The 143413-nt window shown below is 43.8% G+C and overlaps 8 protein-coding genes across 10 annotated transcripts; 5 read left to right on the forward strand and 3 right to left on the reverse strand.

Annotated features, from left to right (window-relative positions):
- Positions 1-3317: 3317 nt before the first annotated feature.
- Positions 3318-5703, reverse strand: LOC311132446 (E3 SUMO-protein ligase ZBED1-like; the record flags this gene model as incomplete). The annotated part of the gene is made up of 5 exons (XM_084165734.1): positions 5376-5703; positions 4947-5050; positions 4714-4792; positions 4361-4621; positions 3318-3346 (listed from the first exon to the last, which is right to left on the reverse strand). The coding sequence occupies exons 1-5, from the start codon at positions 5674-5676 to the stop codon at positions 3318-3320; spliced, it is 774 nt and encodes a 257-aa protein (XP_084021860.1). The 5' UTR covers positions 5677-5703.
- An 11416-nt stretch (positions 5704-17119) lies between these two features.
- Positions 17120-40187, forward strand: LOC311132707 (GON-4-like protein). The gene is made up of 28 exons (XM_084165979.1): positions 17120-17153; positions 17816-18096; positions 18250-18348; positions 18585-18790; positions 18981-19055; positions 19171-19221; positions 19317-19367; positions 19485-19580; positions 19873-19989; positions 23380-23577; positions 24887-25085; positions 25869-25973; positions 26099-26139; positions 26293-26426; positions 26827-27037; positions 27668-27754; positions 31661-31838; positions 32035-32185; positions 33567-33717; positions 34012-34128; positions 34322-35614; positions 35736-35820; positions 36211-36392; positions 37613-37810; positions 37998-38141; positions 38337-38677; positions 39166-39268; positions 39412-40187. The coding sequence occupies exons 2-28, from the start codon at positions 17829-17831 to the stop codon at positions 39532-39534; spliced, it is 5004 nt and encodes a 1667-aa protein (XP_084022105.1). The 5' UTR covers positions 17120-17153; positions 17816-17828; the 3' UTR covers positions 39535-40187.
- An 8730-nt stretch (positions 40188-48917) lies between these two features.
- LOC311132668 (protein disulfide-isomerase A3-like) lies at positions 48918-73418 on the forward strand. The gene is made up of 13 exons (XM_084165936.1): positions 48918-49169; positions 50997-51075; positions 54678-54795; positions 54874-54981; positions 62019-62148; positions 64076-64189; positions 66122-66247; positions 67534-67716; positions 67956-68064; positions 68204-68332; positions 69161-69240; positions 69376-69433; positions 71925-73418. The coding sequence occupies exons 1-13, from the start codon at positions 49009-49011 to the stop codon at positions 72012-72014; spliced, it is 1485 nt and encodes a 494-aa protein (XP_084022062.1). The 5' UTR covers positions 48918-49008; the 3' UTR covers positions 72015-73418.
- Positions 73419-73717: 299 nt separating this feature from the next.
- On the forward strand, positions 73718-89667 carry LOC311132325 (T-complex protein 1 subunit gamma). The gene is made up of 14 exons (XM_084165575.1): positions 73718-73799; positions 74697-74758; positions 78579-78629; positions 78744-78806; positions 78925-79021; positions 79185-79302; positions 80138-80324; positions 80436-80585; positions 87264-87396; positions 87504-87585; positions 87842-88022; positions 88258-88503; positions 88706-88837; positions 88970-89667. Exons 1-14 carry the CDS (start codon positions 73772-73774, stop codon positions 89060-89062), a joined length of 1623 nt encoding a protein of 540 aa, XP_084021701.1. The 5' UTR covers positions 73718-73771; the 3' UTR covers positions 89063-89667.
- A 214-nt stretch (positions 89668-89881) lies between these two features.
- Positions 89882-94163, forward strand: glmp (glycosylated lysosomal membrane protein). Its single transcript, XM_084165222.1, has 6 exons — positions 89882-90020; positions 90934-91209; positions 91528-91722; positions 92004-92222; positions 92417-92682; positions 92935-94163. Exons 1-6 carry the CDS (start codon positions 89913-89915, stop codon positions 93104-93106), a joined length of 1236 nt encoding a protein of 411 aa, XP_084021348.1. The 5' UTR covers positions 89882-89912; the 3' UTR covers positions 93107-94163.
- Positions 94164-94860: 697 nt separating this feature from the next.
- Positions 94861-110035, reverse strand: LOC311132053 (uncharacterized protein). The gene is made up of 14 exons (XM_084165221.1): positions 109530-110035; positions 103526-103627; positions 103265-103378; positions 99648-99709; positions 99486-99554; positions 99315-99403; positions 99070-99143; positions 98887-98936; positions 98575-98786; positions 98023-98474; positions 96977-97909; positions 96025-96111; positions 95738-95894; positions 94861-95254 (listed from the first exon to the last, which is right to left on the reverse strand). The coding sequence occupies exons 1-14, from the start codon at positions 109701-109703 to the stop codon at positions 95031-95033; spliced, it is 2799 nt and encodes a 932-aa protein (XP_084021347.1). The 5' UTR covers positions 109704-110035; the 3' UTR covers positions 94861-95030.
- A 2749-nt stretch (positions 110036-112784) lies between these two features.
- On the forward strand, positions 112785-117040 carry LOC311131972 (protein JTB-like). Of its 3 annotated transcripts, none has more exons than XM_084165119.1 (6): positions 112785-113018; positions 113948-114112; positions 114201-114241; positions 114596-114681; positions 115220-115299; positions 115717-117040. In XM_084165119.1, the coding sequence occupies exons 2-6, from the start codon at positions 114015-114017 to the stop codon at positions 115871-115873; spliced, it is 462 nt and encodes a 153-aa protein (XP_084021245.1). In that variant the 5' UTR covers positions 112785-113018; positions 113948-114014; the 3' UTR covers positions 115874-117040. The 3 variants fall into 3 exon arrangements, with proteins under 3 accessions (XP_084021245.1, XP_084021246.1, XP_084021244.1); XM_084165120.1 differs by having other exon boundaries at positions 112789-112934; XM_084165118.1 differs by having other exon boundaries at positions 112814-113018; positions 115223-115299.
- Positions 117041-127849: 10809 nt separating this feature from the next.
- Positions 127850-128769, reverse strand: LOC311132076 (cocaine- and amphetamine-regulated transcript protein-like; the record flags this gene model as incomplete). Its single annotated transcript, XM_084165249.1, has 3 exons — positions 127850-127957; positions 128213-128302; positions 128623-128769. The coding sequence occupies 3 exons, from the start codon at positions 128767-128769 to the stop codon at positions 127850-127852; spliced, it is 345 nt and encodes a 114-aa protein (XP_084021375.1).
- Positions 128770-143413: the final 14644 nt, after the last annotated feature.

Genomic DNA, 143413 nt, shown 5'->3' on the forward strand with positions numbered 1-143413 from the left:
GACCTGCGTAACGCTTACCACCTCGTTAGGATCAGGCAGGGAGACTAATGGAAAACTGGGTTCAATACCCCTCTCGGACACTTTGAATACCTAGTCATGCCATTCGGTCTCACTAATGCCCCAGCAGTGTTTCAGGCCATGGTTAACGATGTGTTGAGGGATTTTCTACACCGTTTTGTGTTTGTCTATTTGGATGACATTCTAATATTCTCTAAGTCACAGGATGAACACGTCTCCCACGTCCGTCTGGTTCTCCAACGCCTCATGGAAAATAAACTGTATGTGAAAGCAGAAAAATGTGAGTTCCACCGGCAGTCCGTCCCCTTTTTGGGCTTTATTATCGAGCGGGGACAAGTGTCACCAGACCCTGACAAGATCAGAGCGGTTGCGGAGTGGCCCACACCCACGTCTCGGAAGCAGCTACAACGCTTCCTGGGCTTCGCCAACTTCTACCGCCGCTTCATCAGGGGTTTCAGCCGAGTGGTTGCCCCCCTGACCAAGCTCACCTCCCCAAAGGTACCATTCCTGTGGACGCCTGAGGCCGAGTCAGCCGTGAGTACATTGAAGGAACTGTTCTCCACCTCACCTGTTCTTATTCATCCAGACACTAGTTTGCAGTTTATTGTGGAAGTGGACGCCTCTGATTCGGGGGTGGGGGCTGTCCTGTCACAACGTTCCCCCACGGACCAGAAGCTCCATCCTGTGGCCTTTTTCTCCAGGAGATTGACCCCTGCTGAGAAGAACTACGACGTGGGTAACCGGGAGTTGCTTGCTGTCAAGTTGGCGTTGGAGGAGTGGAGGCACTGGCTAGACGGAGCAGAGCAACCCTTCATAGTCTGGACAGACCACAAGAACCTGGCTTACATCCAGTCATCCAAGAGGCTAAACTCCCGTCAGGCCAGATGGGCTCTGTTCTTCAGCAGGTTCAAGTTTATTTTAACATATCGTCCTGGCACACGTAATGTCAAGCCTGATGCTCTCTCTCGCCAGTTTACAGACAATGAAGACTCCAGCAATCCTGAACCTGTTCTGCCCGCTTCCTGTTTGGTGGCGGCTGTTCACTGGGAAATCGAGTCCCTCGTCCGATCGGCACAAGAGTCGGAACCTGGACCGGCCGATGGCCCCCCCGACCTTCTCTATGTTCCCGCAGCCGTGCGGCCGCAAGTGCTCAACTGGATCCACACCTTGCGCTTCTCCTGCCACCCTGGTATGAACCGTACACTGTCGCTACTGAAGAGGCACTTTTGGTGGCCATCCGTCGAGACTGACGTCCGGGAGTACGTGGCGGCCTGTTCCATCTGTGCCCAAAATAAGGCTTCCCACCGGGCTCCTTCGGGCCTGCTGCGGCCTCTCCCAGTCCCGAGTCGTCCTTGGTCTCACGTGGCCTTGGACTTCGTCACTGGACTTCCTATGTCTGAGGGTAATGACACCATACTCACCATCGTGGACAGATTCTCTAAATCTGCCCATTTTGTTGCATTACCAAAATTACCGTCTGCCAGTGAGACAGCCGACCTCTTTGTCCTACATGTATTCCGTCCCCATGGAATACCTGTGGACATAGTGTCCGATAGAGGCCCACAGTTCATTTCTCGGGTATGGAAGGAGTTTTGTTCTGCTCTGGGTGCCTCTGTCAGTCTCTCATCAGGTTTCCATCCCCAGTCCAATGGCCAGACTGAGAGGACCAATCAGGACCTGGAGGCTGCTCTACGCTGTGTGACATCCCAGAACCCGTCCACCTGGGCAAAACACCTCCCGTGGGTCGAATATGCCCACAATTCCCTCACCTCATCTGCCACCGGCCTTTCACCATTTGAGGCGACTTTGGGGTACCAACCGCCATTGTTCCCGTCTCAGGAAAAGGAGTTAGCCGTCCCGTCAGTTCAGGATAACCTTCGTCGCTGCCGCAAGGTGTGGGTGGACACCCGTGAGGCCCTTCTACGGACAGCAGAGCGTAACAAGAGAGTGGCGGACAGGCACAGGGTAGTCGCTCCCCAGTTCCAGCCTGGTCAGCGAGTCTGGCTCTCCTCCAGCAACATCCCCCTGCGCACTGACTCCCGTAAGCTGTCGCCCCGGTATTTGGGTCCTTTCGAGATCGACTCCATCATCAACCCTTCGGCTGTTCGGTTGAAGCTTCCCCAGGCCATGAGAGTCCATCCTACATTTCACGTGTCCCAGCTGAAGCTGGTCTCCTCCAGCCCTTTGTGTCCGCCTGTGGATCCCCCTCCGCCACCGTGTATTATTGACGACCATCCAGCCTACACGGTGCGGAGACTGCTGGACGTCCGGAGGCGTGGTAGAGGGCTTCAGTACCTGGTGGACTGGGAGGGATACGGTCCCGAGGAGAGGTCCTGGATTCCCCGACGGTTTATACTGGATCCGCAGCTGGTGGCTGACTTCCATAGGGACCACCCTGACAAGCCGGGTGGGTCGCCGGGTGGCGCCCGTTGAGGGGGGGGTACTGTTACGGTCCGGCACTGTTGGTCCTGTTCCTGCTTGTTTTCCTTTTCCTTTTTTCCCTGTGTGTGTCTGTCTCCCCCTGCTGTGCAGCCCAGTCAGAGGATCTAGGTCAGGGGGCGTGGCCATTCTCTCTCATGCTCAGTTACATCCAGCTGCAGCTCATTGTCACCAATCAACCAGCAGTTATCTACCCGGGCTGGACACCTCTCCAGCGCCAGTTCGTTCCTACACCACCTGTGGTAACTTGGCTCCGTACAGCAATCTCAGTTTAGTTGTTACTCTCTCAGCATTATAGTTGTTTCTGCCACGTTTGTAACCTGTCTCTCCTTCGACCAGATCCCGTCTGTTCCTGCTGCCTGCCTGCCTGCCATTCCCACGCCGCAACCTGCTCATCTGTTGTCTGATATCCTCGTCATCCAGCTCTCAGTACTACTGGCTCTCCACCCCACTCAGCTCCTACCCCGGTCTGAAGCTACTCCACCCTGAACTGTTTCTCTCTGCCAAAACACGCTGAATAAACAACATCCTAATTCACCCTCTTTTGTCCGTGTGTCCGTCTCTGCACCTGAGTCCCCCACCCAGCCTAACACTATGTTCTACAGTGCTGATTCTAAGAACAGGGTTAATTCCCATAAAGTATTAGGATCTCTGTCTCTATCACATACATGCATGGCCAAGGAAGATAGGTTGCATAAACAGATACAAATATAGAGCGATAAGGCGCAAGGGGAACAGGGGAAGAGAATAAACAGTGAGAGGGAAAGAATTGGTGAGTACGCTCTGTCCTGGAAATGCCAGAGCACATCAGCGCCGGAGCTACATCTAGTTTGATGTAAGGAAGTAGCCTACTCGATTGCCTATCCAGAGGCCTTGTATGTGATCAGACCTGTTGAAGGTGGGGTTCATGTGTGAATGTGAGTATGAAAGTGTGAGTATGTATAGCTGTAAGTATGAGAACGTATCAGTGTAAACTAGGGGTGTAACGATTCGTTTTAACAACGATTGGATTTGTATCACGATTCGTGGTTGTCGATACGATTCAAGGACGATATTGGTTCATTTAGAACGATACGATCCGAAACGATTCAGTGACTTGAAATCGATTCAGTAACCTTTTAGCCAAAAATTCAACCAGTGTGACTGAAATAAATACCTGGATACTGGACAGTGCAGGTGAAGTTTCCTAGATTCCTGTTTCTTGTAATGGAATCAGGTATCAATTAATTATGAATATAAATAAACAAGTAAACAACAATGAATGGCAAATGCATTCACATTTTATTTGAATAAAGTGCAAACAACACTTTAGGTTGAATTAACAGGAAGTTAAAATTGTCTGATCTCATTTTCAATATTCAATACATTTTCAATAAAAGTACAGTAAGTGCAACCAACATTTCAACAGTAGGTTTACCTGCTACTTCTGCTTTTGTTTTTCAACATAAAAATATTACAATATTAATATAAAAAATAAAGTGCAACCAACATCTCTTCAGGTTGAATAAAGAGTAGGTTTACCTGCTACTTCTGCTTTTGTTTTTCAACATTACAATACAAATACAGTATTAATATCAAAAATAAAGTGCAACCAACATCTCTTCAGGTTGAATTAACAGTAGGTTTACCTGCTACTTCTGCTTTTGTTTTTCAACATTACAATACAAATACAGTATTAATATCAAAAATAAAGTGCAACCAACATTTCTTCAGGTTGAATGAGCAGTGGATGAACCTGCTACTACTCTCATTTTAATAAACAAACAATATTCAACAAAAGATCAAGTGTAACCTACTAGGCTACTCTTCAATGACTACAGATTTTTTTTCAAAAATATCAACTGATCAACATGATCTGGCTGCAGAACACTTCTCTGTGCGTTCACTATGTTGCCAGCAGTACTAAAAACTCGTTCTGCTGGCACACTGGTGCCTGGAATGCACAGGTACCGTTTAGCAAGGGTGGAAAGTACAGGTAGCTCTTTCTCCTGAGATCTCCACCACTTCATGGCATTTTCAGTCAAAGGCAACGCATCCTTTGCTCGGTACTTTAACACCTCTGCTCTGGCTGTCTCGCTTGTGGATTTTCTTTCTCTTTGGGTGAAGGAATCGCCAAACAGCGCATCTAAGGCTTTCTTCTTACAAGGAGGTGACTCATTTGGAGCTACAATATAAGAAATATATTTCAAAATATAGTCATGTTTTTCATTAATACAAAACAACAACAATCTTTTATTGGTATCACATGAAACACACCTGTGGTCTCTTCATTGAATCCTGACAGCTTTGTGCTTGAGCTTCCCTCGTCTTCCTCCTGATTTCCCATTGCTTGCATCTATTGATGTAAGAATGTGTGAACTGTTCAAATTTCTGCTCTGTAATACTGCACACATAAATTTAGAGGAAGATAAAGAACAGATGAGATTTGAGAGAGGACAAATGAAAGGGGAGAAGAGAAAAGAGCAGAGGAAAGAGGAGAGAAGAGTTACCTGGTGGGACACTTCTGCCTCAAAAACCAGTTTTGTGTAGACCTGTTCTCTGTCCTCTTTTTCCAGGTAGGGCAGTTCTTTAAATCGCGGGTCCAACGCTGATGCTGTTTAAAGAACAAGAATATTGCATTCATTGCATTATTAAATTAAGTTGACCTGAAATTGCAAGTGATGACCACCTCCTCATACACAAAATAATCAGAAGATTAAACTTTAGTATGTTTAAAAGAAATGTGGCACAGTGATGATGTAAAGCCACCATGAACTAAGAATTGTATTGCAGATATCTTGTTTACTTTTCCATATGAAAAAACAACTCAAATTCAAACTTGAAAACGCAAAGGTGTGGCATTTTACAAATTAATACAGTCTAATAACCTACAATATTAATAACCAAGTTGATTTTAATTAAGACTCCAAATTAATTACCTATGTTGAGAGCATCTTGGGTGCCTCTGTAGCGTGTGGAGAGGTCACTGGCCATCACCCTCTTAATCTCTGCAACCAGGGTTGAGTCGTCTTCGCATGGCTGTAGGTGTTTCAGCAGTTTTGCTTGAAGAGGAGCAATTACAGAGAGAGTTGGCTGGTCTTCTTCACACATCACAGTGGTTGCCATTTTGACAGGACCCATCAACTGAACAATGTCATCCATGTTGGCAATATCACTCTCACTCAGCGTGCCTACATCTGTGACCCCCTTTCGTAGATCCTTGGACATCAGAGTTGCCATTATAGCTGGCTGTTGTTCCAAAAAACGTTCAAGCACTTCGAATGAACTGTTCCATCTGGTGATTATGTCTTGGATCAGTTTATGTTTTGGTAAATCCATCAGAGTTTGTTTTTCCTGTAGGGCGTGACATGCAATCGGGCTGCGGTGAAAATATCCAACAATTTTTCGCACTTTCCCCAACAACCTGGAAGCACGGTCCACCCCAAACCCTTCTGCGAGGCAAGGTTGAGTGTATGTGCGAAGCAGGTAATGTGTGGACTGAACTGGGCTTCTGCACCGGCCACAATCATATTCCTGGCGTTATCTGTGACGATGGCAGGATTCTTGTCGTAGATTTTCCACTCCATGCAGGCTTCACGCAGTAACGCGCCAATATTTTTACCAGTATGGGCTTCATTTAAAACTCTGGTTAGCAGAACAAAGGTCTTCATTTTCCACTCCGGATCAATGTGATGAGAGGTAATTGTCACATACCCTTGATTTGAGCATGACGTCCAGCCATCTGTCGTTATCGCTACTCGTTCAGCTTGAGAAAGCGACAGCTTCACATCATTCTTAGTACTTTCGTACAATGCAGGAATAACCTTTTCTGAGAAGTGTGGTCGGCTTGGTATTGTGTACCTTGGCTCCAATGTTTGAATCATTTCACGGAATCCCGGATTTTCAACCACACTGTAGGGTCGCATGTCTTTGCAGATAAACTTGGCAATTGTTGCTGTGATGTTTTTCGCCCGAGCTGAGTTTTGGCCTAGTCTCTGACTAAACATGCAGGCGAGACCTGAGGCTTCTGCAGAGTTGACTTTACCTTTCGCTGCTGTAGCAGCGGGAACGCTGCAAGAGGTGCCTGGACGGTCGGTGTTGTGTGAAATCCCATGGCGCCTTAGTAGGTGGTTGGAGAGATTTGTCGTGTTGCCGTTGTACTTTACTTGACCTTTACATATCCTACAAACAGCGAGCGACTTATTTAGAACATCTCCGTCTTTGCCAAAGTGTTTCCACACACTGGACCGCAATGGTGGCTTGATAATTTCTCGCTCGTCGGCTTCTCCTCTGTAGTCCGCCATGCTATGTTTGGTTGCCTTTGCGCTGCTGTTGGCGCGATGACGTCACGGATAGGCAGACTGAATCGAGTAATGTTTAAAGCCTTTATCATTAAAAGTGCTAAGAAAAAACATCCATATTAAGTCTGACGTGCTTAAATCCAATGGGTTATTTCCTAGTATCGATACAATCGATTTATTACATTTTAAAACGATGTTAGATCGATATATGTTGTCCAAAAGGCCAACTCGCCGAGCACAGATCGATGTAGTTGGATCATAGGAATATAAATCGATACATCGATGTAGTAGATGGATCGTTACACCCCTAATGTTCAGTATTATTCAGGCTTATGGTTGAGTTGTCACACACTGAAGCACATCTCACACCAATGTTCTGTGTAGTATTACAACAGCAAGGACTAGAGTTCATAATTACACTAACTGGAGCCGTGTTCCTTTTGCTCAGAGATGATTCATAATGCAGGCTATGTTATTACTATTTTCTACATTGTAGAATAATAGTGAAGACATCAAAACTATGATGGTGTGCCTTGTTAAAAGTTAATTTGTGAAATTTCTTTCCTTCTTAATGCATTTGAGCCAATCAGTTGTGTTGTGACAAGGTGTGACGAGGTGTGAATGAAGGAGTCAGGCGCAGGAGGTAAAATCAAATCAAATTGTATTTGCCACATACGCCGAATACAACAGGTGTAGACATTACCATGAAATGCTTACTTACAGCCTTAACCAACAATGCATTTATTTCTTAATAAAAAAGTTAAATAAAACAACAACAAAAAAGTGTTGAGAAGAAAAGAGCAGAAGTAAAATAAACTAACAGTAGGGAGGCTATATACAGGGGGGTACCGGTGCAGAGTCAATGTGCGGGGGCACCGGCTAGTTGAGGTAGTTGAGGTAATATGTACATGTGGGTAGAGTTAAAGTGACTATGCATAAATAATTAACAGAGTAGCAGCAGTGTAAAAAGATGGGGTGGGGGTGCAAATAATCTGGGTAGCCATGATTAGCTGTTCAGGAGTCTTATGGCTTGGGGGTAGAAGCTGTTGAGAAGCCTTTTGGACCTAGACTTGGCGCTCCGGTACCGCTTGCCATGCGGTAACAGAGAGAACAGTCAATGACTAGGGTGGCTGGAGTCTTTGACAATTTTGAGGGCCTTCCTCTGACACCGCCTGGTATAGAGGTCCTGGATGGCAGGAAGCTTGGCCCCAGTGATGTACTGGGCCGTACGCACTACCCACTGTAGTGCCTTGCGGTCGGAGGCCGAGCAGTTGCCATACCAGGCGGTGATGCAACCAGTCAGGATGCTCTCGATGGTGCAGCTGTAGAACTTTTTGAGGATCTGAGGACCCATGCCAAATCTTTTCAGTCTCCTGAGGGGGAATAGGCTTTGTCGTGCCCTCTTCACGACTGTCTTGGTGTGTTTGGACCATGATAGTTTGTTGGTGATGTGGACTTGAAGCTCTCAACCTGTTCCACTACAGCCCCGTCGATGAGAATGGGGGCGTGCTCAGTCCTCTTTTTTTTCCTGTAGTCCACAATCATCTCCTTTGTCTTTGTCACGTTGAGGGAGAGGTTGTTATCCTGGCACCACACGGCCAGGTCTCTGACCTCCTCCCTACAGGCTGTCTCATTGTTGTCGGTGATCAGGCCTACCACTGTTGTGTCGTCTGCAAACTTAATGATGGTGTTGGAGTTGTGCCTGGCCATGCAGTCATGGGTGAACCGGGAGTACAGGAGGGGACTGAGCACGCACCCCTGAGGGGCTCCCGTGTTGAGGATCAGCGTGGCAGATGTGTTGTTACCTACCCTTACCACCTGGGGGCGGCCCGTCAGGAAGTCCAGGATCCAGTTGCAGAGGGAGGTGTTTAGTCCCAGGCTCCTTAGCTTAGTGATGAGCTTTGAGGGCACTATGGTGTTGAACGCTGAGCTGTAGTCAATGAATAGCATTCTCACGTATGTGTTCCTCTTGTCCAGGTGGGAAAGGGCAGTGTGGAGTGCAATAGAGATTGCATCATCTGTGGATCTGTTGGGGCGGTATGCAAATTGGAGTGGGTCTAGGGTTTCTGGGATAATGGTGTTGATGTGAGCCATGACCAGCCTTTCAAAGCACTTCATGGCTACAGACGTCAGTGCTACGGGTCGGTAGTCATTTAGGCAGGTTATCTTAGTGTCCTTGGGCACGGGACTATGGTGGTCTGCTTGAAACATGTTGGTATTACAGACTCAGTCAGGGACATGTTGAAAATGTCAGTGAAGACACTTGCCGGTTGGTCAGCACATGCTCGGAGTACACGTCCTGGTAATCCGTCTGGCCCTGGGACCTTGTGAATGTTGACCTGCTTAAAAGTCTAACTCACATCGGCTACGGAGAGCGTGATCACATAGTCATCCGGAACAGCTGGTGCTCTCATGCATGCTTCAGTGTTGCTTGCCTCGAAGCGAGCATAGAAGTGGTTTAGCTCGTCTGGTAGGCTTGTGTCACTGGGCGGCTCACGGATGTGCTTCCCTTTGTAGTCTGCAATAGTTTTCAAGCCCTGCCACATCCGACGAGCGTCAGAGCCGGTGTAGTACGATTCAATCTTAGTCCTGTACTGACTCTTTGCCTGTTTGATGGTTCGTCGGAGGGCATAGCGGGATTTCTTATAAGCGTCCGGGTTAGAGTCCCGCTCCTTGAAAGCGGCAGCTCTATCCATGGCTTCTGGTTGGGGTATGTACGTACGGTCACTGTGGGGATGACGTCATCGATGCACTTATTGATGAAGCCAGTGACTGATGTGGTGTACTCCTCAATGCTATCTGAACAATCCCTGAACATGTTCCAGTCTGTGCTAGCAAAACAGTCCTGTAGCTTAGCATCTGCGTCATCTGACCACTTTTTTATTTACCGAGTCACTGGTGCTTCCTGCTTTAGTTTTTGCTTATAAGCAGGAATCAGGAGGATAGAGTTATGGTCAGATTTGCCAAATGGAGGGCGAGGGAGAGCTTTGTATGCGTCTCTGTGTGTGGAGTAAAGGTGGTCTAGAGTTTTTTTTCCTCTGGTTGCACATTTAACATGCTGGTAGAAATTAGGTAGAACGGATTTAAGTTTCCCTGCATTAAAGTCCCCGGCCACTAGGAGCGTTGCCTCTGGATGAGCGTTTTCCTGTTTAGTTATGGCCTTATACAGCTCATTGAGTGCAATCTTAATGCCAGCATTGGTTTGTGGTGGTAAATAGACAGCTATGAAAAATTGTGTGGTCTACATTTACATTTACATTTTAGTCATTTAGCAGACGCTCTTAACCAGAGCGACTTACAGGAGCAATTAGGGTTAAGTGCCTTGCTCAAGGGCACATTAACGTCATTTAGCAGACGCTCTTAGCCAGAGCGACTCACAAATTGGTGCGTTCACCCTATAGCCAGTGGGATAACCACTTTACAATTTGGGGGGGGGGGGGGGGGGGGGGGGTTAGAAGGAATACTTTATCCTATCCCAGGTCTACAGCTTATCATAAGGTACTCTACCTCAGGCGAGCAAAACCTTGAGACTTCAAAGTCCAGAAACACCAAAGTCCAGAATTTATTCAGTTGAACGCCGAAACCTGGCCTAACAAGGAGGGGAGAAAGCCTCGGCGGAAATCCCTCAACAGGGAGGGATCGAGGATGTCCCTCATTGGGACCCAGCCCCGTTCCTCCAAACCGTACCCCTCCCACTCCACGAGATACTGAAGGCCCCCCACCCGACGCCTCGAATCCAGTATGGAACGGACCGAGTACGCCGGGGCCCCCTCGATGTCCAGAGGAGGTGGAGGAACCTCCCGCACCTCAGACTCCTGGAGCGGACCAGCTACCACTGGCCTGAGGAGAGACACATGAAACGAGGGGTTAATACGGTAATCAGGGGGAAGTAACAACCTGTATGTAACCTCATTTATCCTCCTCAGGACTTTAAACGGCCCCACAAACCGCGGACTCAGCTTCCGGCAGGGCAGGCGGAGGGGTAGATTATGGGTCGAGAGATAGACCCGATCCCCCGGTACGAAAATCGGGGCCTCCCTGCGGTGGCGGTCAGCGTTCGCCTTCTAACGACGCACGACGCGCTGGAGTTGAACGTGGGCAGCGTCCCAAGTCTCCTCCGTGCGCCAAAACCAGTAATCCACTTCAGGAGCCTCGGTCTGGCTCTGGTGCCACGGTGCCAGGACCGGTTGGTAACCCAAAACACATTGGAAGGGTGTTAGGTTAGTGGAGGAGTGGCGGAGAGAGTTCTGAGCGTATTCTGCCCATGGCAGGAACACCGACCACTCCCCCGGCCGGTCCTGACAGTAGGTACGCAGGAACCTACCCACATCTTGATTCACCCTTTCCACCTGCCCATTACTCTCGGGGTGAAATCCAGAGGTCAGGCTGACCGAGACCCCCAGACGTTCCATGAACGCCTTCCAGACTCTAGACGTGAACTGGGGACCTCGGTCGGACACTATATCCTCTGGGACCCCGTAGTGCCGGAAGACGTGAGTAAACAGAGCCTCCGCAGTTTGTAGGGCCGTGGGGAGACCGGGCAGAGGAAGGAGGCGGCAGGACTTCGAAAAGCGATCCACAACGACCAGGATAGTGGTGTTACCTTGGGAGAGGGGATGATCAGTAAGAAAAGCAATACTAAGGTGAGACAATGGTCGTTGTGGAACTGGTAAAGGTTGTAGTTTACCCACTGGGAGGTGCCTAGGTGCCTTACTCTGGGCGCACACTGAGCAGGAGGAAACATACACCCTCACGTCCTTAGCCAAGATAGGCCACCAGTACATCTCGGTCAGGCAGCGCATTGTACGACCGATACCTGGATGACCAGAGGAGGGTGACGTGTGTGCCCAGTAGATCAGACGATCACGGATAAGCACAGGTACGTACTGCAGCCCAGCTGGACACTGCGGTGGAGATGGATCTGTGTGTAATGCCTGCGCTATATCCCCGTCCATACTACCAGTGCCACAATACATGAGACTGGGAGTATGGGGGTGTTGTCTCTGGGCCTCTCCTCTGTGTCATACAGCCGAGACAGTGCATCTGCCTTTACGTTCTTCGTACCCGGAATGTATGAGAGTGTGAAATCAAACCGGGTGAAGAAGAGTGCCCACTGGCCTGCCGAGGATTCAGCCTTCTCGCTGCCCGAATGTACTCCAGGTTACGGTGGTCTGTCCAGACGAGGAAAGGGTGTTTCGCCCCTTCGAGACAATGCCTCCACACCGTCAAAGCTCGGTCAACAGCCAGCAGCTCCCGATCACCAACATCGTAGGTGCCCGAGCGTTGGGATAAGACAGCGTCTATCCCTACCTCGGACGCATCCACCTGTCACGGTTTCGGCCGAGACTGCTCCTCCTCCTGGTTCGGGCAGGCTTCGGCTTTCGCCGTCCCCGGAGTACTAGCTGCCACCGTTGAATGTTTCGTGGTGTGATTGCTTTGGTCTGTCTTGTACACCTATGTCTGTTTGTGTTCTGATTACGTGTCCTATAAGTTCCCTGTTTTGTATTGGTTAGATTGTGTGTTGTTGTCTGCCTGTATTTCGGAGCTGCGTGTTGACGCTCTGTTTGTTTGTTTAGTGTTTACGCATGGTATACGTATTCACTCGCCTCTGTTTGTTTCGAGGCCGTGTATTGTAGTTTTGCACTTTTGACTAGTAAAGTCTGTTGGACGAAGCCTCTGTGTCCTGCGCCTGACTCCTCCACCACATCCACATCGGTTCATCTGACACCACCTCTACTACGAACAGTAGTGATGGATCCGGGTGAGCCAGTACCGGGGCGGAGGTGAACAGACCCCGCAATCTACTGAAGGCCAAATCAACCTCAGCAGACCAGCGGAGCCGGGACGGCCCACCCTTCAACAAGGAGGTAATGAGAGCTGCAACCTTGCCAAAGCCCAGAATAAACCTCCAATAGTAGTTGGCAAAGCCAAGGAAGCGCTGTACCTCCTTTACCGTGGTTGGAGTCGGCCAATTACGCACGGCTGCAATGCGATCCCCCTCCATCTCCACACCTGTGGTAGTAATGCGGTCTCCGAGGAAGGAGATTGACTGCTGGAAAACCTCACACTTCTCTGACTTGGCATAAAGATCATTTTCTAGCAGTCGGACCAGTACCTTGCGAACCAGGGACACATGCTCGGCGCGCGTAGAGGAATACACCAGGATGTCATCGATGTAGACCACCACACCGCGACCAAGCATGTCCCGAAAGACTTCGTTCACAAAGGACTGGAAAAGAGATGGAGCATTCATCAAACTGTAGGGCATCACCAGGTATTCATAATGCCCTAAGGTTGTGCTGAATGCTGTTTTCCACTCATCCCCCTCCCAAATACGCACCAGGTTGTAGGCACTCCTGAGGTCTAAAAACGGGCCCCATACATTGACTCAATCACTGAAGGAATGAGGGGAAGAGGATAACTAAATTGTACCATCCCCTTATTCAGTGGTCGATAATCAATGCACGGGCGTAAACTGCCATCTTTCTTCTTCACAAAGAAGAAACTTGAGGAAGCAGGTGAAGTGGAGGGACGTATATACCCCTGGCGCAGGGACTCGTGACTTATGTTTCCATAGCCTCCGTTTCAGCCTGCGACAGGGGATACACATGACTCCTGGGATGTACAGCGTCTACCCGAAGGTTTATGGCGCAATCCCCCTCCCGATTAGGTGGTAATTTAGTTGCTTGCGTCTTGGAAAACGCAAGCGCCAGATCATGGTATTTGGGGGGAATGCGCACAGTGGGAGTACCGTCTGGACTTTCCACCGTGGTCGCACCAACGGAAACACCGAGACACCTACCCGGACACTCACGTGACCACCCCGTAAGAACCCTCTGCGGCCATGAAAAAGTGGGGTTGTGAAGGGCTAACCACGGAATACCTAAGACTACAGGGTAAGCAGGAGACTCAATAATCAAAAAAGTGATCTGCTCAACATGCGTCTCCTGTGTAATCATGGTGACTGGTACAGTAACCTCCTTAACCAACCAGGACCCTAATGGTCGACTATCAAGTGCTCTGATGGGGAGTGGAATGGATAGGGGAACCAATGAAATGCCTTGATGGCGTGCAAATGCCCTGTCCATAAAGTTCCCAGCTGCGCCTGAATCGACTAGCGCCTTACACTGGGAAACTACCAGGTGATCGGGAAAGGAGATAGATAAGGTACAGTGCACCGCAAAGGACTCTGAACAGGTTTGGGTGTTCGTTACCTGGGGTGATGCGTGAGTACCCTGCCTACCGCCTCCAGACCCAAAAGAACGTTGACTGCGACGTGAGGTGGATTGTCCCTTCGTGCCACCAGAGTGGCACTGTCGCTGTCCTCCTGCGCTCTCTCGACCGGCGGCTCCCCCCAGCTCCATCTGCTCGGGGTCAGAGTCTTCCGGAGTGGGAACGGGCAGACCCCTACCAGGACGTCCTCTGGCTGCTAGCAGATTGTCCAGCCGGATGGCCATGTCCACCAGTTGGGAGAACGATAGCATGGCATCACGGCAAGCTAGCTCCCGTTGGACGTACTCCCTTAGGTGGCACCGGAAATGGTCGATCAGGGCCCGCTCGTTCCACCCGGACCCCGCTGCCAGCGTCCGGAACTCCAGCACGTAGTCCTGTGCAGTCCTTGTCCCCTGCCTCAGATGGACCAGTCGTTTGCCCTCCTCTCGACCCTCAGGCGGGTGATTGAAAACGGCCTGAAAGAGGTGAGCAAACTCCCCGTAGTCCTCCAACGCGGCACCTCCCTCGTTCCACACCGCGTTGGCCCACTCCAGGGCTCTCCCACAAAGGCAGGAAACAAGGACGGATACCTTCTCCCGCTCCAGTGGCGCCGGCCTGATGCTGGAGAAATACAGCTCGAGTTGGAGCAGAAATCCCTTACAACGCGCTGCTGTCCCATCAAACGGCGGTGGCCGGGATATCTGGATCCCTCCAGGGGCTGGGGTGTAGGTGGCTGGGTCCGGTTGACCAACTGGTCTCGATAGATCGGGTCCTCTCCTCTCCAGGCGTTCTACTACCTGAAGAACCCGATCCATCGCTTCCCCCAAGCTGGCCAGCATCGAGAAATGCTCCTGGACCCTTGCCACAACTCCAGGCATGCGGTCTTCTTCTGCTGACTCCATTCAGCGGGTGAGTGATTCTGTGACGAGGTGTGAATGAAGGAGTCAGGCGCAGGAGGTAAAACACCAAAGTCCAGAGTTTATTCCGTTTACATAAAACAAACGCACCCAGCATGAAAACGAAACTATAACAAGGGAAAATATTCCACCTTGGCCAATACAAAACCGAGCTACTCACTCTCACAATAAACAATCATTCACAAAGAAAAGGGGAACAGAGGGAACATTTATACACATACTAATTAGGGGAATGAGCACCAGGTGTGTGTGATTGACAAGACAAGACATGACAAGTGGAGTGATGAGAATGGTATCGGCAGTAGCTAGTAAGCCGGTGACGACTAATGCCGAAACTTGCCCGAACAAGGAGGGGAGGCAGCCTCGGCGGAAGTCGTGACACAAGGTACGGTTGGTATACAGAAGATAGCCCTATTTGGTAAAAGACCGAGTCCATATTATGGCAAGAACAGCTCAAATAAGCAAAGAGAAACAACAGTCCATCATTACTTTAAGAAATGAAGGTCAGTCAATACGGAACATTTCAAGAACTTTTAAAGTTTCAAGTGCAGTCGCAAAAACCATCAAGTGCTATGATGAAACTGGCTCTCATGAGGACCACCACAGTAAAGGAAGATCCAGAGTTACCTCTGCTGCAGGGGATAAGTTAATTAGAGTTACCAGCCTCAGATTGCAGCCCAAATAAATGCTTCACAGAGTTCAAGTAACAGACACATCTCAACATCAACTGTTCAGAGGAGACTGTGTGAATCAGGCCTTCATGGTCGAATTGCTGCAAAGAAACCACTACTAAAGGACACCAATAATAAGAAGAGACTTGCTTGGGCCAAGAAACATGAGCAATGGACATTGGACCAGTTGAAATCTGTCTTTTGGTCTGATGAGTCAAAATGTGAGATTTTTGGTTCCAACTGCCGTGTCTTTGTGAGACGCAGAGTAGGTGAACGGATGATCTCTGCATGTGTGTTTCCCACCGTGACGCATAGAGGAGGTGATGTGATGGTGTGGGGGTGCTTTGCTGGTGACACTGTCTGTGATTTCTTATGAATTCAAGGCACACTTAACCAGCGAGGCTACCGCAGCATTCAGCAGCAATATGCCATCCCATCTGGTTTGCGCTTAGTGGGATTATCATTTGTTTTTCAACAGGACAATGACCCAAAACACACCTCCAGGCTGTGTAAGGGCTATTTGACCAAGAAGGAGAGTGACCTGGCCTCCACAATCCCCCGACCTCAAACCAATTGAGATGGTTTGGGATGAGTTGGACCGCAGAGTGAAGGAAAAGCAACCAACAAGTGCTCAGCATATGTGGGAACTCCTTCAAGTCTGTTAGAAAATAATTCCAAGTGAAGCTGGTTGAGAGAATGCCAAGAGTGTGCAACGCTGTCATTAAGGCAAAGGGTGGCTACTTTGAAGAATCTAAAATTAAAATATATTAATATTTGTTTAACACTTTTTTGGTTACTACATTATTCCACATGTGTTATTTCATAGTTTTGATGTCCCACTGGCTATCATAAGTTGAATGCACCAATTTGTAAGTCGCTCTGGATAAGAGCGTCTGCTAAATGACGTAAATTTAAATGTCTTCACTATTATTCTACAATGGAGAAAATAGTAAAAATAAAGAAAAACATATCTATGTTGCTAGGCAAGTACTTAATTGGTTCCTATCATGGAGTTTTGGTATTTGAGACATAGGAATGTTTATGCTATTTTCATCTGATCTGATTGTGGTTGAATTTTTCAATTCTAACTAGTTCAAGGATGTACTGATTGAACCCCCGTGTAGTTCAGTTGGTAGAGCATGGCGCTTGCAACGCCAGGGTTGTGGGTTCGATTCCCACGGGGGGCCAGTATGAAAATGTATGCACTCACTAACTGTAAGTCACTCTGGATAAGAGCGTCTGCTAAATGACTAAAAATGTAACTGTAAAATGAATGAGTAGGTGTGTCCAAACTCTTGACTGGTACTGTAGATAGTTTAATGGGGTTGGGGAGAGGATTTTGGGGAAGGGGGAGGGTGTGGTAGAAGTTAGTAGGGATTAATTATTATTTTTTATTTTTTTTCATGGTAGTACAGAATTGGGCAGATCATGATTGATCGTACATTTCAGCACAGTAGGTGGCGGCATTGCACTCAAATGATTGTTTGCGGACCGCCATGATATCATAGAAGATGAAGAAGAAAAAGAAGAAGACGAAGAAGAGTTACACCCGGAAACAGAATATTTGTTGTAGTTTTCTGCGTTTACCGCTGATGGAGCTAGCTGTGTTGTGGCGGGTAAGATAATGTATTGGTTTGTAAATTCATATTCACCAATTAATTTCAACATAGTATTCGCCATGTGGAAAATTAGTTTGTTGAAGTGTGGTCCTGTTGAGAATAATTGCCAAACGAGTAGCCAAAGTAGTTTGTTAGCTATTTAGCTAGCTAGCTTAGCTTGCTAGCCGACACACCACAACAAGAGTGATGACGCCATTGCCAACACCACTCACTCAGTAACAGCTAACATTTTAAAACTAAAGCTAACTGTATGCAAACGTCTTCATACATACTACCTCTAGCTAGCTATGTTACATAGCTGGGGGCTGATAGCTATCGTCAGTACTTTACAGAAGGAGCTGAGCAGTTAAGTATTGGCATTTAGCTTTGAGTGGTAGCTAATACTAGTAGGAGTAGCTAGTGCCCATATGTGTACAAAACATAGTGTGCATCTCTATCCTTTCCCTCATCCAATCTGAGTTTACAACTGGACAGGTAAAATCTAATTCCCTTATACTTACTAGCAAATATATTATATTCTGCCATATGGCTTCCCACCATCTTGTCAGACCAGTGCAGATCAAAGGGTTCAGAGGACACAAGGATAGGAAGACACTTTAGACTAGTAATACATACCCACCATAAACTCTTTCCATGCTTATTCTCAATCAATCTCACAGGTGGTACTACACAATGAATCTGGTCCGCAAACGCAAGTCCAGCTCTCTCAAAGGTGGCCCTGACAAATATATTAGGACCGAGAAACCACAGTCTACGAGACCACCAGCATCTTACAATGCATCATCACCACTCACAACAGAGGCCAGTGGCATTGTCACAACTTCCAAGGAGGAGAGAGGCCTGGAGGTCCATGGGACATCGTCGCCATGGAGACGATCTCCCAGGTTCAAGAGTCAAGGCCTGCTTGGCCAGGTTCACAGCGCAGACCTTGTTGCTGAGGGTAAGTAGAGGAAAGGGAGGAGGGGGCAAAGGAGAGTAGATCTCACTTCACATTTAGCTTTAATGATACGTTTTATCTTTGTTTTGTGTGTCCTACCTAAGAAATTGATATATAGGTAAATAAGTGAGGCTGTTGTCTTTGCTGGATCTCCAGGTCAGGTGGAGAATGAAGAGGAGGCCGTCCAATGCAGCCCTGCACATTGCCCCCCTCAGACAGAAGAGGATACAGACACTGACCTGGTCATCACCATGGGTGAGGAAAATCTATATCTATTAACTGGTCACCCTTAGCAACTGAACCTGAAACAGTACTCACATCTTGTATACAACATGAACAAGGTTAGGAACAGTGCACAAAATGACCTCAGAGCAAGACCTGGCCCACAAATGACTCTGAAGTTAGCTCAGCTAACCATTTTCCTTTGATAGCATAAGTAAAGCATACTGTAGGAGTTCAAGACTGACTGGCTCTCTCTCTTTCTCTGTCAGATGAAAGGCATGGCGGGGGACGCAAGGGCAGCAGGAAGAAGGGAGGGGTAAAGAGGAAGAAGAGAGCTGCGGACGGAGAGGTGGGGTACAGAGAGCAGGAAGGGGCCGGTCCCGAGGTGGAGATTGACAGGGAGCTGGACCGTGAGCTGGAGAACAAGTCCAGACAACACAACCTGACCACCACCAACGTCCGCAACATCATTCACGTGAGTGCAGAGGGTGGCCGATAGCTCCAACCTAGCCAATGTTCCTTATGCAGCTAGTGTGGACTGTGGAAGCGTCAATTTCCTACATTAGAAGTTTGCCTACAGCATATAGTACACATAGAATGACAGACAAATACAGACAGGCTGATTGTAAGCCTGGTTTGAAACCTTTTTGACCTTTGAACCACAGGAAGTGATCACCAATGAGCATGTGGTGGCCATGATGAAAGCCGCCATCAATGAGACGGAGGCTGTGCCTGTCTTTGTGAGTGTCAACCATTGCATTTCCATGTCCAAATGAATAATTTTTCAATTGAGAATTGACACGGTCAAGTCTCTGTGTGCACTTTCATTCAACATCTTTCTCATCTACCTCTTAGGAGCCCAAGATGACACGTTCCAAATTCAAGGAGGTGGTAGAAAAAGGAGTGGTGAGTTCACTGTGTGTGTGTGTGTTTAGCGTAAATTTAGCTTTGTCATGTTTTGCTATTGAGTCTCTTGTAATTCAATCGTTGTGTCATTTAAGGTCATTCCCACTTGGAACATCTCCCCCATCAAAAATGTCAATAAAGAGAAGGTACCACCATCGTACTGCTATTAAAGTAGTATCATACACTCATTACCTGACTGGAAAGTATGGTACCGTACTAGAAAGGGCTGAAGTGCTTGTCTGTTTATTTTCTTCAATTTTCAGGCCCAACAGTTTGTGGACATTCAATTAGCAGAGGAAGACTCCTCTGATGAAGAGTACTGCCCCGACGAAGAGGAGGAGGACGAGACAGCGGAAGATGTAAGAGATTCATAGGATTGGGCTGTGTGTTAGCTTGTGGACTGAAAATGTCTTTTTTTTGCATACATTGTGAGGCATTCATCATGCTTACAGAGTCATTGTTGTGGTTAAAAAAGCAAAACAAAGTAGTTCAGCTTTATCACCTTTAGAATGCCAACAATAAATGATTGTAAGTGATCATAGATACGTTATGATTGGATATGTCAATCATTTAAATAAACAGAACATTTGTTGTGTTTCTATGCATCTCTATATATTGAAATGATTGTATTGAACTTTGTGTGTGTTGTAGACATTTCAGGAAAGTGACATGGAGAGCACGGCCTCGTCTCCAAGGGGAACCAGAGGAGGCTTCCACAGGAAAATAAACACAGAGTGGGACGACGACAGGAGCTGCAGCCCCATGCAGGTGACACACACACACTTCAATTCAATTTAAATATTTGTATTTTTACCTCGAGCAATAACGTACAGTGAGGGGAAAAAAGTATTTGATCCCCTGTTGATTTTGTACGTTTGCCCACTGACAAAGACATGATCAGTCTATAATTTTAAGGGTAGGTTTATTTGAACAGTGAGAGACAGAATAACTACAAAAAAATCCAGAAAAACGCATGTAAATTTTTTTATAAATAGTTTTGCATTTTAATGAGGGAAATAAGTATTTGACCCCTCTGCAAAACATGATTTAGTACTTGGTGGCAAAACCCTTGTTGGCAATCACAGAGGTCAGACGTTTCTTGTAGTTGGCCACCAGGTTTGCACATATCTCAGGAGGGATTTTGTCCCACTCCTCTTTGCAGATCTTCTCCAAGTCATTAAGGTTTCGAACCTGACGTTTGGCAACTCGACAGATATTCTATGGGATTAAGGTCTGGAGATTGGCTAGGCCACTCCAGGACCTTAATGTGCTTCTTCTTGAGCCACTCCTTTGTTGCCATGGCCGTGTGTTTTGGGTCATTGTCATGCTGGAATACCCATCCACGACCCATTTGCAATGCCCTGGCTGAGGGAAGGAGGTTCTCACCCAAGATTTGACGGTACATGGCCCCGTCCATCGTCCCTTTGATGCGGTGAAGTTGTCCTGTCCCCTTAGCAGAAAAACACCCCCAAAGCATAATGTTTCCACCTCCATTTTTGGCAGTGGGGATGGTGTTCTTGAGGTCATAGGCAGCATTCCTCCTCTTCCAAACACGGCGAGTTGAGTTGATGCCAAAGAGCTCGATTTTGGTCTCATCTGACCACAACACTTTCACCCAGTTCTCCTCTGAATCATTCAGATGTTTATTGGCAAACTTCAGACGGCCCTGTATACAGTGGGGGAAAAAATTATTTAGTCAGCCACCAATTGTGCAAGTTCTCCCACTTAAAAAGATGAGAGAGGCCTGTAATTTTCATCATAGGTACACGTCAACTATGACAGACAAAATGAGAAAAGAAATTCCAGAAAATCACATTGTAGGATTTTTTATGAATTTATTTGCAAATGATGGTGGAAAATAAGTATTTGGTCAATAACAAAAGTTTCTCAATACTTTGTTATATACCCTTTGTTGGCAATGACACAGGTCAAACGTTTTCTGTAAGTCTTCACAAGGTTTTCACACACTGTTGCTGGTATTTTGGCCCATTCCTCCATGCAGATCTCCTCTAGAGCAGTGATGTTTTGGGGCTGTCACTGGGCAACACGGATTTTCAACTCCCTCCAAAGATTTTCTATGGGGTTGAGATCTGGAGACTGGCTAGGCCACTCCAGGACCTTGAAATGCTTCTTACGAAGCCACTCCTTCGTTGCCCGGGCGGTGTGTTTGGGATCATTGTCATGCTGAAAGACCCAGCCACGTTTCATCTTCAATGCCCTTGCTGATGGAAGGAGGTTTTCACTCAAAATCTCACGATACATGGCCCCATTCATTCTTTCCTTTACACGGATCAGTCGTCCTGGTCCCTTTGCAGAAAAACAGCCCCAAAGCATGATGTTTCCACCCCCATGCTTCACAGTAGGTATGGTGTTCTTTGGATGCAACTCAGCATTCTTTGTACTCCAAACACGACGAGTTGAGTTTTTACCAAAAAGTTCTATTTTGGTTTCATCTGACCATATGACATTCTCCCAATTCTCTTCTGGATCATCCAAATGCACTCTAGCAAACTTCAGACGGGCCTGGACATGTACTGGCTTAAGCAGGGGGACACAGCAGGATTTGAGTCCCTGGCGGCGTAGTGTGTTACTGATGGTAGGCTTTGTTGCTTTGGTCCCAGCTCTCTGCAGGTCATTCACTAGGTCCCCCCGTGTGGTTCTGGGATTTTTGCTCACCGTTCTTGTGATCATTTTGACCCCACGGGGTGAGATCTTGCGTGGAGCCCCAGATCGAGGGAGATTATCAGTGGTGTTGTATGTCTTCCATTTCCTAATAATTGCTCCCACAGTTGATTTCTTCAAACCAAGCTGCTTACCTATTGCAGATTTAGTCTTCCCAGCCTGGTGCAGGTCTACAATTTTGTTTCTGGTGTCCTTTGACAGCTCTTTGGTCTTGGCCATAGTGGAGTTTGGAGTGTGACTGTTTGAGGTTGTGGACAGGTGTATTTTATACTGATAACAAGTTCAAACAGGTGCCATTAATACAGGTAACGAGGGGAGGACAGAGGAGCCTCTTAAAGAAGAAGTTACAGGTCTGTGAGAGCCAGAAATCTTGCTTGTTTGTAGGTGACCAAATACTTATTTTCCACCATAATTTGCAAATAAATTCATAAAAAATCCTACAATGTGATTTTCTGGATTTTTTTTCCTCAAATTGTCTGTCATAGTTGACGTGTACCTATGATGAAAATTACAGGCATCTCTCATCTTTTTAAGTGGGAGAACTTGCACAATTGGTGGCTGACTACTTTTTTTCCCCACTGTATGTGCTTTCTTGAGCAGGGGGACATTGCGGGCGCTGCAGGATTTCAGTCCTTCACGGCTTAGTGTGTTACCAATTGTTTTCTTGGTGACTATGGTCCCAGCTGCCTTGAGATCATTGACAAGATCCTTCCGTGTAGTTCTGGGCTGATTCCTCACCGTTCTCATGATCATTGCAACTCCACGAGGTGAGATCTTGCATGGAGCCCCAGGCCGAGGGAGATTGGCAGTTATTTTGTGTTTCTTCCATTTGCGAATAATCGCACCAACTGTTGTCCCCTTCTCACCAAGCTGCTTGGCAATGGTCTTGTAGCCCATTCCAGCCTTGTGTAGGTCTACAATCTTGTCCCTGACATCCTTGGAGAGCTCTTTGGTCTTGGCCATGGTGGAGAGTTTGGAATCTGATTGATTGCTTCTGTGGACAGGTGTCTTTTATACAGGTAACAAGCTGAGATTAGGAGCACTCCCTTTAAAAGTGTGTTCCTAATCTCAGCTCGTTACCTGTATAAAAGTCACCTGGGAGCCAGAAATCTTTCTGATTGAGAGGGGTTCAAATACTTATTTTCCTCATTAAAATGCAAATCAGTTTATAACATTTTTGACATGTGTTTTTCTGGATTTTTTTGTTTTTATTCTGTCTCTCACTGTTCAAATAAACATACCATTAAAATTATAGACTGATCATTTCTTTGTCAGTGGGCAAACGTACAAAATCAGCAGGGGATCAAATACTTTTTTCCCTCACTGTATATGTAAAAACATTATTTTATTTTGTATGTAAAATTAATAAAATACAGAATATTTCCTTTTGTAAATAGTATAATATGCTCTATTCTGTTGAGATACATTTCAATGTTTATCTCAACATTTAAAAAAATAAAACTCCTTTCCTCCCAGGTTAATCGCAGCAGGTCCAGACACCTGAGGGTGGAGGTTGTCCCCATGGGCCCTCCCCCTCCCCCCCAGCCCTCCTCCTCCTCTGGCCCCCAGGGATTCTATACCACAAGGACCCCTCCAGAATTCAGCTTCCTTGAGAAGCTCCATGCCGTGGAGGAGGAGCTGGCCATCGGCCCCGTCTGCCTGGAGCCCTACCAGGTACCAGGGTGATTCCACGGCAGGATAGGTCGAACATATTTTTGCCATCTCAGATTGTTCTGGCATTTTTCACATAGAAACTTCATTTGGAGGAATGGTGTTTGACAGGCTATTTACATTTGTATCACAAACCATATTTTTTGTAAATCATGATGAAAGTGGCTATTTTAGGCTCTTTTTAAACCTATACGGTAAGACCCTATAATTTGTGAACCGTACATGATACAGACATCTGGGTGTCATTATATCCTTAGTGTGTGCTCTACAATATGGAGTATGTCTAGATTCTGAAATACAAATTTTCACACAAATGTATTCAACAAACATTTTAATATGAATATCTCAAAAGTACCCTTTTTGATTCTGTTCATTTTAAACATATTCTTTGGAACAATATACTCCACAGAGTGGGCTTGTGCTAGCCTAATTTTGAAGTTTTTATCAATTTTATGAGCACCACCAACACTTGGGAAAATGGATTCAAAGGGAACTCCCTCTACTGGTGATTTGCTGAATGTGCAGTAGGCTGTAATTGGTTAATGACCTATAATGTCAATTTCAATGTATAAAATGGTTCAGCCCTTCAAAAGTACCAGAGAGCCCACTCTGGAAATGTGACATGTTTGAAGAGTATATTGTTCCAAACAGTATGTCTAAAAATAAGCAAAATCAAAAAGGTACTTGTTGAATAAATGTATTTTCTAAATCGTTTTTCAGAATCTAGACATACTCCATATTTTAGAGCACACTATAAGGAGTATGATGACACCAAGATGTCTGTATCATGTACGGTTCACGCATCATGGGGTCCTATAGGAGGCATGTATAGGTCTAAAAGGGCCTAAAATAGCCACTTCCTCATGATTTTCATTTCTTTTTTGATACAAATGTAAAAAGCATGTCAAACGTCTTTCCTCCCAATGAAGTTTCGATGTGCGAATTGCCAGAACAATCTGAAATATTTTCGGCCTATCCTGGCGTGGAATCGCCCACCACCCACACCAGATAATAGCTCCTGCTAGTCACAACCCATCAATGCGGTGCTCATAGATTTAGAATGGAATGCGATTTCTGCTTTCTGGGTCCTGTTCAGTAGGCTTGAAACAGGGGAAACATTTTGAAACGTGGTGAAACCGGAGGTACTACCTGAACTTGTCCAAAGAAATGCTTGGAGATTTACATGACTTTGCACTGTTAACCTCCCATCTTTCTCTCCCTTTCCCCCTCCCTCTTTCCATATTGTCTTTCATATGTCTTTTCCCCCCTATTCCTCTCCTTCCACCACCCTGTCTCCCTACCCCTCTCACAGCCACCCCTGGCGGACGGTCTAATGGCGTGTCGTACCCGCTCCAAGAGGCCCCTCCGGGACGTCCCCATGGGCCAGCTGGAGGCAGAGCTCCGTGCCCCCGACATCACGCCCGACATGTACGGGTGTGGCTCGGCCCCCGAGGACCCTGAGTGGACCCACTGGCTGCAGGGCATCATGACCTCTAACATGTACAACGATGGTGAGGGGGGTGGTGCGTGTGTGTGCGTTGCTCAATTCCAAATCCACCCCTAGCAACTACACTCGGCTGCTAGTGTAGATGTGAAATGACAATTCTATTCTAGCTATATCAGGGATGGGCAACATTCCTCTGGGGCCTGATTGGTGACATACTTTTGCCCCAGCTAACACACCTGACTCCAATAATCAACTAACCGTGGTCTTTAATTTAGAATGCAATTAGTTTAATCAGTTGTGTTAGATGTAGGGCTGAGGGAAAAGTGACACCAATCAGACCCCTGAGGACTGGAGTTGCCCATCCCTGATCTAGACTGAGTGTACAAAACATTAAGGACACCTTCCTAATATTGAATTGCCCCCCTTCCCCCTACAAGGTGTCGAAAGCGTTCCACAGGGATGCCGGCCCATGTTGACTCCAATGCTTCCCACAGTTGTGTCAAGTTGGCTGGATGACCTTTGGGTGGTGGACCATTCTTGATACACACGGGAAACTGTTGAACGTGAAAAACCCAGCAGCGTTGCAGTTCTTGACACAAACCGGTGCGCCTGGCACCTACTACCATACCCCCTTCAAAGGCACTTCAATATTTTGTCTTGCCCATTCACCCTCTGAATGGCACACATACACAATCCATGTCTCAAGGCTTAAAGATCCTTCTTTAACCTGTCTCCTCCCCTTCATCTACACTGATTTTGAAGTGGATTTAACAAGTGACATCAATAAGGGATCATAGCTTGCACTCTGTTCCTCTTTCTCGATGTTCTCTCTCTTCCTCTTTTTTAGAGGAAGGCGATGATGATGATGACGACCCTGAGTATAACTTCCTGGCGGAGATCGACGAACCCGACGTGGAGGATTACCGTAATGACCGTGCAGTCCGCATCACAAGTGAGTTACCATGGGGACCCTAGGGACGGGGCTGCCTAGCAGCCAAGAGATGGAGTCAACTTATCTAGGCTGTGACTATGTCAGGCATTGGTCCTCATCTCCCATTTTATTTTTTATTTTTTCAGAAAAGGAAGTGAACCAGTTGATGGAGGAGTTGTTTGAGACGGTAAGAGGAGATCTATGTTTGTCTGTTTCTTTTTTCCCCCTCTCTTTCCCTCCAAACACCCCCTCTGTGTCCTTTCTTTACCCCTCTGTTTTTGGTATGTTATGTGGTTGTCTATGTATAGTTTATTTCTCTCTCTCTCTGTGTGTGCTCCAGTTCCAGGATGAGATGACTGCTCAGGAGCAAGATGGGGAGGGACACGAGGAAGAGGAGGAGAGGGAGGAAGAGGCACCTGCCCTGGGGACACCCGCCCTGGAGACACCCATCTTCAACACCCTCCCTGATATCCTGTTAGTGCACTTAAGCGCTTCATAGACACACTGTTCTGCTGTTTGTTACACTGTCATCTTCACAAGAAGATAATTCCATATATCAAATACAATTTTAATTGTCACATGCTTGGTAAACAACAGGTGTAGACTAACAGTGAAACGCTTACTTACGGGTCCTTTTCCAACAATGCAGAGATAAAGATCCAAAAATAGAAATACTGAGACGAGGAATAAATTGTGATTGACTTTCTCAGTCAGTTCAGTTGCAAAACTGAATTCTGTATATTGATTTCAACCTCTAATCACCAACCTCTAATCACAACCTTTATACCTTCAACTCACCCACCCAGTGACAACTTTCAACCTCCTCTGATTTGACCCTGTGTATAGCTGACCCAGTTTGACCTTTGATCCATAGGTTAGAAGACCCCATGGCAGAGATGACGGCAGGGTGCTACTGTACGGTGAAGGAGCAGCTGGATGCCATTCGGCGTCGCCGGGCACTGCTGGAGAGCCAGGGCCTGTTGGTGCCCAGCAGCCTCATCCCCAAGCCCCGGGAGCCCCCGCCTCCATTCACCCCCACCCTCTCCCACCAACAGGGACTCAAGCTGCAGCAGCAAGTCCAGCAGGTCTGGGGTCTTTGTGTCAGGGTTGGGGTTAGTTCCACAAATTCAAACCCTGTAAATTCATTTAATTCAATTCAAATTCCAGGTTAGTCTTTGAATTCAGATAATTAAATTCCAATGTTAGGTAAATTCTAAGAATTCTATTCCCAATTCAATATTATCCCCAACAATTCCTCATTCTATTCCCTCAGGCTTTCAGGCTGACCATGTCACTGTTCAGACAGCCTAGCTATACTGGAAATATAGGAATACATGTTGAAATAATTAAAAACAAATACTGCAGTAAATTTCTTACACTAAGTGCATTAAATGTACAATTATTGAATTCCAATTCCGTTCCAAAGATGAAATGATTTTACAAATTGAATTCAAATTGAATTCAACGCAAATTCTCCACTTCATGAGTGAATTCAAGAATTTAATTGGAATTTCAAATGAAATTGGAATTGACCCAAACCCTGCTTTGTGCTCTATATTTTGTTATTGAGCTTTTATCTCAATGAGATAAACCTGGTCAAAACAAACAAACATCTAAATCAAATCCTAGGTAGTGAAATCCGGGTCAAGGATCCACAATGGAAGAAAAACGTTTGTTTTTCGGTCGGTAATTACTATATTTTCCTCTGTCTGCAGCACGTCCAGCTCCTGACCCAGGTCCACATGTTGACCAGCCCAGTAGCTGCACTGCAGAGCGAAGCTGCCGCCACCAAGCAGTTCCTGGTGAGAGAGAAACATACTGACAAACACACTTTCACTAGTACCTTTAGCTGCACCAACTTATAAACATTTTACATTTACATTTTAGTCATTTAGCAGACGCTCTTAACCAGAGCGACTTACAGGAGCAATTAGGGTTAAGTGCCTTGCTCAAGGGCACATTAACGTCATTTAGCAGACGCTCTTAGCCAGAGCGACTCACAAATTGGTGCGTTCACCCTATAGCCAGTGGGATAACCACTTTACAATTTGGGGGGGGGGGGGGGGGGGGGTTAGAAGGAATACTTTAGCCTATCCCAGGTATTCCTTAAAGAGGTGGGGTTTCAAATGTCTCCGGAAGGTGGTGAGTGACTCCGCTGTCCTGGCGTCGTGAGGGAGCTTGTTCCACCATTGGGGTGCCAGAGCAGCGAACAGTTTTGACTGGGCTGAGGGGGAGCTGTGCTTCCGCAGAGGAAGGGGAGCCAGCAGGCCAGAGGTGGATGAACGCAATGTCCTCGTTTGGGTGTAGGGACTGATCAGAGCCTGAAGGTACAGGGGTGCCGTTCCCCTCACTGCTCCAAAGGCAAGCACCATGGTCTTGTAGCGGATGCGAGCTTCAATTGGAAGCCAGTGGAGTGTGCGGAGGAGGGGGGTGACGTGAGAGAACTTGGGAAGGTTGAACACCAGACGGGCTGCGGCATTCTGGATGAGTTGTAGGGGTTTAATGGCACAGGCAGGGAGCCCAGCCAACAGCGAGTTGCAGTAGTCCAGACGGGAGATGACAAGTGCCTGGACCAGGACCTGCGCCGCTTCCTGTGTAAGGCAGGGTCGCACTCTCCGAATGTTGTAGAGCATGAACCTGCAGGAGCGGGTCACCGCCTTGATGTTGGCGGAGAACGACAGGGTGTTGTCCAGGGTCACGCCTAGGCTCTTCGCACTCTGGGAGGAGGACACAGCGGAGTTGTCTACCGTGATGGCGAGATCATGGAACGGGCAGTCCTTCCCGGGGAGGAAGAGCAGCTCCATCTTGCCAGGGTTCAGCTTGAGGTGGTGATCCGTCATCCATACTGATATGTCTGCCAGACATGCAGAGATGCGATTCGCCACCTGGTGATCAGAAGGGGGAAAGGAGAAGATTAGTTGTGTATCGTCAGCGTAGCAATGATAGGAAAGGCCATGTGAGGATATGACAGAGCCAAGTGACTTGGTGTATAGGGAGAAAAGGAGAGGGCCCAAAACCGATCCCTGGGGGACACCAGTGGTGAGAGCACGTGGTGCGGAGACAGCTTCCCGCCACGCCACTTGGTAGGAGCGACCGGTCAGGTAGGACGCAATCCAGGAGTGAGCCGCGCCGGAGATGCCCATTTCGGAGAGGGTGGAGAGGAGGATCTGATGGTTCACAGTATCAAAGGCAGCAGACAGATCTAGAAGGACAAGAGCAGAGGAGAGAGAGTTAGCTTTAGCAGTGCGGAGAGTCTCTGTGACACAGAGAAGAGCAGTCTCAGTTGAATGACCAGTCCTGAAACCTGATTGGTTTGGATCAAGAAGGTCATTCTGAGAGAGATAGCAAGAGAGTTGGCTAAAGACGGCACGCTCAATAGTTTTGGAAAGAAAAGAAAGAAGGGATACTGGTCTGTAGTTGTTGACATCAGTGGGGTCGAGTGTTGGTTTTTTGAGAAGGGGAGTAACTCTCGCTCTCTTGAAGACGGAAGGGACATGGCCAGCGGTCAAGGATGAGTTGATCAGCGAGGTGAGGTAGGGGAGAAGGTCACCGGAGATGGTCTGGAGAAGGGAGGAGGGGATGGGGTCAAGCGGGCAGGTTGTTGGGCGGCCTGCAGTCACAAGTCGCAGGATCTTATCTGGAGAGAGAGGGGAGAAAGAAGTCAAAGCATAGGGTAGGGCAGTGTGAGCAGGACCAGCAGTGTCATTAGGCTTAACAAACAAGGATCGGATGTCGTCAACCTTCTTTTCAAAGTGGTTGACGAAGTCATCCACAGAGAGAGAGGAGGGGGGGAGGGGGGGGGGAGGATTCAGGAGGGAGGAAAATGTGGCAAAGAGCTTCCTAGGGTTAGAGGCAGATGCTTGGAATTTAGAGTGGTAGAAGGTGGCCTTAGCAGCAGAAACAGATGAAGAAAATGTAGAGAGGAGGGAGTGAAAAGATGCCAGGTCGGCAGGGAATTTAGTTTTCTTCCATTTCCGCTCCGCTGCCCGGAGCTCTGTTCTGTGAGCTCGCAATGAGTCATCAAGCCACGGAGCTGGAGGGGAGGACCGAGCCGGCCGTGAGGATAGGGGACACAGAGAGTCAAAGGATGCAGAAAGGGAGGAGAGGAGGGTTGAGGAGGCAGAATCAGGAGATTGGAGGGAGAAGGATTGAGCAGAGGGAAGAGATGATAGGATGGAAGAGGAGAGAGTAGTGGGAGAGAGAGAGCGAAGGTTGCGGCGGCGCATTACCATCTGTGTAGGGGCGGAGTGAGTAGTGTGGGAGGAGAGTGAGAGAGAAAAGGAAACAAAGTAGTGGTCGGAGACTTGGAGGGGAGTTGCAGTGAGATTAGTAGAGGAGCAGCATCTAGTGAAGATGAGGTCAAGCGTATTGCCTGCCTTGTGAGTAGGGGGGGACGGTGAGAGGGTGAGGTCAAAAGAGGAGAGGAGTGGAAAGAAGGAGGCAGAGAGAAATGAGTCAAATGTGGACATAGGGAGGTTGAAATCCCCCAAAACTGTGAGGGGTGAGCCATCCTCAGGGAAGGAACTTATCAAGGCGTCAAGCTCATTGATGAACTCTCCAAGGGAACCTGGAGGGCGATAGATGACAAGGATATTAAGCTTAAATGGGCTAGTGACTGTGACAGCATGGAATTCAAATGAGGAGATAGACAGATGGGTTAGGGGAAAAATTGAGAATGTCCACTTGGGAGAGATGAGGATTCCTGTACCACCACCCCTCTGACCAGATGCTCTCGGGGTATGCGAGAACACATGGTCAGACGAGGAGAGAGCAGTAGGAGTAGCGGTGTTTTCAGTGGTGATCCATGTTTCCGTCAGCGCCAGGAAGTCGAGGGACTGGAGGTTGGCATAGGCTGGGATGAAGTCAGCTTTGTTGGCAGCAGAACGGCAGTTCCAGAGGCTGCCTGCGACCTGGAACTCCACGTGGGTGGTGCGTGCAGGGACCACCAAATTGGAGAGGCAGCAGCCACGCGGTGTGGTGCGTTTGTGTAGCCTGTGCAGAGAGGAGAGAACAGGGATAGGCAGAGGCATAGTTGACAGGCTGTAGCAAATGGCTACAAAAATGCAGAGGAGATCGGAATGAAATGGGCTAAGCATCTGGGAGTGGAGAGAGCAGGGCCTCCCTCACCAAATCTTCTAGCTCGGAAACTAAAATTGTTTCACTGAACCACCCGAACAAAAACTCTCCCAACTTCCGCCTTTGGAAATCAGAATTGTTGTGAACCACAGCGGTTCAATGTTTAAAGGAGTAGACTCAACCCACTTTGTTCAGCTAGCCAACTATGACTCCATAGCCAACTAGCAGACTAGCATCCAATAACAATAACACACCGTTTAGCGCCAACACTTGGTCACAACAAACCACCAATATTGTGATATCACACTAAACAGATCATTCGTGTCTGTGTCAAGTTCCTTATATGACGCAGCAATTATTAGACGTTGGCTAGCTAGGACAAGTAAATTGTGGTTAACTACTACAGTACAGCCAAATGGTCATGTTGGGTAGCTAGCAATGGCCACTGTGTCGACTCTGTTTGAAGAACGGCTAGCTAGCTAGCTTCGTGCTACAGCTGGCACGGCCGAGGACACTGCCAAGACACAGTAACTACCCATACTAAACATACTCTTATTCTCTCTCTGATACTCCCACCATATATCTCTCTCTCTCTCACCCTCTCCATCACTCTCTACATCACTCACTCACAGATGGAGTTACAGATGTTTGCCCAGCGTGGGGAGTTGACCCGGGGCCCAGTGGAGCCAGGCTTCACCAGTGTGTTCAGAGCCTGTAACCTAGAGGCAGCACTGTCACTACTGGAGGAGCTCAGACTGTCCCCAATCCCTTACCAAGAAGCCCCTAACAAGCCACGAACATGCAGGAGAGGTAAGCGTGTGCATGCATGAGAGCCATGATGATAGTCAAATTGATGAGGTGAAGATGACTTCTAATTTACTCCATTTAATTACAACATACCTGTCTCAGTTGGAAATAGTTTGACTCATTCAGGATGTAGGCCTTATTCATGTTCAATTAATTTCGCTCACAATAACTGGTTTGTTGTGTGTTACCACGTTGCCAGTCCGAAAGCACCCGTCGATGCCCCCTCAGCTGGCATGGCTGTTTGCCACACGGCCGGTGTTCCTGTACCCTGAGCTACTGCCCCACGTCAGCCTGGACCCAGCCCTGCACTCTGCCCGCTCCGTCAGCATGTTCACCGCAGGAGAGGACTGGTAAGAATGACCTATTATAATGCCCAAATGTTATAGCCTCCTTTTAATGCCCATATTGTATCTGATTCCTCATAGAATGCCCATATTATACTGAACAAAAATATAAACGCAACATGCAACAATTTCAAAGATTTTACTGAGTTACAGTTCATATAAGGAAATCTGTTAATTGAAATAAATAAATTAGGCCCTGATCTATATGGATTTCACATGACTGGGAATACAGATATGCATCTGTTGGTCACAGATACCTTAAAGGTAGGGGCGTGGATCAGAACCAGTCAGTATCTGGTGTGACCATCATTTGACTCATGCAGAGCGACACATCTCCTTCGATAGTTGATAATTCTGTTGATTGTGGCCTGTGGAATGTTGTCGCACTCCTCTTCAATGGCTGTGTGAAGTTGCTGAATATTGGCGGGAACTGCAACACGTCGTACACATCGATCCAGAGCATCACAAACACGCTCAATGGGTGACATGTCTGGTGAGTACGCAGGCCATGAAAGAACTGGAAAATGTTCAGCTTCCAGGAATTGTATTGGGCCGTGCATTATCATACTGAAACATGAGGTCATGGCAGCGGATGAATGGCACGACAATGGGCCTCAGGATCCCGTCAAGGTATGTCTGTACATTCAAATTGCCATTAATAAAATGCAATTGTGTTCGTTGTCCGTAGCTTATGCCTGCCCATACCATAACCCCACCGCCACCATGGGGCACTCTGTTCACAACGTTGACATCTGCAAACCGCTCGCCCACACGACGCCATACACGTGGTCTGCGGTTGTGAGGCCAGTTGAACATACTGCCAAATTCTCAAAAATGACATTGGAGGCTTATGGTAGAGAAATGAACATTAAATTATCTGCCAACAGCTCTGGTGGACATTTATGCAGTCAGCAAGCCAATTCCACACTCCCTCAACTTGAGACATCTATGGCATTGTGTTGTGTGACAAAAATGCACATTTTAGTGCCCTTTTTATTGTCCCCAGCACGTGGTGCACCTGTGTAATGATCATGCTGTTTAATCAGCTTCCTGATATGCCACACCTGTCAGCTGGATGGACTATCTTGGCAAAGGAGAAATGTTCAATAACAGGGATGTAAACCAAATTTGTGCGCAACATTTTTGAGAAATAAGCTTTTTCTGAGATCTTTTATTTCAGCTCATGAAACATGGGACCAACACTTTTTAATGTTGCATTTATATTTTTGTTCAGTGTACTGTATATGCTCTTTTAAATGCACAGCTTGTCCTAAATGAATTTGTTTCCGTAGTACGTAAACTTGGAATATTTAAAAAAAAAAAGAGTGTTAAGAACTCACTGACAGAGAAACGGAGTCCTTTACTCTCCGCCATCTTGTTTTTCCAGCCTGATTGCCCTGGGCCTGAGGAACCTGGGGGAGACCCTCCAGCCCAAGGAGCTGCTGTGTCACTACCTGCTCCGCGCCAAGAGGGTCTCTCAGCTCCGTGACCACATTGTGGAGATGTGTAAACCCACCCATCCCAACAACGTCATCAAGGTAGGACCCGGATCTACAAATGATATACAGTATTACTAAAGTAAATGTGTTAGGGGGACTGTTTATAGTTTGGGATAGTTCACACAAATGTTCTAAATAGTTTCTAGTTAGTTGTTTACTAGTTTCCTTAACTTGGACCTGTTCTATAGGCCAGGAGAGATTGCGATCCACACTCAAGATTTGTCCACATAGCCACTAACATTAATTAATACTCAACTACCATTAGCGTTGACCATAAACAATATGAATGAATGGACCTCAAAAAGTGCCTCTCCCCATGTCTTTTTTTTAAAGGCCTACCGACTCCAGAAAGTGGTCCATCCCATGCCAGTGGCCTGTGACCCAGTGAAGCCGGGTGACCTACGCCCTTCAGTGGAGAGAGAGGAGAGAGCCATGCCCGGATGGTTGAGGGTACCAACTGCACTTAGAATACTACTTACATGCTTATTATTGTTAGATCTGCTAACAATAAAGGTTGTTTTGGACTGGAAGTTTGTATCAGTGAAGATAAGATCAAAGTAAAATAATTTTGGATAAAGGATGACGTTTCAGGAACCAACTAAATAGTTCATATTGATTTTAAATAAATGTTCTGTACCTACAGAGAAGTTTGCCTTATATCTACGAGGCAATCAGAGAACTCAACAGCTCGCCGGATACAGAAGCCATGTCGGCCTGTCAATCAAAGAAAGCCCCACTCGTCACTCTTCTCTTCAGATCCTCCAGAACCTTGGACTACAGCTTCCCTCCCGGGACTCGCTACCCGCCCCAACTCCCCGACAGCCTTTCATTCCAGCGCTGCGGCTTCAGGCGCTGGCACCGTCCACCACCCTGTGACCTCTCGCTGTCCCTGGCCGTATCGCACAGTGCCACCCAGAGTCTGGGAAGTGGAACTACACGCTCAGAAAGTAAAAGTAATTCCCAGACAGGTGCTGTGATTCAGCAGTGCATGGCCCACCAAAAACTGCAACCCATCCAGCCTGCAACATCCAAACCTCCTTCTCTTCAGCATCCCACCAAGCCTCATCTGAAACGTCCCCTCAGGCCTCAACCTTCCCAGAAGCCCCTGCAGGTCATCCTCAATTTGCCTGCCCCAGTGGCCGCAGCTGTCCTTTGTCCCGCCCCTTCCACCAGGGTGTTGGCCTCTCGGTTGTCACATTCCGCTCCATTGGCCAAAGACCTGGTTACTCGGAAGTGCAGCATGTTCGCCAACCTCCGCAGGCTGCCCAGGCTGCTGCCAGCTCCTCCACCCAACTACAAGAACCCTCCCCAAACAAACCTGAATACCGTGACCCCCAACAGTGGAGCAAACCACCTTTTGTTGCCCCATATGAGTAGTAGAACAGCCTCCACTATTACTGAAACCCAAACCTCGGTCTCTATTATGTCTCCTATCGAACAATTCAAGAACAAATCCTCCAGGACCAGCCGGCGGGTGACGGAGAAACGCAAAAGCAGCCTGAAGAGTGAGGGGCAGCCCCAGCCTTCAGCCTCCCCGGAACCCCCTGCACTGGACCAGGCTCTGACCCCGGACGACTATGTCACAGTTATAATGGAGAAAGAGGAGGTGGTGAAGGAAGAGGGGGAAGATGAGGAGGATGAGAGGGAAGAGAAAGATGACTGTGGCAGGGAGGATGGGGATGGAGGTGATTTTGGAATGCCTCTCCTGGCCCTGTCGGAGTCCTCTGCCAGCCCCACGGGGAGCGTTGACTCCGTTAACCCCACGGAGGAGTCAGAAGAGGGGCAGGAGATAACGCTGACCCTATCGCCCGGGCCGTCGGACATGGGGGATGGAGGGTGGGAGGGTGAAGAGGGAAGGGAGAACAGAGATCAGGAGATAGAGGAAGTGTTGTCACCAGCCTCCGAGGAGTCCATGTTGTCCGTGCCAGAGCTGCAGGTGTGTGAGGGCATGCGTCACGTTGATATTACATGAACATATTAATCCATTTTATTTACCAAGTTCTTTACCCATATCACACGTCTCATAGTTAGGGTTTGTGTGTTATCTTTCCTTGTAGGAGACGATGGAGAAACTGTCATGGCTGGCGTCAGGAGGGAGGTCAGATGACTCGGAAGAGGGTGAACGATCAGGCACACCGTCAGGTTAGCTTCCCACCAATCTTTAAACCCCACAACATGGAGAGACACACACGTACAGTTTTTCCCTTGGATTTTTTTTCAGCAGCAGTGGCAGAGTTAGCAAGGGGGGGGGTCTTCCTGCGCAGGGTGGCCAATGGGGTCTTCCTGGGGCATACATCTATATATCTACATTATAAAATAAAAAATTGCAGTGGCGGGCACGATTTGGCAGCGGTGGTGCGCCGCTGCTAAATGCATATAGGGGAAACACTGCACATAGCATTGATATATTTCATAAACCTATTAAATCCTTTCAGATTTCTACAAAGTCCTAGGGGTCTATTTGGAATTAGGGAGTCCTCCTGCTCTTCTCCCATCTAACCACACCTGCTGGATTGGATTTGTCCTTCCCAGGCTGCCATAGTAGCAGCCCCAACCCTTCCAGCTCAAGGGACGAGCAGCATCACACTGGAGAAGTCGGAAGCAAAGGGAGGTCCAAAAGCCCACCGATCCTCTACGACGATGACGACCTACTTGACAGCGACCCCCTGAGGGAGAAGAAGGAAATAGCCTTCGCTCAGAATTATCTCAACAGGGTAAATAATAATAATTCATTTTATTTATAAAGCGCATTTCTTGCACCCAAGGCGTTTAAAAAGCTGCAAAGGCTTTGGGCTACATTTTCTGTCTGATGAACAGCCCTCTCATTGTGCGAAGTTGGCCAAAAAAATCATTTGAATTGGACTGGGTGGCATTCAATCCGAAACTACATCGGAATAAGGCAGTTTGCGATTGGATGCAGTACATCATATGCAATACGTTGTTGCGCTATTTACAGTTATAGCCACCATCTCATCAACATATTTTAGATTTCTGCCTAAATAGACATACCCAAACTTTATTATTTTCATGAGATGGTCATAATCAATAGCTGTTGTTGCATAGTTTTAGAAAGGTCTGGAACTCACCTTTCTGGTACATTTGTTTTATAAATTGCTGAGGTGTACTCACTTTGAGGACCCAAGCTCAAATACATAGTACAAATATTATGAAAATATGAAAAATCATATGAGATTGTTTTCCTATTCAACAAAAGTGGGGCAATAGGGCTTGAAATGACTGACATGCTTTCTAAATATAATAACAAATTATAAACGACTTACTATAAGATATCACCTTTATTATAACAGTAAAATAAAAATGATCATACTTAGTGGCAGTACAATACTGTCACAATTTCATATAACTGACGACAGAGACATTTCTCCCAAACGTCCACTGAGTGGCGCAGAGACACCATTCAAATTCGTTACAACTTCGGCTTTAAAGATTTTGTCCTTCTGTGACCAAGAGAACGTGGTCTTGTTTCAATTCTATGAAATTATTTAGTACATGTTGAAAGCTCTAAATCCGGCTGAGAATATTACAGCGAGATGAAACCACAACTGTTGACTCCCCTTTCATATGCCCTTTCCCAAGATGGGCTCAGTCACTCAGAGGAAGAGCAAATCAATTATATGTCTGGATAGGGCCGAAGATGTGATGTCACTCCCTATGCAAATGTAGAGTCTGAAACCTGACACTTCAAGTCAGCTCCGCTGAGAGAGTGGTAGCACAGAGCAAACAGATGGGGGTTCCTGGCACTATAAGAAACGGGACCCTACGACATTCACAGAGCGCTTTGTACACAAATGTCAGTTGGAACCAGTCCAGAACCGCCCAAAGTCCCCTATATAGGGGATTTAGCATCTAAGAGGATTTAAGAAATCCTTAATCTTACTGCAAATATAACTCTCTTGCTCTCTACTATGACCAGGTGTGCCATGCCCTGCAGGAGGTGCCGGGGCGCGTGGAGGAGTTTCTGGAGGTACTCTATGAGTTTGAGCAGGATGGAGATGAGCACACCTCTGTGGAACTCTTCACGAGGCTAAAGCATGTTCTGAACGAGTGGCCTGAGCTGCTCCGAGACTTTGCAGCCTTCCTCCATCCCGAACAAGCCCAGGAGTGTGGACTGGTATGTGCTGGCTTGGCCTCCTATACACTTTGAAAAATACACACTTTTAAACTCGTCCATTACGTGTGTGCACGCGCACATGTGTTCGTGTGCTTGTGTTTGTGTGTGTGTGATTTACATCAAAACTAACTGTTGTTTGTGTGTGACAGAGTGCTCCGTCTTAATATTCCTTCTCCCCTTGCCGTAGCTCGCAGAGCAGCAGGCATTTGAGCGTAGCCGGCGCTTCCTGCGACAACTGGAGCTGAGCTTTGGGGAAAACTCCTCCCACTACCGCAAGATAGTGAGCATCCTTCAAGGAGGCCCTACTCTCAGTCCTGCTGGCATCAAGGAGGTGTGCTAGGGAGTGCTACATTGATTTCACACTCACACGAGCAGAATCTGTCTTGGAGAACAGCAGTATAACATCATTATTATCAAATCTAACAAAGCATATAGGAGTGAAATATCATAGTGGAGGAGGGTCCATTTATTTATCAGATTTGAGAGATAGTAGATTAGAACATTTATATGTCTCTCTGTCTTTCAGATGAAGGCTCAGATAGCCAACCTTCTCCGAGGTCACAGCCGCCTGCAGGGGGAATTCTGGGTGTTTTTCAACGAGCTCCACTTACGGCCCTCGCTGCAGTGTCAGACTGAGAACAGAGGCTGTGGTGATGTGACCAACACAAACTCCACTTCCCAGAAGTCATCAGCAGCAAATAAACCTAAGAGATGCCAAGGCACTAAAACCCCAAAAGCCACACAAGTAAGGGAGGATGAAGCGGACAAGGAGAAAGAAGGGGATCACTACATCCTCTCTGAGCGCTCAGTCTGTGCCAAAAACATCTCGCTTACACCCAGTGGAGAGAAAGTCATCCTCTGGACCAGGTTAGAGCCGCTGTCCAATCTGCAGTTGCTACATACATTTGTTGACTTATAAATGAAAATGTACCGATTTGATTCTTGAAGAATATAACTTAGAAATGCCACATGAGCTTAGTTTAAACGGTCATCCCTCCTCAGAACCCAAAATATAAGCTTGTTTACTTCGATGTTTGTAAACAAAGTACATGTCAATAAATATTGTATAGCCTCAAAACATTATTACAACTATAATGTTGATCTCATGGATGGTCAGTTCTTGCATCCATAGCTTTGTCTATGAATTTGAGTGGTTACATTTCTACAGGCCCATCCTGCAGCTTTTTACCGAAACAGTGGCAGGGAAAACGCTTTGTCATTGTTTCAACTTCTGATTACCGCTTTAAGGAGTGGAATGCAAAGTGTATTGTACAATTCTGGTATATTGCCAAATAGATATTTCACAATTTAAATTGTTGTATTCAATCTTGTTTTGTGTTCGTTGTTCGTAACAGGGAGGCGGACCGTGCCATCTTGACCGCCTGTCAGCAGAAGGGAGCAAAGAAAATAACCTTTCAAGCCGTCTCCGCCCAACTTGGCAACAAGACCACCAATGAGGTTAGAGAGAAGCATGGGGGCTTTTAGAGAGGCTGTAATAATCAGATCAGACATGGGTCCTTTTCCACACCACCTCTGTCTATGTTGGAGCATCTAACTCTTTTATTCCTTTACTGTAACTCTCCTAAATGTGTTCCCTCTAGGTTTGTGACCGTTTCCAGGATCTCATGCGCCTTTTCCGCTCCTCCACCCAGCGGGTGTGCTCCGACGAGGAGGTCAGTGACACAGAGCAGCCAACCAGCAGCAGAGAGCCAGACCCGGACTGAACAGGACCCAACACCAGTGGAACAGTAAAAGTCAGCTGGACTGACGAGACTGCAGTCCAAGCCACAGAAAAGGAGGGGCACTTGACTGTGCTTCCTCTCTGACTCAACACTACTGAGGGTGCAGAAATATGGGTACGTCTCCCATTGATGGCATAAATGCAGGGCTATTACGACACAGCCAGGACTCTACGTTTATGTGCTGGTATGCATAGGCGAAGTACAAAGGTTCCAAATGTGTGAATATGTTCAGGCCATGAGGTTCCTAGTGTTATGAGGTGCTAAAATGTGAAATAGAATCCCTCTTGAATTGTATGAAGGAGAAAAGTGCATAAGATGTACAAGAGGTCTTGGAGCTGTGTCGGGCTACAAGTAATATTAGATGAGCTCGAGGGCCTTCCACATCACAAGAGACACATTGCACAGTAAGAATCAGCGTAGACAATGGCGCAATCGTGATTAATTAAATTGTCCGCTGAAATGTAAATAGAGAATAAAAATGGACAATTGATTGCCAACTGTAGTGTTTTCATTATGACGTGGATTGACTGATACTGAAAAGTTAGAGATGTCAAGCATTCTTTGCTGGTTGCTAAATGACTGTTTGAATAAAGTGTACATCATTGTTTTATACAATGACTACCAGATTGTTATTTGCAATCAGTGATTGTTTTATTGCAATAATATGACTTTATTATGACTGTGACGCCAACCATTAAGTAGGCCTTATTATGAATGGTTCAAGAACAGTGTTAGACTATTTTATACAATGAGTTAAAAGTTGTCGTTTCCAGAACTGACTGAAAAATGCATAATTTACAACATTCATATACAATACAGTACTTTTATCCACTTCCAATAGATTTTGTGAGGTCAGCAGTAACTTAAACTACTATATACACAATTAGTACAATGCAATGCAGTAGATGGACTACAGTAGATAAAAGTTAAACTATCACATCTCATATGTAATATACTACTCTGTATGCACTGAATAAATGCTGATTGACTCCAGTCTAACTGGCAAAGTGTCAGCGTTGAGCCCATGTAAACTCCAAACGCGGGATGGAGGGGCTCGGGTAAACGTGGTGTGGAATGTATGTAGGTGGGTCACTGTGCCACTGGCGACACTGTAGAAGGCTAGAGTGCCAGTCCAGACACACCCCTATTCTTTTTGAGGGAGGAAGTGGAGTGGCTATTTTAGTGATCCTCCCATTGTGACAGAAATGATATCCTTCACGATGACAGACCAAGCTAAAGGACTTGTTATTCATCCCGATCATACTTTCCGAGCCCTCGCCTTTCCTGTTGATTCTTTTATATGTGGCTCCAATGTCAACGTTCGTCCTGCGCCACTCTATTTCCCAGTAACAGCGTGAAGTCAGATACTCTTTGCCCAGAACTTGGTGACAGTGCTGAAATCTATCTGGGTGATCAAGAGGTTGCTGGTTCTCTACGTTTCGCGTCACCTCTCGGTTCCCCTTTGAGAGTGACAGGTGTGGGTGCGCTGTGTTTGGGTCCAGACTGAGTAGACAGGCATCTACAGACAAGATTGAGGGCAATAAGAAAAATAGCTAGTGTCAGGCTTTGTGTTTGGGTAAACGGAACACAACTGAACCAGTGTAATTACTTTGTACAAGAGGGTACAAATTCTCTGTAACGTTAATGTTAACATGTGTAAAATGCTATGCATTTGATTGACTACTTGTAATTGTAATTCCTATCTAGCACATAGACTTACATTTTCTCAGCCCTGCATTCCCCACCATGATCCACTCTGTGGAGTGAAGGACCAGTCAGTGATTTAGAGATGCATATTCCGTTGCAGTCACTATAGTTTAGTACAGAAGCTCAGAAACCCTGAGATGGTAAAAATATTTTCTTCCATTCTAGATTTTGCTGTTTCTTTTGAGTTTACCAGAGTTTCTTCAGCATACTGTGTGGATCTTCCAGTACAGTAGAGAACTGCTTCACTCCTGAGTGTCCTGGGTGATTGTAACTCAGGTCCAGCTCTTTCAGGTGTGAAGGGTTGGATCTCAGAGCCGAAGCCAGATCAATACAGCCTTCCTCTGTGACTCTACAGCCAGACAACCTGCAAAGAGACAAAATCAAGAACTCTTCACCTTCCTAGCATCTGGTCTTGAAAAACATTTCCCTTTAGAGAACGTTTCAGATTCTCAGAAAGCCGATTAAACAAAAGAAAAGGGTGCAACTTTGCATTCAAAACTTTTTATTTACAGAGCAAATCTATCAAGGGGAAGAGAAGAAGAAAATAAAGAGGCGTCACTACAGACCCGGGTTCCATCCCAGGCTGTGTCGCAGCCGGGAGACCCATGAGGCGCCGCACAATTGGCCCAGGTTAGGGGAGGGTTTGGCCGGCCGGGATGTCCTTGTCCCATCGCGCTCTAGCGACTCCTTGTGGTGGGCCGGGCGCATGCACGCTGACTTTGGTCGCCAGTTGTATGGTGTTTCCTCCGACACATTGGTGCAGCTGGCTTCCGGGTTAAGCGAGCAGTTTGTCAAAAAGCAGTGCGGCTTGGCAGGGTCGTGTTTCGGAGGACGCATTGCTCTCGACCTTCGCCTCTCCTGAGTCATTAAGGGAGTTGCAGCGATGGGACAAGACTAACTACCAATTGGATATCATAAAAAGGGGGGTAAAAAAATTAATAATGCAGTACAGTTGCACCCTGCCATTTTGCTTAATCAGTATCTATCATTACTAAAATGCTACACCGCAAAGCTGCTCTTACCCCATTCTCTGTACTTCACAATGCATGTCTCCCAGCCCAGCAGAGAGAAGTGCAACTCCTGAGTTTTGCAGGTTGTTGTCTCTGAGTTCCAATTCTTTCAGCTTTGAGTTGAATGAACACAAAGCTGTGGCCAAATCTGAACAGCACATACCCGTCATATTACACTCCCTCAGACTAAGAGAAAGAGACAAGGTAGAAAATAAAGTTGATCAAACCTGCATGGGCCCAGCAATGCTATAAAATGAGGCATTGCGAGCTGAGGCAACAATTACTTGTTATAAAATTGACACTACAAAAATTGTTTTTAAATGGATTTGTTGCTTTCATTGAACATTATGCCTTGTCTGTACGGTACACACAATAATACTCACTGCAGTATCTCTATATGACAGAATGGACTTGTCAGTCCAGCACAGAGCAGTTTCACTCCACAGTCCCCAAGGTTGTTGTAGCTGATGTCCAGCTCTCTCAGGCATGTGTTTTGAGACATGAATGCTGAGGCCAGAGTTTCACAACATCCATACGAAAGATAACAGCCAGCCAATCTGTAGTAATTAGTTTATTTAGTATAATAGTACCCTTGCAAAATGTTAGTGAGGTGTTACATATTTATTCAAAACATGTATTAGTACTGCTAGTTCACCCATACTATTGATAAACTCCACAAATGGCAATATTACTACTGGAATTATTGAATAAACTGGAACCGCACTAACCCTAGTTTGCAATGTGGACTTCAAGCCATTACCCAGCAATTGAATCTCAGAGTCACCCAGGTTATTGTAGCTGAGGACCAGCTCAATCAGATGTGAGTTTGGTGACTGGAAAGCTGAGGCCAGAGTTTCTATGGATTCATGTGTCAGATTACAGCCAGACAATCTATTAGGAAGAGTGATACTGAGGATCATTTATTTAAGTTTCAAGGCAAACAAAATACATTCCGTTCACCGCTAGTCAGAAATGTGGTAGCAAAATATGAAAATATTTCAGGATGATTTTAAGAAGCAAACACCACTCACGCTAGTTTCTCCAGCTTCTCCACACTCCAGATTCCTCAAAATCATTGAAGCTGAAGTCTAGTGTGTCTAGTTCCCAAAGTGGACAGCTCTGTCCAGCAGCACACAACTTCTTAACCTCTGAGCTCCCAAAGTTATTGTAGCTGAGGTTCAGCTTTTTTAGGCGTGGATCTGCCAACAGGAGAGCTGAGGCCAGAGTGTCACAAGATTCTCTGGATATATTACAGCCAGCAAGCCTGTTGGGAGGAATAAAGCAATAATTATTCCCAAACTTGATTTAACTTTTCATTTTATGTTTTATTCCCCACTAAAAATGACTGGAACATACAGTTGAAGTCGGAAGTTTACATACACCTTAGCCAAATACATTTAAACTCAGTTTTTCACAATTCCTGACATTTAATCATAGTAAAAATTCCCTGTCTTAGGTCAGTTAGGATCACCACTTTATTTTAAGAATGTGAAATGTCAGAATAATTGTAGAGAGAATGAGTTATTTCAGCTTTTATTTCTTTCATCACATTCCCAGTGGGTCAGAAGTTTACATACACTCAAATAGTATTTGGTAGCATTGCCTTTAAATTGTTTAACTTGGGTCAAACGTGTCAGGTAGCCTTCCACAAGCTTCCCACAATAAGTTGGGTGAATTTTGGCCCATTCCTCCTGACAGAGCTGGTGTAACTGAGTCAGGTTTAGAGGCCTCCTTGCTCGTACAGGCTTTTTCAGTTCTGCCCACAAATTTTCTATAGGATTGAGGTCAGGGCTTTGTGATGGCCACTCCAATACCTTGACTTTGTTGTCCTTAAGCCATTTTGGCACTACTTTGGAAGTATGCTTGGGGTCATAGTCCATTTGGAAGACCCTATTTGCCACCAAGCTTTAACTTCCTGACTGATGTCTTGAGATGTTTCTTCAATATATCCACATAATTTTCCTTCCTCATGATGAAATCTATTTTGTGAAGTGCACCAGTCCCTGTTGCAGCAAAGCACCCCCACAGCATGATGCTGCCACCCCGTGCTTCACGGTTGGGATGGTGTTCTTCAGCTTGCAAGCATTCCCCTTTTTCCTCCAAACATAACGATGGTTATTATGGCCAAACAGTTCTATTTTTGTTTCATCAGACCAGAGGACATTTCTCCAAAAAGTACGATCTTTGTCCCCATGTGCAGTTGCAGACCGTAGTCTGGCTTTTTTATGGCGGTTTTTGAGCTGTGGCTTCTTCCTTGCTGAGTGGCCTTTCAGGTTATGTCGATATAGGACTCGTTTCACTGTGAATATAGATACTTTTGTACCGGTTTCCTCCAGCATCTTCACAAGGTCCTTTGCTGTTGTTCTGGGATTGTTTTGCACTTTTCCCACCAAAGTACGTTTATCTCTAGGAGACAGAACGCGTCTCTTTCCTGAGCGGTATGACGGCTGCGTGGTCCCATGGTGTTTATACTTGCGTACTATTGTTTGTACAGATGAACGTGGTACCTTCAGGCGTTTGGAAATTTCTCCCAAGGATGAACCAGACTTGTAGAGGTCTACAATTTTTTTTGAGGTCTTGGCTGATTTATTTTGATTTTCCCATGATGTCAAGCAAAGAGGTACTGAGTTTGAAGGTAGGCCTTGAAATACATCCACAGGTACACCTCCAATTGACTCAAATGATGTCAATTAGCCTATCAGAAGCTTCTAAAGCCATGACATCATTTTCTGAAAATGTCCAAGCTGTTTAAAGGCACAGTCAACTTAGTGTATGTAAACTTCTGACCCACTGGAATTGTAATACAGTGAATTATAAGTGAAATAATCTGTCTGTAAACAATTGTTGGAAAAATTACTTGTGTCATGCACAAAGTAGATGTCCTAACCGACTTGCCAAAACTATAGTTTATTAACAAGACATTTGTGGAGTGGTTGAAAAACGAGTTTTAATGACTCTAACCCAAGTGTATGTAAACTTCCAACTTCAACTGTATTCAGTCAATCTGGTCCAGACATCGCCACTTACCTTAGTGTTTGCAGTTTGCAGTGAGGGCTGATCAGTCCATCACAGATCAGATGTATTTCTAAATCTCCCACATCATTGTAGCTCAGATACACCTCTCTCAAGTTTGAGTGCCCAGACATGAAAGGAAAGGCCACAACTTCAAAGGATTTATCTGTGAGCTTGCAGCCAGCAAGTCTTAAGAAATTAAGAGGTTTATATACTGCTCAAAAAAATTAAGGGAACACTTAAACAACACAATGTAACTCCAAGTCAATCACACTTCTGTGAAATCAAACTGTCCACTTAGGAAGCAACACTGATTGACAATACATTTCACATGCTGTTGTGCAAATGGAATAGACAACAGGTGGAAATTATAGGCAATTAGCAAGACACCCCCAATAAAGGACTGGTTTTGCAGGTGGTGACCACAGACCACTTCTCAGTTCCTATGCTTCCTGGCTGATGTTTTGGTCACTTTTGAATGCTGGCGGTGCTTTCACTCTAGTGGTAGCATGAGACGGAGTCTACAACCCACACAAGTGGCTCAGGTAGTGCAGCTCATCCAGGATGGCACATCAATGCAAGCTGTGGCAAGAAGGTTTGCTGTGTCTGTCAGCGTAGTGTCCAGAGCATGGAGGCGCTACCAGGAGACAGGCCAGTACATCAGGAGACGTGGAGGAGGCCGTAGGAGGGCAACAACCCAGCAGCAGGACTGCTACCTCCGCCTTTGTGCAAGGAGGAGCAGGAGGAGCACTGCCAGAGCCCTGCAAAATGACCTCCAGCAGGCCACAAATGTGCATGTGTCTGCTCAAATGGTCAGAAACAGACTCCATGAGGGTGGTATGAGGGCCCGGCGTCCACAGGTGGGGGTTGTGCTTACAGCCCAACACCGTGCATGACGTTTGGCATTTGCCAGAGAACACCAAGATTGGCAAATTCGCCACTGGCGCCCTGTGCTCTTCACAGATGAAAGCAGGTTCACACTGAGCACGTGACAGACGTGACAGATTCTGGAGACGCCGTGGAGAACGTTCTGCTGCCTGCAACATCCTCCAGCATGACCGGTTTGGCGGTGGGTCAGTCATGGTGTGGGGTGGTATTTCTTTGGGGGGCCGCACAGCCCTCCATGTGCTCGCCAGAGGTAGCCTGACTACCATTAGGTACCGAGATGGGATCCTCAGACCCCTTGTGAGACCATATGCTGGTGCGGTTGGCCCTGGGTTCCTCCTAATGCAAGACAATGCTAGACCTCATGTGGCTGGAGTGTGTCAGCAGTTCCTGCAAGAGGAAGGCATTGATGCTATGGACTGGCCCGCCCGTTCCCCAGACCTGAATCCAATTGAGCACATCTGGGACATCATGTCTCGCTCCATCCACCAACGCCACGTTGCACCACAGACTGTCCAGGAGTTGGCGGATGCTTTAGTCCCGGTCTGGGAGGAGATCCCTCAGGAGACCATCCGCCACCTCATCAGGAGCATGCCCAGGCGTTGTAGGGAGGTCATATAGGCACGTGGAGGCCACACACACTACTGAGCCTCATTTTGACTTGTTTTAAGGACATTACATCAAAGTTGGATCAGCCTGTAGTGTGGTTTTCCACTTTAATTTTGAGGGTGACTCCAAATCCAGACCTCCATGGGTTGATAAATTTGATTTCCATTGATAATTTTTGTGTGATTTTGTTGTCAGCACATTCAACTATGTAAAGAAAAAAGTATTTAATAAGATTATTTCATTCATTCAGATCTAGGATGTGTTATTTTAGTGTTCCCTTAATTTTTTTGAGCAGTGTATATCAATATTAACTTTGTTACAGGATGTTAAAACTGCACTTGTCAATTTTCTACAGTTTGGTTTTTCTAGCAATCACACCTTCCACATGGTTAATCATGATGCCATGAATAGTGTCCAATAGATTCAATATTTTAAACCACCATAGTGTAGAGGCAGTAGCAGCATGTTTAATACTATTGGTCATTTATTTTTGTAAGTTACATTGGAAATAACAGTAAATGCTTATGACTGAATTATTAATTACTCACGGCAGTTTCTCCAGTTTGCAGTGTGGACTCATCAGTTCAGCATCAATACACAGAACTTCTGGGTCTCCCATGTCATTGTAACTGAGGTCCAGCTCTCACAGGTCTGAGCCGGGTGACTGGAGAGCTGAGGCCAGAGTATCACAGCACTACTCATTTAAGATTACATTTGTCCAGACTAAACATATGGGTGAAAAGAGTACATTAATAACTATGAATTTGAATTGTTGAAGCATGATCAAGGCAATACCATGTCTTCATCACGTGCAACAGTACTCGCCTGGCACTCCTGACGTTCTTCAGGACAGGTATCAGCCGCTGTTGACCGGCTGCTAAGGTATTGTAACTCTTCAGGTCAAACTCCTCCATCCTCTCCTCTGACATCAGCAGCACATAGGCTAGGGCTGAGCATTGGTGTGGCTCCAACTCTTTGTCTGAAAGAGTTCCCGATCTCAGGGAATCCTGGATCTCCTCCACTAGAGAGTTGTCACCCAGTTCATTCAGACAATGGAACAGGTTAAGTGTCCTATCTGCAGAAGATTCCTTCTTGCTCTTGTCTTTGATGTACTTGACTGTCTGTTAAAATGTATTCCTCTCCCTTGCTGTCTATCCTGCTTCATGTTGAAAGAAATTGCAAGTGTTCACACACACTTTTTATATGGTGACCAATTGTGGTTACCACTGTGAAATCAATTAGCAATAACGAGTAGTCATTATGTATGGTTATCACGTGTAATTTAGATGTTTATACTTTACAAACATACATTTTATTTATGTAGTTCTCAAAATCCATATAGTAGACAAACTAGTTTAAAATCTATAGGTTTACCAAACGGTTAAGTGATTAACCATTAAGCGCAGTTGGATTAAGTGATGGTCAAATGTATTTTAAACAAATGAGAAGAGAATCATATCAAAAGTATTGTAAGCATTGCATTGTGAAAGGCAATTTCTTTATTTCTAGATGAAACTGATTAGGTTTGGTGAAAAAGTAACTGTGATTTTGTGTGTTGTACTTAGTCAATTGAAAATGTGCTTAAAGTTGAGAAAATAAATGCCTTTTTGATGATCTGTTTTGAGTTTTGTACTAAGAGTTGTGAAATTTTACCACATACTTGTGAAAATAGTACCAAAGCGATAAAAAAAAAAAAAACTGTAAATACATGTTTCCTGATCTTTCTTACTGTATATATTTCAGATATAGGGCAGACACTTCAGAACAAATGTCTTTTTTTGGGAGGGGGGGACTATTTGTTGTTCCACGTAGTGAATTGGTAATTCAATGCGCTTGTATGGGCTAATGGCAGTAAGGCCAATGTTTTTTTGATACTTCAAGGGGTCTTAAAATTCAAAATCATATAGCTAAATGATCCTTGGTATGACCTTCTTAAAACAATTCCATGTAGCTATAGCTTAGTCCTGTATGGTAGAGTAGGGTTGTACTATGATTGACGTCAAAGTGGACCAATGTACTACTTACATCGCATCAACGTATGTCCTCCTCGACCAATGACAAGACCAATTTCCGGCATATTCTGTTTATGTCCCACCTCCCACTTGTCTACTCTATTGCGTTTTTCGGAAGAGGAGCCGGCAGGTGACAGTGAGGGTCTTCTCCACAGCATAGGGGCTCTTTTATGTTTCTTTATTTCATTTGAAGATTCTGTTCACTTGAAGTATTTAGAAATATGGCTTCCTTTTTGACGCTCATCCCGCCTTTCTTGTTATCGGTTCTCATATTTTCTGGAGCGGTAGTCGCACGGGGTGATGTGGTCGAGCTAGGGGACGCAGATTTTGATTACCTGGCAGCGGAGCACGAGACCATGCTAGTGAAATTCTACGCTCCATGGTGAGAGAAAATACAAATGAAACATTATTTTATGTCTATATCCATTTTCATTTGTAGACATGCAATGTCATTTTATGCAAATGTCATTTTATCGGCTAGGCAACTGTCCCAAGACATGTTCCGTTAGTCAGCTAGTAGCTAACGTTATCTAGCTATATTTTCAGTATCAGCAATCAGCTGCCAAGCTCAAGGCAAGTAGTTAGCTAGGAGATGGCCATATTTGCAAACAGTATTTGAGCAGTGGCGGTGCGTGGGTAAAATCACTGGGGAAGCCAAGGTCCCCCCCCCAAAAAAGCCAAATTACAACCTATGTGTTGTGATAATTGCGTTAATTCATATGCCATATGCCGAGACAATAAGAAGACACCTTTGTTTTATCACAAAACCGGAGAGCAACTTCTGTCCTGTGAAGTCCACAAACCATATTGCATGTACAGTATCATACTGTTACATGACCTACAGCATGGTCAAGCAAGTTAATGTTTCTGACATTTTCGGACCACTAAACAACTACAACTATTGATTTAGAACCACAGTTACCGCAAGTTGCAAAGAAAACAGGAGCTGCCTCCACTATTCCAGCACCATTTCAACTTCAACATTTCAACATCATCAAATCACCTCTGCTTAGTCTAAAACAGTGACAACTAAAAGATACCAAAACAATTTAGTCCAATCAACGAAAACTAAATATGATGTGGCTGCCCAGGGTCCTGATTTCTGTGTGTGTGTGCCTTCATGCAAGTAGAAAAACATGTTGACTCACCCTACTTGTAGAGAAAAGCCAATGCCATCCTCCTCCTCTTTTTCATGTGGGCGAAACGGTCTATCACTCTGTCATATAGTACAGGCTTACATTTTTGTTGTCCTAGGTTACCTGGCTAAAATGCTTGCTCGCTAGCCTAACTTTCATTAGCTAGTTAATATTAGCCTTCTACATCTAGCTACATATTGCACTTTCATCCTCTCAGGCCAGGGGCACAATGTATTAATTAATGGTTGGATCAGAATCGCCCTTATAATCATTGGCCAGTACAGAGAATTAAGTAAAACCACAAGTCCAAATCCCTATGTCCATCCATGGCTAATTTAGAAAAGGGCCAATTTTAGCTAGCTAGCCACCGGAGGACAACACAACGAGATGCAACAATTCACGTTTTTATGTCAATGACGTATGCTCTCAATGGGATTTGATAGGAGTGACGCCAAATCCAAACTGGCTTCCTTTGACATATTTTTTGGGTGCACCAGGACCATTCACAGTTGAGCTTGCTCAGTTTAGCTCAACGCTGATTGGCTAATTTTGTATACTTTTTTTGTCAAGGGAGGCCAGATGCTCGCGGGCTTCCCTTGGCTTCAATGCTATGGGTGGCAACAATGTCATACTCGTTTGGACCAGACAGAATCAGATAGATGGCCTACACGTACAGAGACAGAGAGTTGCTGTTTCAATCCCTCGGGTGCTTTCTCCTGTGAGATACATTCAGCCTCTTGCAAATTGAAGGGAAATTATGAAACACAGAGAGACGAAAGATACATTATTTTATGTTTTTAAACATTTTTCTTGTTCAATTTTTTGGGGAAGCCTGGCTTCCCTTGGCATCCATGAATACACACCACTGTATTTGAGGGTGAGCTATTGATATTATTATTCAAAATTGGCTTACCTTGGTCAATATGATTTCTTTAAAACCCCAATTTTACAGGTATAACACATTTCTACCCACTTATAACTATGTTATCAATTGGATTGCCTGTTCCTTGATTCTGATTATGTGCCTTGCGTTATATCTACACTAATGTACTGTATGTTTATTTGCTCTTCAGGTGTGGACATTGTAAGAAACTAGCCCCAGATTTTGAGACCGCAGCCACTCGACTAAAGGGGACAATTCCACTTGCTAAGGTGAATGCATAACAATGAAGACTACCGGTCAAAGGTTTTAGAACACCTACTCATTAAAGGGTTTTTCTTAATTTTTACTATTTTCTACATTGTAGAATAATAGTGAAGACATCAAAACTATGAAATAACACATATGGAATCATGTAGTAACCAAAAAAGGGTTAAACAAATCAAAATATATTTTATATTTGAGATTCTTCAAATAGCCACCCTTTGCCTTGTTGACAGCTTTGCACACTCTTGGCATTCTTTCAACCAGCTTCACCTGGAATGCTTTTCCAACAGTCTTGAAGGAGGTCCCACATATGCTGAGCACTTGTTTGGCTGCTTTTCCTTCACTCTGCAGTCCAACTCATCCCAAACTATATCATATCAATTTGGTTAAGGTCGGAGGATTGTGGAGGCCAGGTCATCTGATGCAGCACTCCATCACTCTCCTTCTTGGTAAAATAGCCCTTACACAGCCTGGAGGTGTGTTGGGTCATTGTCCTGTTGAAAAACAACTGATAGTCCCACTAAGCGCAAACCAGATGGGATGGCGTATTGCTGCAGAATGCTGTGGTAGCCATGCTGGTTAAATGTGCCTTGAATTCTGAATAAATCACAGACAGTGTCACCAGCAAAGCACCCCCACACCATAACACCTCCTCCTCCATGCTTTAGGGTGGGAAATACACATGCGGAGATCATCCGTTCACCCACTCTCACAAAGACACGGCGGTTGGAACCAAAAATCTCAAATTTGGACTCCAGACCAAAGGACAAATTTCCACCGGTCTAATGTCCATTGCTCGTGTTTCTTGGCCCAAGCAAGTCTCTTCTTCTTATTGGTGTCCTTTAGTAGTGGTTTCTTTGCAGCAATTCAACCATGAAGGCCTGATTCACACAGTCTCCTCTGAACAGTTGATGTTAAGATGTGTCTGTTACTTGAACTCTGTGAAGCATTTATTTGGGCTGCAATTTCTGAGGCTGGTAACTCTAATGAACTTATCCTCTGCAGCAGAGGTAACTCTGGGTCTTCCTTTCCTGTGGCGGTCCTCATGAGAGCCAGTTTTATCATAGCGCTTAATGGTTTTTGCAACTGCACTTGCAGAAACTTTCAAAGTTCTTGAACTATTCCGTATTGACTGACCTTCATGTCTTAAAGTAATGATGGACTGTCGTTTCTCTTTGCTTATTTGAGCTGTTCTTGCCATAATATGGACTTGGTCTTTTACCAAATAGGGCTATCTTCTGTATACCCCCCCTACCTTGTCACAACACAACTGATTGGCTCAAACGGATTAAGAAAAACAGAAATTCCACAAATTAACTTTTAAGAAGGCACACCTGTTAATTGAATTGCATTACAGGTGACTACCTCATGAAGCTGGTTGAGAGAATGCCAAGAGTGTGCAAAGCTGTCATCAAGGCAAAGGGTGGCTATTTTAAGAATCTCAAAAATACTTTTTTGGTTACTACATGATTCCATATGTGTTATTTCATAGTTTTGATGTCTTCACTATTATTTTACAATGTAGAAAATAGTACAAATAAAGAATAACCCTTGAATGAGTAGGTGTTCTAAAACCTTTGACCGGTAGTTTATAACAAAATGACCAGGTGTTGAACTCTTGCCGTCATGCAGGGTAACACAATGTTAATTGGGAGTTGCATGCCCTGCATGGCCCACTCTCACTGCACTGGCATAGTGTAAAGTTTGTTAACAGAATGACAGCACAAACCGTCATTCTGTTACCAAATTTGCATCTGACCTGTTCTTCAAGTATAAGTGTTTTTGTAAAGTTTTCTGTGGAAATTGATAAAAGTGTACCTTGTGCATAGAGTTGTCTGGTTTGTTTAACTTCGCAATAATTGAAATGAAGTTATACCTAGGCTAAATATAAGCCTTCCACAACCCACTAATCATTTAATTAGTCTATCAAAATAGTTTAACCTGCTTTTTTTTCTTTAAAGAAAATATATAATCACTGATCTGGCTTTCAAGTCTGTCTATGAAAATGCCCTTTTTTGTTACAGATTGAACTAGAACCATGCATAATGCACATTCACTAATAATGACTAACTTCTTGCAGCAGGCATTAGACTATATAAACACAGGTCTCATCAACAAATCAGATCAAATCAAATTTGTATTTGTCACATACACGTGTTTAGCAGATGTTATTGCGGGTGGAGCGAAATGCTTGTGCTTCTAGCTCCGACAGTGCAGTAATATCTAACAAGTAATATCTAACAATTTCACAACATATACAGTACCCAATACACACAAATCAAGTAAGGAATGGAATTTAAGAATATATACATTTATGGACAAGCAATGACAGAGTGGCATTGACTAAGATACAGTATAATATTATAGAATATAATACAGTATATACATATGAGATGAGTAGTGCAAGATATGTAAACATTATTAAAGTGACTAGTGTTCCCTTTCTTAAAGTGGCCAGTGATTTCAATAGGCAGCAGCAGCCTCTAATATGCTAGTGATGGCTATTTAACAGTCTGATGGCCTTGAGATAGAAGCTGTTTTTCATTCTCTCGGTCCCAGCTTTGATGCACCTGTACTGACCTCACCTTCTGGATGATAGCAGGGTGAACAGGCAGTGGCTTGGGTGGTTGACATTGGGTGCTGTAGGTGTCTTGGAGAGCGGGTAGTTTGCCCCCGGTAATGTGTTCGGCAGACCGCACCACCCTCTGGAGAACCCTGCGGTTGTGGGCGGTGCAGTTGCCGTACCAGGCGGTGATACAGCCTGACAGGATTCTCTCAATTGTGCATCTGTAAAAGTTTGTCTCAATGTCTCAAGCCCACGTGCTAGTGATTAGCCAGCTAATCTTTAGAAAGTTAACTTCTCCTCTATTACAGTAAAATAATGTCTCAATGTGATTCAGTGTCCATATGACCGATTCTGTTGGACCCAAACTCAAATGCAAATAGCGAGTTGAATCCGCTTGACAGAGAGGAAGATGTGATCTCTTAACTTTGTTGGCGCGAGAGGCAGGGGGAGGGGCTTGGTGTGTGTGTAAACCATAGAGGAAGAAGCGAGAGGTTTCACTCTCAATCAAATCTGTCCAAAATAAGGCCAATGCGTTTCTATGGGCTTATTTTGGACCTAAGCTTGTCACTTGCCTTCCCCCCCTTTGGGACAAGACTCCCATTGTTAGGGCGGAGACGTGCATCTCGTCATTATATACTGATCTCTGGTGTAAATGGGAAGGTGCACACAGTACAGAGGAGTGAAGGAGACGAGACCAACAATACAGCACGAGAACAAGCGGACATAAATGCTCATAACGAAAAATAACACAAATAACACACTTGCAATACAGGCATTTGGAATATCGCGCAAAAACATCAATTCAAATTAATCGAATTAATTCTATATATCGCCCAGTCCTACTTTATATTGCCTCTGGCATCTCTCTGTCATTCTCTTCCCCCCCCCTTTTCTCACTCATTTTGCTTTCTATAATTTTTTTTGTATCTACCCCTTTCTTTCTCTCTCCTCTCGCACTCCCTCTTTCTCTCTCTACCTCCCTCCTTCCCTATCCTCTCTATCTTTCCCCCTCCATCCATCTCTCTCTCTCTCACCCATCAGGTGGACTGCACAGCGAGCCCAGACACATGTGGGCGTTTTGGGGTCACAGGGTACCCCACGCTCAAGATCTTCAGAAACGGAGAAGACTCCTCGTCCTATGACGGGCCACGCTCAGCAGGTGTGTGTCGTTGAATGTTGTTAATTAGAGTACACTAATCATGTAGGCCTACTAATGAATTTGTCTGCATACATACAGATGGCATTGTAAACTTCATGAAGAAGCAGGCTGGACCCAACTCCGTTACCCTGCGCAGGGAGGCAGATCTCGAGGCCTTTGTCAACCATTTTGACGCCAGTGTAGTGGGTAAGTAGTACTCTAGAAGAGTATAGTTATGTTTGTTGATAAAGGTCCAATGCAGCAGTTTTTATCCCAATATCAAATCATTTCTGCGTAACAATTAAGTTCCTTACTGTGATTGCTTTTAATTAAAATAGTAAAAAAGAAACAAAAATAGCTTCTTAGCTAAATGCAATTTGTCAAGCATTCCACAAGGATGCTGGCCCATGTTCACTCCAATGCTTCCAACAGTTGTGTCAAGTTGGCTGGAAGTCCTTTGGGTGGTGGACCATTCTTGATACACATAGGAAACTGTTAAACGTGAAAAACCGAGCAGCGTTGCAGTTCTTGACACACTCAAACCTGTGCACCTGGCACCTACTACCATACCCTGTTCAAAGGCGCTTAAATATTTTGTCTTTCCCATTCACCCTCTGAATGGCACACATACACAATCCATGTCTCAATTGTATCAAGGCTTAAAAATACTTATTTAACCTGTCTCCTCCCCTTCATTAACACTGATTGAAGTGGATGTAACAAGTGACATCAATAAGGGAGCAAAGCTTTCACCTGGATTCACCTGGTCAGTCTGTCATGGAATGTTTTGTATACTCATTGTATATGCATTAGGGATGGGCGTTATGGCCTAAAAACCATATCTAGATTTTTTTCAAACTTATGAGCGAGTCACGATATACACTATATAAACAAAAGTATGTGGACACCCCTTCAAATTAGTGGATTCGGCTATTTCAGCCACACCCGTTGCTGACAGGTGTATAAAATCGAGCACACAGCCATGCAATCTCCATAGACAAACATTGGCAGTAGAATGGCCTTACTGAAGAGCTCAGTGACTTTCAATGTGGCACCGTCATAGGATGCCACCTTTCCAACAAGTCAGTTTGTCAAATTTCTGCTCTGCTAGAGCTGCCCTGGTCAACTGTATGTGCTGTTATTGTGAAGTGGTAACGTCTAGGAGGAACAATGGCTCAGCCGCGAAGTGGTAGGCCACACAAGATCACAGAACGGGACCGCCGAGTGCTGAAGTGCGTAGCGTGTAAAAATCGTCTGTCCTCGGTTGCAACACTCACTACCGAGTTCCCATCTGCCTCTGGAAGCAATGTCAGCATAAGAACTATTCGTCGGGAGCTTCATGAAATGGGTTTCCATGGCCGAGCAGCCGCACACAAGCCTAAGATCACCATGCGCAATGCCAAGCGTCGGCTGGAGTGGTGTAAAGCTAGCCGGCATTGGACTCTGGAGCAGTAGAAACGCGTTCTCTGGAGTGATGATCCACACTTCACCATCTGGCAGTCCGACAGACGAATCTGGGTTTGGCGGTTGCCAGGAGAACACTACCTGCCCCAATGCATAGTGCCAACTGTAAAGTCTGGTGTAGGAGGAATAATGGTCTAGGGATGTTTGTCATGGTTCAGGCTAGGCCCCTTAGTCCAAGTGAAGGGAAATATTTTCGCTACATCATGCAATGACATTCTAGACGATTCTGTGCTTCCAACTGTGTGGCAACAGTTTGGGGAACAAAGCGAGGTTCATACATAAATGGTTTGTCGAGATCGGTGTGGAAGAACTTGACTGGCCTGCACAGAGCCCTGACCTCAACCCCATCGAACACAATTGGGATGAATTGGAACCCAGACTGCGAGCCAGGGCTAATCGCCCAACATCAGTGCCCGACCTCACTAATGCTCTTGTGGCTGAATGGAAGCAAATCCCTGCAGCAATGTTCCAAGATCTAGTGGAAATCCTTCCCATAAGAGTGGAGGCTGTTATAGCAGCAATGGGGGGACCCACTCCATATTAATGCCCATGATTTTGGAATTAGATGTTTGACAAGCGGGTTTCCACATACTTTTGGTCATGTAGTGTATATCTCCATTTAAAAATATACATATTTTCTCTAAATAAGCTTTGCTGTACAATTAAAGGTCAAATACACTGCATTTCAAACAGTCAGCAATAATCCAATGAATTCAGGGCGTCTGAAATTAGCCTAAATAAAAGCCCCACTAATAATTGAATTATTTTATCAAAAATGGTTTAACCTGCTTTTTTGCAATAATCACTGATCTGGCTTTCAAGTCTGTCTATGATAATGCCCTTTTTGTTAACATTTTTACCAAAACCATGCATAATGCACATTCACTAATAATGACTAACTTCTTGTAGCAGGCATTATAAACAATCTCTCAAGCACAAGCTCACATGCTAGTTAGTAGCCAGCTAATCTTTATATTTCAAGTTTAGCCAACTTGGATCTATTTGCTAGCTAGCAAGGCAGAACAGTTGAATTGTTATAAACACACCCTTCTGTCCTTCTCCAACTGTTTGAACAGAATGCTAGCCTGTCCACTTCTTTCAAATCAAGTGGCCTACCTTATTTCTCAGAATGAGAATGAGTTGCCAATTCCTTATATAATAATGTTTTATGCTTATTGCACATTTATAAAACACAGATAAGACAGCTAGCATAACAGTCTTTGGCTAAAATACTGCTAACGGTACATGGTACCGCAATATTTTAGCATAAATTTTCCAGAATCAATGTTCATTGATACTCCTGTTTTAGTAGTGTCTGCTCTGCACGCAATTTGAGTACTTGAGACATAAAAAGGGAATTGTTAGACAGGTTAATTTCTCCTCTATTACAGTAAAATAATGTCTCAAATGTGTTTCGGTGTCCATATGACGGATTCTGTTGGACCAAACCTCAAATACAAATAGCGAGTTGAAACCGCTTTTCAGAAAGGAAGAAGTGATCTGTCAACTTTGATGGTGTGTGTGTGTGTGTGTGTGTGTGTGTGTGTGTGTGTGTGTGTGTGTGTGTAAACAAAGAGGAAGACGCGAAGCGAGAGGTTTCACTCTCGCCAACATCTGTCCAAAATAAGGCCAATGCGTTTCTATGGGCTTATTTTGGACCTAAGCTTGTCGCCTGCCTTCCCACCTTTGGAACAACGACTCCCATTGTTAGGGCGGAGACATGAGCATCTCGCCATTATATTCAGATCTCTGGTGTAAATGGGAAGGTGCACAGAAGGAGCGAAGGAGACGAGACCAAAAAGACATGAGAACAAGCGGACATAAACGCTCATAAAAACCCTAAATACAAAAAAACTTGATTCTTGCGATACAGGCATTTGGAATATTACGCAAAAACATAAATTCAAATGAATCAAATTAATTCAATATGTCGGCTAGCCCTAATATACATATTCGTCTCCATTTCAGCTCCAACTGGTAGATTTAAAAATACTCTGATCTTGTAGATCAGGGGTTCCCAAACTGTTTTGGCCCACGACCCCATTTTGATATCAGAAAATTTTCGATCAGAAAAAATTTATGTAATTAACAGTATGAAAATATATGCACTCACTTACTATAAGTCGCTCTGGATAAGAGCGTCTGCTAAATGACTAAAATGTAAATGTAAAATAATGTTTACTTTTTTATTTGGGGCTACGACAGTCAATTGAAAAACATTCCAACAGTATTTCTGATTGTCTTCTCAACTCACCATCACATACATTTAATGTGGGGCTCTGACATAATGTCTCTTATCGCACCACCACTAATGAGATGGGTGTACTTGATGCATGTCACGTCAGAGCTTCTCAAAGTCAGGGGGCGTAGTCGACAGTGCGCACCTCATCTCTGCTGTCACATCCAACCTGGATCGATATTTGGTTTTGATGCAGACGAGAGCACTGAATCCAGCATCACACAGATATGAGCTGGCAAAGGGTAGCCTACCATGAGTTTTATGGTGCTTTCAAGACAACTGGGAACTCTGAAAAATACAAGGTCAAATCATGACGTCATTGATCTTTAGGTTGGAAATTGGAGCTCTAGAAAGAGACCAGAGTTGGAATTCCGAGTTGGATGACCGTTCAAAACAATTTCTGCCAGTCGGAGCTAGTTTCTTTCCGAGTTTCCAGTTGTCTTGAACGCACTGAAGTCGGAAGTTGTTGATTTCAGAGTTCCCAGTTCCAAGTTCCCAGTTGTTTTTAACGCGGCATTAATGCTCAGAGGGAGACGGCAGGGTATTCCTTTGAATCAGGAACCAAAACTCCTCGGTGGTGACCCGTGAATGCATTCGGTCACATGACAGCTTGATTAGCTGTTCGATTTCACTTACTGGCATGTCAACTGAGCCAGGATCACAGTCAAACAGATTGGGAAGTAGGTCCCAAAGTGCTCTTCCAAGTGAGTGTTGGAGGTGAGCAGTCATCACTCGTGTGGGACTCTTACTGATGCTGTTTTCTGTTATTTTCTTTTCTTCAGAAAGCCAAGCAAGTCTGTTTTTTTTTTACATCCATTGTGAATGACAACAGTTCCTCTCTCAATGTGAAAAATCTTTCCAATACTCCCCCTCGATAACCACCAAGCCTCTGTGTGAAATAGAACATTGTCATGCTTTGATCCCATATCTCCACATAGTTTTGCGAACAGGCGTGTGCACAGTGGATGTGGTTTGATGTAGTTTACAATCAAAGTTACATGCTGCAGTATATCTTCAAGTTCTGTGCTCCGCTCTTTTGCTGCCAGTTGCTTTCAGTATATCATACAATTCGTCCATATGGCAGAGGGAGACACATTCATAACTAGAGTGCAGAGGCCTGCCCGCCGTCCCGCCATAGATGGAGCCCCATCTGTGCAAAAGCCCACCATTTGATCCCATATGGAATCAATTTTTTGTCAATATAGCCACGCAGCACACTGAACATCCCCAATGATGTTTTATGCTTGGGAATCGTGAGACAGAACAATATGTCCTCGTGAATAGCATCCCCCGACATGTATAGCGGACAAAAGTTAGTGCGTGGGCATCTCGGCCCTCACAGCTAACGGCCATTTGGAGAGCATAAGCTGGGGAATTTTTGAGTCGTTCAGTCAGAGCATAAATTATTTGTTTAACAATGTTATCTGACAAAGACAGCTAGCATAACAGTCTTTGGCTAAAATAAAATAAGTTTCTGTGCCACTGCCTCCCCATACATTGTTTTCACCATATCAATTGCGGCCGGTAATATCAAAATCTCTGCAAAAGTGTGTGGGTTTGTAGCGTAGCAGGCCTAGCCATTCACCGTGAGAATGATTCATGTGGTCCTCTGTAGCTCAGCTGGTAGAGCACGGCGCTTGTAACGCCAAGGTAGTGGGTTCGATCCCCGGGACCACCCATACACAAAAAAAAAAAAAAAAAAAAAAAAATGTATGCACGCTTTGGATAAAAGCGTCTGCTAAATGGCATATTATTATTATATTATTATAAGTGCAACGGTCAAGTGCGACCTTTTCCAATGATCTAAGGGCGCTCTCATTGAATTTTATCTTTAGATTTGAATAATTGTCATTTAGATTTTTAAGGTTAACCACATTACAATGATTGAGATACAAAGACGATATAATATATATATATATATATATTTTTTTTTTCTCTCTCTTCAGGATTTAGAAAATTCTCCTGCGACCCCATTTTCATATCAGTAGACCCCACATTGGGCCAGACCCCTAGTTTGGGAACCGCTGTTGTCGATTATTTAGGCACATTTTAGGTTTGGAGAGCCTTTACACACAAAATATATTGATGAATAAAAAATACAGTGGTTTGATTAATCCTGAAAGTTGTTATATTCAAGTTCAAACCATGAAATATTGGAAGGTGGAAAAAAGTGTACAATAAGGGTTGAACAATAGTCCTATAAATCTACCCTAATCCTCACTAATCATGGAACTGTATGACAACGGTCCAGTTGTCATGAACCGTGCGCCAGGCTCCAGGCTCCAGGTTTAACCTGCTACGTGTGGTCTGAGTTCCATAATCATTTAAATAGGCTACATGTCCCAAATTATTGCACAATGTTAGCCTAATATGATCCACAAATGCTAGTGACCATCATAAACAACTACACAGACGTGACAGAGGAAAGAAAGGTAAACCTAATGATATGAAATGATGCTAAATGAAAGCTACAAATTGAAGAAAACGAACACTAAAGTGACAGTTATAAATGTATGTGGTTATTACTGACGGTGGCTCCCGATATTGGCTAATATTTAACATGATACAAATTGTCAAATAAAATAAAGAAAAGCCTGAGCATATAATTACAACATTCTAAAGGTTCAGCCCTACAGAAGCCTATAGCGTGGGTCTCCAAATTTCATCCACGCAAATTATGAGTGCACATAATTACAATTCTGAATACCGACACAGCTATTTATAGCCTACTTCACTGTGGAAAAGGGACTGCAATACATGTCATGTTGATATGATTTTCAGTTTGCTTCCATATGACTGGTTTCACATTCGTCTCCAGGGATCATTAGGAAAAATCATCTAAAACAATTGTGTGTATTTTCTATCCCCTTCTCCAAATGGATTACTCATTTACCTAGCTCTTATCAATAGCTCTTATCAATTTATAAATTACAGTGCATGGAGAATGGTGTTATTTCTATCTGAAAAAATCAAGTAGATGCTTTTCCCACTTGGAACCGGTAGGTTCACTCGACCTTATTCATGGTTTCCTCACGTGTAAAGGTGGTGGAATTAAGCGGCAATGAAGTCAAGGTCAGAATACGGCGTATCTGTACACACCTCCGCCACACCTTCACTACTTAGATCTCCACCCCAAACGAATAGCGGGTGAATAGCATGCTATTCTCATGCTTAAATTCAAGGTTAGAATACACATAGAGAGAAGTGCATAAAAAGGGAATTACGTTCCATTTACGTGCCTTAACTCGGGTCAGAATTGGCCCCAATGTGTATAATAGTGTGGATAATAATAATCTACCTCATAGTGTGGAAATGTGTATATAAAACAAAGGAAAATCACGTTTTTAACTGCACTGCCCCTTTAACTGAATCTTTGGCTCCCTGAATCTGTACTTTTCACATTGGTCATAAATAATTGAATTCATGTCCACTGCTCTGAAAAGCGTGTGAGAGGTGAATACAATATGGTGGAAGCCAACACCCTAGATGTGTTTGAGAGGGCTAATGTACTTTCTTTCCATACTTCTCTCTCCCCTCTCAGGTTTTTTCTCTGGGCCTGACAGTGATCAGCTGGCAGAGTTTCTGAAGGCGGCCAGCGTCATGAGGGAGCACTTCCGCTTCGCCCACACAATCGACATGGCCCTGGGCCTCAAACACGGGGTGGACACTGAGTGAGAGCAAGAGAAAGGGAGGAAGGGGGAGGGATAGAGAGATGGGGAGGGAGGGATAGAGAGATGGGGAGGGAGGGATAGAGAGATGGGAGGGAGGGATAGAGAGATGGGAGGGAGGGATAGAGAGATGGGAGGGAGGAAGGGATAGAGAGATGGGAGGGAGGGATAGAGAGATGGGAGGGAGGAAGGGATAGAGAGATGGGAGGGAGGAAGGGATAGAGAGATGGGAGGGAGGAAGGGATAGAGAGATGGGAGGGAGGGATAGAGAGATGGGAGGGAGGGAAAGAGAGATGGGGAGGGAGGGAGGGTTTAGGAGATGGGGAGGGAGGGATAGAGAGATGGGAGGGATGGATAGAGAGATGGGAGGGATGGATAGAGAGATGGGGAGGGAGGGAAAGAGATAGGGAGGGTTTGGGAGATGGAGAGGGAGGGATAGGGAGATGGGGAGGAAGGGATAGGGAGATGGGGAGGGAGGGATAGAGAGATGGGGAGGGAGGGATAGGGAGATGGGGAGGGAGGGATAGGGAGATGGGAGGGAGGGATATAGAGATGGGAGGGAGGGATAGGGAGGGATAGAGAGATGGGGAGGGAGAGATAGGGAGGGATGGGGAGGGAGAGATAGGGAGATGGGAGGGAGGGATAGAGAGATGGGGAGGGAGAGATAGGGAGATGGGGAGGGAGGGATAGGGAGATAGGGAGGGATGGGGAGGGAGAGATAGGGAGATGGGAGGGAGGGATAGAGAGATGGGGAGGGAGAGATAGGGAGATGGGGAGGGAGGGATAGGGAGGGATAGAGAGATGGGGAGGGAGAGATAGGGAGATGGGAGGGAGGGATAGGGAGATGGGAGGGAGGGATAGAGAGATGGGGAGGGAGGGATAGGGAGATGGGAGGGAGGGATAGAGAGATGGGGAGGGAGAGATAGAGAGATTGGAGGGAGGGATAGGGAGATGGGAGGGAGGGATAGAGAGATGGGGAGGGAGGGATAGGGAGATGGGGAGGGAGGGATAGAGAGATGGGGAGGGAGGGATAGGGAGATGGGAGGGAGGGATAGAGAGATGGGGAGGGAGAGATAGGGAGATGGGGAGGGAGGGATAGGGAGATAGGGAGGGATGGGGAGGGAGAGATAGGGAGATGGGAGGGAGGGATAGAGAGATGGGGAGGGAGAGATAGGGAGATGGGGAGGGAGGGATAGGGAGGGATAGAGAGATGGGGAGGGAGAGATAGGGAGATGGGAGGGAGGGATAGAGAGATGGGGAGGGAGAGATAGGGAGATGGGGAGGGAGGGATAGGGAGATAGGGAGGGATGGGGAGGGAGAGATAGGGAGATGGGAGGGAGGGATAGAGAGATGGGGAGGGAGAGATAGGGAGATGGGGAGGGAGGGATAGGGAGGGATAGAGAGATGGGGAGGGAGAGATAGGGAGATGGGAGGGAGGGATAGGGAGATGGGAGGGAGGGATAGAGAGATGGGGAGGGAGGGATAGGGAGATGGGAGGGAGGGATAGGGAGATGGGGAGGGAGGGATAGGGAGGGATAGAGAGATGGGGAGGGAGAGATAGGGAGATGGGAGGGAGGGATAGGGAGATGGGAGGGAGGGATAGAGAGATGGGGAGGGAGGGATAGGGAGATGGGGAGGGAGGGATAGAGAGATGGGGAGGGAGGGATAGGGAGATGGGAGGGAGGGATAGAGAGATGGGGAGGGGGAGATAGGGAGATGGGAGGGAGGGATAGGCAGAGAATGGGAAGAAGTGAGCGTGATAGAGAGTGAGTTCAAGATAACCCTGTAGAGTTCAATCAGGTGTCTTAGTGCTGGGCTACAGCAAAATTGTGTACACCCAGGAATGGATTGAGAAACACTGCTATAGTGTGACTGTAGAATGTGTGACCAACCGACTACAGTCTTATCTTTCTCCTCTGTGTCTCTCCAGGCGTGTTCTGCTGTTCAGACCCCCAAGGCTGAGCAGTAAGTTTGAGGAGAGTGTGCTGCACTTCACTGAGAAAATCACCACCCACACACTGCGCCGCTTCATCAGAGACAACATGTAAGACTACTACTCCCATCTGTCTACTCTTCATCTACTCCAATGTCTGTGTCTATTTTTTATGCCTTACTCTTTCTTTCACTCTCCCTTTCTCCCTATCATATCCCTATCCCTCTTTCCATTACATTTTAAACATTTTAGTCATTTAGCAGACGCTCTTCTCCAGAGTAACTTACAGGAGCAATTAGGGTTAACCCTTGCTCAAAGGCACATTGACAGATTTCACCTAGTCGGCTCGAGGATTCGAACCGGCAACCTTTCGGTTACTGGCCGAACGCTCTTAACCTACAGTGGGGAAAAAAAGTATTTAGTCAGCCACCAATTGTGCAAGTTCTCCCACTTAAAAAGATGAGAGAGGCCTGTAATTTTCATCATAGGTACATGTCAACTATGACAGACAAAATGAGAAAAAAAATTCCAGAAAATCACATTCTAGGATTTTTTATGAATTTATTTGCAAATTATGGTGGAAAATAAGTATTTGGTCAATAACAAAAGTTTCTCAATACTTTGTTATATACCCCTTGTTGGCAATGACACAGGTCAAACGTTTTCTGTAAGTCTTCACAAGGTTTTCACACACTGTTGCTGGTATTTTGGCCCATTCCTCCATGCAGATATCCTCTAGAGCAGTGATGTTTTGGGGCTGTCGCTGGGCAACACGGACTTTCAACTCCCTCCAAAGATTTTCTATGGGGTTGAGATCTGGAGACTGGCTAGGCCACTCCAGGACCTTGAAATGCTTCTTACGAAGCCACTCCTTCGTTGCCCGGGCGGTGTGTTTGGGATCATTGTCATGCTGAAAGACCCAGCCACGTTTCATCTTCAATGCCCTTGCTGATGGAAGGAGGTTTTCACTCAAAATCTCACGATACATGGCCCCATTCATTCTTTCCTTTACACGGATCAGTCGTCCTGGTCCCTTTGCAGAAAAACAGCCCCAAAGCATGAAGTTTCCACCCCCATGCTTCACAGTAGGTATGGTGTTCTTTGGATGCAACTCAGCATTCTTTGTCCTCCAAACACGTTGAGTTGAGTTTTTACCAAAAAGTTCTATTTTGGTTTCATCTGATCATATGACATTCTCCCAGTCCTCTTCTGGATCATCCAAATGCACTCTAGCAAACTTCAGACGGGCCTGGACATGTACTGGCTTAAGCAGGGGGACACATCTGGCAATGCAGGATTTGAGTCCCTGGCGGAGTAGTGTGTTACTGATGGTAGGCTTTGTTACTTTGGTCCCAGCTCTCTGCAGGTCATTCACTAGGTCCCCCTGTGTGGTTCTGGGATTTTTGCTCACCGTTCTTGTGATCATTTTGACCCCACGGGGTGAGATTTTGCGTGGAGCCCCAGATCGAGGGAGATTATCAGTGGTCTTGTATGTCTTCCATTTCCTAATAATTGCTCCCACTGTTGATTTCTTCAAACCAAGCTGCTTACCTATTGCAGATTCAGTCTTCCCAGCCTGGTGCAGGTCTACAATTTTGTTTCTGGTGTCCTTTGACAGCTCTTTGGTCTTGACCATAGTGGAGTTTGGAGTGTGACTGTTTGAGGATGTGGACAGGTGTCTTTTATACTGATAACAAGTTCAAACAGGTGCCATTAATACAGGTAACGAGTGGAGGACAGAGGAGCCTCTTAAAGAAGAAGTTACAGGTCTGTGAGAGCCAGAAATCTTGCTTGTTTGTAGGTGACCAAATACTTATTTTCCACCATAATTTGCAAATAAATTCATAAAAAATCCTACAATGTGATTTTCTGGATTTTTTTTTCTCAATTTGTCTGTCATAGTTGACGTGTACCTATGATGAAAATGACAGGCCTCTCTCGTATTTTTAAGTGGCAGAACTTGCACAATTGGTGGCTGACTAAATACTTTTTTTCCCCACTGTATATTTGACTGTCTAACATTATTGGTCTCCCTTCTTCCAGTTTCGGCATGTGCCCTCATCTGACCAATGAGAACAGAGATAAGCTGAAGGGGCAGGACTTGTTGACTGCGTACTATGATTTGGACTACCTGCGGAACCCCAAAGGCTCCAACTATTGGAGGAACAGGTTGGTACCACAAGACTTTAAACCAGCGATTCTCAACTGGTGGGTCACGGTAGGTTTTGAATGGGTCACGGGTGTCTGAGTAAAAAAACAATACTCCAATCTGATCTACATTTTGAGTTAGTTTAATCTCTGAAAAATATTTGTCTTCAATCACAGTATTTTAATTATAGAGCTATTAGCAGCGCTACTTAGCGGATTTGGTTGATTTTGTGGTCTCAAACCAGTGAGTTTACCGATATTCTTCATCAAGAATATGATGAATGGAATTATTGACAATGAAAAGGTGGGAATGTTGTCATATAATTACTAAATGTACTGTCAATATAGCAAAACATATATGGTTTTCCAGATTGCATTTTGTAAAAAATAATTGCAATGTGAATATTGGGTCACGACAACCTGGTTCAATTTGGTTCCTGAGGCAAAACCAGTGTCACGACTTCCGCCGAGGCTGCCTCCCCTCCTTGTTCGGGCAGGCTTCGGCGTTCGTCGTCAACGGTTTACTAGCCACTGCTGCTCCATATATCATCATTCCATTTGTCTTGTCTTGTCAATTACACACACCTGGTTCTTATCCCCTCATTAGTCCATGTATAAGTGTTCCCTCTGCCCCCCTTGTCCTTGTGGGTGATTGTTTATTTGTGAGAGTAGTGTAGCTCGGTGGAGCTACTCGTACATTGTTATAGCCGGGGTAGATATTTCCCCTGTGCCTGTTATTGTTGGAGCTACCATTACCTTGTATTGCCAGGGTAGATTTTCCCCTGTGCCTGTTTCGTTTGTCGCTATCCAGCGCTATTTGTGTACGACGGAATAAACTCTGCATTCGGTGATTCCCCTCCTGCGCCTGACTCCTTCTATCACACTCATCACAACCAGTTGAGAACCACTGCTTTAAACCACACTCAGATAACCCACATTTAAAATAAACTTTATATTTTATTACAGTTCTGTTTTTCATTTAATACTGAAATCCTATTAGGTACATGTTGTTATTGTATTAGTTACAATTATGCTACACTCGTTTTTTTAATGGAATGATATTGAAATAATACCGTACATGGTTGTTGGGCAACTTATTAAATGTGACCAAGTAGTAATGTAGATATGTATGTATATATTTGCTTATATTATATGTATGTCGTATGTATATTTGTTTATATTATTTCTTTTGATTTAGATCTTATTCTACATACAATACATATAATATCTCAGCCCCAAATATTGTATACAAGGTGGTATATTAAGTCTCTTATTATTATTTAATGTCTTTCATTCTCTCTCTTCAGGGTGTTGAAGGTGGGTTCTCAGTTTGCGTCCCAGGAGCTGAGTTTTGCCGTGGCCAATCGCAGGGACTTTGTGGATGAGCTGGAGCAGGAGTTTGGTCTAGGTGCGTCGGACGGAGGAGATCTGCCCTTCGTAACCATCAGAACACGACAGGGCTTCAAGTACACCATGAGGGAAGAGTTCACGTGAGTTACAGACATAGAACCTCAACTAAGTCTAACTTCTGAGCTCTACCATATACAACCCTACTACCCCCCATGAGAACATGGTCGTGAGTTACAGCAATATCAGACCCATAACCACAGACAATTACTCATCCTTACCCAAACTCTAACCATCATCTAACATTAACCCTTATCAAAGAGGGTGATGTGGGATTGACAATGCCATAGAATAATAATTATTTGTTGAACCAATTTAACAGGCGAGATGGGAAGTCCCTGGAAAGATTCCTGGAGGATTACTTTGCTGGACGACTAAAACGTTACATCAAGTCGGAGCCCATCCCTGAGAAAAACAAGGGTCCCGTCAAGGTATGTTTGTCCTTGTGTATGGGTGTGTCTATTTCTGTGTTATTATTCGATACTCAATCACAGTATATTTGTGTTTCTGAATTTGTTAATTCTCACGACAATTCACACGTATTTTCTCTGTTTGTGCGCCCACTCGCAGGTAGTGGTGGCGGAGTCATTTGAGGAGATTGTGAATGACCCTGAGAAGGATGTGCTGATTGAGTTCTATGCCCCCTGGTGTGGTCACTGTAAGAGCCTGGAGCCCAAGTACAAGGAGTTGGCAGAACAGGTGAGCAAGACCACACACTCATACACAGGCTCACCAATGCCGCATTTAACATCATTTAAAACAGTTAAATACTGGAACAGAATATTTTTATTTATTAACTGCCACCGTTCACGATTATAGCTTTCCTCAGAACAATTGTATGCCATTGAAAATTGTAATTTGTCAATAAACTAAGGAAAAGAGCTAAAGCCAAGTAAGGCCCTTTGTTCTCACTTAGTACGTTTACATGCACAGGAATCATTTGATACTAAACTGATTATGGCAGTAGGCAGATTATGCAATAGTCATGTAAACACCTAACTCTGCTTATCTTAACCAGCGTAAGGTCAAAATCTAAGTAAGCATACGGTGATTAAACACCTGGTTTTCTGATCAATCTTTGGAATTATTAGGACATGTAAACTCCTTCATCCGCGTTCCAGCGGTGTGTTTGATCTGCGCATATGCCAGCACTGGTAGCGCAAGCCTCCCTCTTTAATGCAAGAGAAGTGAGTTCGGAACAACTGAATGTATGTGTCTTAGAAATAATTTTGTTTTCACATGCAAATGTTATATGTCCGAACTCAGAATCAAATATACTTCCCAAAAATAACATGGTCACTGTGGTAGAATGTTTATTTTGATTGGCGATTTTCTGCAGTGCCATCAGGTAGCCTGATTTCAGATGTGTCCATGTAAACAGGATTATTAGGGAAATCATTCTTCGTGCAAAGCATGTAAAGGTTTTAATCAAACTATTATATTAATCTGACTATCCACAATAATCGCATTATTGTGTGCATGTAACCATACTCATTGGTTGTTTCTCCTGTTTTCTTCTCCCATCAGCTCTACTCTGACCCTAAAATTGTCATTGCCAAGATGGACGCCACAGCCAATGATGTTCCACAAGGCTTTGATGTGCAAGGGTGAGACGCCACATTTCATCACCTGGTTATCCTTTCCCTTCTATCAGCACTCACTTATCTTTCCATTTATTTTCCCCCTGTCTCTGGTCATTCATTCATTGTGTTTCTCTCGCTCTCGCTTTTATTGTTCTGTAGGTTTCCCACCATCTACTTTGCTCAGGCAGGCAAGAAGGACCAGCCCAAGCGATATGAGGTGAAGTCTCCTTACACTGTTATTACCATTTTACGCAAGCAGACACAAACTAGTCTTAGACCAGTGTTTCCCCTATATTCATTTAGCAGCGGCACCCTGCCACTCCAAAACAAGTCAGTTCGTTACATTTCTGCCCTGCTAGAGCTGACCCGATCAACTGTAAGTGCTGTTATTGTGAAGTGGAAATGTCTGGGAGCAACAACGGCTCAGCCGCAAAGTGGTAGGCAACACAAGCTCACAGAACGGGACCGCCGAGTGCTGAAGCACATAGTGTGTAAAAATCATCTGTTCTCGGTTGCAATACTCACTACCGAGTTCCAAACTGCCTCTGGAAGCAACGTCAGCACAATAACTGTTCGCCGGGAGCTTCATGAAATGGGTTTCCATGGCCGAGCAGCCATTTACATGCCTAAGATCACCATGAGCAATGCCAAGCACTGGCTGGAGTGGCGTAAAGCTCGCCGCCATTGGACTCTGGAGCAGTGGAAAGTTCTCTTGAGTGATGAATCACGCTTCACCATCTGGCAGTCTGATGGACGAGTCTGGGTTTGGCGGATGCCAGGAGAAAGCTACCTGACCAATGCATAATGCCAACTGTAAAGTTTGGTGGAGGAGGAATAATGTTCTGGGTCTGTTTTTCATGGTTCAGGCCTCTTAGTTCCAGTTAAGGTAAATAAAATAAAATAAAATTGTATTTGTCACATGCGCCGAATACAACCTTACCGTGAAATGCTTACGTACAAGCCCTTAACCTCTACGGGACGGTTGAGCTAACGTGCGCTAATGGGATTCCCATGACTGTTGTAAGTAACAGCAACCTTTCCAGGACATAGACATGTCTTATATGGGCAGAAAGCTTAAATTCTTGTTAATCTAACTGCACTGTCCAATTTACAGAAGCTATTATAGTGAAAAAATACCATGCTATTGTTTGAGGAGAGTGCACAACAACAAAAAACTTATCACGGCAACTGGTTTGATACGTTCACCTCTGAAGGTAAATAATGTACTTACATTCAGTAATCTTGCTCTGATTTGTCATCCTAAGGGTCCCAGGGATAAAATGTAGCATAGTTTATTCAAATGTAGGAACTGTGTTCTACAGTTTGAACCCCTGCTGTCTCTGGCTCCACACCCACCCCGCCAAGCCATCTAGATGTGTGAAAGTTAGTGTATAAGCTAATGACCCATCATGTATGACATTCCTCGGAGTGTGTAAACTTACATTTTGTATAACCATATCATTTTTGTATGTTCTCTATAGTTGTGTATTTGAAAATGTATCAATTGACCAATTCGGCACATTTGGGCAGACTTGATACAAAATAGTCCAGTATTGCAATGCTTCACTCGATCAATCAGAAACTTTGCACACACACTGCTGCCTTCTAGTGGCCAAAATCTAAATTGTGCCTAAACTGCAATATTATATTGTGGCCTTTCTCTTGCATTTCAAAGATGATAAAAAAACAAACATGTTTTTTTGGTTTGTATTATCTTTTACCAGATCTAATGTGTTATGTTCTCTTACATTAATTTCACATTTCCACACACTTCAAAGTGTTTCCTTTCAAATGGTATCAAGAATATGCATATCCTTGCTTCAGGTCCTGAGCTACAGGCAGTTAGATTTGGGTATGTCATTTTAGGCGAATATTGAAAAAAAAGGGTCCGATCCTTAAGAGGTTAACCAACAATGCAGTTCAAGAAATAGAGTTAAGATAAATATGTAAATAGTCTGGGTGGCTATTTGATTAATTGTTCAGCAGTCTTATGGCTTGGGGGTAGAAGCTAATCTTAACGCTACAGCATACAATGGCATTCTAGACGATTCTGTGCTTCCAACTTTGTGGCAACAGTTTGGGGAAGGCCCTTCCTATTTCAGCATAACAATGCCCCCGTGCACAAAGCGAGGTCCATACAGAAATGGTTTGTCGAGATCGATGTGGAGGAATTTGACTGGCCTGCACAGAGCCCTGACCTCAACCCCATCGAACACCTTTGGGATTAATTGGAACGCCGACTGCGAGCCAGGCCTAATCGCCAAACATCAGTGCCTGACCTCACTAATGATCCTGCAGCAATGTTCCAACATCTAGTAGAACGCCTTCCCAGAAGAGTGGAGGCTGTTATAGCAGCAAAGGGGGGACCAACTCCATATTAATGCCCATGATTTTGGAATGAGATCCACATACTTTTGGTCATGTAGTGTATATATTTCTGCCAAGATGTGCTTTTAAAGGAATAGTGTCAGATTGACTTTTTCTACTTACCCAGAGTCATTAACTCATGGATACAATTTGTATGTCTCTGCGTGCAGTTTGAAGGAAGTTGCTAACTAGCGTTAGCGCAATGACTGGAAGCAATGGCTAGCGAAACTACTTCTCCCGCTACCTTTGCCACCACTGCTGAAAGAATCCTAGGAGAAACACTGCATATACTGATGTATCAGATTTTAGGGCGCTTACAATGTTTTCCTCTGTAATTCCAGGGAGCCCGTGAAGTGAAGGACATCATCAAGTACTTGAAGAGAGAAGCCTCGCACGTCCCTGTTGTCAGCGGAGTGAGAGAAGACCTGTGAACAGAAGTAAGGCGATGGCAGGGGTATATGATGGGAAATGTAGCTTAAGACCCCTGGAATTACGGTTGTGGATACTCACAACTTCTGCTAAGATTCTTTATTTCTGATTAAATGACACTCCAAGAACCTACATCTACCCACAAGGATTTCTTTCCATGAAACAACAGTTTTGAAAGTCACACGATTGACTCTCCAGGAACAGAGCCCCTTGTAATTGTTCAGGAGGAGAAATAACATTTCTACAGAGGAAGAGAAAACAAAGAGTGAGGACTGCCAACCTCTAATGTCAAGTGACCTGGAAGGGAGATGAGGCTGATTGACTTGGCATAAGACTGAACCAAACCTTCCCAATTTACATTCATAAAAGGCCAAAATCAAAATGGACATCAATGGCATCAACTCACCAAGGAGCAGTTTGGTGCAGGTTTATCATGCTTCAAATACCATGAGATGAATAGGCGCTGTATAATCTATTTGTTTCTATATAGGTCTTGACTTACCACCTGTATCTCAGAACTATAGGTCTTCCTCACCATTATAAGCCATACCATCCATTCCACCAATAATAATCCATCAACACCCCTAGATTGGCAGCTAATATTGAGCACTCTTTTGCAGTGGCATTTCACAAAGCAGGAGCAAGGAGTTGGTCAGCTAACCTTGCTTGTGTAAAATACTCTGAAATGGCTCCATATTTCCTAGTTCTAAAAGAAGTTCAGACAGGTATAAATACCCACTGGTCTTTTTATGTGTACTTGAGCTACAGATTTGGTGTCATTCCAGACAGCACCAACAACCAACCGCTCACCCCCTATTTAGCGGCCTACTGACTGCATACATAACCCAAAACATCCCCACCCATTCTCCTTTTTTTGTGTTCATGCAAATATCGAATTAACCATATTGGAAAACTGTAAAGGCAATATTCAGATTGGTGGTAAAAAATGACAAGGAGCCACCATGGTCTTCTTGAAAACAAATGTTTGCACTTTATGTTTTTGAATATTCAGGTTTTTATTTATGTTTCTATCATTATATGCCATTTTGCCAGGATTTATTAGTGCAACTAACTTCCGAAAGGCATGTACCATGTTTGGATTTGGCTATGAAGGACAGCTGTGTGTGTGTGTGTGTGTTATTTCTCATATTTATTAAATAGTATAGGCAATACAGTAAACAACATACTTTGTGCATAATGTGTGAAAACATAATGGATATTTGCTATCTTAATTGTCTCTTTTTTGACAGAGCCTTATGATTAATTTATTGACGTACATTTTATTTGTTGCAAGAGTTTGGCACTCAGAGGACCCATTATCCTTACAGTTTATTTTTTATCTGCTAAGAAATGTTGATATGTCTTTGGCGTTTTCTCAATTAAAAGATGCTGAAACCATTTAATACAATTACTGACTTTGATGTCTTTGAATTTCTTCTGGCTAATAGTCAGACTGTTTGAGTCTTATCGGGCCTTGTCAGGTATCCTTGAATTTCAGAAAGGGTCTAGCCGATGTTGGATTACTGTATATGGCTTTGTACAGTGTAATGAATGTACAGGGTGTGTCTCACAATGATGCCCTGTACATACTCACCTCCCATTTAATCCTCTGGCGTTGATCCCGTCTCCCTAATTGGTGGAATTCACAGTAGATCATTCTTTCCTCGAAGTTTATTGGTTAAGATACTGGAAGTAAACCGCCTCCGATGTGGAGTTTTTTCCTCTCGTGTTGCCCAGAAGGTTCCAGACCGTTGTCAAAATGATGGGCCAACAGGTTCTCGTGCTGAGTAAGTAAATAGAAAAACCATAAGCAACAAGACATGTTACATCTTAACTTAGATTTCTGTGGAAATTTGACTTATTTTGATGTTTCTGTCGTTTGTAATATCCCGACAATGGCCAGTACAGGCTGCATAGCTAGCGCCGGTTTCTAGCCAGCAACAAAGCATGTGCTTCTGCTTCCTTGCCGACAACTGACAGTGTTAGCTAGCTAGCGTTAGCTAACTGGTTCTTTGTATGACTTTCTTGGCTGTAACGTCAGATAATGTTACAACAAACCTCTGGCTAGCTATAGTGCAACTTACACAACCGTTAACTAATTAGATAGATAGCTAAGTACTCAACTAAAATGTCCATTCTCAAGAATACATTTTGCAGTAACGTTACATATTGACAATCATTTCTAGTTAACTACATACAGTAACGTTAGCGGTTGACCAAATGGGGCTTAAAATATGGCTCGGGAGCCCATCTGTTCGGCAACATATTAACGTTAGTGAAGCTCAAAGAAAGATTCACTCAAATCAATGGCATTTGAACCTGGTCGTTGGAGCTTCCAGGCATGTCAGTAGCTAACCTGTCAGATGAATGAAGCTAACTTGGGTGATGTATGTAACTATGTACAGTATATGTTAGCAGCAAGGCATATTACAGTATAAAATATCAGTCTTCCAAAATATGAGACATCCCAAATCCACACATGATATGCCTAGCTAGCTAGCTACATATGTTGGATCTTAATTTGTACATGGAAATAATCAAAACGTGCAGAACAGATGTAGGCTGGTTGGATCCCACAGTTAACTAGACTAATTGCTGTAATTATGTTTTGGTCTGCTGTGTTTTTGCAGCACTATTTTTCACAACATACAGACTTTTAACTTCGTTTTCATGTTCCACTACAGGCCAGAATATGAAGAGGGAGTCTGGACGGAAGGTTCAGACGGGAAATATCAGTGCAGCCAAGGTGAGGTATCATTAATTGGTGTCTGTGAGAAGGACCCGATCACATGATGGGCATTGGCTAGTAAGAATTGAGAGTCATGACCGCATTCAAATTCCACGTGACCATTTAGTCAGGCTTCTCCAAGCTCTGATGCTGCTGATGGTCATTAGTAGTGATAAGTTGCGTCAATTCAAATCTGGTATTGGAACAAAAAGAGGTCAATACACATCTTCTAAAATAGACTAGTATGTTAATTAATGCAAAACACTTCAATGGTAAATATGATGTTCGTATATACAGGTCCACTGAAATACCACGCAGGGCAGACAGAGAACTGGTCCATTGTTATAAGTTCTTCTTTAAATACTCTGACAGAGATAGTTCCCGCTCCTTGCTGGCCTGTCAGAGTAGAGACTGAGCATGGTTTAGACTTACTCAGCCTATCGTTGGCGCACAGGCTGGTCCCAGGCCCTTGGCGCTTCACTGTTGCCAGGTGTTTAGTTGTTTTGCAACTTGTCCAGAGAGTCCGCAACCTCCGACATCTTTGTAGCAAAACACATGTCCTTGAGCGTTCTAACAAAGAGGCTGTGTGTGTCACAAGTCTTATCTCATCCTACCCCCTAATGTTCCTCACATTAATCACAGCTTGTTATGTTGACCAATTTATATCAGGACAGTACAAACCTTTTATGTTTAATCATTAATGCTTTCTTATTAAGCTAACAGCACATCTAAAATATAAGAGAATAATTTCCCACAGTAGCCTACCAAACTTGCTAACTGCCTGGTACTCAGCACTCTATTGTCCCTCTAATCAAATCACATATAATGAGAGCTCATGTTGTGCAACATTTCCATAGGCTATGCAATTGTGTGTGAAAATAGTTTTGTTGGCCTCTATTAGAAAGAGGATCCCATCAGCTTTCTATAGGCTTACTATATTTAGTTATCAACTTTCCTAATACTAAGCACATTGCTTCGCTTTACAACTGGAGTATAGCCTACCTGGCTGTCATGAAAATGAACCACGGGAAAAGCGTCCTCCATTCGCTATTTAAGTGCATAGATGACATGTATTTTTTTTCACATGTTCTGAGACAGGTGCATGATAATGGTCCATTCTAAATCAAAACTAATTTCACACATATATTATTTAGTATATGTAAAGACAACATTAAATGAAGAATAGTCTGATGGGTGACAATATTAGCCTATCACATGTGAATGATGCCCAGTGTGTGCAGTAAGGCAAGAAACAGCGCATACCTTTTTTCTGACTTTTTCTAATCATAGTCGCACACCGCATGTAGTGTAGACCATAGGCCTATATGTTTTGATAAGGTTTGTATCACAACTAAAGTGTCCAAATAACTTATTTAAATTAAGCACATTAATCCGCTTTACCACCGGTGTAGAGCCTAACTGGCATACATGGGTGGCGCGTGAGTTTAGGGAAGATTGGGGAAGATGATGTTCCCCATAAAAATGCACCTTTTATAATAAAGCATTACATGCATAATCGCATTTGCGGTCACTTTTTCTCGCTAATTGATTGCATTTTGGAACATTTGCACTTATAGCCTACTGCCGTGTGCGTATTGCTGCACCTATAATGTGAAGAAATAGCCTAATAGTTAAAAAAAATGTGGCTCAACGTTCTGATCTGTTGCATCAGCCTCATTGCTTTTCAAATATTTTTTGATACGAGTGGTTGTATTAATTTGGGATCTACCGCGTCCCACAACTGTCCCAGCATATGTTTGGAATATTTATTTATTGCACAGAAGGACAAGTTGACCAATAGAATAGGTTAACTTTTGTACTATGGGGGATAGTAGATTGACATAGGCTAGTGCTTTTGCTGTTCGTTAGGCCTACTCAGCTTGTTGGCTGACGAAAAGTAGGCTAAATGTGGACAGTTCTTCTAACATCTTCAATAAGCGCCTCGGAATTCGATAAGAGGGGTGCGCGCAGTTGTGTCCCCGATGTGTCTGTCTTTACTTGTAGCCTACTTCTTAGCTGTGAGAAGGACCCGATCACATGATGGGCATTGGCTAGTAAGAATTGAGATATCTGAGAGAGCCATGTGAGTGAGAGGTGCTTCGGAGCACGGCAGTCGGGAGAAGGGAATTATAATTATTATATTCAGCCCAAGGGCACAACGGCCAATTTGGCCGCAAAAGGCATGGATTTTTTAGGGGGCATTATGGCCACACAAGGGGGATGCCGCCGGGAAATTTGAGGCCTGGTGAGAATATTATCAAGTGCTTGTCAAATTGTGAATGAGAGACTGATTAAGCGGCAGGTAGCTTAGTGGGTAAGAGCGTTGTGCCAGTAACCGAAAGGTCGCTGGTTCTAATCCCCGAGCCGACTAGGTGAAAAATCTGTCGATGTGCCCTTGAGCAAGGCACTTAACCCTAATTGCTCCTGTAAGTCGCTCTGGATAAGAGCGTCTGCTAAATGACCAAAAATAAAATAAAATAAATAATAAGTGTGTATAGCCTGCACAAGAAAACAAATCAGAGCTCATGCCTTTCATGCAACTTTTTTCAAATCATCATTAGTCGCATCATGCAGCCTTAGAATGTATTAAAAATCAAAACATATAGCCCAACGTTTGTATCACAACTAAAGTTGCATAAATAACTCTAAATTAAGCATATAGGAGGACTTGTTTCTTTGTTAACCGTTGAACACAGAATAGCCACATGTGCGCACTTCCTTGGAAATCGTTTGGAGAAAATATCCTTTCTATTTTATTCAGCTATGTTCAATTGTATTCTTCATACTATAAAATAATGCCATGGAATTCTAAGCAAATCCTGTCTGCTAAATGGTTAGATCCCCGGAACCACCCATACTTAAAAATGTATGCGTCTGCTAAATGGCATATTATATAAGCTGTCATCAAGGCAAAGGGTGATTACTTTGAAGAATCTCAAATATAAAATATATTTTGATTTGTTTTACACTTTTTTTGGTTTCTACATGATTCCATGTGTTATTTCATAGTTTTGATGTCTTCACTATTATTCTACAATGTAGAAAATAGTAAAAAATAAAGAAAAACCCTTGAATGAGTAGGTGTGTCCACACTTTTGACTGGAACTGTATATATTATTTATTTATTTAAAAAAATCCTGAGCTTTCTTATATCTCCTAGATAGAGGACAAACACTTCAAAATCTTGTTTTTAATTATTTATTTTATGACTATATTTTTTTGCCATTTATGAATGTTATTCAATGCGTTTCTCTGGGCTATAGTAGTAAAGGCCAAATTCAATATTTTGTCAAATAATTTTAATTTTTATACCTAAAGTTCAAAATCAAATAGCTAAATGATCCATAGTATGACCAGCTTAAAACAATTGCACATGTCAGCTTAGACTTTTAAGAATTAACATTGTTTCTAGCTATGTTATTTCATCATAATTGGATGTTTAATTGATGTCTATGGGGCCCAGTACTAGGGCCGAGACGATACCAGTATCGCGATACTCTTTAGTATCGTGGCAAGGAAACAAAACACGAAGCGGATTGAACTTCTTTAGGAAAACAGCCCTAATGTTGGAAACCATTATGTTGTCATCCAGAGTCACATTTATTTATTTTCCAAGTTATAGCACACACTATTTTACATACAACAAGTTTTTAAAGGACCAAAGAGTTAGGTCTGCTTTGTGTTTACATTTTTGCTTATGTAAAAAATATTGCGATACTGTTATCGTCACAGCCCTACTCAGTACGTTGGTACTGTATTTATGAGGAATGTAGGATAGCCATGATGCATTGCCTGTCGACACTGTATAGATAAACCTTTTTTTGTGTGTGTGTTGTAGACGATCGCAGACGTCATCAGAACATGCCTGGGACCGAGGGCCATGATGAAGGTGAGCTATAGGTTTCCTTTTATCCTCAGGTTTTTGTCACAGTTTTGTCTGGAACATACTTTATGGTAGCACTTGAATCCGGAACCATAACATGCTTTGTGTCTGTGTGTGTAGATGCTGTTGGACCCCATGGGTGGGATCGTGATGACCAATGATGGTAACGCTATCCTGAGAGAGGTGAGAAGAGCACACTTGCTATTATTCCCATACATCTACTTCCATGCAAAACATATCTATGTTCAGTGTCCCAGTGCAAAGCCCACCTCATTCCTTCTATCTCTGCTTCCACACACAGATCCAGGTCCAGCACCCGGCTGCCAAGTCCATGATTGAGATCAGCCGCACTCAGGACGAGGAGGTGGGAGACGGCACCACCTCTGTCATCATCCTGGGTGAGTCACCACATTCCCAATACTGTGAATACACTGCACCATCAGGTCTATTCTCTTAGTAGTAGTACACTAGTAGTCCAATCCATCCTATTCCTCATATATTACTTGTATTATTCCTGTGTCTCAACCTGGGGGACATCGTACATTTTATGCATCTCTCTAGCGGGTGAGATGCTGTCAGTGTCAGAGCAGTTCCTGGAGCAGCAGATGCACCCGACAGTTGTCATCAGCGCCTACAGACAAGCCCTGGATGATATGCTCAACCTTCTCAAAGAAATCAGGTACTGTTCCAGCCTCTAACCACCCACCAACACACACAACCTTTTAATCGTTAAAGAAGCTTTTAAAAAGCAACAAATCCCTTTGAAAACGGCCAATGTGGCATCGATATGAGTCAGAAACAGTTGACTACAAAGTGTAAATAGGATAACTTTAGTCATAAAGTCAGTCTCGTCTAAAATGGAGTTTGGAACAGCCGTGCGTCACAACGGGTAAATTAAGGTTGGGTTTTGATTTGACGATGTCCATTTGCCCACTAACATGGGGTGAACAGCTGCGGTGATTGCGCTCTTTCCAGTAGAATAGACAGTGAGACAGACCTGCCCAGCAGCCCGACTTTGTTTACACAAAACAAAACGTCGCACATTTTTTAACTTGAGAAATACTGCACCAAACACCTTGGTTAGATGTAAAATTGTGAATCTATAACCTCTTCGGCAAAACTCAAGAAATCTGTAATAAATTGAGTTTATCATAGATTCATCCTGGGGATTTTGAGGAAGTGAAATAGGCTTCTTCGTCTAAAGTGTCTCATGGGGGACAAACATCATTAACCGAACGCCTCCCAGACTGAAATCTTGTTTATCTAATGAGCAACAGAAAAACACACATGCCAATCAGCGTGTTCAGTGGCTCTTTAAGAGCTGAATTCTAACTTGACATCTGTGCATAATTTCACTTATGAAAATCTGGGATTGGCATTGGTACTTGATTTACAGAAGTCTAGAATATTGGCCCAAATACTTTTTCTGGTCACTGCATGTTTTCGGTGACCACTGCTTTTACACTCATAAGTTGTTTAACAACACTCTCTCCTCCATCCCCTCCTCCCCCCAGCACCCCAGTGGACGTGAGCGACAGGGAGATGATGCTGAAGATCATCAACTCTGCCATCAACACCAAGGCCCTGAGCCGCTGGTCTGACATGGCCTGCAGCATCGCACTGGACGCTGTCAAAACTGTGGAGATGGAGGAGAACGGACGCAAGGAGATCGACATCAAGAAGTATGCCAAAGTAGAAAAGGTAAGGGTCAGTGTGTATGTGTGTGTGTTAATTTTCCTGTGCAGTCCAAGTTCTGCATCAGGTCAGCTTCAACGTCCGCTTTATCCTCTGTGTTTGTGTGTGTTTGTTCAGGTTCCTGGTGGGATCATCGAGGACTCGTGTGTGCTGAGAGGTGTGATGGTAAACAAGGACGTGACTCACCCGCGCATGCGCAGAATGATCAAGGATCCCCGCATTATCCTGTTGGACTGCTCCCTGGAGTACAAGAAGGGAGAGAGCCAGGTATGGTAGAAATGGACTCACACACACAAAAAGGAGAGAAGAGAGGACCAGGTCCTATGTATGACACAGTTACACAAAGTGAGAGGGTGCCATCTACCATACACACACACAAAATGTTGGACCTGTTCTGAAACGGACCCAGGGCTTTCCCACACGGACCCGATATGCATAAATTATATTTGTTTATGTAGAGAACCGTTCCGAAAGGACCCGAGGACAACTACACCCGTTCCGTATAGACCTTGTCGGATCCAGCAACCAACCGTGCCTACTCGCGCTATAGTAGACTAATAGCTGCCATCGCTATGTTATTTATCAAATATGATTACGTAGTACCTGTCTTGACTGCATCAAACCGGGAGAAGCTAGCTAGGCAAATTGAGGCTGCAGTGCACCCGCTTTCTCATTCGATCGTTACAAATAACAACTCCATTTACAATATTAATCCCCTAAGGTCAATGTCTGTGACCCCGCTGAAATTGAATTCGCATAATACAAAAATCCCCATGAAAATCTGTCAGTTTAATCTGCGGTGAAAGGTGACAGAGCTATAGCGGTGTTTGTAAGACCATGCGAGACAAAATCGTCGGTAGCGTCCGAACGGTTTGGTGTTCTCCGTTTTGCTCTACGACCTCCACAAGTGTCACAAGACTCATCTGAAGGTCCCTGGTACCAGTTGAAAAAATGAATGGAAGTATATATGGAGACAAAAATATGGAGTTAAATACATGTAAAAAAAAAAAAAATAATAATCCTGATTTTTCTTACAGTGCATTCGGAAAGTATTCAGACCCCTTGACTTTTTCCACATTTTGTTACGATACAGCCTTATTCTAAAATGGATTACATTGTTTTTTTCCCCTCATCAATCTACACACAATAACCCATAATGACAAAGCAAAAACAGGTTTTTAGGCTGCTTTTCCTTCGCTCTGCGGTCCAACTCATCTCAAACCATCTCAATTGGGTTGTGGTCGGGTGATTGTGGAGGCCAGGTCATCTGATGCAGCACTCCATCACTCTCCTTCTTGGTCAAATAGCCCTTACACAGCCTGGAGGTGTGTTGGGTCAAAAAAAACAAATTATAGTCCCACTAAGCGCAAACCAGATGGGATGGCGTATCGCTGTGGTAAATCAAATCAAATCAAATCAAATTGTATTGGTCACATGCGCCGAATACAACAGGTGCAGACATTACAGTGAAATGCTTACTTACAGCCCTTAACCAACAGTGCATTTATTTTAAACAAAAAAAAGTAAAAATAAACCAACAACACAAAAAGTGTTGAGAAAAAAAAGAGCAGAAGAAAAATAAAGTGACAGTAGGGAGGCTATATATACAGGGGGGTACCGTTGCAGAGTCAATGTGCGGGGGCACCGGCTAGTTGAGGTAGTTGAGGTAATATGTACATGTGGGTAGAGTTAAAGTGACTATGCATAAATACTTAACAGAGTAGCAGCAGCGTAAAAAGGATGGGGTGGGGGGGCAGTGCAAATAGTCCGGGTAGCCATGATTAGCTGTTCAGGAGTCTTATGGCTTGGGGGTAGAAGCTGTTGAGAAGTCTTTTGGACCTAGACTTCGGTAGCAGAGAGAACAGTCTATGACTAGGGTGGCTGGAGTCTTTGACAATTTTGAGGGCCTTCCTCTGACACCGCCTGGTATAGAGGTCCTGGATGGCAGGAAGCTTTGCCCCAGTGATGTACTGGGCCGTACGCACTACCCTCTGTAGTGCCTTGCGGTCGGAGGCCAAGTAGTTGCCATACCAGGCGGTGATGCAACCAGTCAGGATGCTCTAGATGGTGCAGCTGTAGAATTTTTTGAGGATCTGAGGACCCATGCCAAATCTTTTTAGTCTCCTGAGGGGGAATAGGCTTTGTCGTGCCCTCTTCACGACTGTCTTGGTGTGTTTGGACCATGATAGATCGTTGGTGATGTGGACACCAAGGAACTTGAAGCTCTCAACCTGTTCCACTACAGCCCCGTCGATGAGAATGGGGGCGTGCTCAGTCCTCTTTTTTTTCCTGTAGTCCACAATCATCTCCTTTGTCTTGGTCACGTTGAGGGAGAGGTTGTTGTCCTGGCACCACACGGCCAGATCTCTGACCTCCTCCCTATAGGCTGTCTCATCGTTGTCGGTGATCAGGCCTACCACTGTTGTGTCGTCGGCAAACTTAATGATGGTGTTGGAGTCGTGCCTGGCCATGCAGTCATGGGTGAACAGAGAGTACAGGAGGGGACTGAGCACGCACCCCTGAGGGGCCCCCGTGTTGAGGATCAGTGTGGCAGATGTGTTGTTACCTACCCTTACCACCTGGGGGCGGCCCGTCAGGAAGTCCAGGATCCAGTTGCAGAGGGAGGTGTTTAGTCCCAGGATCCTTAGCTTAGTGATGAGCTTAGAGGGCACTATGGTGTTGAATGCTGAGCTGTAGTCAATGAATAGCATTCTCACGTAGGTGTTCCTCTTGTCCAGGTGGGAAAGGGCAGTGTGGAGTGCAATAGAGATTGCATCATCTGTGGATCTGTTGGGGCGGTATGCAAATTGGAGTGGGTCTAGGGTTTCTGGGATAATGCTGTTGATGTGAGCCATGACCAGCCTTTCAAAGCACTTCATGGCTACAGACGTCAGTGCTACGGGTCGGTAGTCATTTAGGCAGGTTATCTTAGAGTCCTTGGGCACGGGGACTATGGTGGTCTGCTTGAAACATGTTGGTATTACAGACTCAGTCAGGGACATGTTGAAAATGTCAGTGAAGACACTTGCCAGTTGGTCAGCACATGCTCGGAGTACACGTCCTGGTAATCCGTCTGGCCCTGCGGCCTTGTGAATGTTGACCTGCTTAAAAGTCTTACTCACATCGGCTACGGAGAGCGTGATCACATAGTCATCCGGAACAGCTGGTGCTCTCATGCATGCTTCAGTGTTGCTTGCCTCGAAGCGAGCATAGAAGTGGTTTAGCTCGTCTGGTAGGCTTGTTTCACTGGGCAGCTCGCGGCTGTGCTTCCCTTTGTAGTCTGTAATAGTTTTCAAGCCCTGCCACATCCGACGAGCGTCAGAGCCAGTGTAGTACGATTCAATCTTAGACCTGTATTGACTCTTTGCCTGTTTGATGGTTCGTCGGAGGTCATAGCGGGATTTCTTATAAGCGTCCGGGTTAGAGTCCCGTTCCTTGAAAGCGGCAGCTCTACCCTTTAGCTCAGTGCGGATGTTTCCTGTAATCCATGGCTTCTGGTTGGGGTATGTACGTACGGTCACTGTGGGGACGACATCATCGATGCACTTATTGATGAAGCCAGTGACTGATGTGGTGTACTCCTCAATGCTGTCTGAAGAATCCCTGAACATGTTCCAGTCTGTGCTAGCAAAACAGTCCTGTAGCTTAGCATCTGCGTCATCTGACCACTTTTTTATTAACCGAGTCACTGGTGCTTCCTGCTTTAGTTTTTGCTTATAAGCAGGAATCAGGAGGATAGAGTTATGGTCAGATTTGCCAAATGGAGGGCGAGGGAGAGCTTTGTATGCGTCTCTGTGTGTGGAGTAAAGGTGGTCTAGAGTTTTTTTCCCTCTGGTTGCACATTTAACATGCTGGTAGAAATTGGGTAGAACGGATTTAAGTTTCCCTGCATTAAAGTCTCCGGCCACTAGGAGCGCTGCATCTGGATGAGCGTTTTCCTGTTGATTAATGGCCTTGTACAACTCATTCAGTGCAATCTTAATGCCAGCATTGGTTTGTGGTGGTAAATAGACAGCTATGAAAAATATAGATAAACTCTCTTGGTAAATAGTGTGGTCTACAGCTTATCATAAGATACTCTACCTCAGGCGAGAAAAACCTCGAGACTTCCTTAGTATTTGATTTTGTGCACCAGCTGTTGTTTACAAATATACACAGACCGCCACCCCTTGTCTTACCGGAGTCAGCCGTTCTGTCCTGCCGATGTAGCGTATAGCCTGCTAGCTGAATGTTATCATTGTCGTCGTTCAGCCACGACTCGGTGAAACATAATATATTACAGTTTTTAATGTCCCGTTGGTAGGATAACCGTAATCTTAAGTCGTCCACTTTATTTTCAAAAGATTGAACGTTGGCTAATAGGATTGATTGAAGAGGCAGTTTACTCGCTCGCCGTCGGATCCTTACAAGGCACCCCGATCTGCGTCCACGATATCTCAGTCTCTTCTTCACGCGAATGACGGGGATTTGGGCCTTGTCGGGTGTCTGTATGATATCCTTCGCGGCCGCCTCGTTGAAGAAAAAATCTTCGTCCAATACGAGGTGAGTAATCGCTGTCCTGATATCCAGAAGCTCTTTTTGGTTATAAGAGACGATGGCAGAAACATTATGTACAAAATAAATTACAAATAACACGGAAAAACACACATAATAGTACAATTGGTTAGAGGGCTGTAAAACGGCAGCCATCTTCTCCGGCGCTGTTCTGATGGAGGCCATGTAGCCATGCTGGTTAAGTGTGCCTTGAATTCTAAATAAATCACTGACAGTGTCACCAGCAAAGCACCATCACACCACCTCCTCCATGCTTCACGGTGGGAACCACACATGCGGAGATCATCAGTTCACCTACTCTGCGTCTCACAAAGACACGGCGGTTGGAACCAACAATCTCAAATTTGGACTCATCAGACCAAAGGACAGATTTCCACCGGTCTAATGTCCATTGCTCGTGTTTCTTGGCCCAAGCAAGTCTCTTCTTCTTATTGGTGTCCTTTAGTAGTGGTTTCTTTGCAGCAATTCAACCATGAAGGCCTGATTCACGCAGTCTCCTCTGAACAGTTGATGTTAAGATGTGTCTTACTTGAACTCTGTGAAGCATTTATTTGGGCTGCAATCTGAGGTGCAGTTAACTCTAATGAACTTATCCTCTGCAGCAGAGGTAACTCTGGGTCTTCCTTTCCTGTGGCGGTCCTCATGAGAGCCAGTTTCATCATAGCACTTGATGGTTTTTGCGACTGCACTTGAAGAAACTTTAAAAGTTCTTGACATTTTTCATATTGACTGACCTTCATGTCTTAAAGTAATGATGGACTGTCGTTTCTCTTTGGTTATTTGAGCTGTTCTTGCCATAATATGGACTTGGTCTTTTCCCAAATAGGGCTATCTTCTGTATACCACCCCTACATTGTCACAACACAACCGATTGGTTCAAACGCATTAAGAAGGAAAGAAATTCCACAAATTAACTTTTAAGAAGGCACACCTGTTAATTGAAATGCATTCCAGGTGACTACCTCATGAAGCTGGTTGAGAGAATGCCAAGAGTGCGCAAAGCTGTCATCAAGGCAAAGGGTGGCTACTTTGAAGAATCTGAAATATAAAATATATGTTGATTTGTTTAACACTTTTTTGGATACTACATGATTCCATAAGTGTTATTTCATAGTTTTATGTCTTCACTATTATTCTACAATGTAACCCTTGAATGAGTAGGTGTGTACAAACTTTTCACTGGTACTGTGTGTGTGTGTGTGTGTGTGTATATATATATATATATATATATATATATATATAATCTCAAAAATATAAATGCAACATGTAAAGTGTTGGTCCCATGTTTCATGAGCAGAAATAAGAGGGCAGAAATGTTCCATATGCACAAAAAGCTTTTTTCTCTTACATTTTGTGCACAACTTTTACATCCCTGTTAGTGAGCATTTCTCCTTTGCTAAGATAATCCATCCACCTGACAGGTGTGTCATATCAACAAGCTGATTAATCGGCATGATCATTACATAGGTGTACCTTGTGCTGGGGACAATAAAAGGCCACTCTAAAATGTGAAGTTTTGTCACAAAACACAATGCCACCGATGTCTCAAGTTGAAGGAGCATGCTGAATGCAGGAATGTCCACCAGAGCAGTTGCTAGATAATTTTATGTTAATTTCTCTACCATAAGCCGCCTCCAACGTCATTTTAGAGAAGTCCATGTGTATGGCGTCGTGTGGGCGAGCGGTGTGCTGATGTCAACGTTGTGAACAAAGTGCCCCATGGTGGCGGTGGGGTTATGGTATGGGCAGGCATAAGCTACGGACAGCAAACACAATGTAATTTTATCGATGGCAATTTGAACGCACAGAGATACCGTGACGAGATCCTGAGGCCCTTTGGCGTGCCATTCATCCGCCACCATCACCTCATGTTTCAGCATGATAATGCACGGCCCCATGTCGCAAGGATCTGTACACAATTCCTGGAAGCTGAAAATGTCCCAGTTCTTGGTTTGCATACTCACCAGACATGTCACCTATTGAGCATGTTTGGGATGCACTGGATCGACGTGTATGACAGCGTGTTCCAGTTCCTTCTAATATCCAGCAACTTCACACAGCCATTGAAGAGGAGTGGGACAACATTCCACAGGGCACAATCAACAGCCTGATCGACTCTATGCTAAGGAGATGTTTCCTGCTGCATGAGGCAAATGGTGGTCAAACCAGCTGACTGTTTTTCGGCTCCACGCCCCTACTTTTTTAAAAAGTTGTCTGTGACCAACAGATGCATATCTGTATTCCCAGTCGTGTGAAATCCATAGATTTATTTCAATTGACTGATTTCCTTATTTGAACTGTAACTCAGTAAAATCTTTTTGAAATTGTTGCATTTTTATTTTTGTTCAGTGTGTGTATATATATTTTTTTACCACATGTATTGTTCTGCAGACTGATATTGAGATCACTCGTGAGGAGGACTTTGCCCGCATCCTGCAGATGGAGGAGGAGTACATCCAGCAGATCTGTGAAGACATCATCCGCCTCAAGCCAGACCTCATCTTCACAGAGAAGGGCATCTCCGGTACTACACACATACACACACTGCTTAAAAATGCATTGCTCTTGGTAAGGCACATATCTGATGCAACTGACATTTTTTACTTTGCTGTATTTTGCCACTTTCTTCAGACTTGGCTCAGCATTACCTGATGAAGGCTAACATCACGGCTATTCGCCGTGTCAGAAAGACCGACAACAACCGGATCGCCCGGTAAGTCCAATACACTATGAAAGCAAACAAATAATTGGTTGACATTCCATCATTATTGGAGACACTTATTGCAACACTTATCGCTGTTCTGTTTTGCTTGTCTTCACTGCGTCATGTTACTTTGTACATAGCTAGCAAATGACCGGTCACTTTAATTGCGAATTGGTTTAATTATGTCTCTTTCACAGGGTGTATGCTCTTTACAACCACTGCTCTAACTAAACCAACCATCCTCTCTTTCCCTGTTACCTCTCAGAGCGTGTGGTGCACGTATTGCCAGCCGTACGGATGAGCTGCGCGAGGAGGACGTGGGCCTGGGGGCGGGCCTGTTTGAGATCAAGAAGATTGGAGACGAGTACTTCACCTTCGTCACAGAGTGCAAAGACCCCAAAGCCTGCACCATCCTGCTGAGAGGAGCCAGCAAGGAAATCCTGGCGGTGAGAAACTGAGAAAATAAATATGTTCAAATAAAATGCGCTTTTTATTGTACAACGATCACTAAGTGCTAAAAGAGAGAGAGGGATGATGGTGAAACGAATGTTAATGAGATTAGTTTCTACTCCCCTCCTAGAACCTGTCTTTTTTTTATTGTAAGTTATCAGAGGAAAGATGACTGAATGAGGTTTTACTTTTGTTCTGAAATCTCTCTCTCCACCATTTTCCCTCTCCCAGGAGGTGGAGCGTAACCTGCAGGATGCCATGCAGGTGACCCGCAACGTGCTGCTGGAGCCCAGCCTGCTGCCTGGCGGCGGCGCTGCCGAGATGGCCGTGTCCCAGCGGCTGATGGAGCGATCCAAGTCCCTTACTGGCGTGGAGCAATGGCCCTACCGTGCCCTTGCCCAGGCCCTGGAAGTCATCCCCCGCACCCTCATCCAGAACTGTGGCGCCTCCACAATCCGTGTGCTCACCTCCCTCAGGGTAAGAGAGTGACTGAGAGAGTGTGTGTGCGAGAGAGTTAAAGGTAGAACCTCATACCATCTTGTAGTAAGACCGATGGGAGAGTGGGTGTGTGTTGTGTGAGAGAGCACGCTCGAGAAGGAGAGAGATTGGGTGAAAGGGAGATGGAGGATTTACTGTACATTTTAGTAGACTTTTCACTGAGCTCCATACCTCTCCCCAGGCCAAGCACACCCAGGAAGGCTGTGTGTCGTGGGGGGTGAACGGAGAGACTGGCACCCTGGCTGATATGACCGCCCTGGGCATCTGGGAGCCGCTGGCCGTCAAGGCTCAGACCTACAAGACCGCAGTAGAGGTGAGACTTCTGACCGCCTGCTTAATACAATGTTAAGAGGGCATTCAGATGCGCTATATAAGTGTTGATTAGGTACATGTTGTTTGGATGTGCAGCGCTACTCCCTTGAACTCATTCTCCTTCTTTCTCCAGACGGCCATCTTGTTGCTGCGCATCGACGACATTGTCTCCGGACACAAGAAGAAGGGAGACGAGCAGACAGGAGGAGGACAGGGTGCTGAGTAGAGGGGAAGAAGAGAAGGATCGGGAACCAGGAGGAGGAAGAGGGTAATGGAGGAAAAGGCAATCGGAGCTGTGACAACACTGTTCTATAAACCACTCACTCAGATGTGACATTTGTTATGGACACTCTAAGCAGACTGTGATAGGGTTGTTGCATGTAATACATAAAAATATACTGGATTCGGTATCAAGGCACCCCAGTTAGCTTCAGTCAGTGTGCGTGTTTGTGCAGTATTTATGACAGTAAGTAAGATGACTGAATATGTTCTCCTGGGACCAAGGTTTACCTCAGCTAGTCACTCTGTAGGTATTTATTTGTATGGAAAAACTCCTTTGTGTGAATTTAGTTGAAGAACGGTTGCCAATGGATAGTGACCAAATCAAGTGACCGACAAGTCATTTGAAGGAACTACTAAAGCGCTGTGATACTTTTTAAAAATGGTATTATAATGCTTTCTCTCTAAGAAATGGTTGGAGTTGTTAGATTGGCACGGTCATTCTGATTCTGAATCCTGTTACTCCACCTGAACATGTCCCTCCATTACCCTTAGCCTGGGGCTGCTACCTGTGATTTGCATCAACCTCAATAAAATTGGATACAAATGGCATAGGCCTATGGTTGTTTCGTTCACTTTGATGACGCCCATGATGTTTGTATATGTGATTATGATTCTTTCATCACTGATTCTCTCACCACTTGTGTTAATGATGTAGCCTATGGTGAAATATGTTGTTTAATTAATTGCTACGGTGGCATTACATTTGCTGTATCCGGAAATCGTTACTGGCGAGTCAGCTGATCAAATAAGGAACTAGGCACGTGATTCCTCCATGAGAATTCTGAAAAGGAAATATGGCGGCGGAGGTTATGTACACTATCCACTTTTATGTCTTATTTCTGCTTTTAACGGTTCGGTTTTCTTCTAGTTTTATCGGCAATGGTGAGAACTACCGAAGGAATGTGAGTTGGATAGTAAATTGTTTATATTTATGTTGTACACTAATAAAGTGCTATGAAGGTAGCTAACTAACTTCTCAATGCTAGCGGCAGCTACTGTAGCTAGCTAACTTCTGTTTGGAGCCAGTTCTCAGTATTTTGATCCGCTATACTGCTAGATGGCAAGTTATATATTTTAGCTAGTTTTGGATATACACTTTGTTTGGGTTTGTATTTATAGCGCGAGCCATATTGGCATGATGACCAAAAATCAATGAAACAAGCTATCATTATTTACACATTGTTGGACCCCAGCCAGCAATACATACCATAGCGACATTAGATTACACAATCCGTTGTGGGTGTGATTTTAAACTAGGAACATAGTTAGGCCTAAGTGTTTGGGTGTTATTTTTTTATATATATTTGTGATTAATAGCGGTGGGTAAGTAAAACCCAATCTGTTATGGCCCAGAGACTCCTTTCAAGGTATTTGGGGTAAACTTGTGTAATTAGGTGAAATGCCTCACCTGTACCCAAGAGCCATCTGCTGAAGATGCTGATATAGTGAGGTCAAGTATTGCTGAAACAAATCTAAACCGAACACTGCTCTGTGCTGGCAATCCAGCCATATCAAATATGAATAAAATATTATTGATTCCACAAAAGTATGGAATAAGTATTGAATATGAACTAAGCGATCACATTTGAGACTTCCTTGCGTAGGTCAGTACTCCGTAGGACTCTGACCATGTCAGGACCAGTCCCAGACAATATTTTTTTAGGGTTTTTGGCCTGTGCAGGACGCTGTGCAAATCTGTTTAATAATTTATGAACCACCTCTGCTTACAATTTCAGTTTGCTTGTAAGAATCTCATTCTGTGTCGCTATAGGAAAATTATAAAACTTACCGTTTGTGTTACTTACCTCTTCCCAGGTATCCCTGGAGCTGAACCCTGGTCTGAACTCCTCACTGAAGCCGCTGCCCCCTGGTGTTGACTTGCTCCATGTGCGGGCGCTGGGCAAAAACAACACCCTGCACTACCTCCTCTGCAGTCAGGGGGCGCCAGCATTATTACTGGTGCACACAAGCTCTGCTTCATCCAAGGTGGAGGTAGACTGGCCTGCCTTCTTGGTACAAAATACCACAGGCAGCCTAAAAGTGACTCCGGAGAGCAGTGTTCTGTACAGCAACGCACTCGTCTTTACCAGGGTGAATCATATGTAGTACTAAATTGATGGTCATCCTGTTCATAAGTGTCAGTTGAGGTGATTATTCTGAGTGTCTGATACAGGTATCTAATCCAAACGCATAAACCATAAAGACGAGCTAGGTGTTGATCCATAAAACAGGTTATTGAAAAATCCAAACTCTAGACATTTCTTGTAGATCTTAAATGTTTGGATGGTTGTTAGCAATATGGTAATAGCTCTAACAAATACCTGGCTATTAACAATGGGTCGATTTCAGACTTGGCAAAGCCATACGTAACTCACTCACTAAACCAACTCGCCATTTGTCTCCCGTCAGCTGTGGGAGTACGACGATGTCAACGACACAGCCGACCCGGAGCACCTGCCCCCCTCCAGCTTCTTCCAGCCCTACGAGCTGCAGAACTTCACCTGGGACGACCTGAACAAGACACTTGACCCTACAGCCCACACCGCCCTGCTCTGTGGAAGAGACGCCAGCGAGAGCTTCAGCAATGGCTCGCTCTGTCTGAAGGTAGGTGGAACTGCATCATCTAAAGCCTGCGTGATGAAATTAGAAGTTTCCTATCTTTCCGAGATTCAGACCTATGTCTGGATCCACTCAACAGATAGCGTGGGACATGGACTCATCTCCTACATTAGACCACTTTAAAGGTCTAAAAATGTCTGACAAACTTTGATTTTATCCCTTAAACTTGGTTACTGAAGTGAAGTGAGTATTAATGATCAGTGTGATATGATTTATTTTATTATATGTTAGCTAGCCTGTATTAAACTACTATTTTCCTATCCTAGTTCTCAGCCTTTGATGCTGAGGGGCGGGACCAAGGCTGGCCCAGCCTCCTCCACAATGCTAACTCCTCCCAGCTGAGGGTGGGGCTGGACGGCGTGTTGCCGAGGTCCAATCGCTCTCGCTTCTCCCTAGAGCTACAGGTCGTAGGCGGCACCCAGCCCATGAGCAGAGTGGATGTGCTCCGGTCAATAGATGATGAATACACACCCTCCATATTCAAGGTAATGTCTCTGTGTGTGTTATAGACATGCAGTTATACTGTAGTACATTTTACTGAGTAACAAGAGTATTTAAATGTTTATATTTCAACTAATTTTGTGTGGTTGATAACTTATGGTTGATTCACTGTTCTTAACCTTCATCTGTCACTGAAGCTTTCAGATTCTACAGTGACCTTGTCTTTTCTCTCCCTTAGGTATCTCAGTGGGTGTCCTCTCCAGTCAACTCCACCTCCCCTGTTCTTGGTTACGCCCAATGGAAGCCCGTGGCCTACCGCAGGCCATCGCCTGTCTTTGAGGACGCCACTCCCTGCCGGCACTCAACCCCTGTCCCCATAGCCCAGCTTCCCCCCTCCGGCCTGGTGCTGGCTTATTTTGGAGGGGAGCGCCAGACCTCCGGGCTCAACATGACCTTCAGTATTGCTGGAGACCCATTCTACAACACCACCAACTACCTCAGCTGGTAGGTAGCAGTTTACATCCTATTGGTTCATCCTTGCTATAATAGGTTGCATTTTAGCAACTTGAACTGAATTATACAGTAAATTGCAGTTTATAGCCCCTCCGTTAACCAACTATCAAGCATCTGAGGTTGATATCTCACACCATCACCAACTACCTGAACTGATAATGAAATTGTCAGCACGGATGATATTCATCCTTCTCTTGCTTTTCCCCTTTCTTATTCCCTAACTTTTTCTCCCTTCTACTTCAGGACTGTGTTGGTGGGGCTGGGCTCTCCTCCTGTGGACTCGTTCTCTCCCCTAGTTCTGGTCATCATGGCGGTGGGGCTGGGCACTCCCTTGCTGATCATCCTGCTGGGCGGGGTGTGTGTGTGTGTCCGCAAGAACAGGCTCCAACCGCAGGTCTACCAGCCAATCAACTGAGGCCAAGCTAGGATATGTGTACTTTAAGTCCCGCTTTGAACCATTTTCTTGCCAATGAGCAGAGACACCTCTGGGCCCATGTTTTCAAAAGTTCTCTGATAGGATTAAATGCATAGAAATATAATGAGTAGAATGGACAAATCATTGACTTGAATGGGGACAACTGTTCTATTAATTATATTTCTATGCAGTTAATCCTATCCGATAGGCAACTTTTGAAAAACTGAGCCCTGGTGTCCGGCAGGTGTCACTTTTTTATTTTTTATGAGGTGCACTGATACATGTGAAATCCACTACTTGCGCAGGACTGTCAAATATAGCCACCCATTGTTGGCACAACCGGCCAATAAGGCTTTGACAGAAACTCATTTAGGAATGGACTGAATCATCCTGTGGAAGAGAAAGGTAATGAATGAGTGCATTTATTTGTGCTTGGGAATGCCAAAGGCTCCCATCTCAACCCTAACATTTTTATACAGCAAATTGTGAAAAGGCTTCTTACTGTAGGTAGGTTAAATTAAAAAATAATGTAATTGTAAAACTAAAATGGAGTACGCTGTCCTCCATTTCTGTGTAAAACAGTATATTATCTTATCATTGTTGCTCAACAAACATTTAGTATATGATGACATGTTGCACTGAAGTCGTCCATGTTTGGCACTGCCTATCTAGATATACTGACCTTGCATGGGTCCTTCCTAATGATAGACTCGCGCACATATAAATATCTGATGACAGAAGAAGAGTCAGAAGGGAGCAGGGCCTTTTTTCAAAACACTGATCTGAGGTCAGGTTGAACTGTAATGGCTTAGGAATTGGTAAGAATAAGATGATCCTAGATCTGCGCCCGAGGGAGACCCATACCTGGAGCAGTGAGAGGAAAATAAATCTCAGAAGAAACTTATAGAAACAAGGTTTGTTACTTTCTTTCCCAATCCCTTGAATGTTAGTTATCGGTTGGGGAGATGGGAAGCATAGTTTGGGTCCATGTGCTACCCAAAGTAAACTGAAATGCGATAATTGTAAAAAATAAAAAAAATTATAGTTTCATTTTAAATTAGTTTTACATTTTAAGATGACATTGAAGCTCAAATTAACATTAATCAAGCTTCATAATCATATTCAGGTCATAATCACATTACAAGATAAATTGCCTTGTGGAGTATTTACCTGTCTTTTTCTATTAGGCAACAATGTTACCTTAATTTTAGGACTAAATGCAAAATTTTATGCAAAAATACCAGTACCTGAAATATTATTATGCAAGCATTTAATACACAGGTCATATTAATTAGTTTTTTGATTAAACTATCCCTTTAAATTAAGTGAATTGTAATGTAATGGTCTCAATCCCCATACAATTGTATTTTTCTTGAAGAAATGGACTGGGAAGTTATTTCCTGCTCTTATTTTATTTTTCTTGTAAAACAATGTCTGGTACACAATGTCATTACAGAAATGTCATAAGATGTTTACAAAAAGCAACAAGGACCTCTAAATATAACTGGTTTCTTGGCCACATCATTTAAATACACAATATCGTTTATATATGTTTTACTTTTCATCTCTACTAGAGTGAAAAGGCAGGCTATTCATTGTATTACAAAAATCCATATCAATACAAAAATATATATTTTGTTATACAAGTGAAAAGGCAGGCTTTACATATCTGATCTCATTATTCAACTACATTTACACTAAGGTGCAGGGGATGCCAGCTCTTGTGGTGCATTTTTCCATTGCAGGCAAGCATTAAATTACAAAAAAAAAAAAAGTGCAGTCAGCTAACTGAGGCAGTCAATGAAATAACATCTGAATGTCCAAACAAATTATGTCCAGCAGTGAGAGATCCCGAGACAGATAGTTGGCTGTAATTTATCTACAACTGACATTGCTGCCATCAGACTATACCAAGACAGCCATCTTAGTTGAAAGTAGTGTTCCTGGATACATCCAACTCCCCAGGTAACCTAAGTAGGTTAGAGCAGTGTCCTTTCACAGTGTCCTCGACCATGTCTCCACCTGCCAGCATGTTAAGCTCCTCCAGGTCTAGGGGATCGATCTGAAGGGGGTTATGCAGGGTGAAGGTGTCTGCATCAAATCCCAGCATGGGCAGAACACCAGAGAAATCATCATAAGCTGCTTTGTCTGTTAAGTGGGAAACAAAGACAAAGTGGATGAGAGAAAGAGTGAGGCCGGGATTCAATCCGATTGTGGGTTATAGGCATTGTGGCTTTTAAAGTCAATGCTCCCGTTCACGGATATCCCATTCACGGTAAACGCTGCATGACGGCTCAATCAGAAATTGCTTTTAAAAGCCGCTATCGGATTTAATCCCGGCCAAACTTTTAAAATAGACAACATAAGCTTTAAAGGTTACAATTGCAGTGCAACAAAGATTTTAAACATTTTTATGTTTCAATTACCAGGTCCAACATTTCAGGGATTATTATTTACTTATTTAGGGTGTAGTTTCATCCAGACAGTTTAAGTCCATTAGTTGGTATTGAGTAACAACTATCTGGATGAATCAAAAGCGACCTGTGTAAACCAAAAATAAGGTAATATCCATCTCTAATATCTGCTGCAAGCAATTAAAAAGTGCAAGAGGGGGGAGAGAGTGGGTCCTACCCATCATAAGGTTGTTATGACAGTCCACACTGGTTTGGTTCTGGCAGTGGAGGGATATGTGAGGACCCTGGTTCCCACAGTAAACCCCTCCATCTTTCACCTCCACAGACTGAGGCCCAGAATCTCCCCAGAGAGGCTCCTTACTGAGCTGTTCCAGCTGGGCAGAGGTGTGGACAACCAGACAAGATTAGAGACAGTTAGATTAAAACTATGCACAGTGAGTGAATCAACAGGTAAAATGGAGTTGTCCTTTCAATACTGTTAGATTATTTACAGTTTTAGGCTACCTGCTGGGACAGTGCCTGAGTCTGGCTGGGTGTGAGGTGTAGGCCCATGTAGGACTCCTGCTGTAAATGGTTCAGTATGGAAGAGTCCTGAGAGACCAGAAATGGGGTGAGTGTACCATTAATATTAATAGGGCTGCACAATTCATCTTAATTCACATCGAAATCACAATATTGACATGTGCAATATCCATATCGCATGCAATATTTTGAAATGCATCTAAGCCACGTGTAACGTCTGTTTTGATAGTTTACTCTTTTTCCTCCTCTTGCGGCTGCTTCCCACACAAGAAGCCTGCCACGTCACTGAATCAGCGCAGTTCCTCCTCTCTGTTAGTCACTATACAGATGTAGGATCTTCATTTGAACCAGTTTGCTACAGCAGGAAAGTAATCCTGCAGCAACAGGAAATGTGGATTATAATTAATGGACATTTTTATAGGGGTTGATACATTCTTCGAAAGGGAAAATCAAGTCTGAAATTTCAAAGTGAAAATAAAAAAATTCAGATGCCTTTTTAAACCTCTAATACACTACAAGTTTAAAATCTCCTGCAACAGGGTGATCAAATTAAGATCCTACATCTGTAAGTTTGCATGCGGTTCAGTTAGGTCAAATGCAGTCAACCGATTGTTCCAAACAAGAACGATGCTGTTTTCCACTTTGTTTCTACATTCTATTCCAACAGTTCACCCAAGTGTCGATTTATATCGCACGTCAAATCGCAATATCGTAGAAATTTTTTTTGGGGGCCCATATCGTACAGCCCTACATTACCATACCTTTCTGACAGACCAAACATCAAATGGCGTCTTACTGACCCTAAACATAGCCTACATCACAGAAAAAACTAAGAGGCTGATAAAAGTGCAAAATATACACAGTCACTAGCCAAAATCAACTCGAACTAGTGAAAATAGACAACATAATATGCAACAGATGGGGTTATTCTCACATTGTAGACGCCCGGATTGTTGTCCATTAAGGAGTTCATCTGTGAGGAGATTTTGGTCGACTCAATCTGGTCCTTCTGACCTTGCACCTTCTGATGAGCCCAGCTCCTTCCCTGGGCTTGGGTCTGATGCTTACGAGTCATCTGCATCGTTGGTACTTTTCGTGGGTTTGACATGTTCTGTCCATTCAAGTCAAGGCTCTGAGCTGGCGGGTACGCACACTTGGGATGCCACTGATGTTGCTCATGCTGCTGTTGCTGCTGCTGGTGGTAGGGTTGAACCTGCTGGAGCTGATGTTGCATCTCATCTTGTCGAAGTGCTTGGTTTTGCTGAGGTTGTCTTTGGTACGCTTGTTGTTGATACCGTTGCTGGTGTGGGTGTTGCTGGTGTTGTTGCCTTTGCTTCTCTTGCTGTTGCTGTGGAAGGTTTTGGGACACTTGTTTCTGTTGTTTTTGCTGTTGTTGTCTTTGACGTTGTTCCTCTTGTGATTGATGTAGGTGTTGTTGCTGTGGATTCTCACACTGGTTTGACCCTCTTTGATGTTGCGGTTTTATGTCCAGGTTCTGACCTTCTGTTTGGACATGCTGGATCTGGCATTGATATAGTTGATTTGGGTGTTGGTACGGTTGTCGATATTGCAGTTGTTGGAGATTGTGTGTCTGTGGGAGCTGTTGCTGTGGGTGTTGTTGGTCTTGTTGTTGTTGCTGCTGATGTGCACCTTGTTGTTGATGCCTGGATTGCTCTTGGTGTAGTGGTGTTTTTTTCAGTTCCTGGCTGGGTTGCTGCTGCCCCTCTGTCAGAGAATGCTGCTGCTGTGGCAGACCTCCATGCATGGGCTGCTGGGCTGCTGGATGTCCCTCGTGTTGAGGTTGGCAGTGATGATACCCTGGTGGCCTTGACTCCTTTGGTAATTGGTTGGTGTTCAGGAGAACTCCCTTGGAATTGAAATAAGAGCAATACATCAAACAATGTCTTAATATGGAGTTCTATGAAATCATCTTACTAACAAAACAATGACGTCACTTAAATTCCAGTTTGTTTGAGATACCTGAGTTATAGAAGATAACTTTGGAGACCCAACAGGTGAAAACTGTTTAGATTGGAGCCAGCGAGACTCTCCACTAGTGGGAACGACCAGTGGGCTGAGGGGAGTCTGCCTTCTTGACGAAGGCACCTGCGTCTGGCTAGTTGGACGTGGGGAGCAGGATAGGGACGAGGAGGAGCAAGTGCGAGATCCGCCAATCCCACTGCTGTAGCTACAGTGGCTAGTTGCACATTGCAGGGATAGGCCGCTTAGGGAAGAGCTGCTGAGGAAGGACTGGAGGGATTGGTTGCTAGGGGATGACTGCAGGGAAGAGTTGCTGAGTGACAAGTTCAAGGAAGTGGAGTTTAGAGAGCTGGAAAGGGAGTGGCTGCGGAGAGAGGATTGGATATTGGGGTTGCTGTGGAAGGATTGGAGCAATGGGTTACTGTACGAGCCTTGGAGAGACAATGACAAACCTGAGAACACAAGGAAAGAAATGGACACCATCATCACCATATGAACAAACCTAAACCGATACCAACATACACTAAGAACTTGGCACACAGACAAACACACCTGGCAAAGGAAATTCATCATCCCTGGCTCCAAGGTGAGAGGGAGTTCCAGGTAGGTGGTCAGTGCTGCAGGCAGTGGGTTTGTGTGAGTCCACGCCTACTGGCTGGGGGGAGGGGAGGTGCAGGCTGGAGAGGTTGGGCAAGGAGCCACTCACATTGAGAGGGGAAGGGACATTGAGAGCACTGAACTGCTGATCTGGTGAGGACAGGATGCTGGAGAAACCGCAAGAGAGAAGGATAGGAGAAAAGGAGGTGGTTCAATCAAGGGTTTACTTTCTTTTAGACAATATTCATTTGGAAAAGCAGAACATACTTTATACCAGGGACTTTACGCGATTTGATTCCAGTGGGAAGTGCAGGAAGCTAAGATGAGACAAACAATTAGCAAGGATACATCAATGAGAAAAATAGTCATGCATCTGCTAGAGCAAATAGTGCAATACTGAACCCATTCGCATAGGACATAGTGGATGGTTATATTGGCAAGAAATTATACCTTTTTGGTATTCCTTAATGATTTTCCCTCTTCTAGGACATTCTCCTCAATTGGAGGCACTGGATATGGAAAAACTAAGGTGACAGAGAGGAAACCATCAGGTGCAAAAATGAATAGATGAATACATGGCAAAGGAAAGAAAACTCACTTTCAAGAGGCATTTGCAAGAATTACCTAAGGAATAATACTGAAATACTGAACACAATACTATGACTATTTCAATACAACTGGCATTGTGGATTTACCCCTGTGCCTGTTCCGTGAGGTTAAAGCCTGCTGGTCCCCTGTGTGGGTGTTCCTCATACTGGTGTGCAGGGCCGAGTCTGAGTTAGTTCTAGGGAGGAGAGCACACATTTCAGAGGGGAAAGCAAGAGTGTAGAAGAACAGTAGAGAAACACCACGGGTACATTGCTCACCTATTAAGTGCTGTGAAGGGAGGGTGCATCAGGTGGCTTTTGTCCACTGGAGAGCTGCTAGACAAGTTCCTATTTGGGTGACAGAATCAGGCAGAATATGTATTAGGATGTTTAAGTGCAAGTGAACCAAATGTATCAGTTTGGATTGCGCCCGACCCTTACCTTCTCCAGCTGGGTTCAAGTGGTGGAGACAGGTGAACTGAGCAGTAGGGGGAGTTGTCAGTCTGTGAGGGAGTGTTAAGGCTAAACAGCGTGCCCTTAGAAAAACCTAGGCATAGGTCTAATGTTGGCAAACAATGGTACACAAAGTTGACAGGGCATTGCCTGTGTACAGCGTGGCTGTGTACATGATTAATACCCTCTGCTACTTAAGTGGATCAACAGTTAAAAAGGTCCAATGCAGCCGTTTTTATTTCAATATAAAATCATTTCTGGGTGATTGTTTTCAATTAAAATGGTCAGAAAGTAACAAAAATAGCTTCTTAGCAAAGAGCAATTTCTCAAGCAAGAATTCTACTAGGACTGTGTGGGAGTGGTCTGAGTGGGGAGGGGAAAACTAGCTGTTATTGGCAGAGAGGTTTGGAACTGTCTTTGTTATTGGTGGTCTATTAACTGGCCTGGTGACATTAACTGATGTCACCAGGCCGGCCAAATCTCCATCCCACCAAAAGAGGATGATATTTCAGGCACTCTTTTCAAAGTCTTCCACTAAAATCATATATCATTTTTAATCTCTCTCTCTCTCTCTCTCTCTCTCTCTCACTCTCACTCTCACTCTCACTCTCACACTCACTCACTCACTCACTCACTCACTCACTCACTCACTCACACACACACACACACACACACACAGTACCAGTCGAAAGTTTGGACACACCTACTCATTCAAAGGTTTTTCTTTATTTTTACTCTTTTCTACATTGTAGAATAATAGTGAAGGCATCAAAACTATTAAATAACATACGGAATCATGTAGTATCCAAAAAAAGTCTTAAACAAATGAAAATATATTTGAGATTCTTCAAATAGCCACCCTTTGCCTTTATGACAGCTTTGCACACTCCTGGCATTCCCTCAACCAGCTTCACCTGGAATGCTTTTCCTAAAGTCTTGAAGGAGTTCCCACGTATGCTGAGCACTTGTTGGCTGCTTTTCCTTCACTCTGCCGTCCGACTCATCCCAAATCATCTCAATTGGGTTGAAGTCGGGGGATTGTGGAGGCCAAGAGTGTGCAAAGCTGTCATCAAGGCAAAGGGTGGCTATTTGAAGAATCTCAAATATAAAATATATTTTGATTTGTTGAACACTTTTTTTGGTTACTACATGATTCCATGTGTGTTATTTCATAGTTTTGATGTCTTTACTATTATTCTACAATGCAAAAAATTGTAAAAATAAAGAAAAACCCTTGAATGAGTAGGTGTCCAAACTTTTGACTGGTAGTATATATATATATATACATACAGTGGGGAAAAAAAGTATTTAGTCAGCCACCAATTGTGCAAGTTCTCCCACTTAAAAAGATGAGAGAGGCCTGTAATTTTCATCATAGGTACACGTCAACTATGACAGACAAATTGAGAAGAAAAAAATCCAGAGAATCACATTGTAGGACTTTTAATGAATTTATTTGCAAATGATGGTGGAAAATAAGTATTTGGTCACCTACAAACAAGCAAGATTTCTGGCTCTCACAGACCTGTAACTTCTTCTTTAAGAGGCTCCTCTGTCTTCCACTCGTTACCTGTATTAATGGCACCTGTTTGAACTTGTTATCAGTATAAAAGACACCTGTCCACAACCTCAAACAGTCACACTCCAAACTCCACTATGGCCAAGACCAAAGAGCTGTCAAAGGACACCAGAAACAAAATTGTAGAACTGCACCAGGCTGGGAAGACTGAATCTGCAATAGGTAAGCAGCTTGGTTTGAAGAAATCAACTGTGGGAGCAATTATTAGGAAATGGAAGACATACAAGACCACTGATAATCTCCCTCGATCTGGGGCTCCACGCAAGATCTCACCCCGTGGGGTCAAAATGATCACAAGAACGGTGAGCAAAAATCCCAGAACCACACGGGGGGACCTAGTGAATGACTTGCAGAGAGCTGGGACCAAAGTAACAAAGCCTACCATCAGTAACACACTATGCCGCCAGGGACTCAAATCCTGCAGTGCCAGACGTGTCCCCCTGCTTAAGCCAGTACATGTCCAGGCCCGTCTGAAGTTTGCTAGAGTGAATTTGGATGATCCATAAGAGGATTGGGAGAATGTCATATGGTCAGATGAAACCGAAATATAACCTTTTGGTAAAAACTCAACTCGTCGTGTTTGGAGGGCAAAGAATGCTGAGTTGCATCCAAAGAACACCATACCTACTGTGAAGCATGGGGGTGGAAACATCATGCTTTGGGGCTGTTTTTCTGCAAAGGGACCAGGACGACTGATCCGTGTAAAGGAAAGAATGAATGGGGCCATGTGTCGTGAGATTTTGAGTGAAAACCTCCTTCCATCAGCAAGGGCATTGAAGATGAAATGTGGCTGGGTCTTTCAGCATGACAATGATCCCAAACACACCGCCCGGGCAACGAAGGAGTGGCTTCGTAAGAAGCATTTCAAGGTCCTGGAGTGGCCTAGCCAGTCTCCAGATCTCAACCCCATAGAAAATCTTTGGAGGGAGTTGAAAGTCTGTGTTGCCCAGCGACAGCCCCAAAACATCACTGCTCTAGAGGAGATCTGCATGGAGGAATGGGCCAAAATACCAGCAACAGTGTGTGAAAACCTTGTGAAGACTTACAGAAAACGTTTGGCCTGTGTCATTGCCAACAAAGGGTATATAACAAAGTATTGAGAAATTGTTGTTATTGACCAAATACTTATTTTCCACCATAATTTGCAAATAAATTCATTAAAAATCCTACAATGTGATTTTCTGGATTTTTTTCCCTCATTTTGTCTGTCATAGTTGACGTGTACCTATGATGAAAATTACAGGCCTCTCTCATCTTTTTAAGTGGGAGAACTTGCACAATTGGTGGCTGACTAAATAAAAATTTTCCCCACTGTACACACACATACATATATATATATATATATATATATATATATATATATATATATATATATATATATACACACACATTTGCAAAAATGTCTAAAAACCTGTTTTCACTTTGTCATTATGGGGTATTGTGTGTAGATTGGTGAGGAAAATGTTTTATTTAAACAATTTTAGAATAAGGCTGTAACGTAACAAAATGTGGAAAAAGTGAAGGGGTCTGAATACTTTCTGAATGCACTATACAGGAAAATCAAGTTTTTGACTGCACTGGGCCTTTAACCTTAGACAGTAGTGTGGCATTTGACCCCGGGAACGCTTTTACACACAATAGTTGTTTGGTCATCTCGCCATACAGACAATAGGAAGTAGGCTACTATGGATGTAAAGCAAGAGTTCGCCACTTTATTGCAATATAGTGGTGAACTATTGCTTTACATTCACTGTTATGGTCGTCCACCATGCACTTCAGATATCTGGAGGAAGACCATAAATATTGTGTGCTTAGTTTACTACAGTTGCAAATGGCTAACGTTAGCATTGACCATTAGAAACCCTTGCCCTAAAAGCATCTGTTTGTGCTTTAGCCCTGCATATATTAACTTCAAGGCATGGGAGCCACTAAGCAATACAGACGTTACACTAGCAGTGACCTCGCTTCACTTTGTCACTTTAAGTGACCCATCACTGGCTGCCCTTTGACTGAGCATAAAGGATACATATCTCCTGTTTGGCCTGACCGGGAAATTGAGCCGCCCCTCTCCTTGTGCCCACTCTGCCATTGGGTGAAGTCTTGTAGGGCAGCCATTGTCTGGACTACATGGGAGCTGACCCTAACAGAGTCAGACAGATAAAGGGTTCATTTGACTTTCAGTATCCTGCATCATATAACCATTGCTAAAGCCTGTATGTAAGTAGGCTAATAAATAGAAATGTAGTTCTAAGTAGTAGGTCATGAAATTATAAGTAATAACTCTCACCTGTACACCTGAAGTGCTTCTCCCAAGCTGGTTGACATTGGGAAGGGAGCCTCCAGAATAGGTGCCCAGGCTTCTGGCCTGCCGCACTCTCTGGACCTGAATCTGAGACCAGGAAAGAGTGGGGGTATAAATAAAAACAACAACTAGTTTAATTTAGTTGATTATCAGAAAAAGCAAATGCCATTTACAGTCAGTGCTATAATAGTCTCACTTGTAGAATAGAATTCCTGGTAAATGTCAAACTCAGACAAAGTATATTCCATATATAGTGACACTATAAGAGTGAGTCAAGGCGACTGTTGGCTCGATCTCGGAAAGAATACCCTCCGACTGCCTACCCTTGGCATGAACATGGGAATCCGATACTGCAGGAGAAAGACTATTGCATACTTCAAAAGTCAATGTGTAATAAACCACGAGTATAGCTGGCTACAATCTCCCACATGTACTGTATTTTAAGGAAAGTGTTGCATGGTGGTTAGGTGAGAAAAAATACTGCTCTTGCTAGTATCACTTCCCTTTATTAAGCTTTAAGTATCGGCCTCAAGGCCTTCGTCAGAGCTTTTGTGAGTGTTTTTAATTTGCACCCTTATGTAGACATTGCTCCACCCAAATCCATTCAATGCATCGAATGGGGTTGGAGTATAAGGAAAACAAGCATATGTTACCAAATATAACAATGTGCATTTCATAAGTATTCTAATAATTCGAATAAAGTGTGTACATAAAACGTATTACACAAGACTGAAACGACAATGAGGACATCGACATATCAAGTAAGTTTTCATAAATCATTGGGTACAGTACAAGAAAAAAACGTCGGACTAATCTGAAGTGGAAGCATTAACTCATGTTCACATTTACAACATAACATGAATGGGCATTTCATTATTAAAACCGTTTGGGTATAATGTCTAGCGGGTGAAAATCCCAAAACATTCTCTTTTGCTCACAGTATTATTTATATCACCTCCCCGGTCTGATATCTTGACTTTCTCTATGCCACAAACTCTAAAAAAGGTAGAAATATAATGTTTTTGGTCATTAAAATGATAATCCCTGTCGTTTCTCCTGATTGAACTTTTATGTTCATTAATTCTCTGTTTGAGAGATTTTACCTACTTAACACAGCCCACGTGGACATTTGATCATATACAGTGGGGAAAAAAAGTATTTAGTCAGCCACCAATTGTGCAAGTTCTCCCACTTAAAAAGATGAGAGAGGCCTGTAATTTTCATCATAGGTACACGTCAACTATGACAGACAAATTTAGAAAACAAAATCCAGAAAATCACATTGTAGGATTTTTTATGAATTTATTTGCAAATTATGGTGGAAAATAAGTATTTGGTCACCTACAAACAAGCAAGATTTCTGGCTCTCACAGACCTGTAACTTCTTCTTTAAGAGGCTCCTCTGTCTTCCACTCGTTACCTGTATTAATGGCACCTGTTTGAACTTGTTATCAGTATAAAAGACACCTGTCCACAACCTCAAACAGTCACACTCCAAACTCCACTATGGCCAAGACCAAAGAGCTGTCAAAGGACACCAGAAACAAAATTGTAGAACTGCACCAGGCTGGGAAGACTGAATCTGCAATAGGTAAGCAGCTTGGTTTGAAGAAATCAACTGTGGGAGCAATTATTAGGAAATGGAAGACATACAAGACCACTGATAATCTCCCTCGATCTGGGGCTCCACGCAAGATCTCACCCCGTGGGGTCAAAATGATCACAAGAACGGTGAGCAAAAATCCCAGAACCACACGGGGGGACCTAGTGAATGACTTGCAGAGAGCTGGGACCAAAGTAACAAAGCCTACCATCAGTAACACACTATGCCGCCAGGGACTCAAATCCTGCAGTGCATCATGCTTTGGGGCTGTTTTTCTGCAAAGGGACCAGGACGACTGATTCGTGTAAAGGAAAGAATGAATGGGGCCATATATCGTGAATTTTTAAGTGAAAACCTCCTTCCATCAGCAAGGGCATTGAAGATGAAACGTGGCTGGGTCTTTCAGCATGACAATGATCCCAAACACACCGCCCGGGCAACGAAGGAGTGGCTTCGTAAGAAGCATTTCAAGGTCCTGGAGTGGCCTAGCCAGTCTCCAGATCTCAACCCCATAGAAAATCTTTGGAGGGAGTTGAAAGTCCGTGTTGCCCAGCGACAGCCCCAAAACATCACTGCTCTAGAGGAGATCTGCATGGAGGAATGGGCCAAAATTGGGCCAGCAACAGTGTGTGAAAACCTTGTGAAGACTTACAGAAAATGTTTGACCTGTGTCATTGCCAACAAAGGGTATATAACAAAGTATTGAGAAACTTTTGTTATTGACCAAATACTTATTTTCCACCATAATTTGCAAATAAATTCATAAATAATCCTACAATGTGATTTTCTGGATTTTTTTTTCTCATTTTGTCTGTCATAGTTGACGTGTACCTATGATGAAAATTATAGGCCTCTCTCATCTTTTTAAGTGGGAGAACTTGCACAATTGGTGGTTGACTAAATACTTTTTTTCCCCACTGTAGATAACATGGTGGTGGTGGAGCACGTAATAATGTCATTTATTTGGAACTGTTTTCCTGTATGTGGGTGGCAGAAATATTCACACTTCATCATATTGTTGCACTGTGTGCAACCTCTGCATTTATAGATACCATTCGGAAGATGGCGTAAAAGAGCCTGGCTCATTTTCTTTTGTGGCTGGCAGTTGGCATGGACCAATTTGTCGCGTACATTGCGACCTCTCCTATATACAATAAGTGGTGGGTTCTTATACTCAGCATCTCCGCTGCATTTTCTAGATAGTCCTCTGTGGAGTAGCATATACGGCGCAGTCTGAAAAACGGGCTTCTTGGAAGTCCTCTTTTTAATGGCTCAGGGTGGAAGATGTCCCCCTGAAAGAGTATTTCTGTCCGTTTTCTGTACAGAGTTGTAAACAGGGTTCCATTTGATTTCCCAATCCACATATCGAGGTAACGAACATGTTTAGTGTCACATTCCATAGTGAATTTGAGATTGGGGTCAATGTCATTGAGTAATGCCATAAAGTCTGACAGCTCTTCTCCCATTCCTCCCCATATGCAAAAAATGTTGTCCATATCGATACCACTTCAGGATTTTATTCAAAAATAGATTTTCATTTTAATTGTTAACAAAACATTCTTCAAAATGATCCACATAAAGGTTAGCATAGCTTGGAGCGAATGTGGAGCCCATCGATGTTCCTTTAGTTTGGAAGTAGTATTCATCATCATACCGGAAATAGTTATACGTCAAAACATATTCAGCCAGCTCTAGAATAAAGTTTGTTGGTGGGTATTTGTTAGTATCTCGGTCTCTCGAATAGTGAGCTAGGGCTACCAGCCTCCCCGTATGGGGAATTCTGGTATATAGACTCTCGACATCTAATGTGACCAAAATACAGTCTTTTGTTAATCCCGTTATTGGTGAGATTTTATTTATGAAGTCTATAGAGTCTTTCACATATGATGGCAATGCTTGCACATGAGATTTAATAAAATAGTCTACAAAGTTTGACAATGGCTCAAGCATTGAGCCTATTCCTGCAACCACTGGTCTGCCTGGATAATTGCCTTGTGTTTTAGGTTTGTGTAATTTAGGAAAAATGTACAGGCATGGACATATGTCACATTTGCAGCAAAGGTATTCATATTCAGGTTTTGAGATAAGGTTGTTTAATAGGGCTTGCTTCAGATTAGAGCTAATATCCCTTTGGAACACCTGTGTGGGATCAACACTCCGTTTTCTATAGAAACGTTCATTACTGAGTTGTCTCAGAATCTCTTCTTTGTATTTTTCATAGTCTAAAACAACCACAGCTCCCCCCTTGTCTGCAGGTTTGATAACCAAAGATGAATATTTAATTAGTTCATTGAGTGCCTGTTCTTCTGTCCTGGGGAGGTTCTTCTGAATATGGTTTGTTTTTCTTTTATATACAGACATGGCTTCTTGTTCGACTAACCTACAATAGGTTTTAATCGAGGAGTTGTTAACCATAAGACAGAATTTGCTTTTGGGCGTAAAATAGGTAACAGTTCTTTGTTGGGTTTCTAGGCCAGAAACTGTGTTTTAGGAAAACACGTGTTTAAGTTTAATCTTGCGAAATAATTTAAACAGATCTGCTTTCGTATGAAATGGTTTGTCTGTACATATAGGTACAAAAGAGAGGCCCTTGGATAAAAAGACTGAGACTTGTGCATCAGTGAGCTCTTTTGGTGAGGTAACATGACTTGAGAGCTTATGAATTCGGGTATTAATGATATGCACAGTGTGGGCTATGTAAGCAGTCAAAGCGCTACCATAAACAAGTGCCGTGAGGTCTAGCCTCCTCCGTTTCAAGCCAAAGCATGGGGCTGCACCTCATTTCACCTGACACCAGAGACCTAATCAATACGATACTAGGCTAGCTATAAGATGGACGTGCGCTCTATAATGCAGAATAGGGAAACTCAAACTTGTGCACTTTACACATAGTTTCAAACATATATTTATTACACCCCTGTAGGGCTGACCCCATTTAGTCAGCAGGTCGACCGAAACTTCTTTAGTCGAGCAGTAGCAAAAAAATTAAATAATAATAATGGTGTACAAGACACCTGTTTGATTCACGCCAGTCTGAGTGGACTAATCCATTGTGGAGGCCGTGGGGATGGCACAGTCCATCACTCTAAGACGTGTTACTGAAATTGTATATGGTTATATTACATAAGATCAACGGTGCAACAGTAATACAAATATGATTTTATAACGAACGCGCTTTCCCACATTGGATAGTGGTCGCTGTCTGCGGTTCTGAAACATCAGTGCGCTGTTGAATTGGCGCCTTTTCCTAGACCATGTTGCTATGTGCATAATAGCAAAGTTAACCAGCATATTGGTGTTGAGAACACTATCGAGCTGTAGGCCAAAGAGCGCATCCTGTTTAGTCTTAATACCATAACTTAATTAGGCCTAATACCATAACTTACTTGGGGGGGGAGACTGCTGATGCATTTAGACAACACTACAAGAAACATACAAGGTCCAATTCCTCATTAAGCCTTGTATGTTTCTTGTAGTGTTGTCTACAACAGTGGTTCCCAACCCTTTTCGGTTATTGTACCACCAACTGAATTTTGCTCTGTCCGGAGTGCCCCTGAAGTACCCCCTCATGTGCATTTTACCAGTAAGTCTATGGTCTCATGAGTCTTCAATGGATTGGTCAAAATAACAGACGACTCGCAGTCTATCAAGATTTTTTTTAGTCAGGGACAGCCCTACACCCCTGGCAAAAAGCTGGAGTCAAATGCACAGAAGGCAATTACATTACAAAACGATAACATAAAGCATAAGGTGAGGTTGTAGCACTCCAACTGTGTAGTGGGACACTGACACTGACACTCACATAAAAATAGAATAGTAATTATATTTCCTATGGACACAATAACAAATCAGGGCCCCCCTAGCCTAATAGACACCCCCATAAATAGCAACGTGGGGGCATGACTCATAAGCGTTAACATATGCACATTGGTCAAGCCCACTACGCAGGCTACCCCAAGAGTGCAATTTGTAATTCTAGCCTTGGGAGGTTGTGGGCAGCCTTTTTTTTTATTTTTATTTTTTTTGGTGCCAGCTATATGGCAAATCAACAGGTGTTATAAGCATAAATGTGGTATAAGTCAACATAAAGCATATATTATGTTTAAAGGTTATATTACAGTAAGAGTGTTTTAAAGTTAAATTATGTCGACACTTTGGATTAAACTGAGATTTGTCAACCGGTGTTTTAGCGGTGAAAGTCTATATAGTGCAAAATTGAGCGCGCTGCTTGATATGGCGTGGAATTTATTGCGCCTCTGAAAAGTGAAAACAAAGTGCTCTGACTGTCGGGTGGTCAACATTACTGACGTTTGAATATTTTTGACAGCTTTATGGCGTCTCCTGTTTTATCAACACGAAGCTCGTAGGCCTGTCCTCTTGACTCACCCTGGTGGAAGTGATGTCCATCATAACCTCCTGGAAGGCTGCGGTGTCCTCAGCTTGTCGCTGGGTGAGAAGTGCTATCTTCTCGCTAAACTTTCGCGGATTGCAGGACCCAGAACTAGAGCCTGGCCTCTGGCCAATCCCACAGCACCCGTTGCCTGTACCTGCCAGAAACATAACTGACCACAACTAGTGTACAGTTAACTAGACACAAGCCTCCAGAGAGAATAAGTTGCATCCCGTGACGGACCACGTTATGCACGTCGTTTCGAAACGCATTGTGGGATATGTTGTTATTTAATCGAAGAGGGAGGCGTGTAAACTACAAAATTCAACTACAAGACCCATGCTTAGTTTTTTCATTACCGTCAAAAACAACTTTGTGGATGTGGGATGTCGTTTTGAGTGTTGTAATTACATTACAGAGTGCCTGTTTGCAGTTTCTCACATGTTGACATTTCTAAAACAAATTAATGATTGCTAATGTATTATAGGTTTATATATAAACCTCACCATAGAACAACCAACCAGGTATAATTGTATTATAGAAGTGTGTATCAAACCAAATCAAATTTGATTGGTCACATACACGTGTTTTGCAGATGTTATTGCGGGTGTAGCGAAATGCTTGTGTTTCTAGCTATGACAGTGCAGTAATATCTAACAAGTAATATCTAACAATTTCACAACATATACCCAATACACACAAATCTAAGTAAAGCAATGGAATTAAGAATATATAAATAAATATATGGACGAGCAATGTCAGAGCGGCATAGACTAAGATACAGTAGAATAGTATAGAAAACAGTATATACATATGAGATGAGTAATGCAAGATATGTAACATTATTAAAGTGACTAGTGTTCCATTTATTAAAGTGGCCAGTGATTTCTAATCTATGTATATAGGCAGCTGCCTCTAATGTGCTAGTGAAGGCTATTTAACAGCCTGATGGCCTTGAGATCGAAGCTGTTTTTCAGTCTCTCGGTCCCAGCTTTGATGCACCTGTACTGACCTCGCCTTCTGGATGATAGCGGGGTGAACAGGTAGTGGCTCGGGTGGTTGTTGTCCTTGATTGTCTTTTTGGCCTTCCTGTGACATCGGGTGCTCTAGGTGTCCTGGAGGGCTGGTAGTTTCCCCCCAGTGATGCGTTGGGCAGACTGCACCACCCTCTGGAGAGCCCTGCGGGTACTATGGTGTTGAATGCTGAGCTATAGTCAATGAACAGCATTCTTACATATTCCTCTTGTCCAGATGGGATAGGGCCGTGCGCAGCGGGATGGCGATTGCATCGTCTGTGGATCTATTGGGGCGGTAAGCAAATTGAAATGGGTCTAGGGTGGCAGGTAAGGTAGAGGTGATATGATCCTTGACTAGTCTCTTAAAGCACTTCATGATGACAGAAGTGAGTACTACGGGGCGATAGTCATTTAGTTCAGTTACCTTTGCTTTCTTGGGAACAGGGACAATGGTGGCCATCTTGAAGCATGTGGGGACAGCAGACTGGGATAGGGAGAGATTGAATATGTCCGTAAACACACCAGCCAACTGGTCTGCGCATGCTCTGAGGACGCAGCTAGGGATGCCATCTGGGCCGGCAGCCTTGCGAGGGTTAACACGCTTAAATGTCTTATCTACAATTGTTTATGAATAGACACAGCCATGGTCTAACAGTATATATACTGTAATAAAAGTATTGGGGATACATATTGGGGACACAGTGTACTTGTATCCCCAATAACCTCCTGTACCCGCCTATATATCAAATCAAATCAATTTTTATTGGTCACATACACATATTTAGAAGATGTTATTGCGGGTGTAGCGAAATGCTTGTCAGGTATTGGGGGCATGCATTGGCTACGGTCATTGTCAGAGCACCTTACCGATCACTGCACCTGTACACAGCCCTTCTGAAATTAGCCCACTCAACTACCTCATCCCCATATTGTTATTTATTTTGCTCATTTGCACCCCAGTATCTCTATTTGCACACCATCTCTTGCACATCTATCATTCCAGTGTTAATACTAATTGTAATTATTTTGCACTATGGCCTATTTATTGCCTTACCTCCATAACTTGCTACATTTGCACACACTGTATATATATTTTCTGTGGTATTTTTGACTTTATGTTTTGTTTTACCCCATATGTAACTCTGTGTTGTTGTTTTTATCGCACTGCTTTGCTTTATCTTGGCCAGGTCGCAGTAAATGAGAACTTGTTCTCAACTGGCTTACCTGGTTAAATAAAGGTGAAATAAATAAGACAATAAAATAAAAAAAACTGGAAATTAAGTAGGCCTAGATTTGTTCTGACATCAACAAATATCAGGTTAGATACTATAGAGCCGTATTATACATAAAACCAATGTAAGCCCAAAAGATACCTTTGAACTAAAGTGTAATAGAGTAGTAGGTCAACATGATATGAGACAAAAAATATGTTTTATTTTACCTTTATTTAACTAGGCAAGTCAGTTAAGAACAAATTCTTATTTACAGTGACGGCCTACACCGGCCAAATCCTCTGTAGCTCAGCTGGTAGAGCACGGCGCTTGTAACGCCAAGGTAGTGGGTTCGATCCCCGGGACCACCCATACACAAAAATGTATGTACGCATGACTGTAAGTCGCTTTGGATAAAAGCGTCTGCTAAATGGCATATTATTATTTATTATTAAATCCGGACGACGCCCTATGCGACTCCCAATCATGGCTGGTTGCGATACAGCCTGCAAAATTGAACCAGGTGGTCTGTAGTGACGCCTCAAGCACTGAGATGCAGTGCCTTAGACCGCTGCGCCACTCGGGAGCAATAGGGAGGACCTGGGACCAGTGAGCTACGATTTTGTTGAATTATAAGGATTTTTATTGGATGGGGTGGAGTCCTGCTGTGTTATCCGTATGTTGTGAGCAGTTCAATGCACTATTCCCAGAACCAGGTAGAATATAGACAAAATAGGGCATGGTGGATTGATCTCCTATCAGCAGCATCCGGGCAGACCGGGTCCCTGGTCATTTCAGTTATCCAGACTCAAAGCAACATCATTTGGCATTTAAATTGGTGTACAGTTCTGTCAGTAACAACAGACCTAGACACACGTTATTTTCCCCGAACAGATAGGTTTAACACTTGGGGTTGTTAACAAATTACAGGTCTGCCAGAGTTTGCGTTCAAGACAAGCGCTAGGCGGCGCTGTCGCTAATGACACCGGCGCAACCAGTGTGCAACGCATTTGATGACGTACGTATTCATTAACGTTTACAACATGACTCAAAATGGCTGTGCACTTTTCCACTAAACTGCTACTGTTTTGGGGGGGGTTTGTACTAAAAGGCTATTCGGGAACTGAAAGAAAGCAGCAAAATCACACACATTCTTTGTTAGACATCTATTAAGGTTTGCTTTTCAACGAATAATATCTTAATCTAATGTTATATTTTTTGGTCGATTCTGTCAGCATGCTAATCAGAAGGGATTCTGGTGAGTATGCTAACTCTAGTCATCTTCTCATTATGTTAGCTAGTATACCTAAACCGATAGGCTAACGAGACTAGCTACTGTACTGGGAACAAAATAGCCAGCTGTTAATCATGTTGCTTTGCATGTAATGTAGTTAACTTGCTAGCTAGTTAGTGCCTAAACCAAGTTATGATAGTGCTACGTTCCTAACTTGCTATTATGAAATGATTAGTGGCACGATGTCAAGCTAACCTATTACCTAAGTAAGTTATCTTAACTAGCTAACAGTTAGCTAGTTAAGTTCGTTAACTTCGCTTTAGAACTGTTGCCAGCTGTTCACTAGTTAGTTAGCAACTACACTCTCTAAAAGCGACCCGCGTTATCTGCTTTGTTCATATGCTTAGGCAGCAATGACCTAATATCGCTGTAATGGAAAGATGAGATAAAGGTTGAAGTCCGGTTGACTGGTGAAAGGTTTGCTGCATTGTCTCATTCACTGATGAGTGAACAGAGAGACATGGCTGGATAAACCACGCCTGGCCAATGTATTCATCATGATGTCAGTTACAGATATTTAGCTAGTTAATGCCTTGTTCAGCAGACCCTGCCCACATAGGTAGGTGTCCACAGGCAACCTACGGCGTATCTGTTGGGGGAGGTAGTTTAAAAGACTGGTAGACAGCGTATGCGGTCCAGCTCTAGGCTAGGGAGGAAGACACAGTTGAACTTGAACCAGCATGCTTCAATTGGACATGTAATGCGATTAACAGTGGCAACTAGATAAGCTTATTTGACCTCTATTAAACAGTGTCTTAGTGGTTGCTAATTATAAATGGGCTAAATTGATGTTTGGTTGTTGAACATGGGCATCCCCCCTTGCCAATGTTTCAGTCTCTTATTCGTGTAGTGGTCATTTGATTGTGTGACACATTTCAACCATTTGACCATAGAGAATCATTCCACTATGACAAGCTTCGGGCCTTGGTTGTAATTGTGGCGCACACCACACGCACCTGCATGGGGAGGATGGAGAGCGATTGCAGAATCCCCATTTCGTGCTTGAGGCCCAGAGTCCTGGCCTTGCATGCACTCTTCTGGGTTTTGGTGTCTCTCAGGTGAGTGTACTGGTGTTATACTTCTTGCTGATAATGCTTTATGCTCTGCATTGCTTCAGAGCTTAACCCTCATTACTGTCTCTTTCAGAGTGTTTGGTGCAGCTCTGCTGAGTGAGGAGAAGACCACAGGTGCTATATTTTTTTGTATCTGTATTGGATAAGAATGAGTTGGAGAACTTGAGTACAGGATTGATGTGGTGCTGCAAACACAAATGCCAGTGACCGCTCATACATAGTTCGTATAGCAAGTTAGCAACACATTTCACAGAGAAGCACATGTTTGTGTGTGGGGCTGATATGGATATCTACTATTTGCAACATTTAGCAATGTTCCAGTAGATGCTCCAGTTTACTTCACTCCTGTCAGGGGTATAAAAAAAAAGGTGTGCCACTGGTCATGTCATTCAGCATCATTTCTGTCAGAACTATTCCCAGTCCTTTTCAGATACTGATTCAAGGCATTGTGTTTCGCCTGTGTTCTAGTGGCCAGGCCTGTAACCACCCCCTGTTGGCAAATGGAGGAGTTTGTGGTTGCGGTGGAATGCTCCCGGTGCAACACCTTCCAGTCGGTGAGATCTCTCTTTGTCCATCTCCCTCCCCACACTTCTCCTTACATTTCCTTTCTTCCACCAATAGTTCTCTGGTTAATAGACAGGTTATTATTGGGAGATATGAATATCTCTCCTTTAAAGATATGTGCAGTATATTCAATGTATGCCATTAATGTAGTCATGATTTATGCTACCTCACAGTCCAAATGGTTGCTTATGACAGTGGACTTCAAGCTGCAACAAGCCCTTTTAACTGTAAGCTATAGAGCTTACTGGGATACTCTTATCTGATCTAAAGTAGGCAGGTTTAAGCTAGCCCAGTGAAGAGAAAAACACTGTCTGGTATTGTAACCTGGTTTAGGATGCTTCCAAGCCAAAACACAAACCCTTTCTTCAACTTTTCTGTTCGACTTGTATATCCAGTGTAAACCCATTGAATTTCCTTGCACCTTCCACCAACACATCACTGTCATGAAAACATTGTTTTCTGTGTCTGATGCATCATTTTCGACAGTTGGTAGACTAGGAGCCCTTAACCATCCTGTCCTCTCTCTAGAAGTCGTGGGCAGCATGTATTCAGACGGGATACGTGGAGAGGATCAACTGCACCAAGTCTAATAAAGACGAGTACAAGAGGTGAGTCCCCACACCTACAGCTGCTATTGACATTTCGTTATGATATTGGGATCCTTGCTGTGATGCCGAGCTGTCTCTTGATTTGACAGGTTGGACCCACATCTTCTGTGAATTGGATGTAATTAACCAGAGTAAATAGATGACTAATCTTTTTTTTTTTTAACTATGAAGCGCTTTTTCATTATTATTTTTTTAGTCATTTAGGAGATGCTCTTATCCAGAGCGACTTACAGTTAGTGAGTGCATACATTATTTTTTCATAATAGATTACAGGAGACAAACTCAAATGTTTAGACTACTACACAGACAGATTTCTAAGGTTGAATAAAGATGTTTGTGATTTTGTTTTTACATATCATAAAAACTATTCTGTCAAGCTTTCCATAATTAAACCGCTTGTTTCCCTTCTGCTTGTAGCTGCCGCTCTACCCTGATGGAGGAACACCTTTTCTGGAAGTTTGAGGGAGCCATGTTGGGCCTCACCATACTGTTCGCACTCATAGTGGTCGCTAGGCAACGTTCGCTGGACCGGCTTGCCTCCGAGAAAGTCCGCCGGCAGATCGAGTCCATCTAGCACAGTACACCAGAGTGAAGAGACTAGTAGAACTCACCATGGTGGCTCATCTCAACATTTCAAACTGTTAAGAATTACCACAGCCACCAAATTTCAACGGCATGGGGGTCTGGAGAACGTTATGTCCGACAATAGGCCAGACTTACTGGACTTAATTAAATGTTGGCGTTGAAGAAATTAGGTCTGACAGTAACAAACTTATAATATCAAGATTGACAGTGAAACTCCAGCCCTAATTTTAACCTGCCAAAGCACAAATGATGAACAGTGTCTGGCATTTGTCAATGGAATGAATATCCCTAAAAGGAATGGCTCTTCTGAGCAGGCAACTTGCAGTACTTTGATCTAGACAAAGTCTGTGAAAGTGATGAACTGACTGCATTGTAAGTAGCAGACAACTGATGGATTAGTTCAAGTCACATACATGTTTCTTTGATGCCATTTAAAAAAGTATATTGAAGCCTGTGTTGAATATACAGAATTGTCTGACAAATGCCAGAGAAGTTTCTGGCATATGTTTCTGTTCTCTGAGAGAACCAATAATCTCATCTAGTGTCAAATGCCCTGTCTGACTTGGAAACATGGACTAATAACTAGGTCTGTGACTCAAGTGGATCTAGAATCTGTCTTATAGGAGGATGGGTGTTGCACAGTGTTACTGTGTACTGTTTTATGAGTTTCATGCTGCAGTGCTGTTTTCACCGCCGTGGGTTTCATATTTTGAAGGTTCAGTATTGGTGTTCTGGCAAAAGTCTACAATCACTAGGTTGTGAAAGGCGAAGTCTTGTGTGTTTGGAGAGTCCAGGCATGGTTCTAAATGCAAACACTGACATTTGCCTGTTAGAGATTTTGATAGGGTATATAGTGTTATCCAATATACACGAACGACACACTGCACATCTTTTTTCTGCTTTCATTCATTTAAAAACTTTGTTGGATTTCCACTGATGGAGACTGTCACTTTTTTCGATTCCCCTAGTAGGCTCCTAGTAACGTTGGTCTATGAGCTCAGTGATTGCCAGTATTTTCATGATTTTATCAAGGTTTTACATTTCAACTGTAAATAATGTATTTTTAGGAAATATGTCAGATGTGTTTTCCAGCCTCAGCAGCTCACAAAGAGATGAGAATTGTGCAAGAATAAATGGAAAATCGGAAAACACTTAATCTGGGTTTTTGTTGTAATTAAATAGGGTAACACTTGACACCCAGCGTCATAACAGCTGACAACCTGTCATTATATGGTCATAACACTGTCATGACCCATTTATTTACACTTGTGACATATTGTGTTATTTTATGGCTGGTTATGACACCTACATAAGTGTCAACCCACATTTATTCAAATGCTTTTTTCCCTGCCAAGAATTTTCCTTACGTTTGAAAGTGTGTTTCTTAAGTCATGTTTTTTTTTTCATGATATTTTAAATAACTTGCAGATAATACACTTTGACACTGTCATGAAGCATTATGACCATCCTGTGTCACTTGGACTAAGAAAGTGCACTATGAGACTGTCAAGAAGCATTATGACCATCCTGTGTCACTTTACTTGGACTAAGAAAATACACTTTATGACACTCAAGAAGCATTTATGACCATCATAATCATATACGCCAGCAGGGGTGGAAAAAGGGCTAAATTGTCATACTTGAGTAAAATTAAATATGCCGTAATAAAAAATTACTCAAGTAAATGTCACCCAGTAAAATACTACTTGAGTAAAAGTTAAAAAATATCTGGTTTTAAATGTACTTAAGTACAGTGGTGGAAAAATTACAACATTTTCATACTTGACTAAAAGTATAAAGTAAGAGTAAATGCTATACATCAAATTCCTCATATTAAGCAAACGTCACACAGGTTGTCAGCTGTTATGACATGGTTATGATGTGTCATAACTTGTTATGATGCTGGGTGTAAATTGTTACCTTAAATAGGGCCACTTTTCAGAGATAAGAGACAACACAAGTTGAACATAAAATATGAAAAATAAGCTTCCCAGAGTCAACTTGGACTACTGTATTCTTATCAAAAGACACTATTTGTGACGTACTGGGAAGTGTTCAATGTATTTTTCTCTTGAAAATGTACATTTATTTAGTCATCAATACAGTTTGAGGGGAGACAAACAGCACAACTGACAAAGGCAATCTAGATTGAGCTCTACAGACTCCTCAGAAAGAAGTATTTACACTTTGATGCTCTTGGACAGCGGCAAATGTGGCCATGTTGAATTCCTTCTTTGACCGAACAGTACTTGCCCACGTTGGAATTGCACTGAAAGGGAAAAGTACATGACAAAGTTGATTCCATTGTTGATTTGTGTGTGCTAGATTGTACCGATGCCAAACAAAGGCACTGTGAAGTTGGTGGTGGTTTCCAAGTTACCACTAGATGTCGCACTAGTGCCACAATCAAACTGAAGACTAACTAGAGCAACTTGGGGCCCTACTCAATCAAAGCTGGTAGTCCTCACTGGGTTTTGATTGGGCCCATGGTTTACTAAATTAGGAAAAGGGACATGGGTAGGCTACTAAAAACAAGTTGTCCAACTGCATTTTTGACAAAACAGCTCAACAGAAAAGCAGCTCTAGGAAGCATAAAAGATAGGGTGAAGCCTGTGGTTAGTTACAGCCAATAATGTACCAGAATTGTGATTCTCCTTCTGCGTAGACGTTGACATACTCCAGGAAGGCGGTTGAACTTATTTCTCAAAACGGAGGAAGCCATTTCCCTCCGAAGGTGTCCCTTATCATGGACAGGGACACCCAACTAGAATAGAAGAGTGAAAATGAGTTGGCTATATTGGGGACGAAACCATTGGCCTAATCATCATAGTCAACTTACCATTAAACAATTATGTTCACTAGACTGAATTGATTCATAGAATAAAGTTAGCCTTATATCAAACGACTATGCTGTTTAAATCATAGCCAGGATATCTAACCAAACTCACCTGTTTTTGGTCGCGTGAGTCTCGCATTTCCAACAACGGAACGTCTGGTAATCTTGCCTCTACTCCGACAGACAGAAAGTGCACACATAGAACACAACACATTAGCAGAAACAGCACCGTGACATTCGTCATAGCGTGATTACCACTAAATTGTCAGAGTGACGCTGCTGATCTGTATACACTACGCGGCCTTGTGATTTACAACGCGCGAGAGCTCTCCAAGGTACTGAGCGCATTTCAGGTCAACTAGTTGGTCGTTTGACTCCGTTGTCCACAAACAATATTTTGTCTCGACGTCGATAGCAGACACTATAGCGGAGCCTCTTTAAGCACCATGCCCAATGTGAGCAAACACTCTCCTCAATGCACGGTAATCTTTCCTTTTTATAAACGGATTTAATGACCACATGACATCCGGTGCAAATTACACTTTGACAGGTTGACACAAGCTGTAGGCCTTGGCGTTTAGCTCAAATTAACCAACCGTGGTGTAGCCTATATCCACACAATAGGGCAAACATTGCCTATTTGCCTATAACACAATTTCCTTAAATTAATCTACAGTGCCTTCAGAAAGTATTCACACCCCTTGACTTTTTCCACATTTTGTTGTATTACAATTTATTTAATCCATTTTGAATTCAGGCTGTAAAACAACACATTTTTATTTAATTTAATTTATTTCACCTTTATTTAACCAGGTAAGCCAGTTGAGAACAAGTTCTCATTTACAACTGCGACCTGGCCAAGATAAAGCAAAGCAGTGCGATAAAAACAACAACACAGAGTTACATATGGGGTAAAACAAAACATAAAGTCAACAATACCACAGAAAATATATATACAGTGTGTGCAAATGTAGCAAGTTATGGAGGTAAGGCAATAAATAGGCCGTAGTGCAAAATAATTACAATTAGTATTAACACTGGAATGATAGATGTGCAAGAGATTATGTGCAAATAGAGATACTTAAAGTCTCCCGAGTGGCGCAGTGGTCTAAGGCACTGCATCGCAGTGCTAGCTGTGCCACTAGAGATCCTGGTTCGAATCCAGGCTCTGCTGTAGCCGGCCGCAACCGGGAGACCAATGGGGCGGCGCACAATTGGCCCAGGGTAGGGGAGGGAATGGCCGGCAGGGAGGTAGCTCAGTTGGTAGAGCATGGCGTTTGCAACGCCAGGGTTGTGGGTTCGAATCCCATGGGGTATGAAAATAAAAAAGAATAATGTAGGCCTATGCACTAACTGTAAGTCGCTCTGGATAAGAGCGTCTGCTAAATGACGTAAATGTAATACTGGGGTGCAAATGAGCAAAATAAATAACAATATGGGGATGAGGTAGTTGAGTGGGCTAATTTCAGAAGGGCTGTGTACAGGTGCAGTGATCGGTAAGGTGCTCTGACAACTGATGCTTAAAGTTAGTGAGGGAGATAAGAGTCTTCAGCTTCAGAGATTTTTGCAGTTCGTTCCAGTCATTGGCAGCAGAGAACTGGAAGGAATGGCGGCCAAAGGTGTTGGCTTTGGGGATGACCAGTGAGATATACCTGCTGGAACGTATACCATACTTGCTATGGTGACCAATGAGCTAAGATAAGGCGGGGATTTGCCTAGCAGTGATTTATAGATGACCTGGAGCCAGTGGATTTGGCGACGAATATGTAGTGAGGGCCAGCTAACAAGAGCATACAGGTCACAGTGGTGGGTAGTATATGGGGCTTTGGTGACAAAACGGATGGCACTGTGATAGACTACATCCAATTTGCTGAGTAGAGTGTTGGAGGCTATTTTGTAAATGACATCGCCGAAGTCAAGGATCGGTGGGATAGTCAGTTTTAGGAGGGCATGTTTGGCAGCATGAGTGAAGGAGGCTTTGTTGCGAAATAGGAAGCCGATTCTACATTTAACTTTGGATTGGAGATGCTTTATGTGAGTCTGGAAGGAGAGTTTACAGTCTAACCAGACACCTAGGTATTTGTAGTTGTCCACATACTCTAGGTCAGACCCATCGAGAGTAGTGATTCTAGTTGGGTGGGCGGAATACTTTCTGAAGGCACTGTAGACATAACGCGTCTTAAAGGTCCAATGCTGCCGTTTTTATCTCAATACCAAATCATTTCTGTGTAACAATCTTACTAGCTAGGTTTCCATCCAATTGGCGACCGATTTTCATGCAAATATTTTAAAAATCTGCATAAAACTATGCGCATTTTCCCACCCCATGTGTTTCCATCAAATTGACTTGTTGCGGATAAAACCGTTATGACGTAGTGTACATACAAATACATTTTGCAGTTAAATTCCCATTTACCGAAAAAATTATCAATTTTAATGGATTTCCATCGCATTATAAACCCTACTGATGGTTTTGGCACACAAAAAATGTGGTCGCAGGTCTTGGCACGTGCGCTCTAGCCAACAGCTTGCAGATACAATGCGGGTATAGCCTAGTTTACTACATGATGAGATTATTATGGACAAAAGAGTGAGATTATTTTTATTTGTCAAACAGCAGCCAAGCGTCGATCATCATTTCACCAGAATAAGACCCTTGATATTTATTGGAAAGGAGCATCAAGCTCATCACAGTGCACTTTCATTAAACTGTGAAGTTCAACGTCATTTATTTAATCTGTACCCTAATAAACTGCATGCTTTTCCGAGTCATAGTGGGAGGACCACACGCCATATCATCGCATTACTCCAAGTTTACCTCGATATGATGGTTATTATATCAATATTTGAGCGTAAAGGCGTTTCCATGGCCATTTCTCGCATTATACATTTTACCGACACAAAAATATCTCACCTTGTCTAGCGTTTTAGTTTAATCAGGCCTGTCATTACATTTACTATCAGATATATACATTGCCTTCAGCAGTGGTGTAAAGTACTTAAGTAAAAATACTTTAAAGTACTACTTAAGTAGTTTTTTGGGGTATCTGTACTTTACTTTACTATTTATATTTTTGACAACTTTTACTTCACTACATTCCTAAAGAAAATAATGTACTTTTTACTCCATACATTTACCCTGACACCCAAAAGTACTCTTTACATTTTAAAAGCTTAGCAGGACAGAAAATGGTCCAATTCACACACTTATCAAGAGAACATCCCTGGTCATCCCTAATGCCTCTGATCTGGCGGACTCACTAAACACAAATGCTTTGTTTGTAAATTATGTCTGAGTGTTGGAGTGTGCCCCTGGCTATCCATACATTTAAAAACAAGAAAATTGTGCCATCTGGTTGTTTAATATAAGGAATTTTTAATTATGAATACTTTTACTTTTGATACTTAAGTATATTTTAGCAATTACATTTACTTTTGATACTTAAGTATATTTAAAACCAAATACTTTTAGACTTTTACTCAAGTAGTATTTTACTGGGTGACTTTTACTTGAGTCATTTTCTATGAAGGTATCTTTACTTTTACTCATGTATGACAATTGGGTACTTTTTCCACCACTGGCCCTCAGAAAGTATTCATACCCCTTAACTTATTCCACATTTTGTTGTGTTACAGCCTGAATAAAATAAAATAAATCCTCACCAATCTACACACAATACCCCATAATGACAAAGTGAAAACATGTTTTTAGAAAGTTTTGCACATTTATTGAAAATTAAATACAGAAATATCTTATTCACATAAGTATTCACACCCCTAAGTCAATACTTTGTAAAAGCACCTTTGGCGGCGATTACAGCTTTGAGTCGTCTTGGGTATGTCTGAATCAGCTTTGCACATCTGGATATGGGGATTTTCTCCCATTCTTTCTTGCAGATTTTCTCAAGCTTTGTTAAGTTAAATGGGGAGCAACGGTGAACAGCAATTCTTCAAGTCTTTCCACAATTTTTGGGGGGGATTCAAGTCTGGGCTTTGTCTGGACAACTCAAGGATTTCTGAATCCATTCCAGTGTTGCTTTGGCTGTATGCTTGGAGTCATTGTCCTGTTGGAATGTAAATCTTCACCCCAGTCTAAGGTCGTTCGCACTCTGAAGCAGTTTCTCATCAAGGATTTGCCTGTATTTGTCTCCATTCATTCTTCCGCCGAAAAGCATCCCCATAGCATGATGCTGCCACCACCATGCTTGGTAGGGATGGTGTGTCACGACTTCCGCCGAAGTTGGTGCCTCTCCTTATTCGGGCGGCGTTCGGCGGTCATCGTCATCGGCTTTCTAGCTGCCACCGATCTACGTGTTCTTTTTCCATTTGTTTTGTCTTGATTTTACACACCTGGTTCCCATTACATTATATTATTTCCCTATTTAACCCTCTGGTTCCCACATGGTTTTGTGCGTGTTTGTTCTTTGTTTTGTGGTACGAGACTTATGTGAGCTGGTGTGTTTTCCCTGCGTGGAAATTAGTGTTGTTTATTTTTCGAGTAATGTACGTTGTTTACTCAGTTCTGTGTCCTGCGCCTGACTCCATCCTACCGCTGCACATTGACACTTGACATGGTGTTAGATGGGTGATGAGCTATGCCTGGTTTTCTCCAGATATAGCGCTTTGCATTCAGGCAAAAGAGTACATTTTTTGTCTCATCAGAGCACCGAATATTTCGCCTTATGCTCAGAGTCTTTCACGTGCCTTTTTGCTCCAGGCGTGCTGTCATGTGCCTTTTTCTCAGGTGTGGCTTCTGTCTGGCCGCTCTCCCATAAAGTCCAGATTGGTGAAGTGCTGTAGAGACTGTTGTCCTTCTGGCAGGTTCTCCCATCTCAGCCAAGGAACTCTGTAGTTCTGTCAGAGTGGTCATTGGGTTCTTGGTCACCTCCTTGACCAAGGTCCTTCTTGCCCGGTTGCTCAGTTTGGTCGGACGGCCAGCTTTAGGCAGAGTCAATTTCCCAATTATATAGACCACTGTGCTCTTGGAAACTTTCAACACATTTATACCCTTCCCCAGATATATGCCTCATCACAATCCTATCTCGGAGCTCTATTGACAGTTCCTTGGACTTCGTGGTATAGTTTCTGCTCTGACATGCACTGTCAACTGTTGGACCTTATATAGACCAGTGTGTTTCTTTCTAAATCATGTTCAAACAATTGAATTGGCCACAGGAGGACGCCAATAAAGTTGTAGTGACATCTGAGCACGCCCCCATTCTCATCGACGGGGCTGTAGTGGAACAGGTTGAGAGCTTCAAGTTCCTTGGTGTCCACATCACCAACGAACTATCATGGTCCAAACACACCAAGACAGTCGTGAAGAGGGCACGACAAAGCCTATTCCCCCTCAGGAGACTGAAAAGATTTGGCATGGGTCCTCAGATCCTCAAAAAATTATACAGCTGCACCATCGAGAGCATCCTGACTGGTTGCATCACCGCCTGGTATGGCAACTGCTTGGCCTCCGACCGCAAGGCACTACAGAGGGTAGTGTGTACGGCCCAGTACATCACTGGGGACAAGCTTCCTGCCATCCAGGACCTCTATACCAGGCGGTGTCAGAGGAAGGCCCTCAAAATTGTCAAAGACTCCAGCCACCCTAGTCATAGACTGTTCTCTCTGCTACCGCATGGCAAGCGGTACCGGAGTGCCAAGTCTAGGTCCAAAAGACTTCTCAACAGCTTCTATCCCCAAGCCATAAGACTCCTGAACAGCTAATCATGGCTACCCGGACTATTTGCACTGCCCCCCCACCCCATCCTTTTACGCTGCTGCTACTCTGTTAATTATTTATGCATAGTCACTTTAACTCTACCCACATGTACATATTACTTCAACTACCTCAACTAGCCGGTGCCCCCGCACATTGACTCTGCACCGGTACCCCCCTGTATATATAGCCTCCCTACTGTTATTTTATTTTACTTCTGCTCTTTTTTTCTCAACACTTTTTTTGTTGTTGTTTTATTTTTACTTTTTTGTTAAAAATAAATGCACTGTTGGTTAAGGGCTGTAAGGAAGCATTTCACTGTAATGTCTGCACCTGTTGTATTCGGCGCATGTGGCCAATACAATTTGATTTGATTTGATTTGATTTAAGGATGGAAATTGGATGCACCTGAGCTCCAATTTGGTGTGTCATGTCAAAGGGCTGTGACTACTTACACTACCAGTCAAAAGTTTGGACACACCTACTCATTCAAGGGTTTTTCTTAATTTTTTATATTTTTTACATTGTAGAATAATAGTGAAGACATCAAAACTATGAAACAACACATATGGAATCATGTAGTAACCAGAAAAGTGTTAAACAAATCAAAATATAGTTTATATTTGAGATTCTTCAAATAGCCACCCTTTGCCTTGTTGACAGCTTTGCAAACTCTTGGCATTCTATCAACCAGCTTCATGAGGTAGTCACCTGGAATGCATTTTAATTAACAGGTGTGCCTTCTTAAAAGTTAATTTGTTGGATTTATTTCCTTCTTAATGCGTTTCAGCCAATCAATTGTGTTGTGACAAGGGAGGGGTGGTATACAGAAGATAGCCCTATTTGGTAAAAGACCAAGTCCATATTATGGCATGAACAGCTGAAATAAGCAAAGAGAAACGACACTTTCAAGTTTCTTCAAGTGCAGTTGCAAAAACCATCAAGCGCTATGATGAAACTGGCTCTCATGAGGACCGCCACAGGAATGGAAGACCCAGACTTACCTCTGCTGCAGAGGATAAGTTCAATAGAGTTACCAGCCTCAGAAATTGCAGCCCAAATAAATGCTTCACAGAGTTCAAGTCACAGACACATCTCAACATCAACTGTTCAGAGGAGACTGTGTGAATCAGGCCTTCATGGTCGAATTACTGCAAAGAAACCACTACTAAAGGACACCAATAAGAAGAAGAGACTTGCTTGTGCCAAGAAACACGAGCAATGGACATTAGACCGGTGGAAATTTGTCCTTTGGTCTGGAGTCCAAATGTGAGATTTTTGGTTCCAACCGCCGTATCTTTGTGAGATGCTGTGTGGGTGAACGGATGATCTACGCATGTGTATTTCCCACCGTAAAGCACGGAGGAGGAGGTGTTATATATGGGGGTGCTTTGCTGGTGACACTGTCTGTGATTTATTTAGAATACAAGGCACACCAGCATGGCTACCACAGCATTCTGCAGTGATAAACCATCCCATCTGGTTTGGGCTTAGTGGGACTATCATTTGTTTTTCAGCAGAACAATGACCCAACACACCTCCAGGCTGTGTAAGGGCTATTTTACCAAGAAGGAGAGTGATGGAGTGCTGCATCAGATGACCTGGCCTCCACAATCCCCCGATCTCAACCCAATTGAGATGGTTTGGGATGAGTCGGACCGCAGAGTGAAGGAAAAGCAGTTAACAAGTGCTCAGCATATGTGGGAACTCCTTCAAGACTGTTGAAAAAGCATTCCAGGTGAAGTTGGTTGAGAGAATGCCAAGAGTTTGCAAAGCAGTCATCAAGGCAAAGGGTGGCTATTTAAAGGTTCTCAAATATAAAATATATTAGATTTGTTTAACACTTTTTTGGTTACTACATGATTCCATATGTGTCATTTCATAGTTTTGATGTCTTCACTATTATTCTACAATGTAGAAAATAGTAAAAAATAAAGAAAAACCCTTGAATGAGTAGGTGTGTCCAAACTTTTGACTGGTACTGTATGTAAATTAGATGCTTCTGTATTTCATTTTCAATAAATGTGCTAACATTTCTAAAAACATATTTTCATTTTGTAATTATGGGGTATTGTGGGTGTATATGGGTGAGAAAATAAATATATTTAATCTATTTTGAATTCAGGCTGTAACACAACAAAATGTGGAATAAGTCAAGGGGTATGAATACTTTCTGAAGGCACTGTACTTTACTCGCATTAAAAGATTGGATGGAAACCTGGTTTCTGTGATTGTTTTCAATTAAAATGGTAAAAAGAAACAAAAATAGCTTAGCAAAAAGCAAATATTTTGCTAGGACTGTGTGGGAGTGGTCTGAGTGGGGAGGGGAAAACTAGCTGTTATTGTCAGAGAGGTTTGGGACTCTCTTTCTTAGTGGTCTATCCACTCATTTACAGGTGGTCTTTTCAAACAGCTCTTAGACAAAAGGGCATTATCATAATCTTAACAATTTCACAGTATTATTCCAACCTTATAGTGTGGAAATATATATAAAATACAGGACAATCACGTTTTTGACTACCCTGGTCCTTTAATATCTGAAATCTGCCTTTTAAAAAAGCCATAGCTCATCTTCATATCGCACGCATTATTCGTATGATCTCAGCCAAAAGGTCAGACAGGTTGATATAAGATGTGATAGAAAAGTGCGTCATAGAATTTGTTTTATATACACCGCCTCATTAACCATTGACGGAGACAGGCTCCAAATCCATCTGGTATTAAAGATCACCAAAAGAACAATAAATAATTGTCTGAGTTTCATCCAGGTCAACTCAAATCTTGAGAGACTGATTCATATTTGATTGGAAAGTCTTAATGATGGCTGCACAATTAGTCATATGCATAGTCATTATGGAGCGAAGACATCTGCAGCAAGACAGCAGTGACTGCATCACTCGGCAAGATTAAGGCCTATTGCATTATTGTCAAATTATTTCCAAACGTGCAGATTATCACCTTAGTCTTTTATCCATGAACTAAAATGTGAGAAAATATTGGACAACGTGTTTTAATGAAAAGGGCATTTTAGACAGCTTTTCCGATGTGTGAAACTTCATCTCATTTTTCGACTTTCAATGTCATTATAAGCAACCCATTTGGAGTATAACCTAAATAAACTGATTTAAATGCAGATGTAGGGCTACAAATGCAATAGGAAAATAGGAAGTTAACTTTTGATTTAATGGGACATCAAAAGGGGCTAGTCCACAATGCAAGAGGATGCATGGAGCTTTATGAAGATGTTTTATTAAATGAAAATAAATACATATGCTTATACTTCTAGAAGACAAAGGAATTCAAGACAGTCATACATGCAGACTGACATTTACATTGGTAACGGTATAGGTGCATGGGGGTGTCACAAGCCTGGGTCTCGGAAATGTGCGCCTGAGGGGATATTTCTGTGACCTGGGTCAATAACAACGCAGGAAGAATGTGTTGCATGCGGTGCCTCGCAGACAGTCACAAAGCCTTCCGATGCGCGGCCCGTGCTTCATAGCGCACCGCTCTCCAACATCACACTGTAAATATGAGAGAGGAGAGAGAGTATAGCAAAATTCGTTAGGTCCTACTTTCACATTTCTGTTCCCAAATAAAAGCATCTTCAATGTAACAGACAGCTTCTGACAGCACCATAGGCTATGTTGGCTCTCCAAATATATGGCTCTGGTACAACCTGTTACGCTCATTCAGTTGTGCATCAGGTGCGTTTTTGAACTGAGAGATATAAGGTAGATGTGAAAATACGAAGGTTATTCTTGACTTAATTTACTTACCCGTGGAATGAGACTTGCTTTTTTCTCCACTGATAGACCTATCCTGTTGTCTTGCTGCCCGCCTTCCAGAAGCCCCTCGAGCGCATCGGCCTGAAAAAATCGCCAATAAAGATTATTAGAACCATCTTCATTATCAACCCAAAAAAATATTGCATGGCATCTATTTTTCGACATTAGCTTGAAGGGGGAACGATAGAATCGGCTACTTGACATTGGGCAAGAATGGGCACAAATGTATCATGTAGATAACATATAGCCTACATAGCTAATTTGAATACATAAGGTAAAAGTAGACTATCCTCCATCTCTATCAGAGTAGTCACACATTCGTTGATGGCAAAAACAAACTGTTTTATCCTAAAATCCTGAAGAATGACCCCAAAAAAAGTAAATGAGTAAATTCGACTCACCAAATGTCTGGTGACATATCCCAGTGGAAATTGTTCCTCTTGTGAAGAGAGTCTGTTATCGGGTGACATCTGCCCCTGGCAGATAACGCTGAAGACAGACATACAGACGCCCAGGTAGACGACTGTTCGGACCCTGATGCTGTCCATTGTGCTAAAAATCTTGCGCTTGAACTGAGAGGACGCGAAACAACTCGAACTTCAGCAAAGTTCTCTTGGCAACTATCCGTAACTTTGGTATTATTATCTCCCTCTCTATTTCGTAGCTCAGGTCCTCACTCTTCTGCTCATGGGTGCTGCACTTGCTTCTGTTGTTGCTTGGAAACTTCTCTATTTATACAGAATCAGCCCTGTGCTGCTCCCATTTCGTTCGAACGTCATCACCTTGGTCTTCTCAGACGTTGTTTTGCACGGATTGGGTGAGATGGGTATCTCAATGATATTAAACATTCACGCCAAACCAAGGAATTCATCCACCAGGGTGAACCTTTAGGAGCCGCGGAAAGTAGTTTGGGGGTGCTGCGATTTTTGGGGGTGGGGGGAGGGGATGCTCTACCAACTGAGCCACATCATCACATCGCATCATCACAAACCACTTCATGTCTCAAATGTACTCATGGTGATGGAAAATCTACAGGTACCAAACCTGGATGACCAGCCAATGTACAATAGAGTAATGTACATTTACATTAAGTGGTTTGTAAGGATGGTAAATTAATACTGCGCAAAAAGTGGTTGTTTTCCATGTTATTTGATCAAGAAAAATATTTAATTTGATGTGGATGTTTTGTGTCTTTGCCCATAACATTGCACATTTTCATGTAAATGTTTGAGGACAGGGCTTTGTTCTTTCTGGATCTCATTAAAATGATAATTGCAGAGAAAGGGACAGGGAAACAACTCTTACAATTCCAACTATTGAATCCTGCAAGACACTGTTCTTAATTATACAACTACCTTTTTTGCCAAAGGGGAGATGCTGATATTTTTTTTTGCCCGCGCTATAGACATCTATATCTGTCCGTGTACTACTTTTGTGCTGCAGCACCCTCAGCACCCCTACTTCCAGAGACTATGAGCCTCTCCATATATGACCGGCAGGTTTATATCATGCCTTCAAAGGTGCAGCCTGGCCTCAAAGACGTAACATAGTAAGCGTAAATCTGTGCCACTCAAATTAGTATATGTTACTTTGTTATGGTTACATAAGACAGCAGGCTATTTTAGCTAAAAACAAAAAGAGGGAGGTTGGTCGGGGAGGATGGACGGGCATATAACACGAACGTCTAGCAACCCAAAGGTTGCATGTTCGAATCACATCACAGACAATTTTAGCTCATTAGCAACTTACTACTATTTAGCTATTTAGCACGTTAGCTAGCCCTTCCCCTACCCCTATCTCCTAACCTAAACCCTAACCCTAACCCAAACCGTAACCTTAATCCTAACCTCTAACCCTTACCCCTAGCCTAGCTAACGTTAGCCACCTAGCTAACTCTAGCCACAACAAATTGGAATTCGTAATATATCAATAGTATTTCAAATTCGTAACATATTATATGAATTGCAATTCATAAACGTACTGTATCATACGAATTGTAATTCATAATATATCATACGAAATGGATGATGGACATCCACAAATTAATTCATACAAAACTTAACATATAATACTAAATGGAGGGAGACAGATTCACATTTACTATGTTGCGTCTACCACTGAGTCCAGGTTAAAAGAGAAGTCACCATTCTGAATAATGCTTTATGATTTATGTTGTTCTCATTTCTTCAATTGGCAACAGCCCGAAGGAAGGAAACTGCAATATGCCCAGTATAAACACATATCAAGCACAACTTAATTTGCCATAGTTTCATTTTGATGAATTATGTTAATTAACTTATGGCTCACTTGGAAATAAAATGCCTTCTGATACCATCCCGAATAGGACGAGATTGTGTAATATAGTCTAATATGAGATTACTGATAATCTCATTGTCAGTCAAAAGTGACCTACACCTGTGACCCATAGTCACCTTTACAATAGGCATAACTGACATTATTAAATTAAATGCCATATTACTCTTATATATTTAGGCCTAAATGCACATGAGGGGTTTATGGATGTTTCTCAATGTTGTGTGACTGACTCTGCCTATAGTGCTTAAAGCACCTAAGCAAGTGACACTCTCCCATATGTAATTTGCTAGGATACTTAATGCATGGCTCCCTTGGATCCCTTGCGTTGACGCTTGAATTATTGCCTCTGTGGAATGTCCTCTGTTTCTTTAATGATATTCTAGTATGATTGAATCCAATAATTATCTGCTAGTGTGTATGGGCAATCAAGGCTACGGTTAGAGAATAGGTTGACCATTAATGTCAAATGACTCAATCTATGGTGTCCAAGAGATATATCCTAGGCCTAGACAATATCTGAGTAAATTCTGGTCCGTAAACAACTTGCCTACAATTAATACAATACCAAAAAAAGTTTCCTCAAAGCAAATCTCAAAGGAAGAGCGCCGGTGTCAGGTGCACAGCTTGTTTCAGAGAATGAGGGCAAGTTGTGCGTTCCTCAGATTTAGTAAGGCGCGTTGGAATTGGACTCCCGGGGAACGTTAAATGCGGCCATGCATGCACTGGTCTCTCTTCGAATTATGGCTTTGATGAGTTAGAAAGCAGCTTGCGCTTTGTGGAACTCAAAGTGCAAGGAGCCTCAGGCCTCTATGGCGCGCATCACGTGGGTCCATCTTATATTAGACCTATAAGTTGTAAACACGTCTACAGACTAGACCTCTGGGTCTGTAACAAAAGTAGCATATTATCCTTTCTTGGTTCATAATAATAATAATATGCCATTTAGCAGACGCTTTTATCCAAAGCGACTTACAGTCATGCGTGCATACATTTTTGTGTATGGGTGGTCCCGGAGATCGAACCCACTACCTTGGCGTTACAAGCGCCATGCTCTACCAGCTGAGCTACAGAGGACCACTGAGGATTGCACAACAGGTGCTAGAGAACGTAACTGAAGCATCACACAAGCACAAGCTTTCTGGAACATTGTGCTATGAACATTTTAAGTATGAAACAGTATTTCTGTATCATGTTGAAATTAGTCAAATGCCGAATCAAACATTTTAGGAACATCACAGTTGATAGATACATAATAATTTGACATTTTAGTAATTTAGCAGACGCTCTTATCCAGAGCGATTTACAGTTAATGAGTGCATACATTTTCATACTGGCCCCCCGTGGAAATTGAACCCACAACCCTGGCATTGCAAACGCCATGCTCTACCAACTGAGCTACACAGGGCCTACACGGGGCCACTGCAGAAGGTCTAGCTCAAGGGTCCCGCTCCATCACCAGGGCGTAATTAAGTTCATACTTTCCTGACACTCCCCAGCCACAGACGCGTGAAGGTGGAAACGGGACTGCAGTGTTGAGCCATGATGGATGTCCATTGGGAAAGTGGCTACAGGTGATATGCAATTAGCACTTGGTGAGTAGAAAGGCACACGCTGTTGTGCAAGTGACTTGGACTTTCACATTTGGCCACCTTAAGGCTGCTGCTATCCATTGTTGACTAATTGACAGGTCAAGTAAAGGTGTAAGTAATGAAATGATTCAGTGATTCCAGAGTGAACCGATTGGCCTCATCACAGTGGTTATTGGATTAATGTGGTAATTGGGGTTAATTTGGGAATTTGGATGTGGGGGAGCCCTAGGAGAGGTTAGGGTAAGGGTTGAGCCAGGGTTCATCAAAGGGGTTAGGGTTATACCAAGATTAGGGTTAGGCTTGAGGCAGAGTGTGGACCAAGGTTCCAGGGTTCCGGTCTAGAAGCACGGTTTTGACTGCTCTGTCACACCCTGATCTGTTTCACCTGTCTTGTGCTTGTCTCCACCCCCCCACCAGGTGTCTCCCATTTGTTCCCATTATCCCCTGTGTATTTATACCAGTGTTTTCTGTTTGTCTGTTGCCAGTTCGTCTTGTCTCGTCAAGCATACTAGCGTGTTGTTCCGTACTCTTCTTTTTTCCTAGTCCCTGTTTTCTAGTCCTCCCGGGTTCCGACCTTTTCTGCCTGCCCTGACACTGAGCCCGCCTGTCATACCATACCATTCAGCCTGCCCTGACCTCGAGCCTGCCTGCCGCCCTGTACCTTTAGGACTCAGACCTGGTTTACGAACATCTGCCTGTCCTCGATCCGCCTCTTGCCTGCCCCTTGTATTTAAAAAAATATCAGAGACTCAAACCATCTGCCTCCTGTGTCTGCATCTGGGTCTCATCCTGTGTCGTTAAATACTCCTAAGATTATGCTTCTGTACTGCAGTTTAACTGATGCTGGCCCATAGACGGCCACATAGAGAAGTCAGATTAGAAAATTCCTAATAAGACACTTTGGTCATCACCTTTGTGCACAAAACATCCATTGCATTATTCAAATAATTGTAGCTGAGGCTGATACCATGACTTTTAAACAATGACGTTGATTCAAGCAAATATATTTTATATGAGGTTCTTCAAATAGCCACCCTTTGCCTTGATGACAGCTTTGCAATATAAAATATATTTTGATTTGTTTAACAATTTTTTGGTTACTACATGATTCCATACAGTGGGGAAAAAAAGTATTTAGTCAGCCACCAATTGTGCAAGTTCTCCCACTTAAAAAGATGAGAGAGGCCTGTAATTTTCATCATAGGTACACGTCAACAATGACAGACAAATTGAGATTTTTTTTCTCCAGAAAATCACATTGTAGGATTTTTAATGAATTTATTTGCAAATTATGGTGGAAAATAAGTATTTGTTACCTGTATTAATGGCACCTGTTTGAACTTGTTATCAGTATAAAAGACACCTGTCCACAACCTCAAACAGTCACACTCCAAACTCCACTATGGCCAAGACCAAAGAGCTGTCAAAGGACACCAGAAACAAAATTGTAGACCTGCACCAGGCTGGGAAGACTGAATCTGCAATAGGTAAGCAGCTTGGTTTGAAGAAATCAACTGTGGGAGCAATTATTAGGAAATGGAAGACATACAAGACCACTGATAATCTCCCTCGATCTGGGGCTCCACGCAAGATCTCACCCCGTGGGGTCAAAATGATCACAAGAACGGTGAGCAAAAATCCCAGAACCACACGGGGGGACCTAGTGAATGACCTGCAGAGAGCTGGGACCAAAGTAACAAAGCCTACCATCAGTAACACACTACGCCGCCAAGGACTCAAATCCTGCAGTGCCAGACGTGTCTCCCTGCTTAAGCCAGTACATGTCCAGGCCCGTCTGAAGTTTGCTAGAGTGCATTTGGATGATCCAGAAGAGGATTGGGAGAATGTCATATGGTCAGATGAAACCAAAATAGAACTTTTTGAAAAAAACTCAACTCGTCGTGTTTGGAGGACAAAGAATACTGAGTTGCATCCAAAGAACACCATACCTACTGTGAAGCATGGGGGTGGAAACATCATGCTTTGGGGCTGTTTTTCTGCAAAGGGACCAGGACGACTGATCCGTGTAAAGGAAAGAATGAATGGGGCCATGTATCGTGAGATTTTGAGTGAAAACCTCCTTCCATCAGCAAGGGCATTGAAGATGAAACGTGGCTGGGTCTTTCAGCATGACAATGATCCCAAACACACCGCCCGGGCAACGAAGGAGTGGCTTCGTAAGAAGCATTTCAAGGTCCTGGAGTGGCCTAGCCAGTCTCCAGATCTCAACCCCATAGAAAATCTTTGGAGGGAGTTGAAAGTCCGTGTTGCCCAGCGACAGCCCCAAAACATCACTGCTCTAGAGGAGATCTGCATGGAGGAATGGGCCAAAATACCAGCAACAGTGTGTGAAAACCTTGTGAAGACTTACAGAAAACGTTTGACCTGTGTCATTGCCAACAAAGGGTATATAACAAAGTATTGAGAAACTTTTGTTATTGACCAAATACTTATTTTCCACCATAATTTGCAAATAAATTCATAAAAAATCCTACAATGTGATTTTCTGGATTTTTTTTACTCATTTTGTCTGTCATAGTTGACGTGTACCTATGATGAAAATTACAGGCCACTCTCATCTTTTTAAGTGGGAGAACTTGCACAATTGGTGGCTGACTAAATACTTTTTTCCCCCACTGTATGTGTTATCATAGTTTTGATGTCTTCACTATTATTCTACAATGTAGAAAATAGTAAAGATAAAGAAAAACCTTGAATGAGTAGGTGTGTTCAAACTTTTGAATGGTAGTGTATGTCTAATCAAATCTCAAATTCAACATAACTTCAACAACCCAATTGATTCTAGGATTATTTTTTTTTAAACGTTTCTATGTGGAATTTTCTATGCAATTTCTACATTTACATAGTTCTGATGATTATGTTGAAATTAGATTGATGTAACAACTTGTTAGTCAGCTTAAGCCAATTAATTTAAGTTTAAGCTTTACCCTAATTTCAATGTTTACAACGCTGGTTGAAATGAGATAATAACAGTTCTGGTTGATTACTTATTTCAAATCCAATGTCTTTTCCACGTTGATTCCACATCACAATACATTGACAAATTACATTGAAACAACGTTGATTCAACCAGTGTGTGCCCAGTCTTTGACGTAGAGATCTAACGCTGTGGATTGTACCCGTGAACCGATCACAACCCAGCCAAGCAAGCCCCATTCCCCAATGTATCTCTTTAATTTCAGCAGACAAGTGGTGTGGTAGTGGGTGGTGATAGTGTTAATGAGCCATCAATGCAAAGAAAGCAATTAAATCCCTTCTATTCATCCATTCTCCACGATAGACAACCGCTGCTCTGATTTACAATGGCAATGATGTTGCGTAGAATGATTTCCTGTGTGTTTGGTTGTGATACAGACAACTCTCTCTGTCACTAGGATTAGTCTCTCACTGTGGAAGAGTTCAGGGCATCAGTAATACAGAACTGAGGTAAGAAAATACATCTTGACATGTAATTTACACCTTGGCCATTATGGAGGAGACAGATAGTGTGAGTTCATCCTGACCTCACTCGATCACAAATCCTCTCTCCATCTCTCCCTCCCTTGAATGTGGAATGTGCAGGGCCTTGCTGGCCAGTTCAGACCAGTTTCTAATACTTCACATCTGATTCCCAGGTAAATTCTTGGTCCACTCTCACGACCGCTCATTATAATGCTATAGGAATGGACATTTGCTCTTTATCCTGCAGTGCATCCTCACAGATAGGGAATAGAGAGGGATCACTCCTCCACCCTTTTATTCATTATTGAATGGCTTGGAATTGTCAATGAGCCACCCCATCTAGATGACTCACTCTCAGTTTATTGGAGTGACCCGTCTTATTTGACAACTGGTAAGAGGTAAGACCAAAAACTGTTAAGTGTCAATGAACTACTAAATTTCAGTGTTGCATTCCTGTCGAAATACAATACTGAAAAAAACATACCACAAAGCAATTGGCTGAAGTAGTTGGAAGATATTACCTAAATGTTTTGCATGCGAAGATCACTGAGAGAATAATTTAGGCAAAGAGCACACACTAGATTGTACACCAAGGCCATAATATAAATTAAAACTTGTCAACATATATTGGTCGGTTTTGATTGTTTACATGTCTGTGTGTGCGCACGTGTGAGTGGGAGCCTTTGACAGACAGCCCTGCATTATTCAGAGGTGTGGGGTCTGCGATGTCCCCGTCAACAAGATGTCAGATCATTTTTCAACCCCGCTCCTGATTATCCCAATAACCTTGTGAAACACACTCACAGAGGAACAAACACTCTGAAATATGTATAGGTAGTGCGTCACCGGCATCGTGCGAGGCCTCCCCAAGGACCTCTCACGTAGGAGGGAGTTGCACTCTAGAGCGGGCTCTAGTAAGTACTCACTGACTCAACAGGTCTGCAATAGTCCACAAAGACTTGTTATGAGATTTACTACACTTCACTTCTGAATTACTCTAGCCAGTTAGTCTGCACATCACCACACTTTCACGTGTAGCCGGTGGGGATTTAAGTTAAAATATTCCCAAGCTGCTGAAAGCTGGTACAATCACGTCTCAATATATGTATCCTTAATTCAGACCTCCATACATACAGTACTCCGATCTAACAGTAGCTAAGGAAATGCGTATCAAGTGGTATTTGTTATCAAAGAAAATGGGATTTCAAAGGGAAATCCTAGAGAACTGTTTGATCTGATAAGCCACATCACACTGTGTTAACAAACCTACAAACGAGCTTCAATGCCATACAACACTCCTTCCGTGGCCTCCAGCTGCTCTTACACGCTAGTAAAACTAAATGCATGCTCTTCAATCGAACGCTGCTTGCACCTGCCGCCCGACTAGAATCACTACTCTCGGCGGATCTGACTTAGAATATGTGGACAACTACAAATACCTAAGTGTCTGGTTAGACCGTAAACTCTCCTTCCAGACTCACATTAAGCATCTCCAATCCAAAGTTAAATCTAGAATCGGCTTCCTATTTCGCAACAAAGCCTCCTTCACTCATGCTGCTAAACATGCCCTCGTAAAACTGACTATCCTACCGATCCTTGACTTCGGCGATGTCATTTACAAAATAGCTTCCAACACTCTACTCAGCAAATTGGATGTAGTCTATCACAGTGCCATCCGTTTTGTCACCAAAGCCCCATATACTACCCACCATTGTGACCTGTACGCTCTCGTTGGCTGGCCCTCACTACATATTCGTCGCCAAACCCACTGGTTCCAGGTAATCTATAAATCACTTCTAGGCAAATCCCCGCCTTATCTTAGATCATTGGTCACCATAGCAACACCCACCCGTAGTACACATTCCAGCAGGTATATCTCACTGGTCATCCCCAAAGCCAACACCTCCTTTGGCCGCCATTCCTTCCAGTTCTCTGCTGCAAATGGCTGGAACGAACTGCAAAAATCTCTGAAGCTGGAGACACTTATCTCCCTCACTAACTTTAAGCATCAGTTGTCAGAGCAGCTTACCGATCACTGCACCTGTACACAGCCCATCTGTAATTAGCCCACCCAACTACCTCATCCCCATATTGTTATTTACATTGTTATTTATTTTGCAAATGTGCACCCCAGTATCTCTATTTGCACATCATCTTCTGCACATCCATCACTCCAGTGTTAATACTAAATTGTAATTATTTTGCACTATGGCCTATTTATTGCCTTACCTCCATAACTTACTACATTTGCACACACTGTATATAGATTTTCTATTGTGTTATTGACTGTACGTTTTGTTTATTCCATATGTAACTCTGTGTTGTTGTTGTTTTGATCGCACTGCTTTGCTTTATCTTGGCCAGGTCGCAGTTGTAAATGAGAACTTGTTCTCAACTGGCCTACCTGGTTAAATAAAGGTTAAATAAAATATATAAATACATCTACATGACCATTTCGGGTGTGGTATTCAAGGGCATGTGATGGTATTACTCCTCTTAATCTTATAGTGGTCTATTGTAACCAAGCTAATACGTACGTGTGCTTGGTGCTTGGTAGGTGGCATTTATTGTCATTTAACAACACATTTAACAACACACTATCATCGAACAACATTGATTGAAATCAATGTGTAGCAGCAAGTGGCCATGAGTCAGACATTTTACGCCTTCACTCAGGTGTGCCACAGGGATCAATTCTAGGTCCTTGATGATTTCTTATAGACAACGTTGGGAAATACTTCAAAACAACCATTGTACTCATTATGCAGATAATACCATTGCTTACTCTAGTGGCAGTAGCTCAGCCTATGCTTTTGGAAGAGTGCAGTGGGCAGCATTGATAATTCTACAAAACTTGTCCACAGTCCTCCTGTTATTGTAAACCATAGGTATTGTTTTGTCTGGCCAAAACGTGCCTGTGGAATGATCTTTGTCTGGGAGCTGTGAATAGAGTCAAAAGGATATCGGAGGGATATCTCCATCTCTCTGTTGGTTCACTCGCTTGTACAACTGGCCCTTCCTTGTTTTATCTGAGAATATTCAGTGTTGATGGAACCTGACTTGATGCAGTTGGACAACTACAATGAATTTCTTCTCACATTTTCACCCAGTAGCTAATGATAGTAACTTAAGTGATAGTGTTCTGAATATATAGATGTGTTCTATAAATGTCATGGAAATGGAGGACTATACAGGACATGACATTATCTGGCCCAGTATGGCAGTTTGAATACCATGGCATTTGTATGCCACAAATGTTAATTTATGCACTGCCATGCCATGTTACCGTTTCCAATGTTTGTGTGTGAGAAAGCTGAAGATACAGAACATGGTGGATTTTTGTTGTTGTTGTATCTCTTGGGATGTCTTCTGCTGAAAGTAGATCGATTATAGCATTATTGGCATGTGTGAAAATAAAAGGGATGGTTCTACACATCTTTTTGTGCTCTAGCCTCTCTACCATAGGCGAGCCGAAGACCGTGTCTGTCTACCATAAGCGAAAACAGCTAGACCCTCTACCATAGACCTCCAAAGAACACCCAGCTCTGTACCCATTTTTTAAAATACATTTTTTAGTACATGCTCAATTGTTCTAGGGAATACATTAATGAATTTTGGGCAACTAAAATGACCAAAATATGATGTTACACTATTGTTTCTCAAATAGGAAATTCATGAGAATGCTGGTTTCAAGTCTAGCCCCTTGTTATATTGGTGTCAGAAGTGGAATTGGAGACCGCAGATGAGACAACCAAATATTTAGTATTAGAGACTTGAGATAAAGTGTGGCTCAATGTAATGGGAAACAGTGAAAACCACCACTTCATTTGGGGTCCAGTCTTCTGCCCAACAATTAAGTTTGGGTTGGCATCCCTGCAATAAATGTATCTGTAAACCCAGAGGTCTTGCTTGGTTTCTTTCTTAATGGGGACTTGGTGTAGCCCCTTATGAATGATACAATAGAGCCTATATGAGTTATTTATACAATGCACAGAGATGCTTTATCACATGTTCAGATTTCAGAGGAGTCCAGCTGAAAAGAGCAGATTAATAACCGGTTCAGACTCGTCTTATCTCTACTCCTCATCAACGAGCCGGCCAGGTACATCTCTGCTGACCTTACCATGTATTTGTTTTTAGATGCCTTCTGACACCTATTTTCTCTCTCTGTGCGGACCTATTGACACTGACGCCGCTTCTCCTGCCCATGCGAACATCATGAATATCTTACTGACTCCCAAATGAAAGTAGCAGACGCAGGATTCGGAAGCAGCGTGACATTTTCAATCCCCATTTGTTTTGTTTCTTAATTATCTGATCGTACTGAAGTGGCAGCAACTAGATAAATCTGGGTAATATATAGGAAGATAGGCATTGTTATGGCAGCATGTTGGTGCAAAATAGTGTTTTAACCAGAGGGTTTTAAGTGGTTGTTTACATGTACAACCTACTGTCAGGCAAAGAGATGATTTCAACAGCTTTTTAGGTTTGACTAATTAGGTAATGTTGACTGACCAGATTTGTAGACTTCATGGCGAACGTGCCCTGAAAACATGCGATACAACCACATTTTTCCACAAATTGAGTTTTCCTGAATACTGAATTGTCAATATGTGCCTTTGAGGTGGCTTTTAGTGTATAATATAATTCAGCTGAGGCCTAGTTAGATGGCAACTTCATTCCACAATGAATAATATGGGCAGAACCTTGTGAGACTGCCACACATTCATAAGTTTAGTCATTTCTTCATAGCACAGTAGCACAGTGTGTTCCCATAGCTTGAAAGCTCAGGTCCAACAACATGCAGCATGCAAAGTTAAGATTAAAATGCCAAGCTAAGGAAATTATTAGAATTGTTGCCTGAATCTAGGTAATTTTCTAAGACGCCAATGTCCGTTTTTTCAGCTCCTTACAACGGTTTTCTCTTGGCAATCTAAAAATGAGGGGTTCAACAAGGGTTCTGCTAAGATCCTCAAAGTTCTTCGAAGAACCTTAGGGTTCTTGGCACTGAAAATCTCCCCCAAGAGGTAAGAATATGTATGCTATAAGAATATGTTGAAGGCTAGCTGTTTTGGGTGCAGATGACTGAACTGCTCACTTTTGTGTCTGTGTCTGCAGGTATACAGACGAGGAGGCATACATATGTATGTCAATTGGTATTGGTATGTTATGCAGAATACATGTACCATCCTCCTCCCTTACCTCTTCAATTAAAATCCCATAGGCCTACATTATGGACAAGGTATGTGTATGAAAACCATTATCAAAACAGTTTTCATTCACATTTACTACAGAAACCAAGGTATGAATACTGTCGTGTGCATGTTTAATTAAACATCTGTATAATTAAAATGTGTTGGATTCACAGACTTCACCCTCCCTACACCTCTGATGAATATAACAGGAAACCTGTTTGATCACCATGCACTGCAAAATCATTCTGGCTATGGATACGGAGAACATCAACACATTAACGTCAACATGCCAAAGGATATACCCATTGGACTTGGCGCTCTGCTGGGAGTTTACCTTATATTTGGATATTTTATTCTACTTTGCCACAAAAATCATCACAAACACTGACAACTAAAATATGATGTTATTGTTATGCGTATTATTAATAATATTAATAGTAATAATAGGGGAGGGGGGGTAGTTCAAAAATGAACCCCAAAAGGTTATTCAAAAGGTTATTTGAGGATAAATTAAAAGGGGTTATTTGAATAACCATTTTAAAGGGTTCTTCTAAGAACTTATAGGGGTTCCCTCACAGTTTCAATTTGAAGTACCCCTAAAGGATACTCCAGGAACCTTTTATTTTTGAGAGTGCAGTCTGACTTTGCATTCATATCAATGTGAAAGTGCTTTTGGCAGACAATTGCTCAGCTGCTGACTGTGGTTAGCTGATGTCACGCCCTGACTCAGGGGACGCTTATATGTTGAGTCAGGGTGTGTATATTCCTTGTTGTGCTTGTTCTATGTTATAGGATCTAGTATGTCTAGATCTATGTTGGCCGGTGTGGTTCCCAATCAGAGGCAGCTGTCGCTCGTTGTCTCTGATTGGGGTCCATACTTAGGCAACCTATTGGCACTAGTGGGTTGTGGGATCTTGTTCCGTGTGAGGTTTGTTGTGTGTTACCTTTGGACGTCACGTTTCGTTGGTTTATTGTTTTGTCGTTGTTTATTAAGTTTTAAATAAACATGTATGCATATCACGCTGCGCCTTGGTCTGACCCGTCTATGAACGAACGTGACAGAAGATCCCACCAAACGAGGACCAAGCAGCGTGTCCAGGCGGTGCGGATGGCCATGTCACAGGTGGGCAAATTGTGGTCATGGGAAGAGATATTTGCGGGGAAAGGACCATGGGCTAAGGTAGATGCCCAGGCAGGAGAGGAGAAACGGAGGCAACAGTGCCGACAACGGAGACCCGAGAGGCAACCCCAAGAAAAACATTTTTGGGGGCACACGGTGTGGATGACGAGGCAGCAGGAGGCCGTGGAAGGGCGAATCTGCAGGTTAGGAGAGGAGGCCACCATGTTACGGGGGCTATTGGTTCAGAGGGAGCAGGAGTTTTTCGGTCAGAGGGAGGCGCTACAGGAGGCTAAAAGGGAGAAGGAAAGTGTAGAGGCACGGCGAGAGGAGCTAGTTAGGCAGCAGAAGGAGCGGGGGTTAATAAAGGAACCCAGTCCCGCTCCTCGCACCAAGCAAGTGGTGCGTGTCGCCAGTCCGGTCCGGCCCGTTCCTGCTCCCCGAACTAAGTCAGTGGTGCGTGTGCCCAGTACGGCCCGACCCGTTCCTGCTCCTTGCACCAAGCCAGTGGTGCGCGTCGCCAGCCCGTCCCGGCCCATTCCTGCTCCTCTCACCAAGCCAGTGGTGCGCGTCGCCAGCCCGACCCGGCCCGTTCCTGCTCCTCGCACCAAGCCAGTGGTGCGTGTCGCCAGCCCGGCCCGGCCCGTTCCTGCTCCTCGCACCAAGCCAGTGGTGCGCGTCGCCAGCCCGGCCCGTTCCTGCTCCTCGCACCAAGCCAGTGGTGCACGTCGCCAGCCCGGCCCGTTCCTGCTCCTCGCACCAAGCCAGTGGTGCGCATCGCCAGCCCGGCCCGGCCCGTTCCTGCTCCTCGCACCAAGCCAGTGGTGCGCGTTGCCAGCCCGGCCCGGCCCGTTCCTGCTCCTCGCACCAAGCCAGTGGTGCACGTCGCCAGCCCGGCCCGGCCTGTTCCTGCTCCTCGCACCAAACCAGTGGTGCGCGTTGCCAGTCCGGTCCGGCCCGTGCCTGCTCCTCGCACCAGACCAGTGGTGCATTTGTCCAGTCCGGCACGGCCCGTGCCCGTTCCACCGGTACCTGGTCCGGCACCGGTCAGCTGCTCCACTCCGGAGCCAGAGCAGTCCGCTCCACCGGTGCCTGATCCAGTTCCGGTCAGCTGTTCCACTCCAGAGCCAGAGCAGTCCGCTCCGCCGGTGCCTGATCCAGCTCCGGTCAGCTGCTCCACTCCGGAGCCAGAGCAGTCCGCTCCACCGGTGCCTGATCCAGCTCCGGTCAGCTGCGCCACTCCGGAGCCAGAGCAGTCCGCTACACCGGGGTCCAGTCCAGCTCCGGTCAGCGTCTCCACTCCGGAGCCAGAGAAGTCCGCTCCACCGGTGCCCAATCCAGCTCCGGTCAGCGGCTCCAGTCCAGACCATGACGTCAGCCCCTCTCCAGATTCGGGGGCTCCCACACCAGGGTCCAGACTGGGCCTGGCATATCGTGGGAGGAAGGAGAGGGGAAGCAATGTGCCGAGGTCTAGACCAGACCAGGGGCGCAACAGGGAGGCGAAGAGTGAGAG

This window comes from Coregonus lavaretus, assembly GCF_964263955.1.
Source record: "Coregonus lavaretus genome assembly, chromosome: 7".
Lineage (NCBI taxonomy): Eukaryota > Metazoa > Chordata > Actinopteri > Salmoniformes > Salmonidae > Coregonus > Coregonus lavaretus.

Bases quoted from the DNA above. Each gene is read 5' to 3' on its own strand.
- glmp (XM_084165222.1), top strand. From the start codon at position 89,913: ATGGCGGCGGAGGTTATGTACACTATCCACTTTTATGTCTTATTTCTG. The intron at 91,723-92,003 runs GTAGGTGGAACT...TTCCTATCCTAG, and splicing joins ATGGCTCGCTCTGTCTGAAG to TTCTCAGCCTTTGATGCTGA. The intron at 92,683-92,934 runs GTAGGTAGCAGT...CTTCTACTTCAG, and splicing joins ACCACCAACTACCTCAGCTG to GACTGTGTTGGTGGGGCTGG.
- LOC311132707 (XM_084165979.1), top strand. From the start codon at position 17,829: ATGAATCTGGTCCGCAAACGCAAGTCCAGCTCTCTCAAAGGTGGCCCT. The intron at 19,056-19,170 runs GTGAGTGTCAAC...TCTACCTCTTAG, and splicing joins CGGAGGCTGTGCCTGTCTTT to GAGCCCAAGATGACACGTTC. The intron at 36,393-37,612 runs GTAAATAATAAT...TACTATGACCAG, and splicing joins CTCAGAATTATCTCAACAGG to GTGTGCCATGCCCTGCAGGA.
- LOC311132668 (XM_084165936.1), top strand. From the start codon at position 49,009: ATGGCTTCCTTTTTGACGCTCATCCCGCCTTTCTTGTTATCGGTTCTC. The intron at 62,149-64,075 runs GTGAGAGCAAGA...GTGTCTCTCCAG, and splicing joins AAACACGGGGTGGACACTGA to GCGTGTTCTGCTGTTCAGAC. The intron at 67,717-67,955 runs GTGAGTTACAGA...CCAATTTAACAG, and splicing joins ACCATGAGGGAAGAGTTCAC to GCGAGATGGGAAGTCCCTGG.
- LOC311132325 (XM_084165575.1), top strand. From the start codon at position 73,772: ATGATGGGCCAACAGGTTCTCGTGCTGA. The intron at 73,800-74,696 runs GTAAGTAAATAG...GTTCCACTACAG, and splicing joins CCAACAGGTTCTCGTGCTGA to GCCAGAATATGAAGAGGGAG. The intron at 78,807-78,924 runs GTGAGAAGAGCA...TTCCACACACAG, and splicing joins GTAACGCTATCCTGAGAGAG to ATCCAGGTCCAGCACCCGGC.
- LOC311132053 (XM_084165221.1), bottom strand. From the start codon at position 109,703: ATGTTTCTGGCAGGTACAGGCAACGGGTGCTGTGGGATTGGCCAGAGG. The intron at 103,628-109,529 runs GTGAGTCAAGAG...TCCTGGTCTCAG, and splicing joins TGGACATCACTTCCACCAGG to ATTCAGGTCCAGAGAGTGCG. The intron at 95,895-96,024 runs GTAGCCTAAAAC...ACCTCTGCCCAG, and splicing joins CTCAGGCACTGTCCCAGCAG to CTGGAACAGCTCAGTAAGGA.
- LOC311131972 (XM_084165119.1), top strand. From the start codon at position 114,015: ATGGGGAGGATGGAGAGCGATTGCAGAATCCCCATTTCGTGCTTGAGG. The intron at 114,113-114,200 runs GTGAGTGTACTG...TGTCTCTTTCAG, and splicing joins TGGGTTTTGGTGTCTCTCAG to AGTGTTTGGTGCAGCTCTGC. The intron at 115,300-115,716 runs GTGAGTCCCCAC...TTCTGCTTGTAG, and splicing joins AATAAAGACGAGTACAAGAG to CTGCCGCTCTACCCTGATGG.